Raw genomic sequence first — 144179 nt, 5'->3', positions numbered from 1 at the left:
GTATGCAGTGAGCTCCCCCTAGTGGTGGCTAGAATTTTGTATTTCATTCTATGGGGACAGCTTACACCATCAGGAGAAAGCGTTGGCACACTGTTTCCTATTTTTTTTTTCTTCAAATTTTCTTTCTTCACGAATTAACGTAATGCAATTTTTGGCATTTTGCGTAATGTGAACAAGCCCCAATGGATTTTATTAATTGCAAAACACGGCACCCAGCTAATACCAGGGTTCACATTCTCGTGAATCATCCGTGCTGCCTGCAAGGAACATAAGAAGTGTTTCCATGGTAACTGCTTTCACCAAACGGGATTGTAAAGGTTGCGTAACTATTGTTTTGCTGTTGTTCTTTTCTATGTGGGCCGATGCAAGAAAGACAGATCAGATTCCGTATGGATTCATACTATGCAATTGAACGTTTCTCGAAATAACGTTGATTGTTCGACTCCAAGAATCAGCCGACCTCCTACGGCTCCTTTTGTGTTGAGATGTCGGAATTGTTTTCCTTATGTGGAAGATGACAATGGTTTCACTGCGGCATCGCAGATTGGGAACGGACGCACTTCATTAGTGATTTCGGCTTCTTATAATTAGCAAAATAAATAACAGGGAACATGCCCCTCCCCCCCCAACAAAAAAAAAATCTCCCACAGACATACCTCCCAAGATGTGCAAGAGAGACGAGTGCAAGCCTCACTCCAAACAGCACAACACTAAATTCGGAAAAATGCCTCCACAAAAAATGAGGTCCCCACAGAGCCCCCTCCACACAAACTATGGGACCCCAAACTATTATGCCCCACACAGTATGTTGCCCCTCAGTGCATTCCAGTAGTGTAGTGCCCCCACAATATATTGTCTCACAACATCCCCACACAGTATGATGCTTTTACAATGTACCATACACAGGGTTAGGCCCCACAGTTCCCCACGCACACATTATTATGTCTATAGATGCACTGATGCCCCCAAACAGTATGATTCCTCCAGAGTGCCCCCACACGTTTCTCTTCCCCAGTATGGGGCCCCTAGTGACCTCCACTATGCTTCTCATACAGTGCCCCACACACAGTATGATGTTCCCACAGAGCCTTGAGACATACTGCTGCCTCCACACAATATGGTGTCTCCATAGTGCCCCCACAGACAATCCCATTACACAGTACGATGCCCCCAGTGCTCCTTCTCACACTGATGCCCCCACGGAGCTCCCAACATACACAGTACGATGTCCTCATAGAGTCCTGAGACACACTGATGCCCCACACAGTATGATGTTCCCACAGAGCCTTCAGACATACTGCTGCCTCCACACAATATGATGTCTCCATAGTGCCCCCACAGACAATCCCATTACACAGTACGATGCCCCCAGTGCTCCTTCTCACACTGATGCCTCCACGGAGCTCCCAACATACACAGTACGATGTCCTCATAGAGTCCTGAGACACACTGATGCCCCACACAGTATGATGTTCCCACAGAGCCTTCAGACATACTGCTGCCTCCACACAATATGATGTCTCCATAGTGCCCCCACAGACAATCCCATTACACAGTACGATGCCCCCAGTGCTCGTTCTCACACTATGATGCCTCCACGGAGCTCCCAACATACACAGTACGATGTCCTCATAGAGTCCTGAGACACACTGATGCCCCACACAGTATGATGCCCTCACACAAGATCAAGGGGAAACTTTGGATTATGTATCATTATCAGAAGTGACTCCTTATCTGTGCCCTTAAAATTATTATACAGCGGCATGACGTCCATATGATATTAGGTCACTTGACTGCGGTGGAGAATCACAGGTCTCCTCGGGAATCTATAGGGACGTAATATCAAACTGGATTTCTACCATAGAAGTAAGAAAAAAAATACAAATTGGGCTCAGACGAAAAATTAAGAAGAAGATGGGGTGGCAGAGTCCCTTCCCCAGAGTTTTCAAGCCCCAATCTTGGGATTGTTTTGGGTCCCAGTATTCAGACACCCTGTGATCAGAAAGTTATTCACCGTCCATAACTTTTTTTTCTTTTGGGGGGGGGGAGGGGAAATAACCCTGTAAAAACTTCTTTTTAAATATTAGACCATTTGGGTCCAATTATTTTAACACCAAACTGTATTTAGCCCCTTAAAGAGGACTTTTCAACAAATGTTCATGTTGAGCTAGACACATACTATAATAATGGAGTCAAACTTTTTTTTTCATTATTATTATTATTATTGTCTCCTTTCTAATATTAGCAGTCAAAGTATTTGGCACCTAATGAGTTAAGTCCAAACTTTAACAAGTTTAGTCACTCGTTAAAGTGCTAACAGCGCCCCCCCTTGTCCATAGTATTGCTGCTCATGATTATTGAAGTGAATTAAGAGCTGCAATACCAGCGATAGCCAATGGACAAAGGTGGCGCTGTTTCTATATAAAAAAAAGTTTTTGAACATGATATAATTGTATTTCCCCTGTTACTTCACCATCACTGTGACAATTTTAGCAGTAAAATCAGCTGTCTCATGAAAGGCAACTATCAGGGAAGACGGCAGCTCGTATAACATTCCTTCTGATCACATAAATGGAAGGAGATGGCAGCGGCTGACCCAACAGCTCATTAGTTTTGGGTTTCCAATTACCCTTCACTACATGGGTCATATTTGGAATTCTTAAGGAATTTGAGGTTGGCCATGGTCTAATACTTCTGCTTCTTTTCCTTTTTAACTGTGGGAATATTTTGCCTTTATGGATGGACATAGAAAGAAAATTTTACGCTTCAGCATGCAATGAAGAGACTACAATAATTACGGTAAGTGTTTCTAAGATTGGGAGCAAAAAAATCTGCTTATTTTCCCAAAACAGCGCCGTTCTTGTCCACAGGCTGTGTCTGGTATTGCAGCTTTGTTACTTGAAGGGGATTGACTCAGCTAGGCAAGTTATCAGCTATCCACAAGATACGTGATAACTTGCTGATCAGTAAAGATAAAACAGCTGGGACCCCTATCGATCTCAAAAACTGAAATGACCTGTTAAAAAATAGCAGTAGCAGCACATGTGCACCACTACTTAATTCATTGTCCATGGGACTGCTGAAGATATGTCCCATAGACAATAGAAAATGTGAAAAATGAGCAATCAGCTCACCTGTCCAGGTGCACGGCAAAATACTTAGTAATAGCAGCCGTCCAAACGATAGCCGGCACTCACATCTTCTTAAAAGAATTGCTTTATTGATCCAGTAGTATAAATGGCCCCAAAATGGTTGAAAACAGTACATAAATTAAAAAGGCAAAAAATAAATATCCGCTGCGCTCCCAGGAAACATGTTTAAGACATGCATGGTCCTTTGTCAAGCACAAAGCCTGGTCAGCTAACGGGATTATATCAGGCCAGAAACCAGCCCCGGTAGCATGAGAGTTAAAATGAGAAATGGATGTGTGGATTCGTGGACTGAAATAAAAGTGCAGCCCAAGTTTACATTATATAGTTAACCACCTTAAGGGCACACTAGACAATAAACTATATACAGGATGGTTATACATATAAAATAGCCAGGCTCCTGCTATGGGTCAAATCTGGTTTCTACTAGCGGTTCTATTTATCTCCATACCCCTGGGTGCTGGTAAAGGTTTGAGATCCATGGAAGAAGTAATGGTTTGAGTTCCATGCAGGATGTAATGGGTTAGGTTCCATAAAGGAGGTAATGGTTTGGGCGTCCACCCAGGAAGTAATTGTTTGGGATCCACCTTTGAGGTAACAGATTGAGATGCACCCAGGAGGTAATGGTTTGGGATTCCCCAAGGAGGTAATGGTTTGGGATCCACCCAAGAGGTGATGGGTTGAGATCCACCCTAAATTTAGAAGTTAATTGTTTGTGTTCCACCCAAAAAGGTAATGGTTTGGGATCCACCAGGAAGTAATGATTTGGGTTCCACCTATGACGAAATGGTTTGTCTTCCACCCAAGAGGTAATGGTTTGGGATTCACCCAGGAGGTAATGGTTTGGCATCCACCCATGAGATAAAGGTTTGGGATCCAACCATGAGGGCATAACTCAGCTAGCACGCTTCCTACATGTAAAGGAATCTGTGAGAACATATCTAAGGTGTGTCCTAACAGAGACTAAAACTGGACCACTCTGTTGGCTTTTACCCATCCCCTTGCTGCCATAATAAATCGATTAGCCCTAGTGATCACAATTACAGAAAAGACTTACAGGAAGATGGCAAAAGAGGACATTTATTAAAGACACATCAAAAAGGCTACTCCGGGGAAATAAAAATTTGCTGCCCTCATAAACTATAAAAATGCGATGCCCAGTGCACTTCTATTATCCTTGTAATTCTGTGTGACAGCAGCTGATCCTCACTGCTCCCCACCTCTGTCTGGACAATATGCCATACAGCAGCGTTTAGCTCCACGCACTTCGAGGTGAGGGGGCATGGTCTGCTCCTTGCTAGTATCCCTGCAGATAAGTAGACATGATCATGGGGCTAAGGGATACTAGAAGCTGGGGGTGGTGAGCAGGCCACACACCGCAGTGAAGGGGACATTATCAGGGGGCTGGCTGCTACTACCAAAAGCCAAGAGAAGGCCACGCCATCACTATGCCCCCTCTTATCGGAGTGACAGTTTCTCATAGTGGAGAGCTTCACACTGCTGTATGATGTATTGTCCCAGACAGGTGGGGGGAGCAGTGAGGAGCAGCTCCCAGAACACGTAAAAACAAGTGTTCTAAAGATAATGGAAGTGCACTGGGCATCTTATCTTTATAGTTTGAGTGCAGGGACAGTACAACATTTTATTTTATCTCCCCAGAGTCATATTCTTTCTTTTCTCCTCGAGTACGTCAGTGACTGAATGAGGAACACTCACAATGAAATGTAATGACAGGTTTTCTTCTTTTCATCCACTCTCTTTTGTTCCTCTGTCTGTAGAAGATCCTGGTCCTCACACGCCCAACCTAAGAGGGTTCAGGTCAAAGCTGAAAACTTCCCCATGTTAGATTGCTTCCAACCTCAAAAATAGGAAACGGAAATCATTTCCAATGTAACTAAAAATGTCTTGTTGTGTCTGAACACAACTAGTATGTTCATCCCTACTGATCAGATATATCCACTCAGCATACAAAGTAAGAATCCATAAGGCTACTTTCACAGTAGCGTCGGAATCTCCCCGTCGCAATGCGTCGGGCAGAGATTCCGACGCTAGCGTTTGACGCACTGCACAACGGGTGCAGCGGATGCATTTCTCCGGCGCATCTGCTGCCCCATTGTGAGGTGCGGGGAGGTGGGGGCGGAGTTCCGGCCGCGCATGCGCGGTCGGAAAAAGCGGTCCGTCAGGAGCAAAAAACATGTAACGTTTTTTGCTCCCAGCGGTCCGCCACAACACGGCGCAACCGTCGCACGACAGTTGCGACGTGTGGCAAAGCGTCGCAATGCGTCGCTAATGTTAATCTATGGGGCAAAAACGCATCCTGCAAACAACTTTGCAGGATGCGTTTTTTGCCATAAACGACGCATTGCGACATCTGGAAAAAAACGCCAGTGTGAAAGTAGCCTAACCAACTCACCCACTTCCACCAGTCAGTAATCCAATAGTAGTGAAAAAAGAGCTGATGGATTTTCTTTCATAAAAAAAAGTAGAAATCATTTATTGAATCTTCATTAAAATGTCATATATACATCCAAAGGAGAAAAGTACCACCATGTTGATACATTTTGACCACAAGGCACGCTTAGTCATAACATGCGTAATACAAGCAAGGATGACCATGAGACATTATACAGTGGTATGTAAAAGTTTGGGCACCCCATGGTCAAAATTACTTTTATTGTGAACATTAAGCAAGTTGAAGATTAGATGATCTCTACAAGGCCTAAAATTAAAGCTGACACATATCCTTTGTATTTTAGACAAAAAATATACATTTTTTCATCTTTTACATTTTAAAAATTACAAAAAGGATAATGGGCTGATGCAAACGTTTGGCACCCTGGATGCTTAATACCTAGTAGCACACCCGTTTGCAAGTATCACAGCTTGTAAACGCTTTTTGTAGCCAGGTAATAGTCTTTCAGTTCTTGCTTGAGGGATTTTCATCCATTCTTCCTTGGACAATTCTTCCAGTTCTGTGGGATTCCTGGGCCGTCTTGCATCCTCTGCTATTTTGAGGTTTTGCCACAGATTTTCAATGATGTTCAGATCAGGGGACTGTGAGGGCCATTGTGAAACCTTCATCTTGCACCTTTTGAGGTCGTCTATTGTGGATTTTGAAGTGTGTTTAGGAAGGATCATTATTCATTTGTAGAAGCCATCCTCTTCCTCTTTTCAACTTCAGCTTTTTACAGATGGTGTTAAATGTTTACATCAAGAATTTGTTGAAATTTCATTGAATCCAATCTTCCCTTTACCCATGAAATATTCCCTGTGCCTTTGGCTGCAACACAACCCCACAGCATGATTGATCCACCCCCATGCTTAGTGGTTGGCGAGATGTTATTTTCCTGAAATTCTGTGCCCTTTTTTCTCCACACATACCTTTGATCATTGTGGCCAAAGAGATCTATTTTAACCTCATCGGTCCACAGAACTTGTTTCCAAAATGCGTTAGGCTTGGTTAGATGTTATATTGTATACTTCTGACTCTGAATTTTATGGTGAGGACCAGGGCCGGCTCCAGGTTTTAGAGGGCCCCGGGCGAAAGAGTCTCAGTGGGCCCCCTGTTATGATCTGGTGGCCTAGGAGCAGCATGAGACGGACTCTGGAGAAGGTGGTACCTGTACTGACCGCAGACCCTGAACTTAGCACCACAACTAGAAGTAGCCGTGGGATGTACCTAACACTCCCTAGACACCTCGACACAGCCTAAGAACTAACTTCCCCTAAAGACAGAAACAGGAAACCTATCTTGCCTCAGAGAAAATCCCCAAAGGATAGATAGCCCCCCACAAATATTGACTGTGAGAGGAGAGGGAAATAACATACGCAGACATGAAATCAGAATTTAGCATAGGAGGCCATACTAGCTAAAAAGAAAGAATAGAACAGAGTACTATGCGGTCAGTATAAAAACGCTAGAAAATATCCACCACAGAAAATACAAATCCCACATCTGACTAAAGACATGGGGGGTATATCTGCATCTCCAGAGACACAGCTTGGCTGCAAAAAATCCTTCACAGAAAAAGCTGGACAAAACAAAACATGAAAATGCACAGAACTATATGGTCCACAGCAGGTGGACAGCAAAAACAAGGCCAGAACTTATCTTTGAAGAAAAGAACAGCAGACCAGGAGAAACCAGGTATGGATGTGAATCCTCCAAAAACAATGGACAACTGGCACTGACTAAAGGATAAAGCAGGACTTAATTAGCCCAGCCCAGATTGCAAAAAATGGATACACCTGATAAATGCTGCGATCCAACTACCGCAGCACTACCACTCATAACCACCGGAGGGAGCCCAAGAGCAGAATTCACAACAGCCCCCCCTTTAACACATAGCACGATTTATGATGCACAGATACAGCAGAGAAATATAGCATAGCCACATAGCATATAACACAGCCACGTAGTGTATAACATAGCCCACGCAGTATATAACACAGCCCACGTAGCGTATAGCACAGCCATGTAGTGTATAACACAGCCACGTAGTATATTGCACAGCCCACATAGCATATAACACAGCCATGTAGTATATAACACAGCCACGTAGTATATTGCACAGCCCACGTAGTATATTGCCCAGCCACGTAGTATATTGCCCAGCCACATAGTATATTGCCCAGCCACGTAGTATATTGCCCAGTGACGGAGTATACAGCACAGAGTCACGTAGTATACAGACTTAAAATAAAAAATAAACATATACTCACCCTCCGTTGAAGTTCTGGCCCTGTACCGCACGCGGCAGCTTCCGGTGCCAGGGCTGGTATGAGCGCAGGACCTGTGATGACGTTACGGTCACATGACCGTGACGTCATGGCAGGTCCATCTCGCATACCATCCTTGGCACCGGAAGCTGCCGCTTGCATGGAGCGGTCACCGGAGCGTCGCCAGGAGCGGGAAAGGCGACGGATGTTAAGTATAGCAGGTTTTTTGTTTTTTTATTATTTTTAACATGACATATTTTTACTATTGATGCTGCATAGGGGAAGATAGTGCAGACAGAGACCTGGGCACAAATAAGGAAGTTGGGGGTGGCGGTGGCATGGAGGGTGGGGTTAGAACAGTTAATAATTTAAGAAAGAATAGAGGTGCAGAGAGGAACATCAAGTGCATGTATACTAATGCCAGAAGCCTCGCCAGCAAAATGGACGAATTAGAACTAATGTTGTTGGAGCATAATTATGACATGGTGGGGATTTCTGAGACATGGCTGGATGAGAGCCATGACTGGGCTGTTAACTTGCAGGGTTATAGCCTGTTCAAAAATGACCGTACAGATAAGCGAGGGGGAGGGGTGTGTCTGTATGTAAAATCGTTCTTAAAACCCATCCGGCGTGATAATATAGGTGAATCTAATGAAAATGTAGAATCCCTGTGGGTGGAGATAAGGGGAGGGGGAAAAATAATAAATTACTGATAGGGGTTTGTTAAAAATCTCCAAAAATAATGGAAGCAATGGAGAATATCCTCGTAAAGCAAATAGATGAAGCTGCGACTCAAGGGGAAGTCATTATTATGGGGGACTTCAACTACCCTGAAATAGATTGGGGAACAGAAACCTGCAGTTCCAGCAAAGATAATCGGTTTTTGACAACTATGAGAGACAATTACCTTTCACAACTGGTTCAGGACCCAACAAGAAGGGGGGCACTGCTAGACCTAATAACCAACAGGCCAGACCGCATAGCAAATGTAAGGGTTGGGGGTCACTTGGGGAATAGTGATCACAAAATAATAAGTTTTCATGTATCCTTTAATAGGATTTGTAGTAGAGGGCTTACAAGGACACTAAACTTCAGGAGGGCAAATTTCCAACGGATGAGAGAGGATCTTGGTGCAATTAACTGAGACGATATCCTGAGACACAAAAATACACAAAGAAAATGGGAGACGTTTATTAGCATCCTGGATAGGACCTGTGCACAGTATATACCGTATAAACATACTAGAAATAGGAGGAAGCCAATATGGCTAAATAGAGCTGTAAGGGGCGCAATAAGTGACAAAAAGAAAGAATATAGAGAATTAAAGGAAGTAGGTAGTGAGGAGGCATTAAATAAATACAAAAAATTAAATAAATTCTGTAAAAAGCAAATCAAGGCAGCAAAGATTGAGACAGAAAGACTCATTGCCAGAGAGAGTAAAAATAATCCTAAAATATTCTTTAACTATGTAAATAGTAAGAAACTAAAAAATGATAGTGTTGGCCCCCTTAAAAATAGTCTGGGTGAAATGGTGGATGAGGATGAGGAAAAAGCCAATATGCTAAATGACTTTTTTTCATCAGTATTTACACAAGAAAATCCCATGGCAGACAAAATGTCTAGTGATAAAAATTCCCAATTAAATGTCACCGGCTTAACCCAGCAGGAAGTGCAGCGGCGTCTAAAAATCACTAAAATTGACAAATCTCTGAGCCCGGATGGGATACACCCTCGAGTACTGCAGGAATTAAGTACAGTCATTGATAGACCATTATTTTTAATCTTTAAAGACTCCATAATAACAGGGTCTGTACCACAGGACTGGCGTATAGCAAATGTGGTGCCAATATTCAAAAAGGGAACAAAAACTGAACTCGGAAATTATCGGCCAGTAAGCTTAACCTCTACTGTGGGTAAAATCCTGGAGGGCATTCTAAAGGATGCTATACTGGAGTATCTGAAGAGGAATAACCTCATGACCCAGTATCAGCACGGGTTTACTAGGGACCGTTCATGTCAGACTAATCTGATCAGCTTCTATGAAGAGGTAAGTTCCGGATTGGACCAAGGGAACCCAGTGGATGTAGTGTATATGGACTTTTCAAAAGCTTTTGATACGGTGCCACACAAAAGGTTGATACATAAAATGAGAATAATGGGGATAGGGGAAAATATGTGTAAGTGGGTTAAGAGCTGGCTCAGGGATAGGAAACAAAGGGTGGCTATTAATGGAGCACACTCGGACTGGGTGGCGGTTAGCAGTGGGGTACCACGGGGGGCAGCATTGGGCCCTCTTCTTTTTAACATATTTATTAATGACCTTGTAGACGGCATTCAGAGTAGAATTTCAATATTTGCAGATGACACTAAACTCTGCAGGGTAATCAATACAGAGGAGGACAATTTTATATTACAGGATGATTTATGTAAACTAGAAGCTTGGGCTGATAAATGGCAAATGAGCTTTAATGGGGATAAATGTAAGGTCATGCACTTGGGTAGAAGTAATAAGATAAGAAAAAGATAGAGACCGCGCATAAGGGGGAAACACTAGGAGAAAAGGAGGGAATGTATAAAACCACAGTACACAGAGTCACACAGTAGACCCAAGTATTGGCCTGTGTCGCTGTGAGCCCCCCTAGACAGAAACACAACAACCTAGAAGAAGCCCCGTGAGGTACTAATGCCACGGTGGAAACACATAGACAGCAACGCTGGACTCGGATGAAACCAGCAAGGCCCACAACCATATACCAAAAAAAATACCTGTAACTCCTGCAAGTAGTAGGTGTACCGAGCAGAGTGGCTGTATGATGGATCAGGGTGAGGCGCCGTAAAGACCAATGCGGAGCCGAGCGTGGCGCTGCAGGGCTTGATGTCCGACGTGAGATGGTACCTTGTCCTTAGCGCCGCTCCGTAGCTCTTCAGCTGTGACGTCACACGCTCAGTCCTCCGTCGGCCATCTTTCTTGTGCTCGTATCCAGGGACGCCACCGGCCGGGGCTCTCCCTGGCTCTACGTAGCCTCCCTGCTACCCCTGCGTGCAGCACCGCTCCGGGAGCCTGCAGATCCCCACCGTCGGACATCAAGCCCTGCAGCGCCACGCTAGGTTGTTGTGTTTCTGTCTAGGGGGGCTCACAGCGACCCAGGCCAATACTTGGGTCTACTGTGTGACTCTGTGTACTGTGGTTTTATACATTCCCTCCTTTTCTCCTAGTGTTTCCCCCTTATGCGCGGTCTCTATCTTTTTTTTATCCATTGCTTATATCAGGGGTGGCGTTTACCCGGTTCTGAGTCCAGCCGCTAAGGGTTCTACTCTGGTCCAGTAAGCGCTGGTGTGTTTACTATCTTATAGAAGTAATAAGATGTATAATTATGTGCTTAATTCTAAAACTCTGGGCAAAACCGTCAATGAAAAAGACCTGGGTGTATGGGTGGATGACAAACTCATATTCAGTGGCCAGTGTCAGGCAGCTGCTACAAAGGCAAATAAAATAATGGGATGCATTAAAAGAGGCATAGATGCTCATGAGGAGAACATAATTTTACCTCTATACAAGTCACTTGTTCGACCACACTTAGAATACTGTGCACAGTTCTGGTCTCCGGTGTATAAGAAAGACATAGCTGAACTAGAGCGGGTGCAGAGAAGAGCGACCAAGGTTATTAGAGGACTGGGGGGTCTGCAATATCAAGATAGGTTATTACACTTGGGGCTATTTAGTTTGGAAAAACGAAGACTAAGGGGTGATCTTATGTTAATGTATAAATATATGAGGGGACAGTACAAAGACCTTTCTGATGATCTTTTTAATCATAGACCTGAAACAGGGACAAGGGGGCATCCTCTGCGTTTGGAGGAAAAAAGGTTTAAGCATAATAATAGACGCGGATTCTTTACTGTAAGAGCAGTGAGACTATGGAACTCTCTGCCGTATGATGTTGTAATGAGAGATTCATTACTTAAATTTAAAAGGGGACTGGATACCTTTCTGGAAAAGTATAATGTTACAGGGTATATACACTAGATTCCTTGATAGGGCGTTGATCCAGGGAACTAGTCTGATTGCCGTATGTGGAGTCGGGAAGGAATTTTTTTCCCCAATGTGGAGCTTACTCTTTGCCACATGGTTTTTTTTTGCCTTCCTCTGGATCAACATGTTAGGGCATGTTAGGTTAGGCTATGGGGTGAACTAGATGGACTTATAGTCTTCCTTCAACCTTAATAACTATGTTACTATGTTACTATGTTACATTTCAAACTGAGGAAAAGGCAACTTGAAAATGCTTTGTTATCTTCTTATAGCCTTCTCCTGCTTTTTGGGCCTCCACCATTTTTCATTTTCAGAGTGCTAGACAGCTGCTTAGAAGAACTCATGGCTGCTGTTTTGTGACACAAGGTTAGAGGAGGCTGAGTTTTTATAAAGCCGGGAAATTTACTTCACCTGGCCTTTCCCAACAATGATAGTGAACAAGTCATAACCCTAACAGTCTAACTAAGGTCTGAAACTTTGGTCAAAGTTATCTGAGCACGCAAATCTCCAAGGGTGCCAAAACTTTTGTATCCCCCATTTTCCTTTTAGTAATTTCTAAAATGTAAAGGATGATACACTATATATATATTTTTTTTACCTGAAATACAAAGGCTTCTTTAACTTTAGGCCTTTTAGAGATAATTTCATCTCCAACTTGCTTAACTTTTCACAATGCCAGTAATTTCGACCAGGGGTGACCAAACTTTTACTTGTCACTGTACATAGAGAGTATATACAGCAAATAGCCATAAGAATTACAGACACCGCAGAGTTTTGTTTTTTCCCCAGAATTAATGAGATGTCTAATTTCCATATTCCTAGTAATAAAGCTGTAAATATTGTCCTGGGATGCGGTGCTCCTACGGGTGGAATAAGCACAATCTTCCTCTAATTAACTTTTTAGACGCAGTCACATTTTTAATCTCGGACCAGGGATATAATTAGGTTTCTGGATGCTGACAAGAAAACGCATCATAGTGTGAGCGCCATTTGTGAATGTTTTCATTTTCATTGCAATACAATTTACCTTGGTGATCGGCCAGTGAGGAGGGACGTGGAATTATTAAGTTAGCTTCCTTTGTTGTGAGGTTAAAAGTGACTTATGGTAATGTCATAAAGTCATGTTGTCTCTGATTTGGGGCAATATAGCTGGAGGTACTAATTGATAACATAAGACTGACTGTCATTTCCAAACAGAAAACTGGTGTGTATACTATATTATTTGTTAGTTATGTATAGAGATGGCTACTCTTAGTTTGCGCCTGTACACACAAGTTTTCTGTTTGAAAGTGACAGTCTTTTGTTATTTGTATATTGGCTTTCTGACCGAGCACTCTGCCCATCAGCCCGTGGTGGTTTTAATTTCAGCAGAATCCTATCTACTCATAAAATGCAGGCTTCAGCCTAGGAGAGGATTCACATTTGGATAGGTTCCCAGCAACAGTAGATCGCCTTGTTGATGGCTGCTGGGCCTGCATGAATTTGACAAATTATATGCTAAGCATCTCCTATTTTTCTTATTCTCTAGAGCAGTAATGCAATAAAAATTTCATGTTTACATGCTACAGCGCTACAGATTGGGTCTATGGTTGAGCAATATAATACCGAAAAGGGGATGTGCACATGTTGACTAAAATTTCTGCACCATTTATCCATCACTTGGAAAAATGCAGCTGCAAAAAAGCACGAAGTCAATGGTGAAAAACGCAGGGCAAAAACACACAGAGAATTGAATGCTGCAGATTACTTTCTGTACCAAATCTGCAAGCCAAAAATACTTAAGATGTGGATGACACATCAGGTTTCTCATTCGCTTTCCTGGCATCAGGTTTGGTGACAAATCCGCGTGAAAAAATGCAACAAAAATGCACCAAATCCTTTGAACAAGTTTTAAAACTCTGTTCATTTGCACTGTATAGGGGCGTCAACCCTTATTCATGTTGTCACTATCGTCTGAATATTTGTTTGGAATATTTTTTTATGTATTTGTGAAAATAAAGTTATAAAGTTTTAAGTATTAAAACTCTCAAGTGTTTTATCCTGTTTTCAATATACTATTCCATGGAGTTGCTTTAAGGATCAGTTAAGACATCACATTGTTTGATCCCATTAATATGAATTGATTGTAACTGGTGGATTTTGGTTTAGTTATATAGCAACGATCTGTACCCAAGAAGATGGATGAGCAATAAAATAATGCTAACATTTTAACAAGTTTTTTTGAGGGTAGTCTACCAACAAAATGTACACAAGAACACTTAATACTGTATGGCCGAGGAATGTAACCCAGCAAAAAAATGTAACATTTTTTTTAGTGTTACATATCACAAAAATGTACCCCAGAACCTGGAATAGTGTATGGGTAAGATATGTGAACAAACAAACAAAATTTTCAAACTTTTTTTGTACTGTCATACACCACTAAAATGTGACTGAAAGCACGTAATACTCTATAGATGAGTAATCTAATCGTAAAATATTTTTCTACGCTTTTTGTGGGTTTTATAGAACACAGTAATGCAACAATAACCATGTATTGTATGGATGAGTCATTGAATCCATAAAAAATTTTTGAATGAAAATATTTTAAAAGTCTAGTTGATGTACTTATATAGTCATAAACGCATTGCAGTAAGTGCAAACCCAGACAGAAATTATGAGGAGGGTCATCCATGCACCCCTGAAAGACAACCACTGGTGGACCCCATTAAAATATTGAATATTACAAACACTTTATGTGCTGCTGTCATCTGGTGGTGTGGAAAAGTGTGGGCTAATCCAGGCTTTGTTCATTTTTATGAGAGTGAGCCTTTCTGCATTCCCCGTTGACAGGTGAAAGCACCTGTCTGTTACAACCTCACCAGCTGCAGTAAAAAACCCGCTCAGACAAGACGTTAGTGGCAGGGCAGCACAACACCGCCAAGACATTAAGGGTCAGCTGATGGCTGGTGTCCAGCTTTGACAACCAATAGTTGAAACTCGCAAAGAAATTAGATTGCAATCTGGTTTGGTTGGACAGGAAATGCCTTACCATCTTTAAAAACGTTTCCCTACTTGTCAAAAATATAATCTGGCCATGAGGCGTTGGGCTGGTGTCACAAAATTGGCCCATGTTTTTGACAATGTATGCCTACCTCTGCTCTGTGTTTCCTTGGCCTCTCCTCCTTGGCTGGACAAGGAAGCTTGCCCCCTGCCACTAGCATTGTCTGATGGGAATTTTTTTAACATATTTTCCACAATGGCCTTTTGGTATAGCACAATTTTAGAAGACCTCTCCACCTCAGGAAGAAGAGATGTAAAGTTCTCCTTGTAGCATGAGTCTAGTAGGATGAACAACCATTATACTTTTCTGGCCAAGATGAATGTACTGCGAAGGTCACGAGAAATGCAGCCGTATATAAAGTCGGCCATATGTGCCAAGATCCATAAGCCGACACTTCCCTGTCTCCATCATGCTGACGACTCTCTATCTCCTCCTCCTCCTCACTCTCTTCCTCCTCATTCTCATCCTCAACCCATCCACATAGAAGAGGCAGGATGAAGGTTGTGTGGCTATTAGCCTCTGTTGCGCTAGCCACCAGCTCCTGTTCCTCCTCTTCCTCCTCAGCGTCCACCTCCTCATTGATACCCAATCCGCGCTGAGCAGATGAGAAGAGGCTGAGCTGGCTACAATCTCTCTGATTTATATCTTCCTCCATCCCCACCTTCTATGCATGCAAAACTTCCTTTTTAACCCCTTAAGCCCCGAGGGTGGTTTGCACGTTAATGACCGGGCCAATTTTTACAATTCTGACCACTGTCCCTTTATGAGGTTATAACTCTGGAACGCTTCAACGGATCTTGGTGATTCTGACATTGTTTTCTCTTGACATATTGTACTTCATGATAGTGGTAAAATTTGTTCGATATAACATGCGTTTATTTGAGAAAAAAATGGAAATTTGGCGAAAATTTTGAAAATTTCGCAATTTTCCAACTTTGAATTTTTATGTAATTAATTCACAGAGATATGTCACACAAAATACTTAATAAGTAACATTTCCCACATGTCTACTTTACATCAGCACAATTTTGGAACCAAAATTTTTTTTTGTTAGGGGGTTATAAGGGTTAAAAGTTGACCAGCAATTTCTCGTTTTTACAACACCATTTTTTTTTTAGGGACCACATCTCATTTGAAGTCATTTTGAGGGGTCTATATGATAGAAAAAAACCCAAGTGTGACACCATTCTAAAAACTGCACCCTCAAGGTGCTCAAAACCACATTCAAGAAGTTTATTAATCCTTCAGGTGTTTTACAGGAATTTTTGGAATGTTTAAATAAAAATGAACATTTAACTTTTTTTCACACAAAATTTATTTCAGCTCCAATTTGTTTTATTTTACCAAAGGTAACAGGAGAAAATGGACCCCAAAAGTTGTTGTACAATTTGTCCTGAGTATGTTGATACCCCATATGTGGGTGTAAACCATTGTTTGGGTGCATGGCAGAGCTCGGAAGGGAAGGAGCGCCATTTGACTTTTCAATGCAAAATTGACTGGAATTGAGATGGGATGCCATGTTGCGTTTGGAGAGCCCCTGATGTGCCTAAACATTGAAACCACCCACAAGTGACACCATTTTGGAAAGTAGACCCCCTAAGGAACTTATCTAGATGTGTTTTGAGAGCTTTGAGCCCCCAAGTGTTTCACTACAGTTTATAATGCAGAGCCGTGAAAATAAAAATTCCTTTTTTTTTTTCACAAAAATGATATTTAGTCCCCAGTTTTGTATTTTCACAAGAGTAACAGGATAAATTGGACCCCAAAAGTTGTTGTCCAATTTGTCCTGAGTATGCTGATACCCCATATGTGGGGGGGAAGCACTGTTTGGGCGCATGGCAGAGCTCGGAAGGGAAGGAGCGCCTTTTGGAATGCAGACTTAGATGGATTGGTCTGCAGGCATCACCTTGCATTTGCAGAGCCCCTGATGTACCCAAACAGTACAAACCCCCACAGGTGACCCCATATTGGAAACTAGACCTCCCAAGGAACTTATCTAGATGTGTTGTGAGAACTTTGAACCCCCAAGTGTTTCACTGCAGTTTACAACGCAGAGCCACAAAAGTTGTTGTCCATTTTGTCCTGAGTACGCTGATACCCCATATGTTGGGGTAAACCCCTGTTTGGGCGCACCGGAGAGCTCGGAAGGGAAGGAGCACTGTTTTACTTTTTCAACGCAGAATTGGCTGGAATTGAGATCGGACGCCATGTCGCGTTTGAAGAGCCCCTGATGTGCCTGAACAGTGGAAACTCCCCAATTCTACCTGAAACCTTAATCCAACAACACCCCTAACCCTAATCCCAACGGTAACCCTAACCACACCCCTAACCCTGACACACCCCTAATTCTAATACCAACCTTAATCCCAACCGTAAATATAATCCAAACCCTAACCCTAACTTTAGCCCCAACCCTAACCCTAACTTTAGCCCCAACCCTAACCCTAACTTTCGCCCCAACCCTAACCCTAACTTTAGCTCCAACCCTAACCCCAACCCTAACCCTAGCCCCAACCCTAACACTAGCTCCAACCCTAACCCCAACCATAGCCCCAACCATAACCCTAGCCCTGACCCCAGCCCCAATCCTAGCCCCAACCCTAGCCCCAACCCTAGCCCTAACCCTAGCCCTAACCCTAACCCTAGCCCTGATGGGAAAATGGAAATAAATACATTTTTTTAATTTTATTATTTTTCCCTAACTAAGGGGGTGATGAAGGGGGGTTTGATTTACTTTTATAGCGTTTTTTATATCGGATTTTTATGATTGGCAGCTGTCACACACTAAAAGGCGCTTTTTTTATAGCAAAAAAGTTTTTGCGTCTCCACATTTTGAGACCTATAATTTTTCCATATTTTGGTCCACAGAGTCATCTGAGGTCTTGTTTTTTGCGGGACGAGTTGACGTTTTTATTGGTAACATTTTTGGACACGTGACAGTTTATGATCACTTTTTATTTCGATTTTTGTGAGGCAGAATGACTAAAAACCAGCTATTCATGAATTTCTTTTGGGGGAGGCGTTTATACCGTTCCACGTTTGGTAAAATTGATAAAGCAGTTTTATTCTTCGGGTCAGTACGATTACAGCGATACCTCATTTTTTATAATTTTTTTATGTTTTGGCGCTTTTATACGATAAAAGCTATTTTATAGAAAAAATAATTATTTTGGCATCGCTTTATTCTCAGGACTATAACTTTTTTATTTTTTTGCTTATTATGCTTCGTGGTGGCTCATTTTTTGTGGGACAAGATGATGTTTTCAGCGGTACCATGATTATTTACATCCGTCTTTTTGATCGCGTGTTATTCCACTTTTTGTTTGGCGGTATGATAATAAAGCATTATTTTTTGGCTCGTTTTTTTTTTTCTTACGGTGTTCACTGAAGGGGTTAACTAATGGGACAGTTTTATAGGTTGGGTCGTTACGGACGCGGCGATACTAAATATGTGTACTTTTATTTTTTTTTTTTGTTTTTTTTTAGATAAAGAAATGTATTTATGGGAATAATATATATATTTTTTATTTATTTATTTAGTAATTTTTTTTTTTTTTTTTACTCATGTGGAAATTTTTTTTTTTACTTTGTCCCGGGGGGGACATCACAGATCGCCGATCTTACAGTTTGCACAGCACTCTGTAAGATCGGCGATCTCATTCATCGCTGCAGTCTTACAGAGCTGCAGCTGCAGCCTGCTCCTGACCCGGAAGTACTCCCTGCAGGACCCGGATGCAGCCCCGCAGCCATTTTGGATCCGGGGCCTCCAGGGAGAAGACGCTCGGTATCACCTTGTACCGATCGTCTCAGGGAAGCACGCAGGGAGCCCCCTCCCTGCCCGATGCTTCCCTGTACCGCCGGCACACCGCGATCATGTTTGATTGCGGTGTGCCGGGGGTTAATGTGCCGGGAGCGGTCTGTGACCACTTCTGGCACATAGTGCTGGATGTCAGCTGCGATAGTCAGCTGACAACCGGCCGCGATCGGCCGCGCTCCCCCCCGTGAACGCGGCCGATCGCTATGACGTACTATCCCGTCGGTGGGAATTAAAGCCCACCCCACCTCGACAGGATAGTACGTCATATGGGATTAAAGGGTTAATTGTGAGCAGCAACTATTTAAGGCTAACCAGAATGCTGACAGGCATGTTGGAGCTGGTACTCAAACACTAACCTCTTCTGCTCACAAAGGCTTGCCAGCATGTGCAGTGTGGAGTTTCAGTGTGTGGTGATGTCGTAAACCAGTCGGTGAACTGGCACTTGCATGCACTCCTGCAGAACAGCTAGAGCGGCGGCAGCTGTGGTTGACTTGCAGAAATGGTCACTGACATGGCATACCTTGACCAGAACCTCTGGAAAATCTGGGCATGTTATCAGAAACCCCTGAACTACCAACTTGAGCACATGTGCCAAGCATGGTACATGTGAGCTTGCTAAGCTTCACTGCTGCCACCAGGTTACGCCCATTATGACAATTGACCATGCCTGGTTGGAGGTTTAACGTAAAAATCACAGATCTGTCTGGTCTGTTATTTTTTTAAGTAACTCTGCTGCGGTGTGTGGTTTGTCTCGTAGACAATCTATCTTCAGCAGAGCCTGTTGCTGCTTTGCTGAAGCAGTGCTGCAGAGCTTCCAGCTTCTGGCTGATATGGATGACATGCTCTGAAATACCACATTGGAGATGGAGGATGAGGAGCAGAAGGGGGTGCAGGAACTAATGTCGTTGGTGGAAGAAACACTGATAGATATAGGGCCAGCAATCCTCGGTGTCGGGAGCACATGCTCCGTGCCAGGGTGTGACTAGGCCAAAACCTCAAGAATGTTCACCCAGTGTGCCTTCAGGGCAGGGAAATGTAGTATCCCTGTCCACAAGCGCTTGTCCATGTGTCATATGCAAATTGCCTCTTCTGAGAAAAAGAGGACTTAAACTCTATAGCGCCACCTGTTGGAAGTAGCAATCCTACAAGTCACAATCAACCCTTTAACAAGTCGTGCAATATGACTTAGGATAAAAGCCAAATCAGTATCTCAATTCATGTCCATGTGTCAGTCATTAAGTGGACAATGCCAGTAAGTGCGTTGGTAAGGGCACAAGTGATAATTGTGGACATATGCTGGTACAAGGAGGACACCACACTAGGAGAAAAAGTGTCGGTTAGGGACCAAGTACCGAGGGACGGCTGCCATCATTAGTCAGCAGAAATCCTCTGCGTCTACCAGTCTAAATGGCAGGCAGCCTGGAAATATGCCTGTTTAGGATTTAGGCTTGTGGGTGGGTGGCTGAGAACTTTCTTTTTCATTTGAAGTCCTGGGGTAGGGACAGCTGAACGCTGTGCTGGTACAAGTATTTGGAAGTGCCTGATGATTGTAAGTCAGAATGTGCAAGGATAGGTGCAGAGCAGGAGGAGTCTGTGCCAGTGTTTTGGACAGAGGATTGGGAAGCACCTAGCACAGGGGAGTCACAGTGGTGTCACCCGATAGAACCAATCATGGACCCAAATCCAAAAAACTAATAAAAGCTGCCAAAAAGGAAAAAGAGAAGCACATTATTAAGGAGGGTAAAACTAATCCAAAACTGTTCTTCAACTATATCAACAGTAAAATAATCAAAAGTGAAAGTGTAGGCCCTTTAAAAAATTGTGAGGAAAGGCTGGTTGTAGATGGCGAGGAAAAAGCTAATATATTAAACACCTTCTCCACGGTATTCACGGTGGAAAATAAAATGCTTGGTGAAATGCCGAGAGACAAAGAAACCCTATATTAAGGGTCACCAATCTAACCCAAGAAGAGGTGCGAAACCGTCTAAGTAAGATTAAAATAGATAAATCTCCGGGTCCGGATGGCATGAGTCACCCGCCAGGACCGTGGGGTACTCGGTACCGGGTCCAGTACTTAAGGGGATGTGTCACAGCAGCGACCCGGTCTGTGGCCCTGGGCGCCCCCATGTAAAAAGGGGGAAATTTGAATAGAGTTTATGTTCGTGACGCCACCTGTGGTATTCGGTCAGTGGAGGACCGACGCTCCTTTAAGGGGTCCTCTGGGGTGATGTTATGCAGCTAGATGGTATAACATCCCACAGGTGGAGTGTATCCCCAGGGCTCTCGGTATGTAGAAGAAAAAGATGGTGAATGGTGCGGTAAAGAACGAGGACACAGATTTGCAGTCTCTTTACCTGGTTTACTGAAGACTTCAGGCAGCCACAGTCCAGGGTACCAGATCACAGGGCAGACAGGGTCCGACCGGCTTGGAGGCAAGTTAGGATTCCCCTTATCCAGGTGGAGATCAAAGCCTTCCTCTAGCACGGTGGTGTTGTAGTCCCTTACTGCCTATGGCTTCAAATAAGGTCCTCACAGTTCGTCTCTGTCCCCCATATTGGATAGGACAATACCTGCATGACAGGTAACTCGAACCTGTTTATAGCACGCCCCGGGCTCTATGTGTTGCTGTCTCAGGTGTGTGTGGTGGACAGTGGACAGGTAACTTGCAGTTCAGCTGTCCTGCCGGTCTCTAATGTAAGTCCCTTAATATAAGTGGAGTCCCTTACAATCCTTGGTGTTCCGGCTACCGGTGTCTGCGCCTCAGAAGGAGGCAGCCTACTCGTGGCTGGTCTCCCACTGGTGTTCATCTCCTGTGCTCTTCTCCTTTACACGCTCACTGCAATATATTCGACTTTCGTATAATCTCTGTCCAGGAGCTGCCGCACTGCGGCTACACAGCTCCGTACACCTTCTGCCTCAGACTGCTCCAGTCTGCTTCCTGGCACTAACTGTCTAACGTTCCCTCCAAACTAGCATATATATGGGGAGTCACCTAGTAAATAGGATCAAAAGCTCCCCCTGGTGGGCTGGAGTGTGAATGTGTTACATGCTTGTGTTTACCTGGTGACAGTTATCCTTCCTTGCCTCCAAACATAACATCACTCTCCCTGTGAGGAAAGCAATGCTACTGTGATGACCAGGAACCTGGGGCGCCACACATACTCCCACGAGTACTAAGAGAACTAAGTAATGTAATAGTCAAGACATTATTTCTTATATTTAGGGATTCTATAGCGACAGGGTCTGTTCCTCAGGACTGGCACATAGCAAATGTGTTCCAAAATATTCAAAAGGGCTCTAAAAGTGAACCTGGAAATTAAAGGCCAGTAAGTCTAACCTCTATTGTTGGTAAAATATTTGAAGTGTTTCTGAGGGATGTTATTCTGGATAATCTCAATGAGAATGACTGTTTATCAGCATGGGATTATGAGGAATCGCTCCTGTCAAACCAATTTAATCAGTTTTTATAAAGAGGTAAGCTATAGACTGGACCAAGGTGAGTCATTGGACGTGGTATATCTTGATTTTTCCAAAGAATTTGATACCGTGCCACACAAGAAGTTGGTACACAAAATGAGAATGATGGTGCTGGGGGAAATTGTGTGTAAATGGGTAAGTAACTGGTTTAGTGATAGAAATCAGAGGGTGGTTATAAATGGTATATTTTCTATCTGGGTCGCCGTGACCAGTGTGGTACCACAGGGGTCAGTATTGGGACCTGTTCTCTTCAAAATATTTATTAACAATCTGGTAGAAGGTTTACACAGTAAAATATCAATATTTGCAGATGGTATAAAACTATGTAAAGCAGTCAATATAAGAGAAGATAGTATTCTGCTACAGATAGATCTGGATAAGTTGAAAACTTGGGCCGAAAGTTGGCAGATGCGGTTCAAAAATTATAAATATAAGGTTACTAGATTGTGGCCCGATTCTAACGCATCGGGTATTCTAGAATATGCATGTCCCCGTAGTATATGGACAATGATGATTCGAGAATTCGCGGCAGACTGTGCCCGTCACTAATTGGTCGAGGCAACCTTTATGACATCATCATCGCCGTGGCAACCATTATGACATCTACGTCGATACTGTGCCCATCGCTGAATCAGAAACGTGGGATTTCTACGTCCTTTATGACATCATCATCGCTGTGCCTGTCGCTGATTGGTCGGGGCCTGGCGGCCTCGACCAATCAGAGACGCGGGATTTCTACATCGATACTGTGCCCGTCGCTGATTGGTCGAGCTTGGCGGCCTTGACCAATCAGAAACGCGGGATTTCCAGGACAGACAGACAGAAAGACAGATAGACAGACAGATGGACGGAAAAACCCTTAGACAATTATATATATAGATACCCATGGGAAGAAGGAATTAATATCACCATTACACATTGAACGGGATACCACTGGGTAAATCTGACATGGAGAAGGACTTGGGGATCCTAGTTAATGATAAACTTACCTGGGGCAGATGAGAGCATTATACTGCCTCTGTACAAATCTCTGGTTAGATCGCACATGGAGTACTGTGTACAGTTTTGTGCACCAGTGCTCAGGAAGGATATAATGGAACTAGAGCGAGTATAAAGGAGGGCAACAAAATTAATAAAGGGGATGGGGGAAAAACAATACCCAGAGAGATTAGCCAAATTAGGATTATTTAGTCTAGAAAAAAGACGGCTGAGGAGCAATCTAATAACCATGTATAAGTATATAAGGGGATAATACAAATATCTCTCTGAGAATCTGTTTATACCAAGGAAGGTGACGGTCACAGGGGGGCATTCTCTGCATCTGGAGGAGAGAAGGTTTTTCCACCAACACAGAAGAGGATTCTTTACTGTTAGGGCAGTGAGAATCTGGAATTCCTTGCTTGAGGAGGTGATGAAAGCGAACTCAGTCGAGGGGTTCAAGAGAGGCCTGGATGTCTTCCTGCAGTGCTGGAGGGTAACAATATTGTATCTTACAGTTATTAGGTTCTTTAGAAGGATGTACATCTGGGGATTTATTCTGATGGAATCTAGGCTGAACTGGGCGGACAACTGTCTTTTTTCGGCATTGCTAACTATGTTATTATGTTACTATGAGTCGGGTGCGTAGATGACATGTGCCTGATCATGCTGGTGGTGGTGAGTAGTGTTGAGCGATACCTTCCGATATCGGAAAGTATCGGTATCGGTTTGGATCGGCCGATATTCAAAAAATATCGGATATCGCCGATACCGATACCCGATCCCAATGCAAGTCAATGGGACCAAAATATCGGAATTAAAATAAACCCTTTCTTTCCTTGTAGGTTCATTCTACCTGAAGGAAAACAACTAAGAATAATGTAGGATGTATGGGGGAGGTGGCGGAGACATTAAAGGCAATGAGGATTAGTCCAATCAAATAGAATAGCATGTTTTTTTTTTTTTTTTAAAGAAGTTCGGATTGAAAAAGATATTGAGTATGTAAATTTTTTTTATTTTGTCAGATATTGATGTTTCACTATTCCACGCCCTTCCCCTTCTTTTTTTTCTTTTTTTTTTTTTTTCTTTTCCCACACTTTCATCTTCATCATCATCAGCATCCTTGACATCAACTTCTTCACCTTATTCATCTTCTTCTTCATCTACCTATTTTTTTTTTTATTACATTCTTCATATTCATTTTCTTCAACTATTATTATTCTTCCTATTCTACATATTCTTTTTATTCCACTGTTATTATTCTTCCTATTCTACTTCTTCATCATATTCTCATTTGTGACAGGCATTCCCGTAGTTGTTATCTATAAAAGTTGGAAGATTACACCTTCCGTTCTGCCAGTCACAAAAGTTACATTTGTCCGCGTTCAGTTTGGCCTGCAGCATCAGGCTTTATCCAGGGGCACCACGAGGAGGAACGGACTCACCCCCATACACTGCTTAGTCTTCTTCTGCATATAATTTAGATAATATCTTTTGCTCTGATATTAAGTCTTATGCTTAATGTTCTTCTGCTCTTTGTTCTGCAGCCTCTTGTTCTTCTGCTTCTCGGTCTTCCATGTTGTCGTCTCCAGGGTCTTCGTCTCCAGTGTCGTCATCTCCGCCGTCGTCGTCTCAGCCGTCGTCGTCTCCGCCGTCGTCGTCGTCGTCGTCATCGGGGTGGTCTTCCGGGTCGTCGTCATCGGGGTGGTCTTCCGGGTTGTCGACGTTAGGGTCTTCAACTTGGAAATGTAGCAGAAGGTACAAGAAGGCTGAGAAAATGCCAAGAACCAGCTGATGGAACTGGAACTCGGATGGCTACCCGAAGGTTCAAGAGCCTATGGAACTACCGAGGACCAGCTGACGTTACTGGAACCCGGTTACTAAGCAGGAGGTACCCGTGCTAAAAAGCACTACCAAGGACCGCCTGACGTTGGCGGAACTCGGATACCCAGAAGGAGGCACCTAAGCCAAAGGCTCTGCCCGGAACCAGATGACGTTACTGGAACCAGGATGGGGAGCAGAAGGTACAAGAGCAAAAGACACTGCCGAGAACCAGCTGACGGTACTGGAACCCGGATGGGTAGCCGAATGTCCAAGAGCCAATGGAACTACCAAGGACCAGCTGACGTTACTGGAACCCGGTTACTAAGCAGGAGGTACCCGTGCCTGAAAGCACTACCAAGGACCACCTGACATTGGTGGAACTTGGATACCCAGAAGGAGGCACCTAAGCCAAAGGCTCTGCCCGGAACCAGCTGACGGTACTGGAACCAGGATGGGGAGCAGAAGGTACAAGAGCAAAAGACACTGCCGAGAACCAGCTGACGGTGCTGGAACCAGGTGGTGGACCCGAAGGCCCACAGGAGAGGAGAGAACAGCTAGGCCGCGAGGCAGCCGCAGTTACCGAACCCCAACAGTCCTACAGGGGGAGCTGGGCCTACTGGCACTACAGAACCAGCCTTGACTACCAGTTCACGCAGCCCACATAGGAAGCTCCTAAACTGGAGGCACCCTGGAGTTGGCTAACTCGACCGCCCCACGACGGGGCAAGCATAGGCGTCTCAGTGAAGTTGACACAACCCGGAAACAGCTGACGGTGCTGAAACCAGGCTTGGCACGAGGGAGTACCTGTGACAAGAACACTGCCGAGAACCAGCTGGCGGTGCTGGAACCCGGATGCGTTGCCCCAGTGTGCAAGAGCCAATGGCACGACCGAGGACCAGCTGACGGTGCTGGAACCCGGTTACTAAGCTGTAGGTGCCCGCGCTTAAAAGCACTACCAAGGACCGCCTGGCGTTGGCGGAACTCGGATACCCAGGAGGAGGCACCTAAGCCAAAGGCTCGGCCCGGAACCAGCTGACGGTGCTGGAACCAGGTGGTGGACCCCAAGGCCCACAGGAGAGGAGAGAACAGCTAGGCCGCGAGGCAGCCGCAGTTACCGAACCCCAACAGTCCTACAGGGGGAGCTGGGCCTACTGGCACTACAGAACCAGCCTTGACTACCAGTTCACGCAGCCCACATAGGAAGCTCCTAAACTGGAGGCACCCTGGAGTTGGCTAACTCGACCGCCCCACGACGGGGCAAGCATAGGCGTCTCAGTGAAGTTGACACAACCCGGAAACAGCTGACGGTGCTGAAACCAGGCTTGGCACGAGGGAGTACCTGTGACAAGAACACTGCCGAGAACCAGCTGGCGGTGCTGGAACCCGGATGCGTTGCCCCAGTGTGCAAGAGCCAATGGCACGACCGAGGACCAGCTGACGGTGCTGGAACCCGGTTACTAAGCTGTAGGTGCCCGCGCTTAAAAGCACTACCAAGGACCGCCTGGCGTTGGCGGAACTCGGATACCCAGGAGGAGGCACCTTAGCCAAAGGCTCGGCCCGGAACCAGCTGACGGTGCTGGAACCAGGTGGTGGACCCCAAGGCCCACAGGAGAGGAGAGAACAGCTAGGCCGCGAGGCAGCCGCAGTTACCGAACCCCAACAGTCCTACAGGGGGAGCTGGGCCTACTGGCACTACAGAACCAGCCTTGACTACCAGTTCACGCAGCCCACATAGGAAGCTCCTAAACTGGAGGCACCCTGGAGTTGGCTAACTCGACCGCCCCACGACGGGGCAAGCATAGGCGTCTCAGTGAAGTTGACACAACCCGGAAACAGCTGACGGTGCTGAAACCAGGCTTGGCACGAGGGAGTACCTGTGACAAGAACACTGCCGAGAACCAGCTGGCGGTGCTGGAACCCGGATGCGTTGCCCCAGTGTGCAAGAGCCAATGGCACGACCGAGGACCAGCTGACGGTGCTGGAACCCGGTTACTAAGCTGTAGGTGCCCGCGCTTAAAAGCACTACCAAGGACCGCCTGGCGTTGGCGGAACTCGGATACCCAGGAGGAGGCACCTAAGCCAAAGGCTCGGCCCGGAACCAGCTGACGGTGCTGGAACCAGGTGGTGGACCCGAAGGCCCACAGGAGAGGAGAGAACAGCTAGGCCGCGAGGCAGCCGCAGTTACCGAACCCCAACAGTCCTACAGGGGGAGCTGGGCCTACTGGCACTACAGAACCAGCCTTGACTACCAGTTCACGCAGCCCACATAGGAAGCTCCTAAACTGGAGGCACCCTGGAGTTGGCTAACTCGACCGCCCCACGACGGGGCAAGCATAGGCGTCTCAGTGAAGTTGACACAACCCGGAAACAGCTGACGGTGCTGAAACCAGGCTTGGCACGAGGGAGTACCTGTGACAAGAACACTGCCGAGAACCAGCTGGCGGTGCTGGAACCCGGATGCGTTGCCCCAGTGTGCAAGAGCCAATGGCACGACCGAGGACCAGCTGACGGTGCTGGAACCCGGTTACTAAGCTGTAGGTGCCCGCGCTTAAAAGCACTACCAAGGACCGCCTGGCGTTGGCGGAACTCGGATACCCAGGAGGAGGCACCTTAGCCAAAGGCTCGGCCCGGAACCAGCTGACGGTGCTGGAACCAGGTGGTGGACCCCAAGGCCCACAGGAGAGGAGAGAACAGCTAGGCCGCGAGGCAGCCGCAGTTACCGAACCCCAACAGTCCTACAGGGGGAGCTGGGCCTACTGGCACTACAGAACCAGCCTTGACTACCAGTTCACGCAGCCCACATAGGAAGCTCCTAAACTGGAGGCACCCTGGAGTTGGCTAACTCGACCGCCCCACGACGGGGCAAGCATAGGCGTCTCAGTGAAGTTGACACAACCCGGAAACAGCTGACGGTGCTGAAACCAGGCTTGGCACGAGGGAGTACCTGTGACAAGAACACTGCCGAGAACCAGCTGGCGGTGCTGGAACCCGGATGCGTTGCCCCAGTGTGCAAGAGCCAATGGCACGACCGAGGACCAGCTGACGGTGCTGGAACCCGGTTACTAAGCTGTAGGTGCCCGCGCTTAAAAGCACTACCAAGGACCGCCTGGCGTTGGCGGAACTCGGATACCCAGGAGGAGGCACCTAAGCCAAAGGCTCGGCCCGGAACCAGCTGACGGTGCTGGAACCAGGTGGTGGACCCGAAGGCCCACAGGAGAGGAGAGAACAGCTAGGCCGCGAGGCAGCCGCAGTTACCGAACCCCAACAGTCCTACAGGGGGAGCTGGGCCTACTGGCACTACAGAACCAGCCTTGACTACCAGTTCACGCAGCCCACATAGGAAGCTCCTAAACTGGAGGCACCCTGGAGTTGGCTAACTCGACCGCCCCACGACGGGGCAAGCATAGGCGTCTCAGTGAAGTTGACACAACCCGGAAACAGCTGACGGTGCTGAAACCAGGCTTGGCACGAGGGAGTACCTGTGACAAGAACACTGCCGAGAACCAGCTGGCGGTGCTGGAACCCGGATGCGTTGCCCCAGTGTGCAAGAGCCAATGGCACGACCGAGGACCAGCTGACGGTGCTGGAACCCGGTTACTAAGCTGTAGGTGCCCGCGCTTAAAAGCACTACCAAGGACCGCCTGGCGTTGGCGGAACTCGGATACCCAGGAGGAGGCACCTTAGCCAAAGGCTCGGCCCGGAACCAGCTGACGGTGCTGGAACCAGGTGGTGGACCCCAAGGCCCACAGGAGAGGAGAGAACAGCTAGGCCGCGAGGCAGCCGCAGTTACCGAACCCCAACAGTCCTACAGGGGGAGCTGGGCCTACTGGCACTACAGAACCAGCCTTGACTACCAGTTCACGCAGCCCACATAGGAAGCTCCTAAACTGGAGGCACCCTGGAGTTGGCTAACTCGACCGCCCCACGACGGGGCAAGCATAGGCGTCTCAGTGAAGTTGACACAACCCGGAAACAGCTGACGGTGCTGAAACCAGGCTTGGCACGAGGGAGTACCTGTGACAAGAACACTGCCGAGAACCAGCTGGCGGTGCTGGAACCCGGATGCGTTGCCCCAGTGTGCAAGAGCCAATGGCACGACCGAGGACCAGCTGACGGTGCTGGAACCCGGTTACTAAGCTGTAGGTGCCCGCGCTTAAAAGCACTACCAAGGACCGCCTGGCGTTGGCGGAACTCGGATACCCAGGAGGAGGCACCTAAGCCAAAGGCTCGGCCCGGAACCAGCTGACGGTGCTGGAACCAGGTGGTGGACCCGAAGGCCCACGGGAGAGGAGAGAACAGCTAGGCCGCGAGGCAGCCGCAGTTACCGAACCCCAACAGTCCTACAGGGGGAGCTGGGCCTACTGGCACTACAGAACCAGCCTTGACTACCAGTTCACGCAGCCCACATAGGAAGCTCCTAAACTGGAGGCACCCTGGAGTTGGCTAACTCGACCGCCCCACGACGGGGCAAGCATAGGCGTCTCAGTGAAGTTGACACAACCCGGAAACAGCTGACGGTGCTGAAACCAGGCTTGGCACGAGGGAGTACCTGTGACAAGAACACTGCCGAGAACCAGCTGGCGGTGCTGGAACCCGGATGCGTTGCCCCAGTGTGCAAGAGCCAATGGCACGACCGAGGACCAGCTGACGGTGCTGGAACCCGGTTACTAAGCTGTAGGTGCCCGCGCTTAAAAGCACTACCAAGGACCGCCTGGCGTTGGCGGAACTCGGATACCCAGGAGGAGGCACCTTAGCCAAAGGCTCGGCCCGGAACCAGCTGACGGTGCTGGAACCAGGTGGTGGACCCCAAGGCCCACAGGAGAGGAGAGAACAGCTAGGCCGCGAGGCAGCCGCAGTTACCGAACCCCAACAGTCCTACAGGGGGAGCTGGGCCTACTGGCACTACAGAACCAGCCTTGACTACCAGTTCACGCAGCCCACATAGGAAGCTCCTAAACTGGAGGCACCCTGGAGTTGGCTAACTCGACCGCCCCACGACGGGGCAAGCATAGGCGTCTCAGTGAAGTTGACACAACCCGGAAACAGCTGACGGTGCTGAAACCAGGCTTGGCACGAGGGAGTACCTGTGACAAGAACACTGCCGAGAACCAGCTGGCGGTGCTGGAACCCGGATGCGTTGCCCCAGTGTGCAAGAGCCAATGGCACGACCGAGGACCAGCTGACGGTGCTGGAACCCGGTTACTAAGCTGTAGGTGCCCGCGCTTAAAAGCACTACCAAGGACCGCCTGGCGTTGGCGGAACTCGGATACCCAGGAGGAGGCACCTTAGCCAAAGGCTCGGCCCGGAACCAGCTGACGGTGCTGGAACCAGGTGGTGGACCCCAAGGCCCACAGGAGAGGAGAGAACAGCTAGGCCGCGAGGCAGCCGCAGTTACCGAACCCCAACAGTCCTACAGGGGGAGCTGGGCCTACTGGCACTACAGAACCAGCCTTGACTACCAGTTCACGCAGCCCACATAGGAAGCTCCTAAACTGGAGGCACCCTGGAGTTGGCTAACTCGACCGCCCCACGACGGGGCAAGCATAGGCGTCTCAGTGAAGTTGACACAACCCGGAAACAGCTGACGGTGCTGAAACCAGGCTTGGCACGAGGGAGTACCTGTGACAAGAACACTGCCGAGAACCAGCTGGCGGTGCTGGAACCCGGATGCGTTGCCCCAGTGTGCAAGAGCCAATGGCACGACCGAGGACCAGCTGACGGTGCTGGAACCCGGTTACTAAGCTGTAGGTGCCCGCGCTTAAAAGCACTACCAAGGACCGCCTGGCGTTGGCGGAACTCGGATACCCAGGAGGAGGCACCTAAGCCAAAGGCTCGGCCCGGAACCAGCTGACGGTGCTGGAACCAGGTGGTGGACCCGAAGGCCCACAGGAGAGGAGAGAACAGCTAGGCCGCGAGGCAGCCGCAGTTACCGAACCCCAACAGTCCTACAGGGGGAGCTGGGCCTACTGGCACTACAGAACCAGCCTTGACTACCAGTTCACGCAGCCCACATAGGAAGCTCCTAAACTGGAGGCACCCTGGAGTTGGCTAACTCGACCGCCCCACGACGGGGCAAGCATAGGCGTCTCAGTGAAGTTGACACAACCCGGAAACAGCTGACGGTGCTGAAACCAGGCTTGGCACGAGGGAGTACCTGTGACAAGAACACTGCCGAGAACCAGCTGGCGGTGCTGGAACCCGGATGCGTTGCCCCAGTGTGCAAGAGCCAATGGCACGACCGAGGACCAGCTGACGGTGCTGGAACCCGGTTACTAAGCTGTAGGTGCCCGCGCTTAAAAGCACTACCAAGGACCGCCTGGCGTTGGCGGAACTCGGATACCCAGGAGGAGGCACCTTAGCCAAAGGCTCGGCCCGGAACCAGCTGACGGTGCTGGAACCAGGTGGTGGACCCCAAGGCCCACAGGAGAGGAGAGAACAGCTAGGCCGCGAGGCAGCCGCAGTTACCGAACCCCAACAGTCCTACAGGGGGAGCTGGGCCTACTGGCACTACAGAACCAGCCTTGACTACCAGTTCACGCAGCCCACATAGGAAGCTCCTAAACTGGAGGCACCCTGGAGTTGGCTAACTCGACCGCCCCACGACGGGGCAAGCATAGGCGTCTCAGTGAAGTTGACACAACCCGGAAACAGCTGACGGTGCTGAAACCAGGCTTGGCACGAGGGAGTACCTGTGACAAGAACACTGCCGAGAACCAGCTGGCGGTGCTGGAACCCGGATGCGTTGCCCCAGTGTGCAAGAGCCAATGGCACGACCGAGGACCAGCTGACGGTGCTGGAACCCGGTTACTAAGCTGTAGGTGCCCGCGCTTAAAAGCACTACCAAGGACCGCCTGGCGTTGGCGGAACTCGGATACCCAGGAGGAGGCACCTTAGCCAAAGGCTCGGCCCGGAACCAGCTGACGGTGCTGGAACCAGGTGGTGGACCCCAAGGCCCACAGGAGAGGAGAGAACAGCTAGGCCGCGAGGCAGCCGCAGTTACCGAACCCCAACAGTCCTACAGGGGGAGCTGGGCCTACTGGCACTACAGAACCAGCCTTGACTACCAGTTCACGCAGCCCACATAGGAAGCTCCTAAACTGGAGGCACCCTGGAGTTGGCTAACTCGACCGCCCCACGACGGGGCAAGCATAGGCGTCTCAGTGAAGTTGACACAACCCGGAAACAGCTGACGGTGCTGAAACCAGGCTTGGCACGAGGGAGTACCTGTGACAAGAACACTGCCGAGAACCAGCTGGCGGTGCTGGAACCCGGATGCGTTGCCCCAGTGTGCAAGAGCCAATGGCACGACCGAGGACCAGCTGACGGTGCTGGAACCCGGTTACTAAGCTGTAGGTGCCCGCGCTTAAAAGCACTACCAAGGACCGCCTGGCGTTGGCGGAACTCGGATACCCAGGAGGAGGCACCTTAGCCAAAGGCTCGGCCCGGAACCAGCTGACGGTGCTGGAACCAGGTGGTGGACCCCAAGGCCCACAGGAGAGGAGAGAACAGCTAGGCCGCGAGGCAGCTGCAGTTACCAAACCCCAACAGTCCTACAGGGGGAGCTGGGCCTACTGGCACTACAGAACCAGCCTTGACTACCAGTTCACGCAGCCCACATAGGAAGCTCCTAAACTGGAGGCACCCTGGAGTTGGCTAACTCGACCGCCCCACGACGGGGCAAGCATAGGCATCTCAGTGAAGTTGACACAACCCGGAAACAGCTGACGGTGCTGAAACCAGGCTTGGCACGAGGGAGTACCTGTGACAAGAACACTGCCGAGAACCAGCTGGCGGTGCTGGAACCCGGATGCGTTGCCCCAGTGTGCAAGAGCCAATGGCACGACCGAGGACCAGCTGACGGTGCTGGAACCCGGTTACTAAGCTGTAGGTGCCCGCGCTTAAAAGCACTACCAAGGACCGCCTGGCGTTGGCGGAACTCGGATACCCAGGAGGAGGCACCTTAGCCAAAGGCTCGGCCCGGAACCAGCTGACGGTGCTGGAACCAGGTGGTGGACCCCAAGGCCCACAGGAGAGGAGAGAACAGCTAGGCCGCGAGGCAGCCGCAGTTACCGAACCCCAACAGTCCTACAGGGGGAGCTGGGCCTACTGGCACTACAGAACCAGCCTTGACTACCAGTTCACGCAGCCCACATAGGAAGCTCCTAAACTGGAGGCACCCTGGAGTTGGCTAACTCGACCGCCCCACGACGGGGCAAGCATAGGCGTCTCAGTGAAGTTGACACAACCCGGAAACAGCTGACGGTGCTGAAACCAGGCTTGGCACGAGGGAGTACCTGTGACAAGAACACTGCCGAGAACCAGCTGGCGGTGCTGGAACCCGGATGCGTTGCCCCAGTGTGCAAGAGCCAATGGCACGACCGAGGACCAGCTGACGGTGCTGGAACCCGGTTACTAAGCTGTAGGTGCCCGCGCTTAAAAGCACTACCAAGGACCGCCTGGCGTTGGCGGAACTCGGATACCCAGGAGGAGGCACCTAAGCCAAAGGCTCGGCCCGGAACCAGCTGACGGTGCTGGAACCAGGTGGTGGACCCGAAGGCCCACAGGAGAGGAGAGAACAGCTAGGCCGCGAGGCAGCCGCAGTTACCGAACCCCAACAGTCCTACAGGGGGAGCTGGGCCTACTGGCACTACAGAACCAGCCTTGACTACCAGTTCACGCAGCCCACATAGGAAGCTCCTAAACTGGAGGCACCCTGGAGTTGGCTAACTCGACCGCCCCACGACGGGGCAAGCATAGGCGTCTCAGTGAAGTTGACACAACCCGGAAACAGCTGACGGTGCTGAAACCAGGCTTGGCACGAGGGAGTACCTGTGACAAGAACACTGCCGAGAACCAGCTGGCGGTGCTGGAACCCGGATGCGTTGCCTTGCCTATTAAAGATTGTCTTCCTAGAGCCCCAACTAGCGGTGTTGGAGCAAAGGGTAAGCAGGGGGAGATGAGTGTAGGCCGAAGCCTGCACTGGAGGCAGCTTTGTGTCTGCGTTGCGTTTGCAGGACACTTTGCCGGCTACACACTGGGGGAACAGCTGGCGTTGCTGAACCCCACTAACACAATGGCGTGTGTTTTTATCTGTGCAGCTAGCACTTGCGGGCAAAAACTTGCGATGTTAGAGCCCGTGTTGAAGCAGGAGGAGGAGGAGAGGAGCAGAGTGTAGGCCGAAGCCTAGTTGAACCAATTTCAAAGGAAACCTTTAACCCCCCCCTCAGGTGTTACAAAGTACAAGAGACACACCTTGTGCAGTATTAATGCTGCACAAGTGAAAGGTTGCTCTATTAATTTGTCTACTTGCACACGCTGAATGAAAGACATACACAATTTACCCCATTCTACAGTCAAACTGTAGTGGATGCGTGACTTGGTTTTTTGATGAGACGCAGCACAGGTGTCCAAAATAACGCCTTGGTGCTTGGCGCAGCTTCCTGAGCGTTGTTATTTGCTGTACAGGAGTCTGCGCTCTTGTGTTATCCCTTGGCAATGCCCTGTTAGCGCTGCCCATCTTATGACCTCATTTCATGTTGGCCGGTGCGGTTAACGATGGCCATAAATCCCAGACCCACAGTGTCTTTTCATAAAGCCACACTGCGGTGCTGGGATTCGTGGCCTTGAGCAGTAAATATTTTGGCCGCTCACACACGTCCTTACACCTGCTTCAGACTGGGCGGCCTCTGCTGATCCCTTCTCGCATGCCGCGGCCATGAGGCTGCACAGTCTGAAGAAGGCGGAAGGAGATGAGTTAAGACAGGCGAAGATATGCACTGCTCGTGCCCATCAATCACACCCTCGCAGTCAAAATAATTAAGACAACGAGGAGCATTTTATTCAGGCAGGGCGGACGAACAGGCGCAAGTAGCCAACCAATGATGTCAGAAGACGGGAAGCGCTACCAAGGGGGGTGCTGCGTATCATTAGAAAGGAAAGTCACACCTCAGGGACAGTGGAATGGTCTCAAAGAGACACATTTTGTACGTGTTGAGTTCCACGTGGGCAAGGAGAAAACGTCAGCCACCTTGTACAAATGCAGCAGTACTGCTGTACAAGGTGGCTGTTATACATAGAAACACCTGGGGGTGGTGGCCAGGCTCCCTTCAATTTCAGTTCATGTGCCTGCGTGGCGTTTGCAGGTCACGTTGCAAGCTGCACAGCAGGGGAACAGCTGGCGGTGCTGAACCCCACTAACACATTGGCTGGTGTTTTTCTCTGTGCAGCTAGCATGTCCGGGCAGAAACTGGCGTTGTTTGAGCCCAGGGTCAGCAGGAGGAGGAGAGGAGCAAAGTGTAGGCCGAAGCCTGCACTGGTGGCAGCTTTTGTTCTGTTGTGCCAGCGTGGCTTGTGCTGGACACGTTGCCGACTACACAGCAGGGGAACAGCTGGCGGTGCTGAACCCCACTAACACATTGGCTGGTGTTTTTCTCTGTGCAGCTAGCATTTCCGGGCAAAAACTAGCGGTGTTTGAGCCCAGGGTCAGCAGGAGGAGTAGAGGAGCAGAGTGTTGGCCAAAGCCTAGTTGAACCAATTTCAAAGGTTACCTTTAACCCCCCCCTCAGGTGTTGCAAGGTACAAGAGCCACACCTTGAACAGCATTATTGATGCACAAGTCAAAGGTTGCTCTATTTAATTTTGCTCCTTGCACACGCTGAATTAAACACGTACACTATTTAGCCCATTATACTGTCAAACAGTAGTGGAGGCGTGACTACTAGTCTTTTTAAGGAGACGCAGCACAGGTGTACAAATTTACACCTAGGTGCTGTGCGCAGATTCCTTACCGTTGTTATTTGCAGTACAGGAAACTGCGCTCTTGTGTTATCCCTTGGCAATACCCTGTTAGTGCAGGCAGTCTCATGACCTCATTTCATGTTGGCCGGTGCGGTTAACGATGGCCATAAATCCCAGACCCACAGTGGCTTTTCCTAAAGTCACACTGCGGTGCTGGGATTCGTGGCCTTGTGCAGTAAATATGTTCGCCGCTCACACATGTCCTTACACCTGCTTCAGACTGGGCGGCCTCAGCTGATCCCTTATCGCATGCCGCGGCCATGAGGCCGCACAGTCAGAAGAAGGCGGAAGGAGGGGAGTGAAAACAGGGGAACATATGCACTGCTCGTGCCCATCAATCACACCCTCGCAGTCAAAATATATGAGACAACGGGGGGCGTTGTGTCGGGCAGGGGGGACGCACAGGCACAGCCAGCCAACCAATGATGTCAGGAGACGGGCAGCGCTAACAATGGGGGTGCTGCGTGTCATTAAAAAGGAAAGTCACACCTCAGGGACATTGTAATGGTCTGTAATGAGACACATTTTGTACTTGTTGAGTTCCACGTGTGCAAGGAGAAAAAGTCAGCCACCTTGTACAAATGCAGCAGTACTGCTGTACAAGGTGGCTGTTATACATAGAAACACCTGGGGGGGTGGGGGGCAGGCTCCCTTCAATTTCAGTTCATGTGCCTGCGTGGCGTTTGCAGGTCACGTTGCAAGCTACACAGCAGGGGAACAGCTGGCGTTGCTGAACCCCACTGACACATTGACTGGTGTTTTTCTCTGTGCAGATTGCATGTCCGGGCAAAAACTAGCGGTGTTAGAGCCCAGGGTCAGCAGGAGGAGGAGGAGAGGAGCAAAGTGTAGGCCGAAGCCTGCACTGGTGGCAGCTTTTGGTCGGTTGTGCCAGCGTGGCTTGTGCTGGACACGATGCCGGCTACACAGCGGGGGAACAGCTGGCGGTGCTGAACCACACTAACACATTGGCTGGTGTTTTTCTCTGTGCAGCTAGCATGTCCGGGCAGAAACTGGCGTTGTTTGAGCCCAGGGTCAGCAGGAGGAGGAGAGGAGCAAAGTGTAGGCCGAAGCCTGCACTGGTGGCAGCTTTTGTTCTGTTGTGCCAGCGTGGCTTGTGCTGGACACGTTGCCGACTACACAGCAGGGGAACAGCTGGCGGTGCTGAACCCCACTAACACATTGGCTGGTGTTTTTCTCTGTGCAGCTAGCATTTCCGGGCAAAAAATAGCGGTGTTTGAGCCCAGGGTCAGCAGGAGGAGTAGAGGAGCAGAGTGTAGGCCGAAGCCTAGTTGAACCAATTTCAAAGGTTACCTTTAACCCCCCCCTCAGGTGTTGCAAGGTACAAGAGCCACACCTTGAACAGCATTAATGATGCACAAGTCAAAGGTTGCTCTATTTAATTTTGCTCCTTGCACACGCTGAATTAAACACGTACACTATTTAGCCCATTATACTGTCAAACAGTTGTGGAGGCGTGACTTGTCTTTTTAACGAGACGCAGCACAGGTGTCAAAATTTGCACCTAGGTACTGGGCGCAGATTCCTGAGCGTTGTTATTTGCTGTACAGGAGTCTGCGCTCTTGTGTTATCCCTTGGCAATACCCTGTTAGTGCAGGCCGTCTCATGACCTCATTTCATGTTGGCCGGTGCGGTTAACGATGGCCATAAATCCCAGACCCACAGTGGCTTTTCCTAAAGTCACACTGCGGTGCTGGGATTCGTGGCCTTGTGCAGTAAATATGTTCGCCGCTCACACATGTCCTTACACCTGCTTCAGACTGGGCGGCCTCAGCTGATCCCTTATCGCATGCCGCGGCCATGAGGCCGCACAGTCAGAAGAAGGCGGAAGGAGGGGAGTGAAAACAGGGGAACATATGCACTGCTCGTGCCCATCAATCACACCCTCGCAGTCAAAATATATGAGACAACGGGGGGCGTTGTGTCGGGCAGGGGGGACGCACAGGCACAGCCAGCCAACCAATGATGTCAGGAGACGGGCAGCGCTAACAATGGGGGTGCTGCGTGTCATTACAAAGGAAAGTCACACCTCAGGGACATTGTAATGGTCTCTAATGAGACACATTTTGTACGTGTTGAGTTCCACGTGGGCAAGGAGAAAAAGTCAGCCACCTCGTACAAATGCAGCAGTACTGCTGTACAAGGTGGCTGATATACATAGAAACACCTGTGGGTGGGAGGCAGGCTCCCTTCAATTTCAGTTCATGTGCCTGCGTGGCGTTTGCAGGTCACGTTGCAAGCTACACAGCAGGGGAACAGCTGGCGTTGCTGAACCCCACTAACACATTGGCTGGTGTTTTTCTCTGTGCAGCTAGCATGTCCGGGCAGAAACTGGCGTTGTTTGAGCCCAGGGTCAGCAGGAGGAGGAGAGGAGCAAAGTGTAGGCCGAAGCCTGCACTGGTGGCAGCTTTTGGTCGGTTGTGCCAGCGTGGCTTGTGCTGGACACGTTGCCGACTACACAGCAGGGGAACAGCTGGCGGTGCTGAACCCCACTAACACATTGGCTGGTGTTTTTCTCTGTGCAGCTAGCATTTCCGGGCAAAAACTAGCGGTGTTTGAGCCCAGGGTCAGCAGGAGGAGTAGAGGAGCAGAGTGTAGGCCGAAGCCTAGTTGAACCAATTTCAAAGGTTACCTTTAACCCCCCCCTCAGGTGTTGCAAGGTACAAGAGCCACACCTTGTGCAGCATTAATGCTGCACAAGTAAAAGGTTGCTCTATTTGTTTTGCTCCTTGCACACGCTGACTAAAACACGTACACTATTTAGCCCATTATACTGTCAAACAGTTGTGGAGGCGTGACTTGTCTTTTTAACGAGACGCAGCACAGGTGTCAAAATTTGCACCTAGGTACTGGGCGCAGATTCCTGAGCGTTGTTATTTGCTGTACAGGAGTCTGCGCTATTGTGATCCCTTGGCCATGCGCTGTGAGCGCTTCCTGTCTTCTGACCTCATTTCATGTCGGCCGTTGCGGTTAGCGATGGACATGAATCCCAGACCCACAGTGTGTTTTTAAAAAATCACACTGCGGTGCTGGGATTCGTGCCCTGGTGCACTAAATATGTTTGCCGCTCACACATGTCCTTACACCTGCTTCAGACTGGGCGGCCTCATCTGATCCCTTATCGCCTGCCGCGGCCATGAGGACACCCAGTCTGAAGAAGGCGGAAGGAGATGAGTGAACACAGGCAAACATATGCACTGCACATGCCCATCAATCACACCCTCGCTGTCCAAAAAAATAAGACACCGAGGGCCGTTGTTTCGAGCAGGGGAGATGCACAGGCGCAGCCAGCTAACCAATGATGTCAAAAGACGGGCAGCGCTAACAAGGGTGGTGCTGCGTGTCATTACAAAGGAAAGTCACACCTCAGGGACATTGTAATGGTCTCTAATGAGACACATTTTGTACGTGTTGAGTTCCACGTGGGCAAGGAGAAAAAGTCAGCCACCTCGTACAAATGCAGCAGTACTGCTGTACAAGGTGGCTGATATACATAGAAACACCTGTGGGTGGGGGGCAGGCTCCCTTCAATTTCAGTTCATGTGCCTGCGTGGCGTTTGCAGGTCACGTTGCAAGCTACACAGCAGGGGAACAGCTGGCGTTGCTGAACCCCACTGACACATTGACTGGTGTTTTTCTCTGTGCAGATTGCATGTCCGGGCAAAAACTAGCGGTGTTAGAGCCCAGGGTCAGCAGGAGGAGGAGGAGAGGAGCAAAGTGTAGGCCGAAGCCTGCACTGGTGGCAGCTTTTGGTCGGTTGTGCCAGCGTGGCTTGTGCTGGACACGATGCCGGCTACACAGCGGGGGAACAGCAGGCGTTGCTGAACCCCACTAACACATTGGCTGGTGTTTTTCTCTGTGCAGCTAGCATGTCCGGGCAGAAACTGGCGTTGTTTGAGCCCAGGGTCAGCAGGAGGAGGAGAGGAGCAAAGTGTAGGCCGAAGCCTGCACTGGTGGCAGCTTTTGGTCGGTTGTGCCAGCGTGGCTTGTGCTGGACACGTTGCCGACTACACAGCAGGGGAACAGCTGGCGGTGCTGAACCCCACTAACACATTGGCTGGTGTTTTTCTCTGTGCAGCTAGCATTTCCGGGCAAAAACTAGCGGTGTTTGAGCCCAGGGTCAGCAGGAGGAGTAGAGGAGCAGAGTGTAGGCCGAAGCCTAGTTGAACCAATTTCAAAGGTTACCTTTAACCCCCCCTCAGGTGTTGCAAGGTACAAGAGCCACACCTTGTGCAGCATTAATGCTGCACAAGTAAAAGGTTGCTCTATTTGTTTTGCTCCTTGCACACGCTGACTAAAACACGTACACTATTTAGCCCATTATACTGTCAAACAGTTGTGGAGGCGTGACTTGTCTTTTTAACGAGACGCAGCACAGGTGTCAAAATTTGCACCTAGGTACTGGGCGCAGATTCCTGAGCGTTGTTATTTGCTGTACAGGAGTCTGCGCTATTGTGATCCCTTGGCCATGCGCTGTGAGCGCTTCCTGTCTTCTGACCTCATTTCATGTCGGCCGTTGCGGTTAGCGATGGACATGAATCCCAGACCCACAGTGTGTTTTTAAAAAATCACACTGCGGTGCTGGGATTCGTGCCCTGGTGCACTAAATATGTTTGCCGCTCACACATGTCCTTACACCTGCTTCAGACTGGGCGGCCTCATCTGATCCCTTATCGCCTGCCGCGGCCATGAGGACACCCAGTCTGAAGAAGGCGGAAGGAGATGAGTGAACACAGGCAAACATATGCACTGCACATGCCCATCAATCACACCCTCGCTGTCCAAAAAAATAAGACACCGAGGGCCGTTGTTTCGAGCAGGGGAGATGCACAGGCGCAGCCAGCTAACCAATGATGTCAAAAGACGGGCAGCGCTAACAAGGGTGGTGCTGCGTGTCATTACAAAGGAAAGTCACACCTCAGGGACATTGTAATGGTCTCTAATGAGACACATTTTGTACGTGTTGAGTTCCACGTGGGCAAGGAGAAAAAGTCAGCCACCTCGTACAAATGCAGCAGTACTGCTGTACAAGGTGGCTGATATACATAGAAACACCTGTGGGTGGGGGGCAGGCTCCCTTCAATTTCAGTTCATGTGCCTGCGTGGCGTTTGCAGGTCACGTTGCAAGCTACACAGCAGGGGAACAGCTGGCGTTGCTGAACCCCACTGACACATTGACTGGTGTTTTTCTCTGTGCAGATTGCATGTCCGGGCAAAAACTAGCGGTGTTAGAGCCCAGGGTCAGCAGGAGGAGGAGGAGAGGAGCAAAGTGTAGGCCGAAGCCTGCACTGGTGGCAGCTTTTGGTCGGTTGTGCCAGCGTGGCTTGTGCTGGACACGATGCCGGCTACACAGCGGGGGAACAGCAGGCGGTGCTGAACCCCACTAACACATTGGCTGGTGTTTTTCTCTGTGCAGCTAGCATGTCCGGGCAGAAACTGGCGTTGTTTGAGCCCAGGGTCAGCAGGAGGAGGAGAGGAGCAAAGTGTAGGCCGAAGCCTGCACTGGTGGCAGCTTTTGGTCGGTTGTGCCAGCGTGGCTTGTGCTGGACACGTTGCCGACTACACAGCAGGGGAACAGCTGGCGGTGCTGAACCCCACTAACACATTGGCTGGTGTTTTTCTCTGTGCAGCTAGCATTTCCGGGCAAAAACTAGCGGTGTTTGAGCCCAGGGTCAGCAGGAGGAGTAGAGGAGCAGAGTGTAGGCCGAAGCCTAGTTGAACCAATTTCAAAGGTTACCTTTAACCCCCCCCTCAGGTGTTGCAAGGTACAAGAGCCACACCTTGTGCAGCATTAATGCTGCACAAGTAAAAGGTTGCTCTATTTGTTTTGCTCCTTGCACACGCTGACTAAAACACGTACACTATTTAGCCCATTATACTGTCAAACAGTTGTGGAGGCGTGACTTGTCTTTTTAACGAGACGCAGCACAGGTGTCAAAATTTGCACCTAGGTACTGGGCGCAGATTCCTGAGCGTTGTTATTTGCTGTACAGGAGTCTGCGCTATTGTGATCCCTTGGCCATGCGCTGTGAGCGCTTCCTGTCTTCTGACCTCATTTCATGTCGGCCGTTGCGGTTAGCGATGGACATGAATCCCAGACCCACAGTGTGTTTTCAAAAAATCACACTGCGTGGCTGGGATTCGTGGCCTTGTGCAGTAAATAGGTTTGCCGCTTACACATGTCCTTACACCTGCTCCAGACTGGGCGGCCTCAGCTGATCCCTTATCGCCTACCACGGCCAGGAGGCCGCACAGTCTGAAGAAGGCGGAAGGAGATGAGTTAAGACAGGCGAACATATGCACTGCTCGTGCCCATAAACCACACCCTCGCTGACAAAATAAATATGACAACGAGGGGCGTTGTTTCTAGCAGGGCGGATGCACAGGCGCAGCCAGCTAACCATGATGACAAAAGACGGGAAACGCTACCAAGGGGGGTGCTGCGTATCATTACAAAGGAAAGTCACACCTCAGGGACAGTGGAATGGTCTCAATGAGACACATTTTGTACGTGTTGAGTTCCACGTGGGCAAGGAGAAAAAGTCAGCCACCTTGTACAAATGCAGCAGTACTGCTGTACTAGGTGGCTGTTATACATAGAAACACCTGGGGGGGTGGGGCCAGGTTCCCTTTTAATTTCAGTTCCTGTGCCTGCATGGCGTTTGCAGGTCACGTTGCCGGCTACACAGCAGGGGAACAGCTGGCGTTGCTGAACCCCACTAACACATTGGCTGGTGTTTTTCTCTGTGCAGCTAGCACTTCCGGGCAAAAACTAGCGGTGTTTGAGCCCAGGGTCAGCAGGAGGAGGAGAGGAGCAGAGTGTAGGCCGAAGCCTGCACTGGTGGCAGCTTTTGTTCTGTTGTGCCAGCGTGGCTTGTGCTGGACACGTTGCCGACTACACAGCAGGGGAACAGCTGGCGGTGCTGAACCCCACTGACACATCACCTAGTGTTTTTTTCTGTGTAGACAACACTTCCAGGTGGCAACTGACAGTGTTGAAACCCAGGGAATCAAAGAGGAGCAGAGTGTAGGCCGAAGCCTGCAGTGGAGCAAGTTGAAAGGGAACCTTTAACCCCCCCCCCCCAGGCATTTGTTGCTGAAAGAGCCATCTTGTACAGCAGTAATACTGCACATGGAAAATGGTGGCTCCGAAAATTATGCTCCTTGCAAACGCTGAAGTACACACTCATATAATGTGTCCCCTCACACCGTCAAACCATCCCGGAAGTGGGACTTTCCTTTGTAATGTGACACAGCACAGCCGTCATTCCAACCCCCTTGGTGCCGGGCACCACCTCCTCAACGTTGTTTGGTTCTGTCACGGAGCCCGCACTGTAATGTTATCCCTTGGCCATGCACAGTTAGCGGTGCCCGTCTTCTGACATCATGTAGGTGTCAGGCTGGCAGTGCCTGTGCGTCCAAGCTGCCCGAGATCCAACCTTGCAGTGTCATCTAATGTAGTCCCACTGCGGGCCAGGGATCCATGGGCATGCGCAGTGCATATCATCGCCTCTCACTCACCTCCTTCCTGCTTCTTCAGACTGTGCGGCGTCACGGCCGTGGCATGCTATTAGGGATCAGCTGACGCCGCCTAGTCTGAAGAAGCGTGAAGAAGGGGAGTGAGAGGCTAGTATATGCACTGCGCATGGCCATGGATACCAGGCCCACTGTGGGATCACATTAGACGACACTGCGAGGTGTGATTTCGGGCAGCGTGGACGCACAGGCGCAGCCAGGACGACAACAAATGATGTCAGAGGACGGGCAGCGCAAACTGTGCATGGCCAAGGGATAACATAACAGCGCAGGGTCCATGACGGAATCAAACAACGCTAAGGAGGCAGCGCACGGTGCCAAGGGGGTAGCAATGACGGCTGTGCTGCGTCACATTACAAAGGAAAGTCCCACCTCCGGGACGGTTGGACGGTGTGAGGGGACACATTACATGAGTGTGTAGTTCAGCGTTTGCAAGGAGCATAATTTCAAGAGCGACCTTTCCCTTGTGCAGTATTAGTGCTGCACATGGTGGCTCTTTCAGTAACAAACGCCTAGGGGGGGGGGGGGGACAGGTCCCCTTACATTTTAGTTGTGCCAGCGTGGCGGTCGCATGACACGTTGCCGGATACACAGCTGGGGATCAGCTGACGTTACTGAACCCCAATAACAGAGGAGCGACTGTTGACTGTGCACACAGCACTTCCAGGCACCAACTGGCGGTGTTAGAGCCCAGGGACAGCAGGAGGAGCAGATTGGAGGTATTGCCGCACACACAGCTGGGGATCAGCTGACGTTACTGAACCCAAATAACAGAGGAGCGACTGTTGACTGTGCACACAGCACTTCCAGGCACCAACTGGCGGTGTTAGAGCCCAGGGACAGCAGGAGGAGCAGATTGGAGGTATTGCCGCACACACAGCTGGGGATCAGCTGACGTTACTGAACCCCAATAACAGAGGAGCGACTGTTGACTGTGCACACAGCACTTCCAGGCACCAACTGGCGGTGTTAGAGCCCAGGGACAGCAGGAGGAGCAGAGGAACAGAGTGTAGGCCGAAGCCTGATTGGAGCAAGTTGAAAGGAAACCTTTAACCCCCCCCCCCCAAGACGTTTGTAGCTGAAAGAGCCATGTTGTGCAGCACTAAGGATGCAAAAGGAAAAGGTTGCTCTTTTAATTATGCTCCTTGCAAACACCGAAGTAAACACTAAAAATGTGTCCCTTTATACCGTTAAACCGTTCCGGAGGTGCGAATTTCCTTCGTAATGGGACACAGCACAGCTGTCATTCCAATCCCCTTGATGCCGTGCGCTGCCTCCTCAGCGTTGTTTTAAGCTGCCACGGAGCCTGCGCTGTTCTGTTAGCCCTTGGCCATGCCCAATTAGCGCTGCCTGTCTTCTGACATAATTTGGTGTCAGGCTGTCAGTGCCTGTGCGTCCACGCTGCTCCAGATCCCACCTCGCAGTCTCATCTAACGTAATCCCACTGCGGGCCTTGGAACCATGGGCATGCACAGTGCATAACCTCGACTCTCACTCCCCTCCTTCCCTCTTCTTCAGACTGTGCGGTGTCACGGCCGTGGCATGCTAGGGATCAGCTGACGGCGCACAGTCTAAAGAAGGCGGAGGGAAATGAGCGAGAGCCCGAGGGGAAGATATGCACTGCGCATGCCCATGGATCCCAGGCCCGCAGTGTGACTCAATCAGAAGACACTGCGAGGCGGGATCTCGGGCACCGCGGCCGCACAGGCGCAGCCAGCCTGACACCAAATTATGTCAGAAGACAGGCAGCGCAAATAGGGCATGCCCAAGGGATAACAGAACAGCGCAGGCTCCGTGACAGCTTAAAACAACGCTGAGGAGGCAGCGCATGGCACCAAGGGGGTAGGAATGACGGCTGTGCTGCGTCACATTACGAAGGAAAGTCCCAGCTCCGGGACGGTATAACGGTATCAGTGAACACATTTTATAAGTGTTAAGTTCTGCGTGTGCAAAGAGCTAAAAAAAAAGAGCTACCTTTTCCTTGTGCAGCATTACTGCTGCACAAGATGGCTCTTTCAGTAACAAACGACGGGGGGGGGGGGGACAGGTTCCCTTACATTTAGGTTGTTGTGCCAGCGTGGCGGTCGCAGGACACATTGCCGGCTACACAGCTGGGGATCAGCTGACGTTACTGAAACCCAATAACACTGGGTCGTATGTTTTTACTGTGCAGCCTGCACTTCTGAGCCGCAACTGGCGGTGTTGGAGCCCAGGAATAGCAGTTCAGGTGGTAGAAAGATGAACACAGCAGGAGACCTGGATGACACCCAATTACTTAATCAGGCAGAGGAGTGGCAAATTCCTGCGAGATCCAGGCCTGGTTCATTTTCAGGAAAGTAAGCCGGTCAACGTTATCGGAGGATAGTCGCATGCGACGGTCTGTTAGTACACCACCTGCGGCACTAAAGACACGTTCCGATAAGACACTAGCCGCAGGGCAAGCCAGCACCTCCAATGCATACTGGCTTAGCTCTGGCCATGTATCCAGCTTAGAGACCCAAAACTTGAACGGGGAAGAGCCGTCTGGGAGTACAGTAAGAGGGCAAGCCATGTAGTCTGTCACCATCTGACGGAACCGTTGCCTCCTGCTGACTGGAGCCGCCGGTGATGGTGTAGACATTTGGGGCGGGCACACAAAAGTGTGCCAGAGTTGTGCCATACTGGGCTTGCCTTGGGCAGAGGCACTGCTTCTGCTCCCTCTTTGGGCAGAGCCTCCCCCACTGCCTCGACGCACTGAGCTGCTTTGTAAAGCACTAGCAGCACTCCTCTCAGTTGGACAGGAGAAGATGATGGAATTCACCAGTGTGTCGTGGTACTCCCGCAATTTACGCTCCCGGGTCAACGCAGGGATGAGGTTTTGGACGTTGTCCCGGTAGCGAGGATCGAGGAGGGTGAACACCCAATAATCAGGCATGTTGAGAATGTGGTCGATGCGGCGGTCGTTTCTCAGGCACTGCAGCATGAAATCCACCATGTGCTGCAGAGTGCCAACCGGCCCAGAAACGCTGTCCCCTGCTTGAGACATGATCTCTGCCCGCTCGTCATCACCCCACCCTCGCTGTACACACTGACCACTGGACAATTGTGTCGCTCCCTCCTCTGGACGGAGCTCTTCCTCCTCCATTGACTCCTCCTCATCCTCCTCACAAATTGGCCCCTGCGTACCCCTTTGTGAGGAACCACGTGGCGCTGACTCTCCAGAAGCTGATGGAAAAGGTGACTCCTCATCCTCCACCTCTTCCACCACATCATCCCTTAACCCTTGCAAAGTTTGCTGAAGCAGGCAGATAAGGGGGACAGTCATGCTGACTAGTGCATCATCTGCACTTGCCATCCGCGTGGAATAATCAAAAGGACGCAAAACCTGGCAGACGTCCTTCATAGTGGCCCACTCTGTGGTTGTGAAGTCTGATCGGCGCTGACTGCGACTTCTTTGCGCCTGATGCAGCTGGTACTCCATAACTGCTTGCTGCTGCTCACACAACCGCTCCAACATATGTAACGTGGAATTCCACCGGGTAGGTAGGTCACATATGATGCGGTGTTCCGGAAGGCGGAATCGGCGCTGCAGAGCAGCAATGCGGGATCTGGCCAAGCTGGAACGCCGCAAGTGAGCACACTCTAGGCGGACCTTGTGCAGCAGGGCATCAAGATCCGGATAGTCCCTCAGAAAACTCTGCACAACCAAATTGAGCACATGTGCCAGACATGGGATGTGAGTGAGGTTGCCAAGGGCCAAAGCTGCCACCAGATTTCAGCCATTGTCACACACTACCATGCCTGGCTGGAGATTCGCTGGCAGTAACCACACATCGCTCTCCTGCTTTATGGCATTCCAGAGCTCCTGCGCTGTGTGGCTTCGATGCCCCAATGAAACTAGTTTCAAGACGGCCTGCTGACGTTTGGCCACGGCTGTGCTCATGTCGGTCATAGGTAAACGTTCACGGGTCCATGTGGGGGTGGACTGTGACGGATCCTGCAGAGAGGAATCAGAGGAACTGGTGTAAGAGGAGGAGTCGATGCGTACAGACTGGATTCCTGCAATCCTTGGAGTGGGCAGGACACGTCCTGCGCCACTCGCACGATCTGTACCTGGCTCAACAACATTAACCCAATGGGCAGTGAGGGAAACATATCGCCCCTGTCCATGCTGACTGGTCCACGCATCGGTGGTGAGGTGGACCTTGCTACTGACGGCGTTCAGTAGCGCATGTTTTATGTTTGCCTCAACATGCCTGTGCAGGGCAGGGACAGCCTGCCTGCTGAAGTAAAAGCGGCTGGGCACCTTGTACTGTGGGACTGCCAATGCCATCAAGTCACGGAAGCTGTCAGTCTCAACCAGCCTGAACGAGAGCATTTCCAGGGACAACAGTTTGGCAATGCCTGCATTCAGAGCCTGTGCTCGGGGGTGGTTGGCCGAGAATGCCCGCCTTTTCTCCCATGCCTGTACTACCGATGGCTGTAGAGTAGACTGGGAGTGTGAGGATGACTGGGAAGGTGGTGCTGTGGGTGGAATTACACAAGGTCTCTGGGAGGAAGCCAAACCAGCTGTGCGTGAGCTGGAGGAAGAGGCAACACGAGCTGAAGAGGTGGTAGCTTCCGCTGTTGGTTGGCCTACATCTTCAGTGTGTTTCTGTAACTCCACCGCGTGCCTGGTCCGCACATGTTTCCACATATTTGTGGTATTGAGGTTGCTGACATTTTTCCCTCTTTTTACTTTATGATGACACAGCTTGCATTTGACAAAACAAATGTCATCTGCAACTGTGTCAAAAAAGGACCAGGCACTGCAAGTCTTGGGAGCGCCCTTTTTGGCTTTGGAAAGAGACAGGCTCCTAACGGGTGCCAAAGTGGAGGCTACAGGCTCCGCAGTCTTCCCCCTCCCTCTCCCTCTTTGGCCCGTAAGAGGAAGCTCTTCCTCTGAGCTGCTCCCACCACCTTCCTGTTCCTCACGCCACGATGGGTCAAGGACCTCATCATCTCCACTACCCTCTGCCACCAACTGCTCCTCCTGGGTAGTCTCAGCAGCACAGTACGCACGAGAAAGCGGCACCTGAGTTTCATCATCAGATGCGTACTGCGCTGTGGTCACCGGAGGCACTGGCCCACCTGCCTCTTCAGAGTCAGAGAGAAAAAGGTGTTGGGCATCACTGCACACTGCCTCTTCTTCCATTTCTCCAATGCTGCTTGGCTGGCCCCCTGTTTCCAAGCCAAGAGATTCAGAGAACAGAAGTAGAGACGGCTCCTGTCCTGGGCTCTCTGACTGCCTGGCCAATTTGGCAGGTGGTGAAGAGACAGATGGCTGCTCTCCAGTGCTCTGTGCCTGAGAGGATGTGGCACTAACTGAAGTCGATGCCGAGGCGTTAGCTGCCATCCACCCGACAACGGCTTCAATTTGGTCTTCACGCAGCAGCGGTGCACGGCGCTCTCCGACAAAGCTGCGCATGAAGGACTGTTCCCTGCTGAAACTGAGTGACGACGAGTCACCGGCGCCCGCAGCAGGCACAGAATCACCACGTCCTCTCCCTGCTCCTCTCCCTGCTCCGCGCCCACGCCCACGTGCCTTACTCCCTGCCCTCTTCATCTTGGTTGACAGATAAAGATAAGCAGAAAAGTACTAAGGCCTTAGTGTGCTTATTCCTGTAATGCTCCTCCTAACAGGTGTAAGAAACACTAATGTTGTAAATTGTGGACTAAACTTTATTATTTTTCAAATGTGGCCTACACAAGTGTTAAGTTGTGTTTGGTGAACTTAACTTTTTTTTTGGTGCAGATCGGGCTACAGAGCTAGTTTAAATCACACGGAGAGCGTGCAGACAGCCGTAAACGGCGCTGCAAGGCCAAAAAACCCTCCTCTCGGTTATCCTATATAGTGTTTTTCCACTATTTAGCTGGATACGAGTGGAAAGACACTAATAGGAATTTTTTTTTTCAAATTTTAAACTGGCTGCACTATTTGAAAAAAAGGAAATTGTTTTTCAAGGTATGAGGCAGTAACGCACCCTGAGCTGAATCCAACCGGCTATGGCTGCACACAGACTACAGGGCGAGCTGCGCTCACACAGAGACCGTGCAGACAGCCGTAAACGGCGCTGCAAGGCCAAAAAACCCTCCTCTAGGTTATCCTATATAGTGTTTTTCCACTATTTAGCTGGATACGAGTGGAAAGACACTAATAGGAATTTTTTTTTTCAAATTTTAAACAGGCTGCACTATTTGAAAAAAAGGAAAATTTTTCTCAAGGTATGAGCCAGTAACGAACCCTGAGCTGAATCCAACCGGCTATGGCTGCACACAGACTACAGGGCGAGCTGGGCTCACACGGAGACCGTGCAGACAGCCGTAAACGGCGCTGCAAGGCCAAAAAACCCTCCTCTAGGTTATCCTATATAGTGTTTTTCCACTATTTAGCTGGATACGAGTGGAAAGACACTAATAGGAATTTTTTTTTTCAAATTTTAAACAGGCTGCACTATTTGAAAAAAAGGAAAATTTTTCTCAAGGTATGAGCCAGTAACGAACCCTGAGCTGAATCCAACCGGCTATGGCTGCACACAGACTACAGGGCGAGCTGGGCTCACACGGAGACCGTGCAGACAGCCGTAAACGGCGCTGCAAGGCCAAAAAACCCTCCTCTAGGTTATCCTATATAGTGTTTTTCCACTATTTAGCTGGATACGAGTGGAAAGACACTAATAGGAATTTTTTTTTTCAAATTTTAAACAGGCTGCACTATTTGAAAAAAAGGAAAATTTTTCTCAAGGTATGAGCCAGTAACGAACCCTGAGCTGAATCCAACCGGCTATGGCTGCACACAGACTACAGGGCGAGCTGGGCTCACACGGAGACCGTGCAGACAGCCGTAAACGGCGCTGCAAGGCCCAAAAACCCCCCTCTAGGTTATCCTATGTAGTGTTTTTCCACAATAGAGCTGGAGACTGGTGGAAAAACACTAATAGGAAATTTGAGAAAAAATGTGCAGCAGGCTGCACTAAGAGCAAAAAAGAACAACTGTGTGAGGCAGTGTGAACCCCCCCTGAGCTGAATACAACCGGGTATATGGCTGCACACAGACTACAGAGTGAGCTGCACACACACACACACACAGAGACCTTGCAGAACGCTGTTAAAACAGCGCTGCAAGGCAAGAGCAAGGTGAACAGTGAAGAACACACAGCGTTTTGCTAAATTAGCCTTTGGAAAGGAAAATAAAGCAATTAGCTAGCTCGACTGGCCCTCAGTTAGAACACAGCGTCCTGTCCCTAACTGAAATCACAGCAGAGTGAGCGCAAAATGGCGGCAGCGCTTTTTTATAGTGCAGAGTGACATCATTTCAGCAGCCAATCCCAGCCTTGCCAGTACTTACATGCCCACCATGCTAAACAGGATGTGCCCACACTTTCATTCATTCCTCATTGGCTGCTGCGTTCAATTTGAGTTCTGGGAACTTCCGATTCCGGTATCCGATACGCGGGAAGTATCGGAATTCAGTATCGGAATTCCGATACCGCAAATATCGGCCGATACCCGATACTTGCGGTATCGGAATGCTCAACACTAGTGGTGAGGTTCTTAGTTGTCATGCCCCTTCTGATCTTGGCATGGCATAGGTTCCAAAAGGCCATTTTGTTAGTTTAATTTTGTAACTGTAATTACTAGGTCTCTTCAAACCAAGTTTATTTTTAATAAAAGAAAAAAAATTGGTCACTCAGCAATCACAGCAGTTTTTTGAAGTTGACTTTACCGTAATGTAACAGAAAAAACACAAAAGTGTATGGATGAAATTTAAATTCAACCCAGAAACATGTTTTATTGCTTTTTTCAGTTTTAGAGATCTCAGAAAATGTTCACAGACCACGTAAAACTGTATGGATGACAAATGGAAGCCTACAAAAGTTTTGAAAGCTAAATTTTAAATGTTAAAGATCACAGAAATGTGCACAGACCATAAAACACTATATGGATGACAAATGGAAGCCTACAAAATTTTTAAAAGCTTTTTCTCAGTTTTAAAGATCGCATACAGTGTGTATGGAAAGTATTCAGACCCCTTTAAATTGTTCACTCTTTGTTTCATTGCAGCCATTTGGTAAATTCAAAAAAGTTCATTCTTTTCACATTAATGTACACTCTGCACCCCATCTTGACTGAAAAAAACAGAAATGTAGACATTTTTGCAAATTTATTGAAGAAAAACTGAAATATCACATGGTCATAAATAATCAGACCCTTTGCTCAGACACTCATATTTCAGTCACATGCTGTCCTTTTCCTTGTGATCCTCCTTGAGATGGTTCTGCTCCTTCATTGGAATCCAGCTGTGTTTAATTTAACTGATAGGACTTGATTTGGAAATGCGCACACCTGTCTATATAAGACCTCACAGCTCACAGTGCGTGTCAGACCAAATGAGGATCATGAGGTCAAAGGAACTGGCCAAGGAGCTCAGAGACAGAATTGTGGCAAGGCACAGATCTGGCCAAGGTTACAACAGAATTTCTACAGTACTCAAGGCTCCTAAGAGCACAGTGGCCTCCATAATCCTTAAATGGAAGAAGTTTGGGACCACCAGAAGTCTTTCTAGACCTGGCCATCCAGCCAAACTGAGCAATCGTGGGAGAAGAGCCTTGGTGAGAGAAGTAAAGAAGAACCCCAAGATCACTGTGGCTGAGCTCCAGAGATGCAGTAGGGAGATGGGAGAAAATTCCACAAAGTCAACTATCACTTCAGCTCTCCACCAGTTGGGCCTTTATGGCAGAGTGGCCCGATGGAAGCCTCTCCTCAGTACAAGACCTACTGCACTTTTGCCACTCACAGACGCGATATTGGATCACTTGTCTAATATTTTTGACTGTTTTGCTAGATTTGGTTCTTTTTATCTACTTTTAGGATTTTTGTGAAAATCTGATGTAGTTTTAAATCAAATTTATTCAGAAATTTTGAAAATTCTGAGCATATTGAAGGTGAGTTGTAAAATTATTCAAGGTATTTGAAATTAGATTTTTTTTTTAACCAGACAATTCTTTGATTTCTTTTGTTTCCCGCTTTATGTACTGAAGTGCTCTTCTACTATATATTCGGAGACAGAATTAATTACTATGTTTTGCAGAATATCTTCTGGAAAGTTTTTTGACACAATGATCCTTCTTTTCATACTAAAAAATTACTATGATTAACGATAATTACATAGAAGATTTCTCTTTTGCAAAACATTTCTGTGAATGTTCTCTTCAGGTTTCCAGGAAACTAGTTTATAGATCCACAGGTGGAAAGACCAATATCAATAAATTCTTACCAAGAAATGAATCTGGTTAAAGAGCCATCCATTGATGTCAATCGTCATTTCAGATCTTCCACGGCAGGCTCTAATTGGTCCAGTAAAGTGCTAAAAGATCCTCTAGTGCAGGGGTGGAGAACCTCCGGCCCCAGGGCCATTTATAGCTCTCGATGACCTTTTATCAGGCTCCTGAGCAGATTCTCAGGGACTGCATTCTTGGGTAGAGAGCTGTATTTTGATTACAACCAGCTCATTAATTTCTTCTTGCTCTGTTAACACATACATGCAGTGTTCACTACTGAACATTGAAGGGCATGCAATGAAAGATTACATCCTGACACCCAGTGCCAGAATCAGGATGTACTTTGTGGGCGGAGTTTGTGTGGCCCCCAAGGATGGTATAAATATCTAAATGGCCCTTGGCAGATAAAAGATTCCCCACCCCTGCTCTAGTGGGACCAAACTCTCACAAAATAATTAGCTTTGAAGGACCAGGGGAAAACAAACCCATGAGGACGTGACCTTGGAGACAATTGTGGCACCCCAGGAGTTCGTGGATCGCCCCCACGTAAGGGCAATGGGGTACTCGGTAACGGGTCCTTCAGTTCCCTCAGCGAGGATGTCACGGTGGCCCGACCCGGACCGTGGCCCTATGAGGGGCGCCCAATAAAAGGCAGAGTTTGTAGATAATGGTAGTGTTCGTGATGCCACCTGTGGTATTCGGTCAGGGTGACTGATGCTGCTTAGGGGTCCGCTGGGGTGATGGAATGGCAGCTAGATGGTATACCTTCCCACAGGTGAAGTATATCCCCAGGGCTTCCCAGAGTGTAGATGATGATGGTAGATGGTGCAAGGCGCGGTGAATAACGAGGACACAATGGGTGAAGTCTCTTTACCTTTACTGAAGGCTTCAGAATCCACAGTCCAGAGTGCCGGATGACAGGGTAGGCAGGGTTTGGACGGTCTAATGGCAATTCCAGAGTCCCCTCATCCAGGTGGAAATCAGTAGCCTTCCCCTTGCGTACAGTAACGTAGTAGGTCCCTACTTGCATTAGCTACCATAAGGTCCTCACTGTTGTTACTTCTCTCTCTCTGTCCCCCAGATGGATAGGACATACCCGTATGACGGTGGTGGCCTGAGGCTATTTTATAGGGACCCTAGTGTCGCCCCTCCTCCGCATTGCCACCTTGCCTGCTTAGGTGTTTTGGGTCGGACAGCCAACTTGGAATTGACCGCCCTGCCGGTCTCTGAAGTAAAGCATAGAGTCTATTACTCCCTCGCTGTTCTGGCCACCGGGTTTGCGCTTCAGGAGGATGCAGCCTGCCTCTAGTTAGTCTCCCCCCGACGTTTCACTCCTGTTGCTACGACTTCTGTGCTCACTCATGACAACACAATTCCCTTCGTGTCCTTTCTTAGGAGGCTGCCGCATGGGTTGCAAGTATAAGAAAAATCAGCCGCACTCAAATGGTTGAAAGTTCAGCAAACTGTGTAGTTTCTTTATTAACACAAACAATAAACATCACCAAGTGCTTTTTTAGGAGGTAAATGGGTGGCGGACTATTCAATTTGGGTAACGTTTCGACCCCAGCGGGTCTTTATCAAAACCTCAGGATGTCCTACATCACCCACCAGGCGGACGTACTTCCACACAACTCCACCAGAGCTGCCCTATGGGAACTCGGCTCTTTCTCCTCTCCTCTACCTCTGTGGCATAAGTGAGGTTTTGATAAAGACCCGCTGGGGTCGAAACGTTACCCGAATTGAATAGTCCGCCACCCATTTACCTCCTAAAAAAGCACTTGGTGATGTTTATTGTTTGTGTTAATAAAGAAACTACACAGTTTGCTGAACTTTCAACCATTTGAGTGCGGCTGATTTTTCTTATACTTGGACTATTTTGTTCATGCCTGCACCAACCTAGTGACAGTGTGCACATCTTTTTCCTGGATTTGCATGGGTTGCAGGCGCAGCTCCGTGTCCTTCTTTCCTTCCTCCTCAGACTACAGTCTGGATCTGACCAGGGATTACCCCAGGCAGCTCGACCGGGAGACCTGTCTCGTCGGTCCCCAGCCTGGAACTCTCCTCCCGCTCCTCTCGAACTGACTAACTTCCTAAGCAACCCACCAGTTTTACCCTATGTCAGGAGTGGCCTAGTAGATAGAACCCTTAGCTCCCCCCGGTGGACTGGAGTGTGAAGTGTGTGTGTGGCTGTGAAACCTGGCAGGGTGAACTCCTTTGGTGCCATCAGACGTAACATCACTCCCCCTGGTGGAAGAACGACATTACTGCAACGACCAGGACTCTGGGGCGCTGCATTTGGGTACAACAGTAGTGCTGCCTTCCTCTCTGGGAGGGTAGTGCTATGCCTGGAAACAAGAGGGATCTCTTTGGTAGGTAAATCACACACACAACACCTACTGAATCCTGGCCAGAAGGGGGAGCTCAAAACCCTGTTTTAGGGCAGCTTCCCTGGATAAAGATCCTTATTTGGAGGAGGAGTCAGCCAGTCTGTGAGAGACAGCGGGCAGAGACAGTTGGTTCCAGGAGACCAGAGAGAACAGATGTCTAAGAGAGACAAGTTCAGTCTGGATCAGAGAGCAGACAGGAAAGGAGCAGAGGAGAGATTTCAGGGCTCAAGGAGGCTACAAGTAGGGCTCCGAGGAGCCAAAGCGCAGAGACTGGGTACCAGGAGCCCGAGGCTACAGTGGAACTGTAGGGCACCTAGCAGAACCGGAGGGCACAGAGCTACATGTATACTGCCCAAATTAAGCCTGTGGTACAGCAGCACCCTGGAGCCTGGAGTCACAATGTGGAGACCCCGGAAGGAACGGCTCAAGCTGCTTACCATACAGGTACCTGTCCCAGGACAGGGGAAGGAACCATGACCTTGTTAGGACATTACAGCCAGCAAGGGACTATAGCAAGCGCATAGTGGAAGGCTCCCAACCTGACGTGCCAAGGGGATTCCACTTGTTTCTGGGCTGCCTGGACTCCTAATGTACCTGTTGCCGGTACCCTGGACTGTGGCCTGCCAACTACAGTAAACTAGGTAAAGACTCTACAACTTGTGTCCTTTACTCATTGACCAGCAAACACCATCATCACCATACATTCTAGGACGCTGTTATGTAGGCAATCCAGTGACACAGTGTGCCAGCAATCAGAGCACATACAGTGATCTGACAATAACCCAAAAACAATAGAACGAGCTCTGAGACGTGGAATCTCTGTAGACCGCAATACCTGAACCTAACCTAAACACAACTAAAGGCAGCTGTGGATTGCGCTTGACACTACCTATGCAACTCGGCACAGCCTGAGGAGCTGACTAGCCTGAAGATAGAAAAACAAGCCTGACTTGCCTCAGAGAAATACCCCAAAGGAAAAGGCAGCCCCCCACATATAATGACTGTTAGCAAGATGAAAAGACAAACGTAGGGATGAAATAGATTCAGCAAAGTGAGGCCCGATATTCTAGATAGAGCGAGGATAGCAAAGAGAACTTTGCAGTCTACAAAAAACCCTAAAGCAAAAAACCACGCAAAGGGGGCAAAAAGACCCACCGTGCCGAACTAACGGCACGGCGGTACACCCTTTGCGTCTCAGAGCTTCCAGCAAAACGAAATGACAAGCTGGACAGAAAAAGTAGCAACAAAAGCAAAAAGCACTTATCTAAGCAGAGCAGCAGGCCACAGGAAAGATCCAGAAGCTCAGATCCAACACTGGAACATTGACAAGGAGCAAGGAAGACAGAATCAGGTGGAGTTAAATAACAAAGCAGCCAACGAGCTCACCAGAACACCTGAGGGAGGAAGCTCAGAAGCTGCAGTACCACTTGTGACCACAGGAGTGAATTCAGCCACAGAATTCACAACAGTACCCCCCCCCTTGAGGAGGGGTCACCGAACCCTCACCAGAGCCCCCAGGCCGACCAGGATGAGCCACATGAAAGGCACGAACAAGATCTGGAGCATGGACATCAGAGGCAAAAACCCAGGAATTATCTTCCTGAGCATAACCCTTCCATTTAACCAGATACTGGAGTTTCCGTCTAGAAACACGAGAATCCAAAATTTTCTCCACAATATACTCCAATTCCCCCTCCACCAAAACCGGGGCAGGAGGCTCAACAGATGGAACCATAGGTGCCACGTATCTCCGCAACAACGACCTATGGAATACATTATGTATGGAAAAGGAGTCTGGGAGGGTCAGACGAAAAGACACAGGATTGAGAATCTCAGAAATCCTATACGGACCAATAAAACGAGGTTTAAATTTAGGAGAGGAAACCTTCATAGGAATATGACGAGAAGATAACCAAACCAGATCCCCAACACGAAGTCGGGGACCCACACGGCGTCTGCGATTAGCGAAAAGTTGAGCCTTCTCCTGGGACAAGGTCAAATTGTCCACTACCTGAGTCCAGATCTGCTGCAACCTGTCCACCACAGAATCCACACCAGGACAGTCCGAAGACTCAACCTGTCCTGAAGAGAAACGAGGATGGAACCCAGAATTGCAGAAAAATGGAGAGACCAAGGTAGCCGAGCTGGCCCGATTATTAAGGGCGAACTCAGCCAACGGCAAAAAGGACACCCAATCATCCTGGTCTGCAGAAACAAAACATCTCAGATATGTTTCCAAGGTCTGATTGGTTCGTTCGGTCTGGCCATTAGTCTGAGGATGGAAAGCCGAGGAAAAAGATAGGTCAATGCCCATCCAACCACAAAAGGCTCGCCAAAACCTTGAAACAAACTGGGAACCTCTGTCAGAAACAATATTCTCAGGAATGCCATGCAAACGAACCACATGCTGGAAGAACAAAGGCACCAAATCAGAGGAGGAAGGCAATTTAACCAAGGGCACCAGATGGACCATTTTAGAAAAGCGATCACAGACCACCCAAATGACTGACATCTTTTGAGAAACGGGAAGGTCAGAAATGAAATCCATCGAAATAGGTGTCCAAGGCCTCTTTGGGACCAGCAAGGGCAAAAGCAACCCACTGGCACGTGAACAGCAGGGCTTAGCCCTAGCACAAATCCCACAGGACTGCACAAAAGTAAGTACATCCCGTGACAGAGATGGCCACCAGAAGGATCTAGCCACTAACTCTCTGGTACCAAAGATTCCAGGATGACCAGCCAACACCGAACAATGAAGTTCAGAGATAAGTTTACTAGTCCACCTATCAGGGACGAACAGTTTCTCCGCCGGACAACGATCAGGTTTATTCGCCTGAAATTTTTGCAACACTCGCCGCAAATCAGGGGAGATGGCAGACACAATGACTCCTTCCTTGAGGATACTCGCCGGCTCAGATGAACCCGGAGAGTCGGGCACAAAACTCCTAGACAGAGCATCCGCCTTCACATTTTTAGAGCCCGGAAGGTACGAAATCACAAAATCGAAGCGGGCAAAAAATAACGACCAACGGGCCTGTCTAGGATTCAAGCGCTTGGCAGACTCGAGATAAGTAAGGTTCTTATGATCAGTCAATACCACCATGCGATGCTTAGCTCCTTCAAGCCAATGACGCCATTCCTCGAATGCCCACTTCATGGCCAGCAACTCTCGGTTGCCCACATCATAATTACGCTCAGCAGCCGAAAACTTCCTGGAAAAGAAAGCACATGGTTTCAACACTGAGCAACCAGAACCTCTCTGTGACAAAACCGCCCCTGCTCCAATCTCAGAAGCATCAACGTCGACCTGGAACGGAAGAGAAACATCTGGTTGACACAACACAGGGGCAGAACAAAAACGATGCTTCAACTCCTGAAAAGCTTCCACAGCAGCAGAAGACCAATTAACCAAATCAGCACCCTTCTTGGTCAAATCGGTCAATGGTTTGGCAATGCTAGAAAAATTACAGATGAAGCGACGATAAAAATTAGCAAAGCCCAGGAATTTTTGCAGACTTTTCAGAGATGTCGGCTGAGTCCAATCCTGGATGGCTTGGACCTTAACCGGATCCATCTCGATAGTAGAAGGGGAAAAGATGAACCCCAAAAATGAAACTTTCTGCACACCGAAGAGACACTTTGATCCCTTCACAAACAAAGAATTAGCACGCAGAACCTGGAAAACCATTCTGACCTGCTTCACATGAGAGTCCCAATCATTTGAGAAGATCAAAATGTCATCCAAGTAAACAATCAGGAATTTATCCAGATACTCACGGAAGATGTCATGCATAAAAGACTGGAACAAAGATGGAGCATTGGCAAGTCCGAACGGCATCACTAGATACTCAAAATGACCCTCGGGCGTATTAAATGCAGTTTTCCATTCATCTCCTTGCCTGATTCTCACCAGATTATACGCACCACGAAGATCTATCTTAGTGAACCAACTAGCCCCCTTAATCCGAGCAAACAAGTCAGATAACAATGGCAAGGGATACTGAAATTTAACAGTGATCTTATTAAGAAGGCGGTAATCAATACACGGTCTCAGCGAACCATCCTTCTTGGCTACAAAGAAGAACCCTGCTCCCAGTGGTGATGACCATGGGCGAATATGTCCCTTCTCCAGGGATTCCTTCACATAACTGCGCATAGCGGCGTGTTCGGGCACGGATAAATTAAATAATCAACCTTTAGGGAATTTACTACCAGGAATCAAATTGATAGCACAATCACAATCCCTATGCGGAGGTAGGGCATCGGACTTGGGCTCTTCAAATACATCCTGATAATCAGACAAGAACTCTGGGACCTCAGAAGGAGTGGATGACGAAATAGACAAAAATGGAACATCACCATGTACCCCCTGACAACCCCAGCTGGATACCGACATAGAGTTCCAATCCAATACTGGATTATGGGTTTGCAGCCATGGCAACCCCAACACGACCACATCATGCAGATTATGTAGCACCAGAAAGCGAATAACTTCCTGATGTGCAGGAGCCATGCACATGGTCAGCTGGGTCCAGTACTGAGGTTTATTCTTGGCCAAAGGTGTAGCATCAATTCCTCTCAACGGAATAGGACACCGCAAAGGCTCCAAGAAAAACCCACAACGTTTAGCATAATCCAAATCCATCAGATTCAGGGCAGCGCCTGAATCCACAAACGCCATGACAGAATACGATGACAAAGAGCATATCAAGGTAATGGACAGAAGGAATTTGGATTGTACAGTACCAATGACGGCAGACCTATCGAACCGCTTAGTGCGCTTAGGACAATCAGAAATAGCATGAGTGGAATCACCACAGTAGAAACACAGACCATTCAGACGTCTGTGTTCTTGCCGTTCAACTCTGGTCATAGTCCTATCGCACTGCATAGGCTCAGGTTTAATCTTAGACAATACCGCCAAATGGTGCACAGATTTACGCTCGCGCAAGCGTCGACCGATCTGAATGGCCAAAGACATAGACTCATTCAAACCAGCAGGCATAGGAAAACCCACCATGACATCCTTAAGAGCCTCAGAGAGACCCTTTCTGAACAAAGCTGCCAGCGCAGATTCATTCCACAGAGTGAGTACTGACCACTTCCTAAATTTCTGACAATATACTTCTATATCATCCTGACCCTGGCACAAAGCCAGCAAATTTTTCTCAGCCTGATCCACTGAATTAGGCTCATCGTAAAGTAATCCGAGCTCCAGGAAAAACGCATTGACATTACTCAATGCAGGGTCTCCTGGCGCAAGAGAAAATGCCCAGTCCTGAGGGTCGCCGCGCAAAAAAGAAATAATAATCAAAACCTGTTGAATAGGATTACCAGAAGAATGAGGTTTCAAGGCCAGAAATAGCTTACAATTATTTTTGAAATTAAGAAACTTAGTTCTATCACCAAAAAACAAATCAGGAATAGGAATTCTTGGTTCTAACATAGATTTCTGATCAATAGTATCTTGAATCCTTTGTACATGTGTAACGAGATTATCCATTGAAGAGCACAGACCCTGAATATCCATGTCCACACCTGTGTCCTGAAACACCCAAATGTCTAGGGGAAAAAAAAAAGACTGAACACAGAGCTGAGAAAAAAAAATGATGTCAGAACTTCTTTTTTCCCTCTATTGAGAATCATTAGGTTGTCTCCTTGTACTGTTATGTAGGCAAACCAGTGACACAGTGTGCCAGCAATCAGAGCACATACAGTGATCTGACAATAACCCAAAAACAATAGAACGAGCTCTGAGACGTGGAATCTCTGTAGACCGCAATACCTGAACCTAACCTAAACACAACTAAAGGCAGCTGTGGATTGCGCCTGACACTACCTATGCAACTCGGCACAGCCTGAGGAGCTGACTAGCCTGAAGATAGAAAAACAAGCCTGACTTGCCTTAGAGAAATACCCCAAAGGAAAAGGCAGCCCCCCACATATAATGACTGTTAGCAAGATGAAAAGACAAACGTAGGGATGAAATAGATTCAGCAAAGTGAGGCCCGATATTCTAGATAGAGCGAGGATAGCAAAGAGAACTTTGCAGTCTACAAAAAACCCTAAAGCAAAAAACCACGCAAAGGGGGCAAAAAGACCCACCGTGCCGAACTAACGGCACGGCGGTACACCCTTTGCGTCTCAGAGCTTCCAGCAAAACGAAATGACAAGCTGGACAGAAAAAGTAGCAACAAAAGCACAAAGCACTTATCTAAGCAGAGCAGCAGGCCACAGGAAAGATCCAGAAGCTCAGATCCAACACTGGAACATTGACAAGGAGCAAGGAAGACAGAATCAGGTGGAGTTAAATAACAAGGCAGCCAACGAGCTCACCAGAACACCTGAGGGAGGAAGCTCAGAAGCTGCAGTACCACTTGTGACCACAGGAGTGAATTCAGCCACAGAATTCACAACAGGACGCCTGGGGGCCCGGCTTCACCTGTGGGAAGCATCACCATAATTGCTGCAACAACATCCCCCAGAGGACACCTTTAAAGCAGTGTCGGTCTCCCTATTGACAGAACACCACAGGTGGCGTCACGACAGACTTATTCACAATTCTCCTTTAAAGACTGTTCCCTTTTCCAGTGAGTCCCAGGGCCACGGACCGGGTCGCAACCATGTGACATCCCCTTTAATAGCCGACCGGACCGGTACCGAGTACCCTGCTCTGTTGGGCGACTCACAATCACTCACTGCTCAGATCATCTTCTTATAGGATCATTTAGAAAGAAATAAGCTACTAGATCTTATTGATTCTCAAATAAGGCACAATTGGGAGTCCAATGGGGAAAGTCAGTGTCCCATTCTCTGGATCGATGAAGGTTCCAGCGGTTGGACTCTCAAAAATCTGCCAATTATCACCTCTCAGTTGGATAACATTTAACATGGGGAATAATCTTTTAAAAAAACAGTAGACTTTGTTTTTCCAATGGCGGTTGGATGGTAAAGTGCCAAATAAAACTGGATTACAATATGATAAAAAAAATCCCATGCAGAAAGCTACCTTAAATATAGTTGTCTACAGTCCCGGGAGTGTTCTAATTTTTGTAAAGCAATCTTGGCAAAATCCAGGATGTCTTGTTCACACATGGTTTTATGGCATTACTCCGCAGATTTAAGAGTTTTCCAGGGCCAGGACTGGGGCGTGACTTATACATCCCTACATTGCCAACATCAATATTTGGAAGTACTGCAAGCTTAACATGGGCATTCAGATTGGGGAGTAGTTGACATGGGGAGGTAAGGTAATTTAGGAAACTTTAAGCATAGGCCAAGGACATACCCTCAGGCACATAGTTATATTGTGTGCAGGGGTAGCAGGACTTTCTACCAAGACACTAGCCTAATTGTTAAGGGCTCAGCTTGTGAAGAGGATTCTCTGACTTGCAGTTTAGGGGGAACACGGACCAAAGCTGATGTGTTGTGAATTCTGCTTTTGGGCTACCTCCGGTGGTTGTAGGTGGTAATGCAGTTGTCCCAGGGCTGCAGTCATGGCCAGGTGTTTCTGCTGATTGCAATTCTGACTGGGGTATTTAGGTTTGCAGGACTCATTAGTCCTTGCCAGTTGTCAATGTTTCTTGGGAAGTGTTGGATCTCTGTTTGGCTTCTCCTGCTTAGCTGCCAATTGAGCAAAGATAAGTGTCTGTTTCTTTTTCTATGGCACACAAGCTGTGTGCTTGTTTTTTTATTGTATTCCTGCTCTGAGTGTAGGAGTCTCTGGAGTTGCAGATATACGTTCCACGTCTTTAGTTAGATGGAGGAATTTTTTGTATAATCTGCTGTGGATCTTTTTGGAAGGGTTTTAATACTGACCGCACAGAACTCTGTCCTATCCTTTCCTATTTTAGCTAGAGTGGCCTCTTGTGCTAAATCCTGTATTTCTGCCTGTGTTTGTCTTTCCTCTCCTACTCACAGCCAATATTTGTGGGGGGCTGCCTATCCTTTGGGGTTCTGCTCTGAGGCAAGGTAGAATTCCTATTTCCATCTATAGGGGTATTTAGTCCTCCGGCTGTGACGAGGTGTCTAGGGTTTGTTAGGTACACCCCACGGCTACTTCTAGTTGCGGTGTTAAGATCAGGATTTGCGGTCAGTATAGTTACCACCTACTCCAGTAAAAGTTTTCATGCTGCTCCAAGGTTACCGGATCATAACAGTACAACTGGCCAATAATGAGTTAAATGCATCTCAGAAGAAGGGAAGAAAGGTGTTAAGCCATTTTTTTTCTTCAGTCTGCTTTATAATCTCTTCCCTCTTTATCTCTGGGTGGCTGAGGAGCCTTGTGCTAGCATGAATGTTCAGGAAATAGCTTCTCGTGTAGACCAGCTTGCTGCTAGCGTACAGGGTATTTCTGATTATATTGTTCAGACTCCTGTTTTAGAACCAAAGATTCCTACTCCTGATTTGTTTTTTGGTGACAAGTCCACATTTTTGAGTTTTAAAAACAACTGTAAACTGTTTTTTGCTTTGAGACCTCGATCCTCCGGTGATTCCATTCAGCAGGTTAAAATCGTCATCTCCCTGCTGCGTGGCGACCCGCAGGATTGGGCGTTTTCCCTGGAATCTGGGAATCCAGCTTTGCTTAATGTAGATTCCTTTTTTCAGGCTTTGGGATTATTATATGATGAACCTAATTCTGTGGATCAAGCTGAGAAGACCTTGTTGGCCCTGTCTCAGGTGTTATGAAGGCAATCCAGTAACACAGTGTGCAGTAATCAGAGCACATACAGTGATCTGACAATAACCCAATAACAATAGAACGAGCTCTGAGACGTGGAATCTCTGTAGACCGCAATACCTGAACCTATCCTAAACACAACTAAAGGCAGCTGTGGATTGCGCCTGACACTACCTATGCAACTCGGCACAGCCTGAGGAACTGACTAGCCTGAAGATAGAAATACAAGCCTGACTTGCCTCAGAGAAATACCCCAAAGGAAAAGGCAGCCCCCCACATATAATGACTGTTAGCAAGATGAAAAGACAAAACGTAGGGATGAAATAGATTCAGCAAAGTGAGGCCCTATATACTAGATAGAGCGAGGATAGCAAAGAGAACTTTGCAGTCTACAAAAAACCCTAAAGCAAAAAACCACGCAAAGGGGGCAAAAAGACCCACCGTGCCGAACTAACGGCACGGCGGTACACCCTTTGCGTCTCAGAGCTTCCAGCAAAAACAAATAGACAAGCTGGACAGAAAAAACAGCAACAAAAGCAAAGAAGCACTTATCTAAGCAGAGCAGCAGGCCACAGGAAAGATCCAGAAGCTCAGATCCAACACTGGAACATTGACCAGGAGCAAGGAAGACAGAATCAGGTGGAGTTAAATAACAAGGCAGCCAACGAGCTCACCAGAACACCTGAGGGAGGAAGCCCAGAAGCTGCAGTACCACTTGTGACCACAGGAGTGAATTCAGCCACAGAATTCACAACACTCAGGGTCAAGAGGCGGCAGAATTGTATTGTCATTAATTCAGAAAATGGTCTGTGTTGACTAAATGGAATAATGATGCTTTGGTGGCAATTTTCAGAAAGGGTCTTTCTGAATCCGTTAAAGATGTTATGGCGGGGTTTCCCACACCTTCCGGTCTGAGTGATTCTATGTCTCTGGCCATTCAGATTGACCGGCGCTTGCGGGAACGCAGAACGGTGCTCGCTGTGGCGTTGTCCTCAGAGCAGATTCCTGAGCCAATGCAGTGTGATAGGATTCTGTCTAGAACGGACCGACAAGGATTCAGACGTCAGAATAGGTTGTGTTATTATTGTGGTGACGCTTCTCATGTCATTTCAGTCTGCCCTAAGCGGACAAAGAGGATCGCTAGTTCATTTACCATCAGTATTGTACAGGGTGGAGCGCGGTAATTTGCTTTTTTGCACTGCATGCTGTGGTGGCACTGTCGGTCGAAGAGAGGGGAGAGTGGGTGTGGCTTACAGTCGCTGATGGGAGATTTGTATTCCTCTGCCTTTCAGTTGCCATCATGCAGTGGACACGTGAGGAGAGGTCATTTTGTGTTGAAGCGTATTTTTCAAATGCCCACTCGATCATTGCAGTGCAGCGTGCTTTTCGTTTACAATTCGCTGTTCCTCCACGCGGACGTGTTCCTGGACGGCAATCAATTGTAAATTGGGTGAATGCATTCAGAACAGCAGGGAATGTGTCATGTGTACGAAGGGGACCTGAGAGAAGGATTACAACACCACAAAACATCGAGAGAGTTAGAGCAGCAGTACTGCAATCTCCGAAACGCTCTGCTCGGAAGCAATCATTTGCTCTTAGCATTTCAAGACGTTCTCTCCACCGGATTTTTTTTTTTCAGGATAATGGTCGTGCCATAACTGTGAACTCCGAACGGTACTTGTCTATGATACAGGATTATTTTCAGCCGACTCTTGAGGCAATGGAACTAGAGGATACATGGTTCCAACAGGATCGTGCCACTGCACACACAGCGAGGGTTACCATGAATTGTTTGAGGCAAATGTTTCCTGGACGGCTTATCTCTTTGAGGGGAGATGTGAACTGGCCAGCACGCTCACCAGATTTAGCCCCATGCGATTTTTTCCTTTGGGGTTACCTGAAGTCTAAGGTGTATATCAACCGTCTCAACACCTTGGAAGACCTAAGGAACAATATTGAAGCTGAAATTGGCAGAATACCAGTGGACATGCTTGTTAGAGTTCATGAAAACTTCAGAAAACGTATGCAGCAGTGTGTGGATAGCGAAGGTCGACATTTGCCAGATACACTATTTAAAACCATGTAATTTAAAAATTCCATTACTGTTCAGTATAATTAAAATATAAAATAAATTTTTCTAATGATCATAATTTTTTTAATTCATTCCCAAATCAGCAAATACCGCGCTCCACCCTGTACAACCTAAATTTCTGTTATCTGTGTCCTTGATCTGCTCATTGTCATCATTTTCTGTCATAGCGTTTGTGAATTAAGGCGCCGCCTTGAACTTAATGGACTTTGAGTTTGCCAGGCGTTGTGGTTTTCCCTTGCAGCCTTTGCAGAACCCTATTCCTTTAAGGGGCATTGATGCTACACCCTTGGCTAAAAATAAGCCCCAGTTTTGGACACTGGTGACCATGCGCATGGCGCCAGCCCATCAGGAAGATTGTCGATTTCTGGTGTTGCATAATTTGCATGATGCTATCGTGCTGGGTTTTCCGTGGTTGCAGGTACATAATCCTGTGTTGGATTGGAAGTCCATGTCTGTGACTAGTTGGGGTTCTCAGGGGGTTCATAATGATTTTCCTTTGATGTCAATCTCCTCTTCTTCCTCTTCTGAAATTCCAGGGTTTTTGTCTGATTTTCAGGATGTATTCGATGAGCCCAAGTCCAGTTTCCTTCCACCGCACAGGGACTGCGATTGTGCTATTGACTTGATTCCAGGCTGTAAGTTTCATAAGGGTCGACTTTTCAACCTGTCTGTGCCTGAACATACCGCCATGCGGAGCTATATTAAGGAGTCTTTGGAGAAAAGGCATATTCGGCCATCTTCTTCACCGTTGGGAGCGGGGTTCTTTTTTGTTGCTAAAAAAGATGGTTCCTTGAGACCCTGTATAGATTATTGCCTCTTGAATAAAATCACGGTCAAGTTTCAATACCCTTTACCTTTGCTTACCGATTTGTTTGCTAGGATTAAGGGAGCTAGTTGGTTTACGAAGATTGACTTTCGGGGGGCATATAATCTTGTTCGTATTAAGCAGGGTGATGAATGGAAAACTGCGTTTAACACGCCCGAAGGCTATTTTGAATACCTTGTGATGCCATTCGGGCTCACTAATGCTCCATCTGCTTTTCAGTCCTTCATGCATGATATTTTCCGGACTTATATTGATAAGTTCTTGATTGTATATTTGGACGATATTTTGATTTTTTTTCTGATGATTGGGAGTCTCATGTGGAACAGGTCAGGATGGTATTTCAGATCCTTCGTGACAATGCCCTGTTTGTGAAAGGGTCTAAGTGTCTCTTTGGGGTGCAGAAGGTTTCTTTTTTGGGCTTTATTTTTTCTCCCTCGTCTATAGAGATGGATCCGGTTAAGGTTCAGGCCATTCATGATTGGATTCAGCCCACATCCGTGAAGAGCCTTCAGAAATTTTTGGGTTTTGCAAATTTTTATCGCCGTTTCATTGCTAATTTTTCCAGCGTGGTTAAACCCTTGACCGATTTGACGAAGAAAGGCGCTGATGTGGCGAATTGGTCCTTTGCGGCTGTCTCTGCCTTTCAGGAGCTTAAACATCGATTTACTTCTGCTCCAGTGTTGCGCCAAGCGGATGTTTCTCTTCCGTTTCAGGTTGAGGTTGAGGTCTTAGAACCGGTCGGTATTCTGAAAGAAGGGGTGGTCCTTTCTGCCATTTTCCCTGATTTACGACGGGTTCTTCAGGAATTTTAGGCTGACAAACCTGACCGCTGTCCTGTGGGGAAACTGTTTGTTCCTGACAGATGGACTAGTAGAGTGATTTCTGAGGTTCACTGTTCCGTGTTGGCTGGTCATCCTGGCATTTTTGGTACCAGATACTTGGTTGGTAGGTCCTTTTGGTGGCCTTCTTTGTCGCGTGATGTGCGTTCTTTTGTGCAGTCCTGTGGGACTTGTGCGCGGGCCAAGCCTTGTTGTTCCCGTGCTAGTGGGTTGCTTTTGCCATTGCCGGTCCCTGAGAGGCCCTGGACGCATATTTCTATGGATTTTATTTCCCAGAGGATGTCGGTTATCTGGGTTGTTTGTGACCGGTTCTCTAAGATGGTTCATTTGGTGCCTTTGCCTAAATTGCCTTCCTCTTCAGATTTGGTTCCGTTGTTTTTTCAGCATGTGGTCCGTTTGCATGGTATTCCGGAGAATATTGTGTCTGACAGAGGTTCCCAGTTTGTTTCTACGTTTTGGCGGGCCTTTTGTGCTAGGCTGGGCATTGATTTGTCTTTTTCTTCAGCGTTTCATCCTCAGACAAATGGTCAGACCGAGCAAACTAATCAGACTTTGGAGACTTATTTGAGATGCTTTGTGTCTGCTGATCAGGATGATTGGGTGGCTTTCTTGCCATTGGCCGAGTTTGCCCTTAATAATCGGGCTAGTTCGGCTACTTTGGTTTCACCTTTCTTTTGTAATTTTGGTTTTCATCCTCGTTTTTCTTCTGGGCAGGTTGAGCCTTCTGACTGTCCTGGTGTGGATTCTGTGGTTGACAGGTTGCAGCAGATTTGGGCTCATGTGGAGGACAATTTGGTGTTGTCTCAGGAGGAGGCTCAACGTTTTGCTAACTGTCGTCGGTGTGTTGGTTTCCGGCTTCGGGTTGGGGATCTGGTCTGGTTGTCTTCCCGTCATGTTCCTATGAAGGTTTCTTCTCCTAAGTTTAAGCCTCGGTTTATTGGTCCTTATAGGATTTCTGAGAATATTAATCCGGTGTCTTTTCGTCTGGCGCTTCCGGCCTCTTTTGCGATCCATAATGTCTTCCATAGATCTTTATTGCGGAAATATGTGGAGCCCGTTGTTCCCTCTGTTGATCCTCTGGCCCCTGTGTTGGTTGATGGAGAGTTGGAATATGTTGTTGAGAAGATTTTGCATTCCCGTTTTTTGAGGCGGAAGCTTCAGTACCTTGTGAAATGGAAGGGTTATGGCCAGGAGGATAATTCTTGGGTTTTTGCCTCTGATGTCCATGCCGCTGATTTGGTTCGTGCCTTTCATCTGGCTCATCCTGATCGGCCTGGGGGCTCTGGTGAGGGTTCGGTGACCCCTCCTCAAGGGGGGGATACTGTTGTGAATTCTGCTTTTGGGCTCCCTCCGGTGGTTGTAGGTGGGAATGCAGTTGTCCCAGGGCTGCAGTCATGGCCAAGTGTTTCTGCTGATTGCAATTCTGACTGGGGCATTTAGGTTTGCAGGACTAATTAGTCCTTTCCAGTTGTCAATGTTTCTTGGGCAGTGTTGGATCTCTGTCTGGCTTCTCCTGCTTAGCTGCCAATTCAGCAAAGATAAGTGTCTGTTTCTTTTTCTATGGCACACAAGCTGTGTGCTTGTTTTTTGATTGTATTCCTGTTCTGAGTGTAGGAGTCTCTGGAGTTGCAGATATACGTTCCACGTCTTTAGTTAGATGGAGGAATTTTTTGTATAATCTGCTGTGGATATTTTTGGAAGGGTTTTAATAATCCTATTTTAATCCTATTTTAGCTAGAGTGGCCTCTTGTGCTAAATCCTGTATTTCTGCCTGTGTTTGTCTTTCCTCTCCTACTCACAGCCAATATTTGTGGGGGGCTGCCTATCCTTTGGGGTTCTGCTCTGAGGCAAGGTAGAATTCCTATTTCCATCTATAGGGGTATTTAGTCCTCCGGCTGTGACGAGGTGTCTAGGGTTTGTTAGGTACACCCCACGGCTACTTCTAGTTGCGATGTTAAGATCAGGATTTGCGGTCAGTATAGTTACCACCTACTCCAGTGAAAGTTTTCATGCTGCTCCAAGGTCACCGGATCATAACAGTGATGGCAGGAAGGAAGCTTGCTGGATGGCAAGTAGAACAGTGAGAACCAAGACACTAGGTAGACAACATGAGCAGAGAACACAAGAGGACACAGAGTCAGGAGTAACACATACAGTAACTGAAGATGTTTTTTTAGGTTCGGGACTTACAGCAGCTTTCGAAGTGTGAACAAGTCCAGAGTACACTTATGCTTACAACAGCAGACAGCAATGTCTCTTGAGCGCACATGGGGTCAAGGGTTTAACTAAGGATAATATCTACATGTAGTTTTGCATGTTTACCCTATGATTGTTTTTGTGGGGTTTTTCTAGGTACTTTGGCTCCTTCTTCCAGAAAACATACTGGAAGGTCAACAGGGGTGAAAGCTTGATAGTGAACTTCTGGATGGCTTCCAATTTAAGTACTGCCAAGAATTTATGGGCCAGGCTATGACCTCTAATTCTCTCCGGTCATCCTTGAGAGCTAGTGGGAATACAAAGATGATATATAATATAACTACATGAAAAGATGAAGACGGTGGAATTTGTGTTTCTCCTCACAACCTTCTAGTAGAACACAGTTGACTGCTCTTAATCTCCGGCTAAAATTAGTGCATTGACCCACCTGACCTATTCTTTAATCAATGATGACATTACTCTCCAGATTAAGGAACTGCTAAAAAAAAGTGGACATGTTTGATTCTAGTGATCATCATGTGCTCCAACCTTGGTCACCTCCACTGTTTTCAAACTCAATAAAGGTCCTTTACTTTAGCGAACATACAAACTAGAGCATAATATGGTTTAAGCAAGACTTTTAAAGAGGGTTTACAAGGGTATTGTAGTTTCTTTGAGTAAGATGTTCTCAAGTTCATGTACCTTCTACAAAAATTACAGTAGACTCTTTGACATGTAGTGGTCATGACGGATTCATGGTCCTTATTCACAGGTTGATAAAGTCCCTGAACTAACAGCGATGGATGGTGTTGGAATTGGTCTGTGCTCACTTTAAAATGCTACAATACAACAGAACGAAAATTTGATAGGTCACTTTTAAGATGGCCACTCATTTGTGGGTAAACTGATGGGTATATTAACATAGCAGTGATTGATATCGAACATTTTTATGATCCTATGATCATTGGCTCTTGTAAAATGACCATAAAGGTTCTCATATACACTAGAAAAATGTGAGTTGAATCTGCAATTTCCTCTGCATCAAGCGTCCATCTAACCTGTATGAGAGTGTCCCTATTCTTCCCTAATGGTGATGTAGTAATGCAGTATACAGTATAAGCTATAAAAAGATTACAGCTTCAATACCTTTTGGGAAGAAAAAAATAAAGAAAAAAATGTAAAAAAAATATTAAAAAATTTTATCCCACTCCAAAGTTAAAAGCCATATATATTTGTTATCTTGTCTGTGAAAGTCCAATATGGCAAAATCTAAAAGTATTGTGGTAGAACGGCTCACTCGGCTGCACACAGAGGTAGACATGAGTACTTCCCCTTTAAGAACTTCCTTTGGTTTATTGTAGGCAGCATAAACCAAGGTGTAGAAATGAAAATACAGCCCTCTGGGCAACACAGGAAAACAAAACAAAATGATGGCAGAACAAACACAGTCCTTCTGTGAGCAGGGTGCCTCCCGCTCACAGCTTGCAGAACACACACTGTTCAGGTTTACCAGTCCCAGCCACACTTTACTGGAGTTCTCCCTCTCCAGATTCTGAACACTGAAAGCTCTGGCCTTCAGCCATTTAAGCCCCGACATTGAGACTCTTTTATCACATGACTGATCACATGATCCTGATATCACACAGGTCCTGTCAGGACTCTGCATGTGGAGATATGGTGGACCCCCTCCCACACGCTCTATGGAGGTCCACTAAAAGAGGCCCTTAACATAACTCATTTCAACTTCTCAACATGTAGTGTACTGGAGGAAACTACTCTTGTTTTACATCACTGACGCCATCATCAGTGACATGTATCTCCCCTCTATCAGTTCCCCAGTGACTCTGTTACAGTATGTTAAATGCCAAAAAAGAAAATAAATTAAATGCAAAAATTGACACATTTCAGTTGTTGTATTTCATCCAAAAATATAATAAAAAGTGATCAAAGCATAAAGTGTATTCCAAATTGGTATTCTTAACACTGCTGTTGTCTTCGGTCTGGGGAGTCCGATTTTGAACTTTGGTATTTTTTGGGGTGTTCAAGATGCGGTTCTGAAACTTGTGGTTGATTGACTTAAATGAGGATGGGTCGGTCGGCCACGGGTTTCAGAGCCGCATCTTGAATATTTTAAAGAATATTGAAGTTCAAGGTCGGTCGTTTTTGACCGAAGACCACAGCAGTTCAAAAATGTCAGCTTGATGCACCAAAATAAAAAAAAGTTACTGGTCTCCGCAAACCGTAACACAAACCAATTTTTTTTTTTGTAAAGTTCAAATATTTTTTAAAATGTTAAAAAAAAGACTTATACATTTATTATTCCCACCACCTAAATAATTATATTACCAGGTCATTTTTGTTTCTTCCCAATAAACGCTGTTAAAACAAAAGCCAAAAAACAATGGCGGAGTTTCATTTTTTTCAATATTTTTTTTTTTACCCCAATTGGAATTTTGTTCCTGCTTTTCAGTACATTGTATGGTAAAGTGAATAATGTCATGCAAAACTACTTCTCGTCCAACAAAGAACAAGCCCATGTGAGGCTGTGTGAACAAAAAATAAAAATCATGGCTCTTGGAAAAATGGAAAAAAAAAAAAAACCGAATGCACAAAAATGTAAAATTGTCTGATCATGAAGGGGTTGAGGTTGTTATTTAAAGTTTTAGGCATAATTGCCACATTTAATTAAATCCCTCAATTTTATATTGAACTTTTTTTGTTTTTTTTTCTATTTTATTTTTTTCTTGTGGTTTTTAGGCAATGGACCTAATGCAGCAATTGCAACTTTAAAAGCGACTCAAAAGAAATTAAAGTTGGAGAATTGCTGATAAAATCAGAAAGAACCTGTTACAATTTCTGCGGTCTCCCCACTGGGTATGAATATGTGTCAGCGCCTGCAAATGGAAACTGTCATCACCCGGTGGGCAATTCAGCTGGATCTCTCATATCATTTCTGTATAAATGAGACTTTCCCTGTTCACATCTTTTGATTACTTTGCCTTTCCTTTCGAATAAAAGAAAAGTTAAAGAAAAGAGACATTTTTCAAATATCTGTTTTTTAACTTCAAATTCTTAGACTTTTTTTTTTGTGTCCAGTGGTCATGCTAAGTTTTTACGGCAAAATTATTTATCTGTTTCATACAGAAAGATTGATCGGAAATGTCATTGCCCCGCTCCTAATGTCCAGAATATTATTACGTAATTCTACAGCAAAACCAAAGAAAAGAGCCGGAGCATAAATTGGCATACGTGCAAATTGTATGAGTTTATTCACACTGCGGCCATTTCACAGACAGAACCCCCCAAAAAAACAAATGAGGGTATACCCTGTAGTAAGTATATAAGTAAATAGTAATAGTACATATAAATAACAATGGATACTTGATTCATATTATTTTTATCAAAAAAGCATAAAAGCCATCCCACAGCGACAAGGTGTACCCAATCGGGATGGTCCTAACCTGTCTCTAGTATTAAAAACTCAGTCGACCTCAGTGTGAATAAGGGCTGATCAGAAGCCAGGATGGACTGTGCAGACATCTGCAGCAAAACCAAAGAAAAGAGCCGGAGCAGAAGCTGGTAAACATGCAATGTGTAAGACCAACTTAAGCTCCGGCTCCTTTCTTTGTTTTTGCTGTAGTTTCTTGTGCTTTATATAAACAGGGGTGTGGCTCTTTCCTTTGAGCTAGTCATTTCATTTATATGACTTCCCAAGGACAGGTGTCTGCATAGTCGGTCCCCTGTCCTGCTCTGCCCTTATTCACATTGAGGTCGGCTGACACAAGGTGAGGTTTTAATACTAGAGATGGGTTAGGACCACCCCGATTAGGTATACCTTGTCGTGGTGAAATGGCTTTTATGAGTTTTATGCTTTTTTTATTAACATAGTGATAACGAAGTACCCTTTGTTATTTATATTATTATTATTATAGCGCCATTTATTCCATGGCGCTTTACATGTGAGGAGGGGTATACATAATGGTACATTTATATGTACCATTACTAATTACTTCTTTGCTTCCTACAGGCTATATGCTCATTTTAAGTTTTTTTTCTTTTTTTTTTCTTTGCTTTGTCAGGGAAATGCACCTTTTTTTAATTCTACTTGATATGTGTTTGCTTGTTGGTTTATGTCCATCATTGTGGCTGGGATTTTGGGTTTTCAAATATTTTCTTCTGATTCATCAATTATGACTTTTTAAAAAGTTGCTACATTTTAATGGAAATGTCTCCAGTCTGCTTCTCCCCTCCTAGTAATTTTATTATGCGTCAAAAATGTAGCCCAAATTTTGCAATATTTTAGCAGAACATGCAAATTTTGGGGCTGAAAAGTTGGAAAAAAATGTGAGGCAAAAATATAGAGCATTTTTTATTTTTGTTCAATATTTGTGAATATTGTGAACCATTTTGATCAATTTGGCGCTAAAACAATTAAATGTATAGCGCAAGAAAGAAAGAAATTAAAGTGAATTAAAGGGGTAATCTCAAGTTATCTCTTGAGCAGCTCAAAGTAATGGAGTTTTCTAAGGCTATGTGCACACGTTGCAGATTATTTGCGGGTTTTTTAGCGTTTTTGCGCTATAAAAATGCTATAAAACCGCAAATAATCTGCATACATTAAGCATCCCATCATTTATAACGGAATCCGCAATTTCTGTGCACATGATGTGCGTTTTTCCGCATGAAAAACGCATTGCGGAAAAATAATGAACCTGTTCATTAATTTTGCGTTTTTTTCACGGATTTCCCACTGTCTAATGCATTGGGAAATGTCCGGGAAAAACCGCGCAAAAAATGTGTCAAGACCGCGCAAAAAACGCGGAAAAAAACGCATGCGGATTTCATGCGGAAATCTGGCAGAAATGTCCGGATTTCCACAGGAATTTTCTGCATGAATTCCTGAACGTGTGCACATAGCCTAACAGTCTCCTTACTTCTTGATTTCTGGCAAGGCGGGTGCTCCTCCTTCAGTGATAGTTCTGGTTAGTAGCAGAGCTGTAGTGCTGGTAGAACTGTAAGGCCATGTGCACACGTTCAGGATTTTTCTCGTTTTTTTAGCGTTTTTTCCCTATAAAAACGCGAAAAAAACGCTAACATATGCCTCCTATTATTTGCAGGGTATTCCGCATTTTTCGTGCAAATGTTGCATTTTTTCCGCGAAAAAGTCGCATCGCGGAAAAAAAAGCAACCTGTTCATTAAATATGCAGAATTGCGGGGATTCCGCACACCTAGGAGTGCATTGATCTGCTTACTTTCCGCATGGGGCTGTGCACACCATGCGGGAAGTAAGCAGATTATGTGCGGTTGGTACCCAGGGTGGAGGAGAGGAGACTCCTCCACGGACTGGGCACCATATAATTGGTAAAAAAAAAAAGAATTAAAATAAAAAATAGTGATATACTCACCTTCTGATGGCCCCAGGAGTGTTCCCGCCTCTCCGATGCACGCTGCCGGTTCCGTTCCTTTAGATGGTCTGTGTGAAGGACCTGCGATGACGTCGCGGTCTTGTGATTGGTCGCGTGACCGCTCACGCGACCAATCACAAGCCGCGACGTCATCGAAGGTCCTTCACACACAAACCATCTATAGGAACGGACGCCGCTGAGGACATCGGCTGTCTGCGGGTAAGTATAACCATTTTTTTTAATTATTTTTAAACATTCTATCTTTTACTATTGATGCTGCATAGGCAGCATCTATAGTAAAAAGTTGGTCACACTTGTCAGACACTATGTTTGACAAGTGTGACCAACCTGTCAGTCAGTTTTCCAAGCGATGCTACAGATTGCTTGGAAAACTTTAGCATTCTGCAAGCTAATTACGCTTGCAGAATGCTTAAAAAAATGCGAAAAAAACGCAAAAAAAAAAACGCAAAAAAAAAATGTGGATTTCTTGCAGAAAATTTCCGGTTTTCTTCAGGAAATTTCTGCAAGAAATCCGGACGTGTGCACATACCCTAAAGCTCAGCACAAGTTATCAGCAGTTTGTGGTGGAATCTACACTGTTATCAGTGTCTTTACACAGAGATAACAGGGTATTTGAACAAGCACACAGTTTTGGGTAGGGTGAGTCCAGAGCGGTGATTAGGAGATCTGCTGTGAAAAGCTGTGGGCTGATGATTTTGCAAGATTTATAACAGCAGCTTGTCAGGAGCCGAGTGAGAGGAATAGAGGATAGGCTGGAAAATAGTGACTGGTATGTTAGGAGTTAACTCCTCTCCTGGAATCTAACTACTGTGCACACTCAGCTAGGGTCTTGGCAGGCACTCGTTGCTGAGCTCCATGGAAATGGGCTGTTCACTATCAAATATAAAAGCTCTCATTGCATTAGAATGATAGCAGATTGAAAAGGCAACTTAATTGCAAACGTGATTATTTTCATACCGCCTCACTAAAGCACTTTAATAACGTGAGAAAACTATCTTTAAAAAAAAAACCACTAATGATGAGTCAAAATTTTTAAAGAGTTTCATGGAGAGAATCATTTCCAAAATGCTCCTTTAAAAATTGCTTCTAAAAAATTCTCCCAATTCCTTTCTATGGGAAATCCATTTTGCTGTTCACACGAGGAGCGCTTTGTTTTGAGCTTTTGCTCCTGAAAAGATTTTAAAAATTCTGAAGCTAAAAAGAAAGTGCATGCCACCGGTTGGAAGCAGACCGTAAAGGAATCCTCTCCAAAGTAGTCACTGCTCAATAGAGGGTCTGGAAAGAATACCACAGGAAAATAAAAACTTTCAAAACTTCTCAAAAACACTTCTTGAAAAGTGGTTTCCAGCTGAGAAACTCATGCTTTTTGACCTCCTGTGTGAACATAGCCCAACATCATCCTCTTCTTTTGTCCAATTTTGTGTCATACTGCATTTGAAACAGTGAAAATATATTAATGGGAATCTGTCAGCAGGTTTTTGCTATGTAATCCGAGAGCAGCACGATGTAGGGACACTGATGTTGGTGATGCGTCACTTATTAGGCTGGGTTTGGCTGTTTCAATACAATTATTGTTTGTTCAGCAGGAGATTATTACTACAGGACAAGATGTACTCTGTGCCATACCGCATCTGTCGTATATTGGTTTCTCGGCAGCGCAGGTTTTATATCCACATTCATCTCCAAATTTGCTCACAGCTCCACAACTGAGCAGTTCTGGTCACTGCCAACAGCAGGTACAACTGATCAGCGGGGGTGATAGGTGTCGCACCCACATCCATCAGACATTGATGACGCCCTGCTGTTGTCTTCGGTCTGGGGAGACCGATTTTGAACTTTGGTATTTTTTGGGGTGTTCAAGATGCGGTTCTGAAACTTGTGGTTGATTGACTTAAATGATAATGGGTCGGTCGGCCACGGGTTTCAGAGCCGCATCTTGAATATTTTAAAGAATATTGAAGTTCAAGGTCGGTCGTTTTTGACCGAAGACAACAGCAGGGTTTTTAAAGGGTTATTCACTACTTCCATTTTCAGGAGCTGCTCACGATTGCCGAGGGATCTGGCCAACTTCAGAGACGCGCTTGCAAGCTCTATAAAAAAAAGAGCTTGTAAGCGCTACGTTACTTGCCTAAAAAATAAACTACCTCTGCTAGAGTACAGAGGAGGCCGGTAACTTAGTAAATGGACAGTAAACTATAAAATTAAAAATTCCTATTTTTGAGAAGAGTGAAAATTTTACCGAATAGGTAAATTGCAGAGTTGATTTTTTTTTTTTTTACAATTTTTCCCATTTTGGAAGACTAGACAATCCCTTTAAGTATGAATAAGTGCTTTTTGTTACAGATGCGTGATAATACCCCGCGTAAATAACTTTAATCATACAGTGCAATACCTCATTTCACCCTGTAGATGGCGCTTGAACCATTTTCTGTTTCGTTTTTGGACTTTGTTAATCAACCCTTACTATAAAGTTTATTAAGTCCCTGAGCCTTTTTTTTTTGGGGATTCCGACGTGTAAACATAAAACTCTTACAGACTGGCGTTCGGCGTCTTGAGAAATGACAAGAGGCGACCTTGCTACGTGGCGTAACATTCCCTACGAGAAATGAGTCATCAGAAGGATTAGTTTCGGCCACCGCAACGCGCTTTGTCGGATTTTATTTAACAACGGAGCAAAAAGCAACAAAAAAAAAGATCAAATAATAATAATACAAATTAGAACTTAAAGCAAGCAGAACAGCTAGCTATTTTGGAGGAATTCATCTGCGGTTTTATGACATCCGGCTCCACGGATTGCATTAGGTCGCTTTCGCTGGCGATAATGTGCTTCACCAGACACCGCGAGGCCTCGTCAATGTTTATGTTTTCCTGCAAAAACAAAAACAAAAAAATTAATAAAAAAAAAAAAAAAAAATTAAGATATATTTCCAAATATTGACAGGTTTGAAAAAGAATAATCATTATTAAGGTATTGGAACATAAAATATTAAAAGCACGTTCTCGAGAGTAGAGCGGAGGTTGTCATTCAAAAAAATTATTTTTTGAGGCACTATATAGCAGTAATAGATATGGTATAAAATCACTTTAATTATGCAGCACTGTATGACACTATTATTATTGGGCACTATACTGCGCTGTTACTTCAGTTCGCATTTTCCTATTTGCAGTATATGGCACTAGTTATTGGACATGGTGTGTCGGTATTGCTTGTATTCTGCCGTTTATTTGCAATATGTTACAATATATTTTGCACTGACATTTTCCTCTTTTTACAATAAGGTATTGTCGCATTTGGGCGAGCAGGGCATTATTTTTACACACTGTATACAGCGGTATTATCAGGCACTGTATTATATGTTCAGTTATTATTGGGAGCATTATTATTGTAATTGTGTGGTTGTGATATTAGTGGGCAATGTTTTACACATTTATTGTTTGGTACTGTTTGGCGCTAATACTAGTGGGCACCGTATAGAAATGATATTAGTGGGCATCGTATAAAAGTGATATTAGTGGGCACCATACAGAAGTGATATTAGTGGGCACCATATAAAAGTCATATTAGTGGGCACCGTATAAAAATGATATTAGTGGGCACCATATAGTAGTGATATTAGTGGGCACCGTATAGAAGTCATATTAGTGGGCACCATATAGAAGTGATATTAATGGCCATCGTATAGAAATTATTAGTGGGCACCATATAGAAGTGATATTAATGGGCACCATATAGAAGTAACAATAGTGGGCACCATATAGAAGTGAAGTTAATGGGCACCGTATAGAAGTGATATTAGTGGGCACCGTATAGAAGTGATATTAGTGAGCACCGTATAGAAGTGATATTAGTTGGCACTGTATAGAAGTGATGTTAGTGGGCACAGTATAGAAATTACATTATTGGGCACCGTATAGATGTGATATTAGTGGTAAACGCATTTTACTGTTATTATTGGGGACTGCATGGCAGTGGTATTTTTGGGAACTGTATTACATTGTTATTGGGCAATGTATGGCACTGGTATTACTGTATAGAAGTGATATTAGTGGGCACCGTATAGAAATTATATTAGTGGGCACTGTATAGAAGTGATATTAGTGGGCACTGTATAGAAATTATATTAGTGGGCACTGTATAGCAGTGATATTAGTGGGCACCGTATAGAAGTGATGTTAGTGGGCACCGTATAGAAGTGATATTAGTGGGCACCGTATAGAAGTGATGTTAGTGGGCACCATATAGAAGTAATATTAGTGGGCACCATATAGAAGTGATATTAGTGGGCACCGTATAGAAGTGATATTAGTGGGCACCGTATAGAAATGATATTAGTGGGCACCATATAGCAGTGATATTAGTGGGCACTGTATAGAAGTGATGTTAGTGGGCACCATATAGAGGTGATATTAGTGGGCACTGTATAGCAGTGATATTAGTGGGCACCATATAGAAGTGATGTTAGTGGGCACTGTATAGAAGTGATGTTAGTGGGCACCGTATAGAAGTGATGTTAGTGGGCACCGTATAGAAGTGATATTTGTGGGCACTGTATAGCAGTGATATTAGTGGGCACTGTATAGAAGTGATATTAGTGGGCACTGTATAGCAGTGATATTAGTGGGCACTGTATAGAAGTGATATTAGTGGGCACTGTATAGCAGTGATATTAGTGGGCACTGTATAGAAGTGATATTAGTGGGCACCTTATAGAAATGATATTAGTGGGCACTGTATAGAAGTGATATTAGTGGGCACCGTATAGAAGTGATATTTGTGGGCACCGTATAGAAATGATATTAGTGGGCACTGTATAGCATTGATATTAGTGGGCACTGTATAGAAGTGATATTAGTGGCCACTGTATAGCAGTGATATTAGTGGGTACTGTATAGAAGTGATGTTAGTGGGCACCGTATAGAAATGATATTAGTGGGCACTGTATAGAAGTGATATTAGTGGGCACCGTATAGAAATTATATTAGTGGGCACCGTATAGAAGCAATATTAATGGGCACCATATAGAAGTAACAATAGTGGGCACCATATAGAAGTGAAGTTAGTGGGCACCGTATAGAAGTGATATTAGTGGGCACTGTATAGAAATTATATTAGTGGGCACTGTATAGAAGTGATATTAGTGGGCACCGTATAGAAATTATATTAGTGGGCACCGTATAGAAGTGATATTAATGGGCACCATATAGAAGTAACAATAGTGGGCACCATATAGAAGTGAAGTTAGTGGGCACCGTATAGAAGTGATATTAGTGGGCACAGTATAGAAGTGATATTAGTGGGCACCATATAGAAGTGATATTAGTGGGCACCATATAGAAGTGATATTAGTGGGCACCGTATAGAAGTGATATAAGTGGGCACCGTATAGAAGTGATATTAGTGGGCACTGGGCACCGTATAGAAGTGATATTAGTGGGCACCGTATAGAAGTGATATTAGTGGGCACTGAGCACCGTATAGAAGTGATATTAGTGGGCACCGTATAGAAGTGATATTAGTGGGCACAGTATAGAAGTGATATTAGTGGGCACCGTATAGAAGTGATATTAGTGGGTACCATATAGAAGTGATATTAGTGGGCACCGTATAGAAGTGATATAAGTGGGCACCGTATAGAAGTGATATTAGTGGGCACTGGGCACCGTATAGAAGTGATATTAGTGGGCACCGTATAGAAGTGATATTAGTGGGCACTGAGCACCGTATAGAAGTGATATTAGTGGGCACCGTATAGAAGTGATATTAGTGGGCACTGGGCACCGTATAGAAGTGATATTAGTGGGCACCGTATAGCAGTGATATTAGAGTCCACTTTGGGTACAGATATTTCGTTTCTATCCTTTACCAGAATCTTAATACCTGTTCTGAAATACAGATGACACTTAGTAGAGCGGTTTTTGTAAAAGACGCGGAGCTGAATGGATCGGTTGGAGTTTGTAATTTGCCAAAACTCATCAACGTTACCTAGGTCTGCATGCAAATTTACTACATCATCTATGGCTTTACATAGGACTGCGTCTAACCATAGTACATGATGCAAGAGAAATTCGACTGCATATAGCCCATGTCCTGGGCTCCATGAACATCACCGGAGGTGCTCTGAGGCCGGGTTCCCAGATTCCCCAGCTCTGTAATATATCATTTTAAGAGCGCTGTGAAAATCGAATTAATGCAACGAGCCAATCAGAAGCCGGCGCTTCACAGCGTGTTACGGGAGATTAGGAATGCGCAGCTGAAAATTGTTCTGGCTCCCGAAATATCACAAGGGTTTAGGTAGACCTCAGAGGTTAGCGTGGGGATGTCTATGTTCCCGGTGCGAGGTCCCTGATCTGGTGCAGGTGTTCGGCATGAGCCGATGTGGCTTCCTGTCTTCTGCAATCATCTACATCTCATGTATCTTCTGCTCTAGTCACACCTGAAGGATGTTATTCTGGATTATCTCAATGAGAATAACTGTTTAACTCCATATCAGCATGGGTTTATGAGAAATCGCTCCTGTCAAACCAATCTAATCAGTTTTTATGAAGAGGTAAGCTATAGGCTGGACCACGGTGAGTCATTGGACGTGGTATATCTCGATTTTTCCAAAGCGTTTGATACCGTGCCGCACAAGAGGTTGGTACACAAAATGAGAATGCTTGGTCTGGGGGAAAATGTGTGTAAATGGGTTAGTAACTGGCTTAGTGATAGAAAGCAGAGGGTGGTTATAAATGGCATAGTCTCTAACTGGGTCGCTGTGACCAGTGGGGTACCGCAGGGGTCAGTATTGGGACCTGTTCTCTTCAACATATTCATTAATGATCTGGTAGAAGGTTTACACAGTAAAATATCGATATTTGCAGATGATACAAAACTATGTAAAACCGTTAATACAAGAGAAGATAGTATTCTGCTACAGATGGATCTGGATAAGTTGGAAACTTGGGCTGAAAGGTGGCAGATGAGGTTTAACAATGATAAATGTAAGGTTATACACATGGGAAGAAGGAATCAATATCACCATTACACACTGAACGGGAAACCACTGGGTAAATCTGACAGGGAGAAGGACTTGGGGATCCTAGTTAATGATAAACTTACCTGGAGCAGCCAGTGCCAGGCAGCAGCTGCCAAGGCAAACAGGATCATGGGGTGCATTAAAAGAGGTCTGGATACACATGATGAGAGCATTATACTGCCTCTGTACAAATCCCTAGTTAGACCGCACATGGAGTACTGTGTCCAGTTTTGGGCACCGGTGCTCAGGAAGGATATAATGGAACTAGAGAGAGTACAAAGGAGGGCAACAAAATTAATAAAGGGGATGGGAGAACTACAATACCCAGATAGATTAGCGAAATTAGGATTATTTAGTCTAGAAAAAAGACGACTGAGGGGCGATCTAATAACCATGTATAAGTATATAAGGGGACAATACAAATATCTCGCTGAGGATCTGTTTATACCAAGGAAGGTGACGGGCACAAGGGGGCATTCTTTGCGTCTGGAGGAGAGAAGGTTTTTCCACCAACATAGAAGAGGATTCTTTACTGTTAGGGCAGTGAGAATCTGGAATTGCTTGCCTGAGGAGGTGGTGATGGCGAACTCAGTCGAGGGGTTCAAGAGAGGCCTGGATGTCTTCCTGGAGCAGAACAATATTGTATCATACAATTATTAGGTTCTGTAGAAGGACGTAGATCTGGGGATTTATTATGATGGAATATAGGCTGAACTGGATGGACAAATGTCTTTTTTCGGCCTTACTAACTATGTTACTATGTTACTATGTTACCTAAAGCTGCATTCAGAATTATACGAGATGTTTCTGGAAATCTATTCGAATCGATGGGCTGCATTTTGCTTCGTTGCATTGCGGGAGATGCGGCTCCTGTCGATATTACACTGTTATATACAGTTTACATCTCCCACAATGCATCACAACATTGTATTTCCTGTGAAGGCATTTCTTGTTAACCTACAGGCAGTAGAAGAGGAGGCGATTGGAAGGGAGGATCACATGACTGCAGTATCAGACTACTCAGGGTCTGTTTGTAGTCTGTAACCATGGAGACACATTGATCTGCCTAGGAGCTGTATAGACAAAACAGTAGGAGATTTCAACCTAGTGCCAAATGTGTATTTAATGTACCAGAGGATACCCGGGTATCTGCTATGGCCGGTGGCATATTGTGAAGCTGATTTGTGCCACTGTAAACTATTCAGCATGACCCACAAATATCATTGGTCTTTAATTTTATTGACCCCCGAGGCTATAAGGTTCGGGAGCAACACAACCCCTGCATCCATTATTGTCATGCCTCTGATTATCAGGCTCCTCGGGGGAGGGTCCAGCCCTGAACAGTAATCTCTCCGTTCCTATTGGGCAGGGAGAACAGCTCAATTATAAGTAAGTATTGGGGTCATCGAATGGGAAAAATTCTACTTTCTTCTGCCTGGGTAGCAGAATGAACACCATAATAGAGGACACATTATGATTTTTTATTTAATTTTTTTTTTTTAAATGTTGCCAAATTTCTCACAAATCCACTCCAGTCCCCTTCCCTGATGTATTTTGGAGTATGCCAAATTTTTGGCGCAAATTGTGCAACTTTTTGGAGTTGAAGTGTGACTTTAAAGCAGGTGAAAAAAAAGTCAATTTTCGACTTTCGACAAATTCATGAATCGAGTGCGCCATTTTGATGAATTTGGCACCAAAAATAGAAACAAATAACAAAAAGCTAAATAGAAAAGGGACTTTAAAAAAAAATATAAGCAATGAATTGGGGCTGTAATAATGACGGGAATTAGATCTCATGGGAATTATTCAATTTTGCTAGGACAATCTCTTCACCTGAGCTGAAAAGGGGAGAGTTTTATGAAAATCGAGCCTCGACGTGACAGTTTTCGGCACATTCTTGGGCTTTAAACTTACACCTTTGGGAGTTCTGTGCCATCTGTTGAACCAGAAATACTTCCGTCACCTCGTTACATTAGCGCCTGGAACAATAGCGAGGATTTTTATAGCAACCATTGTTTTCAGGCTTTCTTCTGATGAATCCCGCTCGCTGGTAAATAACTGTTGTAATTCACGGCTAAATTTACAGTACATTGTAATCAGCGGCTGAATGTGAAATCAATAGCCCCGAGCTTCATAAATGCTGGGCCTATTTATTGGTAGACTACTGCGAGCAGAAACATGAACACCGGCTCCACGGACGAGAGGCTGCGAATAAAGGACGCTAATACTAGTCCAATGCTGGAATGTAAGAGGGGGCATTATTGTATAGCACATATAGTCACTCTAAGTGACTGCAGACTTGTGAAACCTCAAAGCGCACAGTGCATGCTGTCAGGATTCTCCTGTGCTGGCGGAATTGTGACCATAAGTATGAATACAAATTTCAAAAAACTGACCGTCACATCCAAACATAGACTAAGTGTGAACAGGGGCTGAACCTAGAGTCGCCAACTCATACACAGTCAAATAAATAAGGCAGCACACTGCGGTGCTAAAACATGCAAACATGAAAATTGAACTGCATTACTGCACTAGAAATATGAAAAAATTAGAGCGTTTAGCGCATAAATGGGCCAATTCATGTGTACCTGGTAGCCACATTAGGGCATCTCTCGTATACCAGGTCCTAAACTTTCCTTTCCTCGCTGAGAATAAACATCTACATCTGAATGGGTACCTGTGAAACCTCTTCTTAGACTAAATTTCTCTCTCTCTGTGGAGGGGTAATGGACCTGCTGTGATTAAAACACCTGTGGCTAAGAGGCGGAGTGCTCAGTCAGAAGGCTAATGAATACAAATTTCAAAAAACTGACCAAAAAGGGGACTTGAAGCTGCGATCGTCCCATCACCTGTGCTACACATAGCAGGGCTTCAGCACTGCTATATATAGCAGAAATCCCTATCCCTTATGAACGCCGGCCACAAGCCAGCGTTCACAGGAGTATCATAATGACAGCCACGGGGGTCTTCTGCAGAGCCACAGCTGTCATGATAACCCAACGGTGCCCCACGATCACGTGACAGGGGTGCTCGAATGATCTTACATCCCGTTATCAGAGATTAGCAGCGAGATTTAACTGGTTAACAGCCGCAGGTGGATCTCTGATCCACCCATGGCTGTTAAAGGCACATGATAGCTGATTAAACCAGCCATCATCTGCACTACAAAAATAGCTACATTAAAAAATATTTTATATTTATTTTTTATTTTATATGTCTACTTAGAAGAAGGTTTTTTTTTGTCTCGTAGGTAGGCAGGTAAAGCCTCAAAAATGCAAATTTGACAGATGTTCATTTTTTTGTCAATTTGCTTAATTAATCCCTCGTTGATATTGTTTAAAGTGTTTCATCTTTTTAATTTTTTTATGAACTTTATTCATTTTTAGTCTTGTGATCTAAGCAATGTGTATCGGAGCAAAAGCATAAAATCACCCCATGGAGAATCGACGTCCGATGCTCAAGATCCATCTGACAAGGAGACGTTTGTGCTAATTCTATGTTTTTGTTGTGCATGATCTATAAGCAGAACCTTTAACACGGAACCCTCCTCCCCGATTCTGAGCGGAGCTGGTAATTGACTATTCCAGTTATTGGCGCTGAACTAATTGATGCCTAAAAATATGTTTGGAACTTTGTTAATACTAAATTAATTCAACCATGGAAACTAAAATAGTAAATTGGGCGGAAAATTTGGGACAAAGCAATTTTGTATGCAGTGAAAGGGGTCAGGGTAAGAGGGTGAAAAAGTTTCTGCTCATCAGAAATCAGTACGAGGGATAAAATAAAAACTCAAAAATTCAGGACAGATCCATATAGTCATAGTTTACTTTTATTTATTTTTTAATTATTATATCTGTAGTTGCGAGAAAAAGTAAGTGAACCCCTGGGAATGATCTATTATTTTGCATTGATTACTAAACTATGAACAAACTACTGTTTTATTGTTCTTGTCTTATATTGAGTCAAAATCCAAAAGAACATGGAGAAAAAGTAAGTGAACCTGTGTTCGTTGTTGCCATTTCTAGGGAAAATAGCAATGCTTGTCTTAAAGGGAATCTGTCAGTAGGATCGACCCTCCTAAGCCGTCTATATCGATATGTAGGTCATAAGAAGCTGAATAAAACGATACCTTAATATCTGTGATCCGATGTCTTATTCCAGAGAAATTCAAGTGTATCTTAATATGTAAATAATATGTAAATGAGCTGTTAAGATCTATGGGCCGGACAAAGATCTCCCTGAGACTCCACCTCCAGAGCTTATTTTAAATGAAAAGGGGAGTTAACAGTGTGAGACATTTAATGACTGACAGTTCTTTCTCCTGATCTACAGTTGTGCTCAAAAGTTTACATACCCCGTCAGAATTTTTGCTTTCTTGGCCTTTTTTTCAGAGAATATGAATGATAACACCAACATTTTTTCTCCACTCATGGTTAGTGGTTGGGCGAAGCCATTTATTGTCAAACTACTGTGTTTTCTCTTGTTAAATCATAATGACCTTGGATGTTTTGGGTTGTCATTATGATGGGGAAGATGATGATTATACCGGGAAGGGACCCAGCATGGGGGTCATTATTCATCACTAGACTGTGGCCCGATTCTAACGCATCGAGTATTCTAGAATATGCATGTCCCCGTAGTATATGGACAATGATGATTCCAGAATTCGCGGCAGACTGTGTCCGTCGCTGATTGATCGAGGCAACCTTTATGACATCATCTGTTGTGAATTCTGTGGCTGAATTCACTCCTGTGGTCACAAGTGTTACTGCAGCTTCTGAGCTTCCTTCCTCAGGTGTTCTGGTGAGCTCGTTAACTGCTTCGTTACTTAACTCCGCCTGATGCTGCTATCCCTGCTCCTTGTCAATGTTCCAGTGTTGGATCTGAGCTTCTCCTGATTGTTCCTGTGACCTGCTGCTCTGTATAGCTAAGTGCTTTTTTGCTATTTTGTTGCTTTTTTTCTGTCCAGCTTGTCTTTTGTTTTGCTGGTAGCTCTGAGAAGCAAAGGGTGTACCGCCGTGCCGTTAGTTCGGCACGGTGGGTCTTTTTTGCCCCCTTTGCGTGGTTTTTGCTTTAGGGTTTTTTGTAGACTGCAAAGTTCGCTTTACTATCCTCGCTCTGTCTAAGATTATCGGGCCCCACTTTGCTGAATCTATTTCATCCCTACGTTTTGTCTTTTCATCTTACTCACAGTCATTATATGTGGGGGGCTGCCTTTTCCTTTGGGGTATTTCTCTGGGGGCAAGTCAGGCCTATTTTTCTATCTTCAGGCTAGCTAGTTTCTTAGGCTGTGCCGAGTTGCATAGGTAGTTGCTAGGCGCAATCCACAGCCGCTATTAGTTGTGTTTAGGATAGGATCAGGTGTGCAGTCTACAGAGTTTCCACGTCTCAGAGCTCGTTCTTTTGTTTTTTGGTATTTGTCAGATCACTGTGTGCGCTCGGATCGCTAGGCACACTGTGTCTCTGGATTGCCTTCATTACACCTTTCATTAGCAGACATAACAGTACAAGGAGCCAAACTAATGATTCTCAATAGAGGGAAAGAAAAAGTTCTGACACCATTTTTTTTTTCTCTGCTCTGTGTTCACTTTTTTTTTTTCCCCTAGACATTTGGGTGATTCTGGACACAGGTGTGGACATGGATATTCAGAGTCTGTGCTCTTCAATGGATAATCTCGTTATAAATGTACAAAAGATTCAAGATACTATTGATCAGAAATCTATGTTAGAACCAAGAATTCCTATTCCTGATTTGTTTTTTGGAGATAGAACTAAGTTTCTAAGTTTCAAAAATAATTGTAAGCTATTTCTGGCCTTGAAACCTCATTCTTCTGGTAATCCTATTCAACAGGTTTTGATTATTATTTCTTTTTTGCGCGGCGACCCTCAAGACTGGGCATTTTCTCTTGCGCCAGGAGACCCTGCATTGAGTAGTGTCGATGCGTTTTTCCTGGCGCTCGGATTACTGTACGATGAGCCTAATTCAGTGGATCAGGCTGAGAAAAATTTGCTGGCTTTGTGCCAGGGTCAGGATGATATAGAAGTATATTGTCAGAAATTTAGGAAATGGTCAGTACTCACTCAGTGGAATGAATCTGCGCTGGCAGCTTTGTTCAGAAAGGGTCTCTCTGAGGCTCTTAAGGATGTCATGGTGGGATTTCCTATGCCTGCTGGTTTGAATGAGTCTTTGTCTTTGGCCATTCAGATCGGTCGACGCCGGCGCGAGCGTAAATCTGTGCACCATTTGGCGGTATTGCCTGAGGTTAAACCTGAGCCTATGCAGTGCAATAGGACTATGACCAGAGTTGAACGGCAAGAATACAGACGTCTGAATGGGCTGTGTTTCTACTGTGGTGATTCCACTCATGCTATTTCTGATTGTCCTAAGCGCACTAAGCGGTCCGCTAGGTCTGCCGTCATTGGTACTGTACAGTCCAAATTCCTTCTGTCCATTACCCTGATATGCTCTTTGTCGTCGTTTTCTGTCATGGCGTTTGTGGATTCAGGCGCTGCCCTGAATCTGATGGATTTGGATTATGCTAAACGTTGTGGGTTTTTCTTGGAGCCTTTGCGGTGTCCTATTCCATTGAGAGGAATTGATGCTACACCTTTGGCCAAGAATAAACCTCAGTACTGGGCCCAGCTGACCATGTGCATGGCTCCTGCACATCAGGAAGTTATTCGCTTTCTGGTGTTGCATAATCTGCATGATGTGGTCGTGTTGGGGTTGCCATGGCTACAAACCCATAATCCAGTATTGGATTGGAATTCCATGTCGGTGTCCAGCTGGGGTTGTCAGGGGGTACATGGTGATGTTCCATTTTTGTCGATTTCGTCATCCACCCCTTCTGAGGTCCCAGAGTTCTTGTCTGATTATCAGGATGTATTTGAAGAGCCCAAGTCCGATGCCCTACCTCCGCATAGGGATTGTGATTGTGCTATCAATTTGATTCCTGGTAGTAAATTCCCTAAAGGTCGATTATTTAATTTATCCGTGCCCGAACACGCCGCTATGCGCAGTTATGTGAAGGAATCCCTGGAGAAGGGACATATTCGCCCATCATCATCACCACTGGGAGCAGGGTTCTTCTTTGTAGCCAAGAAGGATGGTTCGCTGAGACCGTGTATTGATTACCGCCTTCTTAATAAGATCACTGTTAAATTTCAGTATCCCTTGCCATTGTTATCTGACTTGTTTGCTCGGATTAAGGGGGCTAGTTGGTTCACTAAGATAGATCTTCGTGGTGCGTATAATCTGGTGAGAATCAGGCAAGGAGATGAATGGAAAACTGCATTCAATACGCCCGAGGGTCATTTTGAGTATCTAGTGATGCCGTTCGGACTTGCCAATGCTCCATCTGTGTTTCAGTCTTTTATGCATGACATCTTTCGTGAGTATCTGGATAAATTCCTGATTGTTTACTTGGATGACATTTTGATCTTCTCAGATGATTGGGAGTCTCATGTGAAGCAGGTCAGAATGGTTTTTCAGGTCCTGCGTGCTAATTCTTTGTTTGTGAAGGGATCAAAGTGTCTCTTCAGTGTGCAGAAAGTTTCATTTTTGGGGTTCATCTTTACCCCTTCTACTATCGAGATGGATCCAGTTAAGGTCCAAGCCATCCAGGATTGGATTCAGCCAACATCTCTGAAAAGTCTGCAAAAGTTCCTGGGCTTTGCTAATTTTTATCGTCGCTTCATCTGTAATTTTTCTAGCATTGCCAAACCATTGACCGATTTGACCAAGAAGGGTGCTGATTTGGTTAATTGGTCTTCTGCTGCTGTGGAAGCTTTTCAGGAGTTAAAGCGTCGTTTTTCTTCTGCCCCTGTGTTGTGTCAGCCAGATGTTTCTCTTCCGTTCCAGGTCGAGGTTGATGCTTCTGAGATTGGAGCAGGGGCGGTTTTGTCACAGAGAGGTTCTGATTGCTCAGTGATGAAACCATGTGCTTTCTTTTCCAGGAAGTTTTCGCCCGCTGAGCGTAATTATGATGTGGGCAACCGAGAGTTGCTGGCCATGAAGTGGGCATTCGAGGAATGGCGACATTGGCTTGAAGGAGTCAAGCATCGCGTGGTGGTATTGACTGATCATAAGAACTTGACTTATCTCGAGTCTGCCAAGCGCTTGAATCCTAGACAGGCCCGTTAGTCGTTATTTTTTGCCCGCTTCGACTTTGTGATTTCGTACCTTCCGGGCTCTAAAAATGTGAAGGCGGATGCTCTGTCTAGGAGTTTTGTGCCCGACTCTCCGGGTTTATCTGAGCCAGCGGGTATCCTCAAGGAAGGAGTCATTGTGTCTGCCATCTCCCCTGATTTGCGGCGGGTGCTGCAAAAATTTCAGGCGAATAAACCTGATCGTTGTCCAGCGGAGAAACTGTTCGTCCCTGATAGGTGGACTAATAAACTTATCTCTGAACTTCATTGTTCGGTGTTGGCTGGTCATCCTGGAATCTTTGGTACCAGAGAGTTAGTGGCTAGATCCTTCTGGTGGCCATCTCTGTCACGGGATGTACGTACTTTTGTGCAGTCCTGTGGGATTTGTGCTAGGGCTAAGCCCTGCTGTTCTCGTGCCAGTGGGTTGCTTTTGCCCTTGCCGGTCCCAAAGAGGCCTTGGACACATATTTCGATGGATTTCATTTCTGACCTTCCCGTTTCTCAAAAGATGTCAGTCATTTGGGTGGTCTGTGATCGCTTTTCTAAAATGGTCCATCTGGTGCCCTTGGCTAAATTGCCTTCCTCCTCTGATTTGGTGCCTTTGTTCTTTCAGCATGTGGTTCGGTTGCATGGCATTCCTGAGAATATTGTTTCTGACAGAGGTTCCCAGTTTGTTTCAAGGTTTTGGCGAGCCTTTTGTGGTAGGATGGGCATTGACCTATCCTTTTCCTCGGCTTTCCATCCTCAGACTAATGGCCAGACCGAACGAACCAATCAGACCTTGGAAACATATCTGAGATGTTTTGTTTCTGCTGACCAGGATGATTGGGTGTCCTTTTTGCCGTTGGCTGAGTTCGCCCTTAATAATCGGGCCAGGTCGGCTACCTTGGTTTCTCCATTTTTTTGCAATTCTGGGTTCCATCCTCGTTTCTCTTCAGGACAGGTTGAGTCTTCGGACTGTCCTGGTGTGGATTCTGTGGTGGACACGTTGCAGCAGATCTGGACTCAGGTAGTGGACAATTTGACCTTGTCCCAGGAAAAGGCTCAACTTTTCGCTAATCGCAGACGCCGTGTGGGTCCCCGACTTCGTGTTGGGGATCTGGTTTGGTTATCTTCTCGTCATATTCCTATGAAGGTTTCCTCTCCTAAATTTAAACCTCGTTTTATTGGTCCGTATAGGATTTCTGAGGTTCTCAATCCTGTGTCTTTTCGTTTGACCCTCCCAGACTCCTTTTCCATACATAATGTATTCCATAGGTCGTTGTTGCGGAGATACGTGGCACCTATGGTTCCATCTGTTGAGCCTCCTGCCCCGGTTTTGGTGGAGGGGGAATTGGAGTATATTGTGGAGAAGATTTTGGATTCTCGTGTTTCTAGACGGAAACTCCAGTATCTGGTTAAATGGAAGGGTTATGCTCAGGAAGATAATTCCTGGGTTTTTGCCTCTGATGTTCATGCTCCCGATCTTGTTCGTGCCTTTCATGCGGCTCATCCTGGTCGGCCTGGGGGCTCTGGTGAGGGTTCGGTGACCCCTCCTCAAGGGGGGGGTACTGTTGTGAATTCTGTGGCTGAATTCACTCCTGTGGTCACAAGTGTTACTGCAGCTTCTGAGCTTCCTTCCTCAGGTGTTCTGGTGAGCTCGTTAACTGCTTCGTTACTTAACTCCGCCTGATGCTGCTATCCCTGCTCCTTGTCAATGTTCCAGTGTTGGATCTGAGCTTCTCCTGATTGTTCCTGTGACCTGCTGCTCTGTATAGCTAAGTGCTTTTTTGCTATTTTGTTGCTTTTTTTCTGTCCAGCTTGTCTTTTGTTTTGCTGGTAGCTCTGAGAAGCAAAGGGTGTACCGCCGTGCCGTTAGTTCGGCACGGTGGGTCTTTTTTGCCCCCTTTGCGTGGTTTTTGCTTTAGGGTTTTTTGTAGACTGCAAAGTTCGCTTTACTATCCTCGCTCTGTCTAAGATTATCGGGCCCCACTTTGCTGAATCTATTTCATCCCTACGTTTTGTCTTTTCATCTTACTCACAGTCATTATATGTGGGGGGCTGCCTTTTCCTTTGGGGTATTTCTCTGGGGGCAAGTCAGGCCTATTTTTCTATCTTCAGGCTAGCTAGTTTCTTAGGCTGTGCCAAGTTGCATAGGTAGTTGCTAGGCGCAATCCACAGCCGCTATTAGTTGTGTTTAGGATAGGATCAGGTGTGCAGTCTACAGAGTTTCCACGTCTCAGAGCTCGTTCTTTTGTTTTTTGGTATTTGTCAGATCACTGTGTGCGCTCGGATCGCTAGGCACACTGTGTCTCTGGATTGCCTTCATTACACCTTTCATTAGCAGACATAACAATCATCGTCGCCATGGCAACCATTATGACATCATCGTCGCTGTGCCCATGGCTGATTGGTCGAGGCCTGGCGGCCTCGACCAATCAGAGACGCGGGATGTCTACGTCCTTTATGACATCATCGTCGCTGTGCCCGTCTCTGATTGGTCGAGGCCGCCAGGATTTCTACGTCGATACTGTGCCCGTCGCTGATTGGTCGAGGCCTGGTGGCATCGACCAATCAGGGACGCAGGATTTCCAGGATAGACAGACAGAAAGACAGACAGACAGACGGAAAAACCCTTAGGCAATTATATATATAGATTATAACATAAAGGGGCCCAGGATGGAGGTCATTTTACAAGTCTGGGGTCAAGGATGGGGTTATTACACGAGAAAGAGATCCAGGATGGGGATCTTTGTAAAAGAAAGGGGTCCAGAATGGGTGTTATTGTACCAGAATTGGGTCCAGAGTGGCGGTCTTTATACCAGTATGGAATTCTGGATGGGGGATCATTATACAAGGAAGAAACCCGGATAGGGGTCATTATATAAGAACTAGATTGTGGCCCGATTCTAACGCATCGGGTATTCTAGAATATGCATGTCCCCATAGTATATGGACAATGATGATTCCAGAATTCGCGGCAGATTGTGCCCGTCGCTGATTGGTCGAGGCAACGTTTATGACATCATCGTTGCCATGGCAACCATTATGACATCATCGTCGCTGTGCCCGTTGTTGATTGGTCGAGGCAACCTTTATGACATCATCGTCGCCATGGCAACCATTATGACATCATCGTCGCTGTGCCCATCGCTGATTGGTCGAGGCAACCTTTATGACATCATCGTCGCCATGGCAACCATTATGACATCTATGTCAATACTGTGCCCGTCGCTGATTGGAATCAGAGACGCGGGATGTCAACGTCCTTTATGACATCATCGTCGCTGTGCCCGTCGCTGATTGGTCGAGGCCTGGCGGCCTCGTCCAATCAGAGACACGGGTTTCTACGTCGATACTGTGCCCGTCGCTGATTGGTCGAGGCCTGGCGGCCTCGACCAATCAGAGAGCCGGGATTTCCAGGACAGACAGACAGACAGAAAGACAGACGGAAAATCCCTTAGACAATTATATATATAGATGGGGTCCAGAATGGGGTCTACGATTGGGGTCATTATCAGTGACTCAGGATGGGAGTGATTATACCAGTATGCAATCCAGGCTTTCTACCAGGATAGGGGCCCAGGATGGGGTTCATTATACCAAAAAGAGGTTCAGAACAGGATGGGGATCATTAAACCAGGAAAGGGGTCTAGGATGGGGGTCATTTTGCAGAAAAGGTCCAGGATGGGGGTCATTATATAAGAATGGTGCCCAGGTTGGGCGACATTATACCAGGATGGGGGACTTTGTTACATAAAGGGGCCCAGGATGGAGGGAATTATACCAGGGAGGGGCTAGGATGGGGGACATTATACCAGAAAGGGGTCCAGAATGGGTGACATTACACCTGGATGTGGGACTTTGTTACATAAAGAGGCCCAGGATGGGGGGCATTATTACATGAAAGGGCCCAGGACAGATATAGGATCTAGAACATTACAAAGACCCTTACATCTGACCAACATGGAGGTGGGGGCTCAAATTCAAATTTTCCCTTGGGCCCATGGGACTCTAGTTACACCACTTTGGCTAAGGACCTTCCAAAACAAATACACTAGGGGTCATTAGGTGGTTATTTAAAGCATAACTACAGGGTGTTATTTTGGTATTGGAAAACCTCCTTAAACTTCAACTTTTGCTCTAATTGACCAAGGGTTTGTGGGGACCTCTGAATGGCCAGCCTGGCCTTTGCTTATAGCCCACGTATATGGGGCTCTTCAAGGAGACCAGCCCCCAAATTAAAACAGCTATGGAAAGTGGTCAATTCTGCAAGTTTTGTTTGATGCACGGTATGGTACAACGACTTAGACGATGGACGCAGCGCTGTTGCCTCCTGTAATTTTATGAAGCCTCTTATTGAAGGCACGTACCTTTGCTGAAGTTTCGAACCATCCGACAAAGCCGTGCTCCTTGCAGAACTGGTCCATTTTGCTGCAGTTGTTTTTAAAGCCATCTTTGCCCTGGTCACACTTGTTGGCTAGCAGAACCGCAGAAACTGGCAAGCCATTAGAGAGAGTCAATTTTGAGTCTAAATCCTCTTTCCACTTTGTTACAGCCTCAAAGGTCGCCGGCCTCGTAACATCAAAGACGATAAACGCCCCTACGGCTTCTCTGTAGTAGACCCTGGTCATGTTCCCAAATCGCTCTTGGCCTGGGGAAGAAAGCTGATGTTAAATACGAAAGCGGAATAATACCTTACTGACATCCTCTGTGCTGCTGTTAACACTTCAACTCTTGTTACAATTGCAGCCAAATACATCAGCAATTTAAACCTCTGCTCACTCCTGATAGTTTGATGCATTCTTCCTACACTGACACATTGTAGCAGACTGTAGGATCACGGGGCAGGGCTGCAGTATACAGCATGGGGGATGGAGACACGAAAGAAAAGAGAAACCCCCATGATCCTGGGATATCACAGAAGGCAGGAGGTGAATTTCGGAGAACTCAAATACTCAGTGTAGAAGAGCTCTAGAGTCACTGTTGTCATCATCTAAGGCTGTCACTGATATGATGGCACTGTGGTTATCACTGATATGATGGCACTGTGGTTATCACTGATATGATGGCACTGTGGCTGTCACTGATATGATGTGTAGTGCCACGGTAGCACACATACGCAGTGATGAGGCAGTGACCCAGCACAGTCCCAAACAAAAAGTCTCTTTATGCGTTTACTTCACAGCATTAAATGTCCAACTCACAGCTCTACATAATAAATGATATCCTCTGGTTCGCATCGGGAACCATATCCTGACCTGTTCATGTGGGCAACTGCCCCGCTGCAAACTCCACTCTGATACTGACACACCCAAACGCTATACTCAGGGATTTTTAAAGGGAATCTGTCACCCCATTTTGCAGCCAGTGCCATCATGGGCTTAGCTACAGCATTCTGTAATGCTGTAGATAAGACCCGATGTAACCTGAAAGATAAGAAAAACAAGTTAGATTATACTCACCCAGGTGCGGTCCCACTGCAGTCCGGTCCGATGGGCATCGCGGTACGGTCCAGCACCTCCCATTTTCAGGTGCCGATATCCTCTTCCTTGCTTCCTGTCGTGGCTCCTGCGCAGGCGTACTTTATCTGCTCTGTTGAGGGCAGCATAAAGTACTGCAGTGTGCAGGCGCCGGGCCTCTCTGACCTTTCCTGGCACCTGCGCACTGCAGAACTTTTCTCTACCCTCAACAGGGCAGATAAAGTACGCCTGCGCAGGAGCCACGACAGGAAGCAAAGAAGAGGACGTCATCGCATGAAGATGGGAGGCGCCGGACCTGGACTGCGACGCCCATCGGACCGTAATGCCCCCCCAGGTGAGTATAATCTAACTTGCTTTTCTTATCTTTCAGTTTACATCGGGGCTTATCTACAGCATTACATAATGCTGTACACAAGCCCCTGATGGCGGTGGCCGCAGCTTATATAAAAAATGAGGTGACAGATTCCCTTTAAACTACAATCTGTGGCCTTGGGCCACCTGTAAGACCCGTCCTGGAGGAAACAGACCTGCCCCACTTCCTTCCTGCAGTCCGTTTAAAAAATAAAAGCCCATACCTGCTTCTACTGAACAATCCCAAGCCAGATAGCTTGACCAGGTCCACGCTTACTTTTTTTTTGCCCTGTGACTCACAGGCGTTCTGTGACCACAAGGCACTCCAGCGGGTCTAATAGGACTCCGTCCGCATCCTCGGGGGAACACACAGCGACTCAAGCATGTGATACCGGTCACTGCCTCACATATTCCCACCCTCTGTTCAAACCTGTGGGGTTGAACACTTTGCATCCCACATGGACGCGTGACAGGGCATCCGTATGTCCCTATGACACTCTCGCCTGACACTAAACTGAGAAACCAAAATAGGGACCGGAACCATCGGTTGACGCAAGCCTCCCTCCCCTTTGCATTTCTCCTCCATACCTTATTACCCAACCAACCACCTGCCCATTCTCCATTGCAGACAACACGCCCCCCTTCATGACTGACAGTTGATTTGTGCTAGTTTCGAGTGGCCCTGTCACTGTTTATTTGGGGTTTACTAACCCCGCAGCTCATCCCGTAACCTAAGTACCTGCCTTTGGGTGTTTGGTACCGTTTCACCCTTCTCGTGCCTTGGTGTCTATGTCACGCTGGATCACCAAAGTCCATCCCAGCAACTCGGGCACCCATCCGTACCACATCGCATCCAAACCCGAGCCTCCCATCGCTGCTGATTAGTGAGAGCTCTATTTATATTTCCCTGACCCTCGGCCACATCTTTGGCCGGTGCCAGAGGGTTCCTCGTGAGTACGACTCTAGTCGACTCCATGACCACACATTCCCGGTTCCGCCGGTTCTCTTTTTACATGCGTGTCTTTGCGTGAGACCCTGGAACTGAACTGACCCAAACTCATCAGGGGACATTTCCAGCTCAGGGTTCGGTGGGGTCTCCTCAACCTCTCCTACCTCTCCTTCCTCTGCTTGGAAAGAATCACCAAACCAGGGATTCAAGCTTGAGGAGGCTAATTTGCATATTCCAGGTGCCTTCTGGGAATTTTTGCCTGTAGGACATTATTGCAAGAGAGCTTGGCTGAGAAGATTACACAAGAAGGAAAACACACAGCAAGTCAGCAGGATCTAGGAGCAACATGGCAGATGTGACAACCTACATGGTGAGCTGCAGCATGTGCTACATGTTCACAGATCGACCAGAAGAAGAATTAAATTTCACCTGTCAGAAGTGTAGACTAGTGGCCCTTTTAGAAGAAAAGGTGCGGGGTCTGGAAGAAAGAATAGCAACCTTGAAACTCATCAAAGAGAATGAAGACTTTCTAGACAGAACAGAAGCATCTCTACTGGTCACAGAAGGTGAAAAAAGTGTCAGAGAACCTCCAAAAGCAGATGAGTGGAAGCATGTGACCAAAAGAAGCAAGAAGACCATGGAGAAATCACCAACCACACAACTGAAGAACCGATATCAAATCTTTGTAGAGGATGAAGATGGCACACCTAAGGATGAAGCAATACCAGCAAGCAAAAAAGAAAAGGGCACACAGCAACAAGTGACAGCAAAAAGTACAGCCAAGAAGCAACGAAGAGTGGTGGTGGTGGGAGACTCACTACTGAGAGGCACAGAAGCAGCCATCTGCAGACCGGACATAACTGCAAGAGAAGTATGCTGCCTTCCAGGTGCGATGATCAAGGATGTGACCGATAGGATACCAAAGCTCTTCAACTCCAAGGACGTCCACCCATTTCTTCTGATACATGTTGGCACCAATGACACGGCAAGGAAGGACCTACCGACAATCTGCAAAGACTTTGAAGAGTTGGGGAAGAAAGTAAAGGAACTGGATGCACAGGTAGTTTTTTCTTCTATCCTTCCAGTAGACGGGCATGGCACCAGGAGATGGAACAGGATCCTTGATGCAAACAACTGGCTAAGACGATGGTGCAGACAACAAGGATTCGGATTCCTGGACCACGGTGTGAATTACTTGTACGATGGACTCCTCGCCAGAGACGGACTACACCTCAACAAACCTGGGAAACACACATTCGCCAGAAGACTCGCTACACTCATCAGGAGGGCGTTAAACTAGAAGAAGAGGGGACGGGAAGAAAAACATTAGACTTGAACAAAGAAGATCCAGGAAAACATACTCAGAAGGGAGGTAAGAACATTTCTAAAACAATCCACAGCGAGGAGATTGGAACAAAACAAAATCCTCTAAACTGCATGCTTGCAAACGCCAGAAGCCTGACAAACAAGATGGAAGAACTAGAAGCAGAAATATCTACAGGTAACTTTGACATAGTGGGAATAACCGAGACATGGTTAGATGAAAGCTATGACTGGGCAGTTAACTTACAGGGTTACAGTCTGTTTAGAAAGGATCGTAAAAATCGGAGAGGAGGAGGGGTTTGTCTCTATGTAAAGTCTTGTCTAAAGTCCACTTTAAGGAAGGATATTAGCGAAGGAAATGAGGATGTCGAGTCCATATGGGTCGAAATTCATGGAGGGAAAAATGGTAACAAAATTCTCATTGGGGTCTGTTACAAACCCCCAAATATAACAGAAACCATGGAAAGTCTACTTCTAAAGCAGATAGATGAAGCTGCAACCCATAATGAGGTCCTGGTTATGGGGGACTTTAACTACCCGGATATTAACTGGGAAACAGAAACCTGTGAAACCCATAAAGGCAACAGGTTTCTGCTAATAACCAAGAAAAATTATCTTTCACAATTGGTGCAGAATCCAACCAGAGGAGCAGCACTTTTAGACCTAATACTATCTAATAGACCTGACAGAATAACAAATCTGCAGGTGGTCGGGCATCTAGGAAATAGCGACCACAATATTGTACAGTTTCACCTGTCTTTCACTAGGGGCACTTGTCAGGGAGTCACAAAAACACTGAACTTTAGGAAGGCAAAGTTTGACCAGCTTAGAGATGCCCTTAATCTGGTAGACTGGGACAATATCCTCAGAACTAATAATACAGATAATAAATGGGAAATGTTTAAGAACATCCTAAATAGGCAGTGTAAGCGGTTTATACCTTGTGGGAATAAAAGGACTAGAAATAGGAAAAACCCAATGTGGCTAAACAAAGAAGTAAGACAGGCAATTAACAGTAAAAAGAAAGCATTTGCACTACTAAAGCAGGATGGCACCATTGAAGCTCTAAAAAACTATAGGGAGAAAAAAACTTTATCTAAAAAACTAATTAAAGCTGCCAAAAAGGAAACAGAGAAGCACATTGCTAAGGAGAGTAAAACTAATCCCAAACTGTTCTTCAACTATATCAATAGTAAAAGAATAAAAACTGAAAATGTAGGCCCCTTAAAAAATAGTGAGGAAAGAATGGTTGTAGATGACGAGGAAAAAGCTAACATATTAAACACCTTCTTCTCCACGGTATTCACGGTGGAAAATGAAATGCTAGGTGAAATCCCAAGAAACAATGAAAACCCTATATTAAGGGTCACCAATCTAACCCAAGAAGAGGTGCGAAACCGGCTAAATAAGATTAAAATAGATAAATCTCCAGGTCCGGATGGCATACACCCACGAGTACTAAGAGAACTAAGTAATGTAATAGATAAACCATTATTTCTTATTTTTAGGGACTCTATAGCGACAGGGTCTGTTCCGCAGGATTGGCGCATAGCAAATGTGGTGCCAATATTCAAAAAGGGCTCTAAAAGTGAACCTGGAAATTATAGGCCAGTAAGTCTAACCTCTATTGTTGGTAAAATATTTGAAGGGTTTCTGAGGGATGTTATTCTGGATTATCTCAATGAGAATAACTGTTTAACTCCATATCAGCATGGGTTTATGAGAAATCGCTCCTGTCAAACCAATCTAATCAGTTTTTATGAAGAGGTAAGCTATAGACTGGACCACGGTGAGTCATTGGACGTGGTATATCTCGATTTTTCCAAAGCGTTTGATACCGTGCCGCACAAGAGGTTGGTACACAAAATGAGAATGCTTGGTCTGGGGGAAAATGTGTGTAAATGGGTTAGTAACTGGCTTAGTGATAGAAAGCAGAGGGTGGTAATAAATGGTATAGTCTCTAACTGGGTCGCTGTGACCAGTGGGGTACCGCAGGGGTCAGTATTGGGACCTGTTCTCTTCAACATATTCATTAATGATCTGGTAGAAGGTTTACACAGTAAAATATCGATATTTGCAGATGATACAAAACTATGTAAAGCAGTTAATACAAGAGAAGATAGTATTCTGCTACAGATGGATCTGGATAAGTTGGAAACTTGGGCTGAAAGGTGGCAGATGAGGTTTAACAATGATAAATGTAAGGTTATACACATGGGAAGAAGGAATCAATATCACCATTACACACTGAATGGGAAACCACTGGGTAAATCTGACAGGGAGAAGGACTTGGGGATCCTAGTTAATGATAAACTTACCTGGAGCAGCCAGTGCCAGGCAGCAGCTGCCAAGGCAAACAGGATCATGGGGTGCATTAAAAGAGGTCTGGATACACATGATGAGAGCATTATACTGCCTCTGTACAAATCCCTAGTTAGACCGCACATGGAGTACTGTGTCCAGTTTTGGGCACCGGTGCTCAGGAAGGATATAATGGAACTAGAGAGATTACAAAGGAGGGCAACAAAATTAATAAAGGGGATGGGAGAACTACAATACCCAGATAGATTAGCGAAATTAGGATTATTTAGTCTAGAAAAAAGACGACTGAGGGGCGATCTAATAACCATGTATAAGTATATAAGGGGACAATACAAATATCTCGCTGAGGATCTGTTTATACCAAGGAAGGTGACGGGCACAAGGGGGCATTCTTTGCGTCTGGAGGAGAGAAGGTTTTTCCACCAACATAGAAGAGGATTCTTTACTGTTAGGGCAGTGACAATCTGGAATTGCTTGCCTGAGGAGGTGGTGATGGCGAACTCAGTCGAGGGGTTCAAGAGAGGCCTGGATGTCTTCCTGGAGCAGAACAATATTGTATCATACAATTATTAGGTTCTGTAGAAGGACGTAGATCTGGGGATTTATTATGATGGAATATAGGCTGAACTGGATGGACAAATGTCTTTTTTCGGCCTTACTAACTATGTTACTATGTTACTATGTTACCACAACCTCTAGGGAGAACCTATCGGTGTTACACTCTCTCCCTAGGTTGGTGACCCCTATGGCAGGTATCCCTAGCTCCGGATCTTCGGGTTCTGCGCCCGGAACACCATTCACCTTGGGAGGGTTGACCCTGGTCTCCCACAGGGACCAGAACAGGGGCAAGTCTCTACCCATCATAGTCCTACATGGGAGGGACTTCACCACTCCCACCACATGTTTAATCTCCATACACGGTTTGGAAAAATTTACCTCTGCGGTCGGGTACTCCCGAATTTCCCCATGGACACCTATGACCTCCACTTTCCATCCTCTGGGGTTGTCCCCGGCAACAAGGGACTCACGGACCAAAGTCAGTACACTCCCCAAGTCCAGGAGAACCTCCGTTTGCTACCCGTTCACGTGTACCTGGCACCGCTGGGGTTCGCTGTCGGCAGAGAAAGTAGTGGCAGTGCAGACAGGCTGGGCATCCTTAGACATCCGTCGAGCATACCTGCAGTCCGTGCGTTCACATATCAGTGGACAGTTGACAGCCACACGTCCGGGCCCTCGGCACTGCCAACACTTAATTGCTGCAACACGATTACACCTTGGAACTGCTCTAGGGGAAATGGGACCCCTGTCACCCTCACTTTCGGTTACCCATCATCACCGGCTTGGTCCTTGTTAGCCCTAACAGTCATTTGTGGACCTTTCTCATGCTCCTGGGCTGGCGAGTCCCGACATGTCAGCCGACGTGGAGCAGAGTCCCGTACAACGTCCTGAGTGGCTGAATACCTCTCAATCCATTTTACCAGCTGGTCCAGAGTGTCCAGGTCCCCTTGACCCACATGACAATGCATGGCGGCCAGCAGAGCTCTCACCAGCTGGTCAACCACCACTCTTTCTACCATCTGGGCCGGGGTTAAAGTCTCAGGCTGGAGCCATTCCTCCACCAACTGCAATTAGTCATTCGCCTGAGACCTGGCAAGATGAGACACTGCAAAGGACCACTAGTACACCCTCTGATCGTCCCATACCTTAGGGGACTCTTCTTAACACTGCTGATGCTCCGATTGTTGCTGCTGGTGCGCCTCTTGCTGCTGCTGGAACTGCAGCTGCCACGCCTCTTGCTGCTTACGCTGGAACTGCAGTACATCTTGCTCCTGCTACTGCCGAAGGAGGACCACCTGTTCCAAAAGCTCCTCCATATTTCCAGCAGGCTTGAGCTCTAGCAACGGCGGCTTGTTCATGGATATACAGCACGCTTTGGGGTATGCCTCAGTTCACACTGCCCTGCATTCTCCAGCCACCTGTAGTGCCGCGGTAGCACACTTACACAATGATGAGGCAGTGACCCAGCACTGTTCCAAACAAAAAGTCTCTTTAATGCGTTTACTTCACAGCATTAAATGTCCAAGTCATAGCTCTACATAGTAAACGATATCCTCTGGATGGCAGCCGGGAACCACATCCTCCAGATTACAGTCTCTATATATGCCGGTCCTCCTCTGACCTGTTGCCGTGGGCGACTGCACCGCTGTGTATGCTGTGGGTGCCAGGAGTTCGCTCTGCTGGGCTCTGTGTTACTCTCACACAGATCTGAGCTTTTGCAGAGCCGTCTGCTTTGCTTGCTGCAAACTCCACTCTGATACTGACACACCAAAACCCTTTACTGCAGGGATTTTTAAAATAGAATCTGTGGACTTAGGCCACCTGTAAAACCCGGCCTGGAGGAAACGGACAGGCCCCACTTCCTTCCTGCAGTCCGTTTCAAAAATAAAAGCCCATACCGGCTTTTCCTGAATTAACCCAGGCCAGATAGCTTGACCAGGTCCACGCTAACTTTTATTTTGCCCTGTGACTCACAGGCATCATGCTGTGACCACAAGGCACTCCAGCAGGTCTAATAGGGCTCCGTCCCCATCCTGGGGGGAACACACAGTGACACCTACATGTGACACTGCCTCACTGATGGCACTATGGCTGTCACTGATATGATGGCACTATGGCTGTCACTGATATGATGGCACTATGGCTGTCACTGATATGATGGCACTATGGTTGTCACTAATATGATGGCACCGTGGCTGTCACTGATATGATCGCACAATGGCAGTCACTGATATGATGGCAATGTGGCTGTCACTGATATGATGGCACTATGGTTGTCACTGATATGATGGCACTATGGTTGTCACTGATATGATGGCACTATGGCTGTCACTGATATGATGGCACTGTGGCTGTCACTGATATGATGGCACTATGGTTGTCACTGATATGATGGCACTATAGTTGTCACTGATATGATGGCACTATGGCTGTCACTGATATGATGGCACCGTGGCTGTCACTGATATGATCGCACAATGGCAGTCACTGATTTGATGGCACTATGGTTGTCACTGATATGATGGCACTATGGTTGTCACTGATATGATGGCACCGTGGCTGTCACTGATATGATCGCACAATGGCAGTCACTGATATGATGGCAATGTGGCTGTCACTGATATGATGGCACTATGGTTGTCACTGATATGATGGCACTATGGTTGTCACTGATATGATGGCACTGTGGCTGTCACTGATATGATGGCACTATGGTTGTCACTAATATGATGGCACCGTGGCTGTCACTGATATGATGGCACTGTGGCTGTCACTGATATGATGATCTTGACTCAAAGCCTAAACATTTTACGGTGCCTTATTTTTTTTTTTTACTCCATTCTTAAAGATGTTGCCCACATTTAAAAAAAAAATTAGTGATGGGTGAGCGTGCTGGGCCATTACCGACCAGTGCCCAGTATCGCATGGTGCTCAAGTGCTCGGGTCCCTGAGCCGCGCAGCACTGAAGTCTGGAACTCTCTCTCCCCCTCTCCCTTTCTAACCCTCTTCTTTCTGCGTAAACCCAATCTTAGGTTCCGATCTCAGATTAAGTAGCAAAGAAACCTGCTGCCTGATTCCCTTTAACTCACCCAGCCAATCATAACAATAATTCAAACAATAATGAAATGACTCTGCGCATTTCGCCCAAGTCTATAGAGAAAAGCTCACAAGTGAGATTCCAAAAGCTGGAAATGTTAGTTTTTGTTTGTTTTTTTCTTAATTATGAAAACACGAACATTCTTTTCATTGACATTGACATAAAAACACCAAAACGTAATAAGTCGAAATAAAATAAATAATAAAAATAATAATAAATAAAAAAATCTCTTAATCCTTATCCCATTTTTGGAGGGAGAAACTCTATAAAAAATAAAAAAAAAGTTGCTCCTCGACAAGTTCTAGGTCAAATTTATCCCTAAACTGCATTTTACGGGACACGGTTAAATTATAACCTTTATGAATCAAATGTCGCAATTACGTGAATGTTCCTTCGAGCTCGAAAGAAGCGGCGGCCTGTAGGGATAATGTGATCACTTCAATCACGGGGAACTCCCACTGAGAAATTACCTTCACATGATTTGTGATGATATTATTGACTGCTGGCATTTTAAAGTGACATGCCGATTTGATGCCGAAAACGCATTTCTGATTTAATGCCGAGCGATGAGATAGGAAAATACGTAATAAAATAAGATTGGATGCACTGCTGTGGAAAATGACTGCGCTGGGTGGAAATGCCCGACCAACTGCGGGCTATATCAGCGCCACTGATTACTTTAGATTTAGCTGTCTCACTACTGAATCAGGGTAGTTTGCTCTTAAAGGGCTCAGAACCACAGCGCCCCTCAAAGTGAAGAGGCAGTGATTGGTAATGCAGCTCCGTTTCTGTAGGACGATTTTCATCACAAAAGTCCTGGACAATCTGCGGCACCGGGCATGTGTCTATAATGCAGTATTTGTATCTAGGTGACCGGACGTGTCGTTATTATTTATAAGACTTTGCATTCTGCATGAACCAAACCATCTATGGGGAAAATCTGAGAAGTTACGTTCAAAGAATCACAGGAAGGATCAGCGCTGCTTGTGAAGTGCAAATGAAAGCCGAGTGGTGTCAGCCCGTCTGTGAGGACATGGATCCAGGCGGGTACTGTCTTTACAAGTTACAAGAGGAGAATTGTGAAAGGTGGTCCCGAGTCACATTATCCGAGGGTCTGATAGTAGCCGTATAATATCATAGAATTACTGGCTACAAATACAGCAAAATGTTCTTCTCAAATTAACATTGCACCAGCAGAATAGTGAGTGCAGCTCTGGAGTATAATACAGGGTGTAACTCAGGATCAGTAATGTAATGTATGTACACAGTGACTGCACCAGCAGAATAGTGAGTGCAGCTCTGGGGTATAATACAGGATGTAACTCAGGATCAGTAATGTAATGTATGTACACAGTGACTGCACCAGCAGAATAGTGAGTGCAGCTCTGGGGTATAATACAGGATGTATTAGACTCGAACAAAGACGACCCAGGAAAACATATTCAGAAGGGAGGTAAGAACATTTCTAAAACAATCCACAGTGAGGAGATTGGAACAAAACAAAATCCTCTAAACTGCATGCTCGCAAACGCCAGAAGCCTGACAAACAAGATGGAAGAACTAGAAGCAGAAATATCTACAGGTAACTTTGACATAGTGGGAATAACCGAGACATGGTTAGATGAAAGCTATGACTGGGCAGTTAACTTACAGGGTTACAGTCTGTTTAGAAAGGATCGTAAAAATCGTAGAGGAGGAGGGGTTTGTCTCTATGTAAAGTCTTGTCTAAAGTCCACTTTAAGGGAGGATATTAGCGAAGGGAATGAGGATGTCGAGTCCATATGGGTTGAAATTCATGGAGGGAAAAATGGTAACAAAATTCTCATTGGGGTCTGTTACAAACCCCCAAATATAACAGAAAGCATGGAAAGTCTACTTCTAAAGCAGATAGATGAAGCTGCAACCCATAATGAGGTCCTGGTTATGGGGGACTTTAACTACCCGGATATTAACTGGGAAACAGAAACCTGTGAAACCCATAAAGGCAACAGGTTTCTGCTAATAACCAAGAAAAATTATCTATCACAATTGGTGCAGAATCCAACCAGAGGAGCAGCACTTTTAGACTTAATACTATCTAATAGACCTGACAGAATAACAAATCTGCAGGTGGTCGGGCATCTAGGAAATAGCGACCACAATATTGTGCAGTTTCACCTGTCTTTCACTAGGGGGACTTGTCAGGGAGTAACAAAAACATTGAACTTTAGGAAGGCAAAGTTTGAACAGCTTAGAGATGCCCTTAATCTGGTAGACTGGGACAATATCCTCAGAAATGAGAATACAGATAATAAATGGGAAATGTTTAAGAACATCCTAAATAGGCAGTGTAAGCGGTTTATACCTTGTGGGAATAAAAGGACTAGAAATAGGAAAAACCCAATGTGGCTAAACAAAGAAGTAAGACAGGCAATTAACAGTAAAAAGAAAGCATTTGCACTACTAAAGCAGGATGGCACCATTGAAGCTCTAAAAAACTATAGGGAGAAAAATACTTTATCTAAAAAACTAATTAAAGCTGCCAAAAAGGAAACAGAGAAGCACATTGCTAAGGAGAGTAAAACTAATCCCAAACTGTTCTTCAACTATATCAATAGTAAAAGAATAAAAACTGAAAATGTAGGCCCCTTAAAAAATAGTGAGGAAAGAATGGTTGTAGATGACGAGGAAAAAGCTAACATATTAAACACCTTCTTCTCCACGGTATTCACAATGGAAAATGAAATGCTAGGTGAAATCCCAAGAAACAATGAAAACCCTATATTAAGGGTCACCAATCTAACCCAAGAAGAGGTGCGAAACCGGCTAAATAAGATTAAAATAGATAAATCTCCGGGTCCGGATGGCATACACCCACGAGTACTAAGAGAACTAAGTAATGTAATAGATAAACCATTATTTCTTATTTTTAGTGACTCTATAGCGACAGGGTCTGTTCCGCAGGACTGGCGCATAGCAAATGTGGTGCCAATATTCAAAAAGGGCTCTAAAAGTGAACCTGGAAATTATAGGCCAGTAAGTCTAACCTCTATTGTTGGTAAAATATTTGAAGGGTTTCTGAGGGATGTTATTCTGGATTATCTCAATGAGAATAACTGTTTAACTCCATATCAGCATGGGTTTATGAGAAATCGCTCCTGTCAAACCAATCTAATCAGTTTTTATGAAGAGGTAAGCTATAGACTGGACCACGGTGAGTCATTGGACGTGGTATATCTCGATTTTTCCAAAGCGTTTGATACCGTGCTGCACAAGAGGTTGGTACACAAAATGAGAATGCTTGGTCTGGGGGAAAATGTGTGTAAATGGGTTAGTAACTGGCTTAGTGATAGAAAGCAGAGGGTGGTGATAAATGGTATAGTCTCTAACTGGGTCGCTGTGACCAGTGGGGTACCGCAGGGGTCAGTATTGGGACCTGTTCTCTTCAACATATTCATTAATGATCTGGTAGAAGGTTTACACAGTAAAATATCGATATTTGCAGATGATACAAAACTATGTAAAGCAGTTAATACAAGAGAAGATAGTATTCTGCTACAGATGGATCTGGATAAGTTGGAAACTTGGGCTGAAAGGTGGCAGATGAGGTTTAACAATGATAAATGTAAGGTTATACACATGGGAAGAGGGAATCAATATCACCATTACACACTGAACGGGAAACCACTGGGTAAATCTGACAGGGAGAAGGACTTGGGGATCCTAGTTAATGATAAACTTACCTGGAGCAGCCAGTGCCAGGCAGCAGCTGCCAAGGCAAACAGGATCATGGGGTGCATTAAAAGAGGTCTGGATACACATGATGAGAGCATTATACTGCCTCTGTACAAATCCCTAGTTAGACCGCACATGGAGTACTGTGTCCAGTTTTGGGCACCGGTGCTCAGGAAGGATATAATGGAACTAGAGAGAGTACAAAGGAGGGCAACAAAATTAATAAAGGGGATGGGAGAACTACAATACCCAGATAGATTAGCGAAATTAGGATTATTTAGTCTAGAAAAAAGACGACTGAGGGGCGATCTAATAACCATGTATAAGTATATAAGGGGACAATACAAATATCTCGCTGAGGATCTGTTTATACCAAGGAAGGTGACGGGCACAAGGGGGCATTCTTTGCGTCTGGAGGAGAGAAGGTTTTTCCACCAACACAGAAGAGGATTCTTTACTGTTAGGGCAGTGAGAATCTGGAATTGCTTGCCTGAGGAGGTGGTGATGGCGAACTCAGTCGAGGGGTTCAAGAGAGGCCTGGATGTCTTCCTGGAGCAGAACAATATTGTATCATACAATTATTAGATTCTGTAGAAGGACGTAGATCTGGGTATTTATTATGATGGAATATAGGCTGAACTGGATGGACAAATGTCTTTTTTCGGCCTTACTAACTATGTTACTATGTTACTATGTTATGTAACTCGGGATCAGTAATGTAATGTATGTACACAGTGACTGCACCAGCAGAATAGTGAGTGCAGCTCTGGAGTATAATACAGGATGTAACTCAGGATCAGTAATGTAATGTATGTACACAGTGACTGCACCAGCAGAATAGTGAGTGCAGCTCTGGGGTATAATACAAGATGTAACTCAGGATCAGTAATGTAATGTATGTTCACAGTGACTGCATCGGCAGAATAGTGAGTGCAGCTCTGGGCTATAATACAGAATGTAACTCAGGATCAGTAATGTAATGTATGTACACTGTGACTGCACCAACAGAATAGTGAGTGCAGCTCTGGGGTATAATACAAGATGTAACTCAGGATCAGTAATGTAATGTATGTTCACAGTGACTGCACCAGCAGAATAGCGAGTGCAGCTCTGGGGTATAATACAGGATGTAACTCATGATCAGTAATGTAATGTATGTACACAGTGACTGCACCAGCAGAATAGTGAGTGCAGCTCTGGAGTATAATACAGAATGTAACTCAGGATCAGTAATGTAATGTATGTACACAGTGACTGCACCAGCAGAATAGGGAGTGTATCTCTGGGGTATAATACAGGATGTAACTCAGGATCAGTAATGTAATATATGTACACAGTGACTGCACCAGCAGAATAGTGAGTGCAGCTCTGGAGTATAATACAGGATGTAACTCAGGATCAGTAATGTAATGTATGTACACAGTGACTGCACCAGCAGAATAGTGAGTGCAGCTGTGGTGTATAATACAGGATGTAACTCGGGATCAGTAATGTAATGTATGTACACAGTAACTGCACCAGCAGAATAGTGAGTGCAGCTCTGGAGTATAATACAGGATGTAACTCAGGATCAGTAATGTAATGTATGTACACAGTGACTGCACCAGCAGAACAGTGAGTGCAGCTCTGAGGTATAATACAGGAGGTAACTCAGGATCAGTAATGTAATGTATGTAGACTGCGACTGCACCAGCAGAATAGTGAGTGCAGCTCTGGGGTATAACTCAGGATGTAACTCAGGATCAGTAATGTAATGTATGTACACTGTGACTGCACCAGCAGAATAGTGAGTGCAGCTCTGGAATATAATACAGGATGTAACTCAGGATCAGTAATGTAATGTATGTACACAGTGACTGCACCAGCAGAATAGTGACTGCAGCTCTGGGGTATAATACAAGATGTAACTCAGGATCAGTAATGTAATGTATGTACACAGTGACTGCACCAGCAGAATAGCGAGTGCAGCTCTGGGGTATAATACAGGATGTAACTCATGATCAGTAATGTAATGTATGTACACAGTGACTGCACCAGCAGAATAGTGAGTGCAGCTCTGGAGTATAATACAGAATGTAACTCAGGATCAGTAATGTAATGTATGTACACTGTGACTGCACCAGCAGAATAGTGAGTGCAGCTCTGGGGTATAATACAAGATGTAACTCAGGATCAGTAATGTAATGTATGTTCACAGTGACTGCATCGGCAGAATAGTGAGTGCAGCTCTGGGCTATAATACAGGATTTAACTCAGGATCAGTAATGTAATGTATATACACAGTGACTGCACCAGCAGAATAGTGAGTGCAGCTCTGGAGAATAATACAGGATGTAACCAGGACAGGATAAGACATATAATGTATGCATTTATAAAGTGATCTAAGTTTCTATGTAGACTTTATACCTCATAGGTGGATCTACTCTTAAACTGTGGATCTGTGCTGTTTTCCTACTACTGTAATTTTTGTCGCTTGACTGAACAATTAGACAATTCAGTCTCATGTTTTGGGGTAGTATTTTACCCATTTAATACAAAGGAGGTTGAAGTGCAGATTTTTGTTGCCCTCTCCATTGTGTTGTAAAGTGACAATCCCGGTCCTTGATATGGAATAAAGTGAATTGGCGAATAGGCAACAGAGTGAACTCGTGAACAATTAATCTCTCGTTTTAATACTATGCACTTCTGTTTCCAAAAATTTGACTACAAGAAAACATTTGTAGAAATCACGAGACTGGACAGTTTCCAAAAAATAATGGGGGTCATAGGAGCAGCTTAAAATTTTTCATTAGTTCGGGCAACATGAATATTATGTAATAGAAAGTAGATGCCACTAGATGACCGGATTATTATAATATGATTCAAGACTATTAAACTCAGCAATTTTATTTTAAGTCGTAAAAAGGAGTGAGGGACTTTACCAAAAGCCGGGACCTCCATCAATACCGGTAAGAGCTGGGGTGTCCACTGATAACAGCAGGAGTCTCCACCATCACTGGTAACAGGTGGGACCTTCACTACTATAGGAAAGAGCAGAGACTTCCATAAAATAGGTAGCAGAAAGGACCATCACCACTACGGGTAACAGCCAAGGTCTACACCACCACGGGTAACAGCCAGGGTCTCCACAACCACCACAGGTAATAGAAAAACAGCAGGAGTCTCCACCACCACAGGTAACAGCCGGGGTCTCCAACACCACAGATAGCAGCTGGGATGTCTCCACCTACATCGGTAACAGAAAAACAGCCTGGGTCTCCACCACCATAGGGAATAGCCAGTGTCTCCATCTCCACAGGTAACAGAAAAACAAATGGGGTCTCCATCAGCAAAGGTAACAGCTGATGGCTCCACCATCACAGGTAACAGCCTAACAGCCAGCGTCTCCACCGCCACAAGTAACAGTTGTGTCTCCACCATGACAGGTAAAAGCGAGGGTCTCCACCACCACAGGTAACTGCTGCGGTCTCCACCACCACAGGTAACAGCTGGGGTCTCCACCACCACAGGTAACAGCTGGGGTCTCCACCACCACAGGTAACAGCTGGGGTCTCCACCACCACAGGTAACAGCTGGGGTCTCCACCACCAAAGATAACAGCCGGTGTCTCCACCACCACAGGTAACAGCTGGGGTCTCCACCACCACAGGTAACAGCTGGGGTCTCCACCACCACAGGTAACAGCTGGGGTCTCCACCACCACAGGTAACAGCTGGGGTCTCCACCACCACAGGTAACAGCTGGGGTCTCCACCACCACAGGTAACAGCTGGGGTCTCCACCACCACAGGTAACAGCTGGGGTCTCCACCACCACAGGTAACAGCTGGGGTCTCTACCACCATAGACATATGGGGCTTATAATGAGGGCAATGTAGGTCACCTCTCAGGGCCCACGGCTCCGGGGGAGCCCATGGTCAAAACGCCCCTACTATAATATTTTGTGGACCGTCATCTTTGTGCACCTCTTTGGGCAGGTAACTATCCTGGATCCACTGTCGGCGATATTGTATATAGAGAGCTATGTGGGCGCTCATACTGTATATAGGGGTTATGTGTGGTCTCATGCTGTGTATTGGGGCTAATAATTTCATATATTCAATGTTGAATTAAGTGCAGCTTTAATATGTTGGTTATATATAAAGAGTGCCTCTCTTAGCTTGTACCTGTTTGCATTTGTTTTTCTGTTTGGAACTGATGGGCAGTCTTTTGATATGTATATTGGGGGCTATGTGAGGGCTCATACTGTATATAGGGGGCTATGTCAGGTCTCATGTTGTATAATGGGGGTTATGTGAGGTCTCATACTGTATATAGGAGGGTGTGTGAACTCATCCTGTATATAGGGCACTGTGTGTGTGTGTAGGCTCATACTATATGTAGTGGCTATGTGGGGGCTCATGTTATATATAAGAGGTCATGTGGGAGCTCATACTGTACAGTGGTTTGAGAAAGTATTTACCCCCCATGGCTTTTTACCTGTTTTGTTACATTACAACCTGTGTTTAAATATGTTCGTAATCCGATTTGTGTGTGATGTATCAGCAGTAAATAGTCTAAGTTGGTGAAGTGAGAAAAATATAGGCAAAAATTAAGTTTATGGGATAAAATAACTAAAAATTTACATATGCATGTGTATTCACCCCTTTTGCTACGAAGCCCCACAAAAAATTCTGATGCAAGCAATTGCCTTCATAAGTCACATGCTTAGTGTAAGGAATTCCATCTGTGTGAAATCTAAGTGTCACTTGGTCTGTCAGTATATTCACTTTACCTTTTCTGAAAGGCCACGGAGGCTGCAACACCATTATCAAGAGGCACCACTGACCAAACAACACCATGAAGACCAAGGAGATCTCCAAACAACACCATCAACAAGAGGCACCACTAACCAAACAACACCATGAAGACCAAGGAGATCTCCAAACACGTCAGGGACACAGTTGTTGAAAAGTCAGGGTAGGTTATAAAAAATCCCAATCTCTGATGATACCTGGAGCACCATCAAATCCATTATTGTCAAATGGAAAGAACATGGTACCACAACAAACATGCCAAGAGAGCAACACCCACCAAAACTCTTAGCCTGGGCCAGGAGGGCATTAATCAGAGAGCAAAGAGACCAAAGGTAACCCTGAAGGAGCAACAGGGTTCCCAAGCAGAGACTAGAGTATTTGGCCATATGATCACAATATGCCGTAGACTCCATGGAGGTGGCCTTTATTGAAGAGTGGGAAGAAAAAATTCTTTGCTTACATACAAAAATTGTAAGGCTTGTTTTGAGTTTGCCAAAAGACATGTGGGAGACTCCCTAAATGTATGGAGGAAGGTGCTGTGGTCAGATGAGACCAAAATTTTACTTTTTGGCCTCCAAGGTAAACGCTATTTCTGTCGCCAAACCAACACAGATCATCACTACAAGAGCACCATCCCCACAATGAAACATGGTGGTGGCAGGATCATGTTTTTCAGCAGCAGGGACAAGGAAAATGGTCTGAGTAGGGGGAAGATTGTTGTGAAATGCAGAGATATTCCTGTTTCAGTCTGTCAGCGATTTGAGACTGAGACCTCTGTAGGTTCACCTTATAACAAGACAATGAACCAAAGCATACTGATAAAGTAACACTAAAGTGGTTTAAAGTGGTTTAAGGGGAAATGTGTAAATGTTTTGGAGTGGCCTAGTCAAAGCCCAGACCTTAATCCAATTAAGAATATGTGGTCATACTGGAAGATTGCTGTTCAGAAGAGGAAACAATTTAACTTGAAATGGCAGGAGCTGTTTTGCCTTGAAGGATTGGCAAAAATCCCACTGTCAAGATGTGGAAAGCACATAGAGACTTATCCAAAGGGACTTGCAGTTGTAATTGACACTAAAGGAGGCTCTACAAAGTACTGACTTTAGGGGGTGACTAGCTGCGTACACCGAAGCTTTCAGTTATTTTGTCCTATTTGTTGTATGCTTCACAAAAAAAGAAACCCAAATGTTCATAGTTGTGTGCATGCTCTTTACATGAACTGATGCAAACTCTCAAAAAAACCATGAAATTCCAGGTTTTGAGGTAGCCAAACACGAAAAATGCCAAGGGAGGTTAATACTTTTGAAAACCACATATAAGAGGCTATGATGAAGCTCATACTGTATACAAGAGTCTATATGAGGGCTCATACTGTATACAAGAGGCTATGTGAGGGCTCATACTGTATACTAGAGGCTATGTGAGGGCTCATACTGTATACTAGAGGCTATGTGAGAGCTCATACTGTATACTAGAGGCTATGTGAGGGCTCATACTGTATACAAGAGTCTATATGAGGGCTCATACTGTATACAAGAGGCTATGTGAGGGCTCATACTGTATACTAGAGGCTATGTGAGGGCTCATACTGTATACTAGAGGCTATGTGAGGGCTCATACTGTATACTAGAGGCTATGTGAGGGCTCATACTGTATACAAGAGGCTATGTGAGGGCTCATACTGTATACTAGAGGCTATGTGAGGGCTCATACTGTATACTAGAGGCTATGTGAGGGCTCATACTGTATACAAGAGGCTATATGAGGGCTCATACTGTATACAAGAGGCTATGTGAGGGCTCATACTGTATACAAGAGGCTATATGAGGGCTCATACTGTATACTAGAGGCTATGTGAGGGCTCATACTGTATACAAGAGGCTATATGAGGGCTCATACTGTATACAAGAGGCTATATGAGGGCTCATACTGTATACAAGAGGCTATGTGAGGGCTCATACTGTAAACAAGAGGCTATATGAGGGCTCATACTGTATACTAGAGGCTATGTGAGGGCTCATACTGTATACAAGAGGCTATATGAGGGCTCATACTGTATACAAGAGGCTATATGAGGGCTCATACTGTATACAAGAGGCTATATGAGGGCTCATACTGTATACAAGAGGCTATGTGAGGGCTCATACTGTATACTAGAGGCTATGTGAGGGCTCATACTGTATACTAGAGGCTATGTGAGAGCTCATACTGTATACTAGAGGCTATGTGAGGGCTCATACTGTAAACAAGAGGCTATATGAGGGCTCATACTGTATACTAGAGGCTATGTGAGGGCTCATACTGTATACAAGAGGCTATATGAGGGCTCATACTGTATACAAGAGGCTATATGAGGGCTCATACTGTATACAAGAGGCTATATGAGGGCTCATACTGTATACAAGAGGCTATGTGAGGGCTCATACTGTATACTAGAGGCTATGTGAGGGCTCATACTGTATACTAGAGGCTATGTGAGAGCTCATACTGTATACTAGAGGCTATGTGAGGGCTCATACTGTATACAAGAGTCTATATGAGGGCTCATACTGTATACAAGAGGCTATGTGAGGGCTCATACTGTATACTAGAGGCTATGTGAGGGCTCATACTGTATACTAGAGGCTATGTGAGGGCTCATACTGTATACTAGAGGCTATGTGAGGGCTCATACTGTATACAAGAGGCTATGTGAGGGCTCATACTGTATACTAGAGGCTATGTGAGGGCTCATACTGTATACTAGAGGCTATGTGAGGGCTCATACTGTATACAAGAGGCTATATGAGGGCTCATACTGTATACAAGAGGCTATGTGAGGGCTCATACTGTATACAAGAGGCTATATGAGGGCTCATACTGTATACTAGAGGCTATGTGAGGGCTCATACTGTATACAAGAGGCTATATGAGGGCTCATACTGTATACAAGAGGCTATATGAGGGCTCATACTGTATACAAGAGGCTATGTGAGGGCTCATACTGTAAACAAGAGGCTATATGAGGGCTCATACTGTATACTAGAGGCTATGTGAGGGCTCATACTGTATACAAGAGGCTATATGAGGGCTCATACTGTATACAAGAGGCTATATGAGGGCTCATACTGTATACAAGAGGCTATGTGAGGGCTCATACTGTACAGTCATGGCCAAAAGTTTTGAGAATGAGACAAATATTAATTTTTCCAAAGTCTACTGCTTCATTTTTTCTAATGGCAATTTGCATATACTCCTGAATGTCAGAGTGATCAGGTTAACAGCAATTACTGTACTTGCAAAGTCAATATTTGCCCAGAAAATGAACTTTAACCCCCAAAACACATTTCAACATCATTGCAGTCCTGTCTTAAAAGGAGCAGCTAACATCGTTTAAGTGATTGATCCATTAACACACGTTTGGGTGTTGATGAGGACAGGGCTGGCGATCAATCAGTCATGATTAAGTAAGAATGACATCACTGGACACTTTAAAAAGAGGCTGGTGCTTGGTATCATTGTTTCTCTTCAGTTAACCATGGTTATCTCTAAAGAAACACATGCAGCCATCATTGCACTGCACAAAAATGGCCCAACAGGGAAGAGTATCGCAGCTACAAAGATTGCACCTCAGTCAACAATCTATCGCGTCATCAAGAACTTCAAGGAGAGAGCTTCCATTGTTGTCAAAAGGGCTCCAGGGCACCCAAGAAAGACCAGCAAGCGCCAGGACCGTATCTTAAAACTGTTTCAGCTGCGGGATCGGACTACCAGCAGTGCTGAGCTTGCTCAGGAATGGCAGCAGGCTGGTGTGAGTGCTTCTGCACGCACTGTGAGGCCGAGACTCTTTGAGCAAGGCCTGGTTTCAAGGAGGGCAACAAAGAAGCCACTTCTCTCCAGAAAAAACATCAGGGACCGACTGATATTCTGCAAAAGGTACAGGGAGTGGACTGCTGAGGACTGGGGCAAAGTCATTTTCTCTGATGAATCCCCTTTTCGATTGTTTGGGACATCTGGAAAACAGCTTATTCGGAGAAGAAGAGGTGAGCGCTACCACCAGTCTTGTCTCATGCCAACTGTAAAGCATCCTGAAACCATTCATGTGTGGGGTTGCTTCTCAGCCAAGGGAATCGGCTCACTCACGGTCTTGCCTAAAAACACAGCCATGAATAAAGAATGGTACCAGAATGTCCTCCAAGAGCAACTTCTCCCAACCGTCCAAGAGCAGTTTGGCGCCCAACAATGCCTTTTCCAGCATGATGGAGCACCTTGCCATAAAGCAAAGGTGATAACTAAATGGCTCATGGAACAAAACATAGAAATTTTGGGTCCATGGCCTGGAAACTCCCCAGATCTTAATCCTATTGAGAACTTGTGGTCAATCATCAAGAGATGGGTGGACAAACAAAAACCAACAAATTCTGGCAAAATGCAAGCATTGATTATGCAAGAATGGACTGCTATCAGTCAGGATTTGGTCCAGAAGTTGATTGAGAGCATGCCAGGGAGAATTGCAGAGGTCTTGAAGAAGAAGGGTCAACACTGCAAATATTGACTAGCTGCATTAACTCATTCTAACTGTCAATATAACCTATTGGTACTCATAATATGATTGCAATTATATTTCTGTATGCGATATAAACATCAGACAAACACTAATAAAAACCAGAGGGCAGCAGATAATGTGAAAATATAATTTTGGTGTCATTCTCAAAACTTCTGGCCATGACTGTATACTAGAGGCTATGTGAGGGCTCATACTGTATACAAGAGGCTATGTGAGGGCTCATACTGTATACAAGAGGCTATGTGAGGGCTCATACTGTATACAAGAGGCTATGTGAGGGCTCATACTGTATACAAGAGGCTATGTGAGGGCTCATACTGTATACAAGAGGCTATATGAGGGCTCATACTGTATACAAGAGGCTATGTGAGGGCTCATACTGTATACTAGAGGCTATGTGAGGGCTCATACTGTATACAAGAGGCTATGTGAGGGCTCATACTGTATACAAGAGGCTATGTGAGGGCTCATGCTATATATAGGATGCTATGTGGGGTCTTATACTGTATATAGTAAGCTATGTGGTGGCTCACACCATATAAAGGAGGCTCAGTAGGGGCTCATCATGTACAGCATTTAGGGTTCTGTGTGTAGGCTTATACAGTATATAGGGGGTGTCAGCATACTTAATTCTGCTCAAAAATAAGTGAAAGATTTAAAATAAAATAATAATTTGAATGAATATGTTAATATTAAAATTGAACAAATTAATTTCACGATATTGGTTCAGTTACAGTCTCTCATGTAGCCTCTAGGGAAAATTAATATCCAACTCCTGGTCTATTATGTATAGCAGTTTTTTATGTATAGCAATGTACATAAGGGAAAAACTTAGCGTGCCGCTATCTCTGCAGTTTTCCTTCTACAGATGTGCACCAGAGAGCCTGTGTTTCAATCACATGACCTATCAAAGGCAATCATGTGACATGTCATGTGATACATCTGGTATGAGTGGGGCCACGCCTTCTAAATGACCTGGGGCCCTGTCATCTTCTAATCTACCCTTAACCACGAGAAACAGCTGGGATCTCCACCTCCACAGACTACAACCGTGGTCTCCACCACCACAGAGTAGAGCCGGCATCTAAACCATGACAGGTAATAGCTGAGGTTTCCACCACCACAGTTAACAGCCAAACAGCCGGCGTCTCCACCACCAAAGGTAACAGTTGGGGCTCTACACCATCACAGGTAACAGCGGGGTCTCCTCCATCACAAGAAATAGCAGGGATCTCCACCACAACAAGAAACAAGCGGCAGGCATCTCCACCACCACAGGTAACAGTTGTGGTCTCCACTATGACACAAAAAAGCTGGGGTCTCCACCACCATAAGAAATAGCTGGTGTCTCGAGCATAACAGTTAGAGTCTATACCACCACAGGAAACTGTTTCGGTCTCCACCACCACAGGAAACAGCCGGGGTCTCCACCATCACAGATAACAGATGGGATCTACACCACCACAGGTAACAGCCAAAAAGCCGGCGTCTCTACCATCACAGGTAACAGCCCGGGTCTCCACCACCACAATTTTCAGCTAGGGTCTCGACCATCACCGATAACAACTGGGGTCTCCACTACCACAGGAAACAACCTAACAACCAGGGTCCCCACCACCACCATAAGTAATAGCTGGGGTCTCCACCACCACAGTCAACTGCCGGGGTCTCTACCATCACAGATAACAACTGGTGTCTCCACCATCACAGAAAACAGTTGGGGTCTCCACCACCACAGTTAGCAGACCGGGTCTGCACCATCATAGGTAACAACTGCTCCACTGATAAGAGTCAAGGCCTTCACCAACACTAATAGCAGCCACTGTCTTCACCAAAGATAACAACCAGGGCCTTTAACACCACTGGTAACCATCAGTCATCAGGGCTTCCACCACCACAGTTAGCAGCTAAGGTTTCCATCACCGTCTGCCAGTATTGTATTGTGATGTCACAGCTGTAGTCAGTGTGCAGAGACTGGAGCGGCGGCGGAGTGTCACCATTGGACTAAGGGTGCGTGAACAGGGCTGTGTTAACATAATAATCAAATAGTGTTCACTCTCCTTCGTTTCAACGCTGGCTCTCCACGGCTGCTTCAGTCTCTGTGTATTGGCTGCAGCGGTGACGTCAGTCAGCGATGGTCAAAAAAGGCCAAAAGTCTGTAACCTCTCTAATAAAGAGAACCACGAGCAAGTATCTGTTGTGAATTCCGCTCTTGGGCTCCCTCCGGTGGTTGTAAGTGGCACTTTTGTGAGTTCTGCTCTTGGGCTCCCTCTTGTGGTTTCAAGTGGTATGGCTGCTCCTTGGATTTAGCTGTCAGCAGCTGCTTCTACTGATTGTCTTTTCTGCTCGGCTATTTATGCCTGGCTCTTTCCTTCAGCCAGTGCCACTTGTAAATGGTTCCTGGTTGGATTCACATCTCTTTGGATTTCCCTGTTATCCTGACCAGTTCAGCAAACCTAAGTTCTTGCTTGCTCTTTTCTGTCCACAGATTGTGGACTTATCCGTTCTGTGCTTTCTATGTTTGTCCAGCTTATCAGTATGAATTAACTCTGTGTTACTGGAAGCTCTGGGTAGCAGATTTACCCTCCACACCTTTAGTCAGGTGTGGAGATTTTTGTAATCTCTGCGTGGATTTTTGTAGTGTTTTATACTGACCGCACAGTATTCCATCCTGTCCTATCTATCTAGCTAGACTAGCCTCCTGTGCTCATCCTGGTTTCATTCTGTGTATGTCCTTTCCCTCTCCACTCACAGTCATTATTTGTGGGGGGCTAATCTATCCTTTGGGGATTTTCTCTGAGGCAAGATAGTTTTCCTGCTTCTATCTTTAGGGGTAGTTAGCACTTAGGCTGTGACGAGATGCCTAGGGAGAGTTAGGAGCATCCCACGGCTACTTCTAGTGTTGTGTTGAGCTTAGGGACTGCGGTCAGTACAGATACCACTTCCTTCAGAGCTCGTTCCATGTTGCTCCTAAACCACCAGATCATAACAGGTATCCCATATGGTGCCACAGTATGGGATAGGGACTGTGTGTGCCAGTGTATAGCGGCACCTTACATAGGCACTATGTGGTAGTTTATTGAACGCAGATGTTTGTAAGTTATATGGGTATTGGCTGTGATAATTCTCGTATAATTGTTGTTTGTTTATACATTGGCAGTATTTTATCGGCATTAGAATGGAAGTCATATTTGAGTACTGTATGGCGGTATTATTTAGTCTCTGAAATTATTTGAGTAATATTTAAGCACTGTATAATAGCATCAGTTGGTCACTGATGAAGGAATACATTCGCAGTACCCAGGTCCAGTTGCCAGGTCAGTATTACCCGACCGCAGGACGCGAGCCCTGTGAAGCGCCTCCTACCTGCCAACGTCACTGGCTCCTCTTTTGATTAGGCGCTCTGGCACGACACAAGGCAATGACGACATCGAGACGGCTTTTCAAGAGAACGGCTGAGGATGCCAAGAGGAGGCGGTGTGCAGGCGGTTTGAGTACTAACTGACCGTTAGACAAAGGTTCTCAAAATCAATTAACTCATCTCTCATCACTCTATAGCAGTAATTTGGGGCATTGTATGGCACTAAATTGAGCACAGCTGTATTATTTAAAGGGAATCTGTCACCCCAAAAATCGTATATGAGCTAAGGCCACCGGCATCATTCTGTAATGCTGTAGATAAGCCCCCGATGTAACCTGAAAGGTAAGAAAAAGAGGTTAGATTATACTCACCCAGGGGCGGTCCAGGTTTTGGTCTGGTCCGATGGGTGTCGAGGTCCGGGGCCTCCCATCTTCATGCGATGATGTCCTCTTCTTTGCTTCCAGTCACGGCTCCTGCAAAGGCGTACTGATTTGCCCTGTTGAGGGCAGAGCAAAGTACTGCAGTGCGCAGGTGCTGGGCCTCTCTGACCTTTCCTGGGGCCTGCGCACTGCAGTACTTTGCACTGCCCTCAACAGGGCAAATCAGTATGCCTGCGCCGGAGCCGCAGTGTGAAGACAAGAAGAGGACGTCATCGTAAGAAGATGGGAGGCACCGGACCAGACTGCGATGCCTATCGGACCAGAACAGAACCAGGTCCGCCCAGGTAAGTATAATATAACCTGTTTTTCTTACCTTTCAGGTTACATCGGGGGCTTATCTACAGCATTACAGAATGCATTACAGAATGCTATAGATAAGCCCCTGATGCCGGTGGCCACAGCTCATATACAATTTTTGGGGTGACAGATTCCCTTTAAATACTGTATGGCAGTATTATTCTGTCACAGTAAGGCAGCATTTTTTGAGCACTGTCAAACAATCATGTCTAAGCACTGCATGGTAGTATTATGTGAGTACAATATGGCAGTATTATTTGGTCACAACAGTGTTATTTGAATACTGCATGGTAGTAATATGTGAGCATTGTATGGCAGTATTATTCTGTTATTGTAATGCAGTATTTTTGAGCACTGTAAAACAATAATGTCTATGCACTGTATGGTAGTTGGAGCGCCCCCAGACACAGGGCGACGCGTTCTCGGTACCGGGCCTCTCTGCTTCGGTTCTGAGGCTGTCACGGTGGCTAGACTCGGTCCGCGACCCTGCTAAGGGGCGTCCAATAAAGGTGGTACAGTCTGTCAGGGGTTCGTGACGCCACCTGTGGTGTTCGGTCAGGGTGACCGATGCTGCTGTGGGGTCCGCTGGGGTGATGTGATGGCAGCTGGATGGTATACCTTCCCACAGGTGAAGTATGTCCCCAGGGCTTCCCAGTAAGGTAGATGGTGATGGTGTGAGATGCAGGCAATAACGAGGACACAAGGTTGCAGTCTCTTTACCTCTTTACTGATGACTTCAGGATCCTCAATCCAGAGCACGTTTAACAGGGCTCTCAGAGACCGGCCGGTCCGATGGGCACTTCCAGAGTCTCCTTCGCAGATGGAAATCGTTGCCTACCACTAGCGCCTGTGTGTTGTAGTCCTACCCTGCTGAGCATTCGGAATAGTCCTCACAACTGCTGTCCTCGTTCGTCGTTCTCTACAGCTCTCTCTCTTTCTTTAGTTCCAGATGTTGCTAGTTTCTCGTCCCCCAGTATGTTTTGGCTAGGACGCACCCGTATGATGGGAAGGCCTGGAGGTCTTCCGGGACCCTAGAGACGCCCCTCTCCACGCGTTGCCCCCTATGTCTTCTTAGGAAATTTAAGGTAGACAGCCAACCTATAATTAACTGTCCTGCGGAGTTCGAAGTAAGGCCTAGAGTCAGTTACTCCCGCGGTGTTCCGGTCACCGGCTACGCGCCTCAGTAGAATGTTGCCTCGGTCTCACGGCACGACTCCAACTGGCTCTCCTTTGTGCTTGATCTCGTTTACACTGTTCCACAATATTCTTTCCCTTCGTGTCTCTTTCTTAGGATACCGCCGCAAGGTAGTACAGGCGCGGTTCCGTTACGTTCTGTTCTGTTCGCTATGCACCTGCCAGGTTCCCACGCCTGACAGGGACCACCCCTGTGTCTTCTCCCTGCAACACCCCCTGCCACGGGATGTGGCCTGAATCCAACCCAGTCAGCTTCCAACTAACTTCCTCCCCGACCCCTAGTTTTACCAGTGTGAGGAGTGGCCCAATAAATAAAGCCTTTTTCTCCCCCTAGTGGCCAGAGTGTGAAGTGTAATGTGTTCTGGTGATACCTGGTCAGGAGAATTCCTTCAGTGCCATCAGACGTACCATCACTCCCCTTAGTGGCAGAGCGTCATACTGCAACAACCAGATCTCTGGGGCGCTGCACTAGTATTATGTGAGTACAATATGGCAGTATTATTTGGTTACAACAGTATTATTTGAGTACCGCATGGTAGTATTATGTGAGCACTGTATGGTAGTATTACGTGAGCACTGAATCGCAGTATGGCTTAAATACCTTATGGCCATATTATTTGGCTATAGTACGACAGTAATATTTGACTACTGTATGGCAGTAATATTTGAGTACTCTATGGCAATGTATTTTAGTATTTTTTTAAAATATTGCATGGCAGTACTCATGAGTCAGACTGCTTAGTGCAGTCGAAACACGTCGACTGGGTCATGTCGACCATGTAAATTTTTCTTTTGTATGCACTATATTTTCTTTTGAAAAATAAAAAGGAAAGGAAAATTCAGTCCTGTTGAGCCAGACTCCAATTTTTTCTATTTTCCTTGATGTGAGGCCAGGGCGAGGCCGGTGTCTGAGCCCCAGGTGGATGAGCATAGAGCCACTGGGTGAGCTAGAATCAAGTTTCCATATATTTTAGTATTTAAATACTGTATAGCCGTATTATTTAAATACTGTATGGAGGTAGTATTTGAGCACTGTATGGAAATATTATTAGGTCAATATAAGCCAGTATTATTTGGGTCCTACGTCTTTAATAATTGCAATACATGATCTAGATCACTTTATGTATGAATATATATATATATATATATGTAACTAAAAAGTAATAACAAACTGAAAATTGTGGCTTAGGAAACAGGCAAATCACATCAACGGAATGGCGCTTTCTTATACTAGCTGGTACTACAATCAGTTTAGAGCCCTGTAATCTCTCTCCCAATAGTAACTCATTGTAGCAAAACAAATGTGTAACGTACTTTTAGCTCTTTGCTTAAACTAATATAATCCATCAAAAAAATGTCTCAAAGTCTGGAAAGAAAAAAAAAACCTGCCTTAATCTGTCTGACTGGCACCCACCTCCATTCACAAGTTTTCCTGACCTCTAGTAGTGGAAATCTGCCGTTTTTGTAATTGTAGATTTAGTTTTATAGGGAAGGTTATTCGGCCACTGTACAACACTACACTATTGTATTTATAGGGGATTTATCACACTTGGGATTATGCTGGATACTATTTCTTAAAGAGCGAGTACAAATAAAACATACAGATTTAATTATGTTTAGGAGCTGCGGAAAGCTGGGTGACTTCTTTAGTCGTTCGCTCTGCAATTTTATATGGAGGTATACGGTAGAATACAGTTTGGTAAAAACCCCGCAGAAGTTGATTCCCTACTAATATCTTCCCTTCTTAGCTTGGGAACTGCTGAAGGGGCGGGGTTTAAGCAGACGGGGAGAGGCTCCTGCTGCAGAAAGTTGTCGTCTTTTTGCCAGACGATGGACAGTGAGGGTGAAGAGGAAGGCAACATGGACACAGCTGATCTTCTGAGACACAGAGAGGAATATATATATATATATATATATATAGTATATATATATACATATATTGTAGGTGTTGTACTCACTTGCGTGAGTCAGAAGGAAGACAGGAGGCTTGTTCCATTAAAAGTTCATATGGGTTTATTGCTTCATCAACCCAGAAGTCAAATAGAAAACAAAAAGCCTTCCGATCAGGCATAAAAAATACAAATCGCCATAGCAAGGCTCTGCTTGGCCAGGCCTGTGGGCAAACAGGCTGGGGTAGCATCTAATATTCAGGCTTGGTTAGGAGCCAAAAACACACAGGAGACATTCTCCCTCCCAATATACAGACCATGTGCCAAACAGCCTCCATTATATAGGCTGTTAACCACACCCAGAGGTGAGGTATATGGGTAGCAAGACCAGTCCACCTCTCACAGCTAAACGTAACTCGTTCCCAAGTGCAACAAACAAACCTCTTAGTGCTCTCATGCACTAGAGAAAATACTCTGGGTTACATCGCAGAGACAAGCAATCTCTGCAACACATATCTCCCATCGACTACTCGACCATTAGCCACACTACATGCCTCCCCCATCTGCCTTGGGGCTTGGCACTTTCTACTGCCAGACAAGGGATTCTCGAGAGGTCATCAGCATTACCATGTAGCTTCCCTGCTCTATGCTCTACATGAAAGTTGAAATCTTGTAGGGCTAAGAACCAGAGGGTGACCCAAGCATTTTTACCCTTTGTTTCCCTCATCCATCTGAGTGGGGCACGGTCAGATACCAATCTAAACTTACATCCTACCAGATAGTACCGTAATGTGTCCACCGACCGCTTTATGGCTTCCTACTCAGGTAGAGAACAGCGTGCTCCTCCCTGTGTATCTCTTGGGAAAGGACTGCTCCTTTCTTTTCTTTTTCCGTACATTCCTAAACCAAGAATCTGCAAAAACCCTAGTCCATGCCCTCATCATCTCCCGCCTGGACTACTGTAACCTACCGCTCTGTGGCCTCCCCTCTAGCAGTCTCGCACCCCTCCAATCGATTCTAAACTGTCCCCCTGCTATTCCCCGGCCTCTCCCCTCTGTCAATCCCTTCACTGGCTCCCTATAAGGCTACTTTCACACTAGCGTTTTCTGCAATCCGTCACAATGCGTCGTTTTGCAGAAAAAACGCATCCTGCAAAAGTGCTTGCAGGATGCGTTTCTTCCCCATAGACTTGCATTGACGACGCATTTGCGACGGATTTCCACACGTCGCATCCGTCGAGCGACGGATGCGTTGTGCTTTTGCGGACCGTCGGGAGAAAAAAACGCTACATGTAACGTTTTTTTCTCCTGACGGACCGCTTTTTCCGTGGCTGGAACTCCGCCCCCACCTCCCCGCACTTTACAATGGGGCAGCGGATGCGCCGGAAAAATGCATCCGCTGCCTCCATTGTGCAATGCAGCAAACGCTAGCGTCGGAATCTCTCCCCGACACATTGCAACGGGGAGATTCCGACGCTAGTGTGAAAGGAGCCTTACCCAGATACTCCAGTACAAAAGCCTAACCATGACATACAAAGCCATCCAGAACCTGTCTCCTCCATACATCTGTGACCTCGTCTCCCGGTACTTTCCTGCACACAACCTCCGATCCTCACAAGATCTCCTTCTCTACTCCCCTCTTATCTCCTCTTCCCACAATCGCATACAAGATTTCTCTCGCGTATCACCCCTACTCTGGAACCATCTACCCCAACACATCAGACTCTCGCCTACCATCGAAACCTTCAAAAAGAACCTGAAGACCTACCTCTTCCAGCAAGCCTACAACCAACATATGAGGCATCCGTTTGGAGTATAAACTCTTTCTTAAACTTGACGGTTACCAGAACCTATTGCTTACACAGAGCCCCTTTCATTTTTTGAAAGGCCATCTCTGCTTCTTCAGACCATTTGACCATTACCGATTTTGTCCCCTTAAGGAGGTTAGTCAGGGGAATGGCCGTCATAGCGAAGATCGGGATGAACCTCCTGTAGTATCCCACAATCCCCAGGAAGGCTTTAACTTGTTTTTTTGGCAGCGGTCTCTGCCATGTTTAGATTGCCTCCACTTTACTGATTTGGGGTTTAATCTCGCTTCTACCCACTACATATCCCATGTATTTGGCTTCTTTCCCCAAGGCACATTTCTTCGAGTTTATTGAAAAGCACACCTACCTTGGAGCATCATACACCTTCTGGACCTTTTCCAGATGACTCTCTCAGTCCGGGCAGAAGATAGCAATATTGTCCAGGTATGCCACTACATATTGCTTAAGGGGCACAAGGATTCTGTCCATAGCTCTTTGGAAGGTTGCTGGGGCCCCGTGCAGACCAAACGATATTCGAACATACTGGAAGCATCTGTCCAGCATAGAAAACACTGTCTTCTCCTTGGCAGCCATTTTCCCGGAGTCCACTGCACTTGAAACCATGGAACTGTGGGGGGCTCTGGTCTTTCACAAAATGTCGGCAGGGCCCCTCGCAGCACCAGAGACCCTGGGGCCCCTCTTCACCACAGGCACCACCCCTGGTAAGCAATAAGGCGCATGGATTATAAGAAGCACCACCATTATATTAAAAAAAACTTTTTTTTCCTATTTTTCTTCTCAAAATTTGGGGTGCGTCTTATAATCCATAATATTTTTTAATTCTAATATGAGAAACAATTCTTGCACAAAAAGGCACATTTGTCACTTAGGAGCCTGCAGTAGTTTGTATACAATCCTTGTAGGTTCTGCACTTGAAACCATGTGGCCTGTATAGGACAACACTAAAAATGAGTTGCTGGTTTCTAGGAGAAGAAATATTTTCAGTACAAAAAAAAAAAGTCACAAAACATAACCCATATAAACCCTATAACAATGAGTGGGGTGCTCCTGCTCCTTCCATGTGCATTACTGATATAAATGGATACTTTTGCACAGAAATTCCATTTGTTCTTCTAAACAGAATGAACAGAACATACTGAATTGTGAACGTAGCCTTAGGATAACAACAGTGCTTTCTTATACTACTACTAGATGGTTTCCCGATTCTAACGCATCGGGTATTCTAGAATATGTATGTAGTTTATTTATAAAGATTTCAGAATAATGCAATTTATACACAGGATTCGGCCGGCCGAGCGCGACCAATTAGCGAAGCGCCAATTCGCGGCCGGACTGCACCTGTCGCTGATTGGTTGCGGCCAGCCATGACCAATCAGTGAAGCCAGGGCCAGCTGCAGGTTTTTGAGGGCCCCGGGCGAAAGAGTCTCACAGCCCACGTAGCATAGGCACGTAGTAAATAGCATAGCCACGTAGTATATAGCACAGCCCCGTAGTATATAGCACAGCCATGTAGTATATAGCACAGCCACGTAGTATATTGCAGAGCCACATAGTATATAGCACAGCCTACGTAGTATATAACACAGGCCACGTAGTATACAACAGCCATGTAGTATTTAGCACAGCCACACAGTATATTGCACGGCCACGTAGTATATAGCACAACCCACGTAGTATATAGCACAGCACACGTAGTATATAACACAGGCCACATAGTATATAACACGGCCACGTAGTATATTGCACAGCCACGTAGTATACAGCACAGCCCACATAGTGTAGAGCACAGCGAAGTAGTATATCACACAGCCCACGCAGTATATAACACAGCCCATGCAGCATGTAACACAGCCCACGCAGTATATAGCACAGCCCACGTAGCATATAGCAATGTGGGCACCATATCCCTGTTAAAAAAAAAGAATTAAAATAAAAAATAGTTATATACTCACCTTCTGGCGGCCCCTGGATCCAGCCCAGGCCTTTAGCGATGCTCCTCGCGACACTCCGTTCCCAGTAATGCCTTCTGGCAATAACCCGTGAGGATGTAGCGGTCTCGCGAGACCGCTACGTCATCATCTCGCGAGACCGCTACGTCATCTGGGGTCGATGCTGCAATGCATTCTTGGGACTGGAGCGTCGCGAGCAGCGGGAAAGGCTGCCGTGGACGCCGGCAGGTGAGAATATAATGATTTTTTTTTTTTGTATTATTATTTTTAACATTATATGTTTTTACTATTGATGCTGCATAGGCAGCATCAATAGTAAAAAGTTGGTCACACAGGGTTAATAGCGGCGGTAACGGACTGCTAAAACGCTATGTGGGCGCTGGCTGGAGGGGAGTATGGAGGGGCCAATTCTTGGCTGGACTGTGCCTGTCGCTGATTGGTCGCGCCCAGCCGTCCATGACCAATCGGCGACGCGGGATTTCCGTGACAGACAAACAGACGGAAGTGGTCCTTAGACAATTATATAGATAGATACGTGTGGTTGGGGTATAAGGATCTCAATAATGCCACCTGTGTAATGTGTGTGTATTTGAGCATGTCTTACACAAGATCAATCTTCTTAACGATTGTTCATCAATCAAGTCGGCATGGGTTGAAATCGAGGTGAAGGACGCTAAAAAAAAAATTTAAAAAATGACTATGTGTGCAATGTGTGTGAGGGGCACAGAAGAGTGTGCGTGGTGTCAGTGGAATCAAATTAGATTTTACAAAAATTGAGAGAGTCAAGCATAAATGTAGAGAAGATTAGAGGATTTTTCTTCATTCCTGTACACAAATAGCATGTAAGTGTCTTGTAAACCTCTACGTTTCCCCCAGTTAATTTGCCTGCCTTTAGCTGGAGTACCGATGATGGCAGTGATGGGTCAACTCAGCACCTGTGTCATTAAAGTCTGGGGAATTAGACAAATTTGTGGAAAAAAAAAAAGAAAGTTTAGTTAGTCTTTTAAAAGCTTTTGTTTTGTGTTCTAAACCCCCTCTATCGTTGTGATGTTTCTGGGATGGCGGAATGTTCCCTCCACGGTGCTCTCAGTGAAATGCTCTGGAAATGCTGAGAATTTCAGCTCATTTTCTGGTTTCTTCGGCAGGAAGCGGCATCATATGATCTGACAGCACATGACCTGCAGCATCTTACACAAGCTCGCATTGTGTAAGATGTTATCTCTCTCGTTACGTTCCGATCTGCGCCCTGTGTCACTGCGCGGCCGCACGAAGCCGGAGAGGCAAAATCAGCTGGAACATTGACGGGATATTTACAATATTTGTGAGTAAATAAATGTAACAAACCCCTTATTGTGCAGCCACATATCCCCCCTACCCTCCTAATCCCGTCATTTCTTATAGCTAAAGATGCAGCAAACCTGAATTATTTGGTACAAATGATGTTATTTGTGACTATATAGAGGACTCTCCCTCTCAAGGGTGAAACATCTGGGAGTAGGGGGTGGCATACCAACTTCTAAATTTGGACCCCTTATAGAAATATATGGAAGATATGGCCATGGGGTTGAAGTTTATGGAGAAAGCCAAGCAGCATCTTCGACAGAAAGTGCCATTAATTGGCATCCTTGGTTGTCTCAAAGATGGGCAGTGTATCTTCTATTTCTTATATACCACCAACATATACCACAGCACCTTGCAGACATTGTCATCACTGCCCCCATTAGGCTCACAACCCACATTCTTATCAGTATATCTGGGGATGAAATTGGAATTCCCAGAGAAAAACCAATCCAAATCCTTGCAGATGTTGTCCTTGGTGTGATTTGAACCCAGGACCCCAGAGCTGCAAAACAACAGTGACAACAACCACTGAGCCACCAGGGGTGAAATTAAAAATTGGTGGGTGGAGCAAGGCAGAAAAACCATAAACAGGCCAGTGGATGGTAGAGACCTTCATAGGATTCAGATATAGCTGCCCCCAGACCTGGCAACTGTCTCGATGTCCAATTGGATATTTAGGGGATGGGCAATAAAATGAAAAGAACCCCGATCAAGGCGTCACATCAAAAAAGGGTTGTCAAAATTGCACACACAGCACTCACAGAAGCTATTTTTTTCTCATTTTAGACTCTTTTAAAGCATACTTGTTATAAGGTTAATGTGGGCAGTTTTTGCTCTTATTTTATTTCTGCTTCTCCCCCGAGTATTCAATTTTTAGTTTTTTTTATTTAAATCCGCCATACGGTCCTAGAGATATAGGCCTTTAAGTTTAGTGCAGATTTGTATGGTCTTTACATAGGAGGCGTGGCTCACAGACTACCTATGAAGAGCATGCCTAAAGACACGCCCCAGAGGATCATGCGAGCCACGCCCCTCTGGTAAAGGCCTTAAAAATTCGCACTAAATAAAAACAATTGTATCTCTGGAAGCATATGGCAGATTAAAAACAAACAAACAACAGAATACTCAGAAGAACGGCGGGAATAAAATAGGAGCAAAATATGACCACTTTTGGCCTGGTGACAGTTTTTTTAACAACTATACAGCAGTTATGAATGCGACATAGACAAAAAAAATCAGATAAAAATGGTACTGATCCAAGACACCATGGAATTTGGTCAGAGGAGTAAAACACGTAGGGATAATTGTAATTGCACAATTTTTATCATGTCGCACGCTTATGAATGACGGAAAACCTTCAGCATGGTAATTTCTTACAATTCCTTATGTCCCCTGGTAATTCCTTAAAAAACTTGTTTTTGCACTGATACATTCCAAGTCCCATAAGAAATATTATTTTTCATTTGACGTATTTGTTTCCTATGGAATGAATCTTACTTAAGTGCCATTTTGGGTTTCATTTTATTTATTCTTTAACACTTTTTATTCAGTGCTTTTTTTTCTTAGCGGAAGGGGAGTTTGGATGGAGAAAAAAAACAACAAAAAACTGCAATTTTTTAAAAAGTGCCTGATAACTAATGGCCCCTATTCAGCAAAGAAATTATTTTTTGCCATAAATTGGTTTGAAAAGTCGTAAAATTATGGCACAAACATTTTGCGACTTTTGTTATTTCCGCACCAGGTTTTCCCAGCTGTGCCAAAATACCGTGACAGGGGCGCGATGTCGCAGCTCGTCTAATTCATGACGAACTGTGTCGTTCGCTAAAGGTAAGATTTCTGCCGTGTCCCACGGAGGCTTCTCTTCATGAATCTCCAGTCTTGATGAATTGAGGCCAAGGCATTTATTTTATTAACATGTTACTTAGTAAAGGGCTTTTTGTAAGATGATTTTTTTGTGTGTGTTTTTTACTATTCCTTTGATTTTATTTTCCAAAAACGTTTTAATCTATTTTTTTCTTAGTCCCACTAGTGGTTTTGAATGTCTAATCTTCTGATTCCTCAGGTAATACTGTAGTTATGTGTGCCCCGACTACATGGCATCACGGATGTGTTGCGTGATGGCAATTCTCAAACAAGTCGCGTGACTGAAAACCATCATCCGTGCTAATTATCTTTATCTTTCTGTCACGTGTCTATTTTAGAACATCCAAATCACAGATAAGTTAAAACCAAGTTGCTTGTGACTTGTACTGAAGTCTGTGGTAAGTCAGTCACGTGTAAATTACTTCTAGCATCGGAAAATCCAACACGTTTGGAAACAGTAGCAGGTAGCAATGTAAAACCATAGGAAATCATCACATGTAGCCCTGACGAGCACTACGACCTCTGGCAAGGCCTTCCAAAATGGCCGACCTGTGGGCCGTTGTTAGGCGTCTGTACACCATAGCAACCAATGGCGCCTCACAGTTCTGATTGTGTCCTGGGCATCTAAGGGGTTCAGTGGTCTTAATTGAAGCTATTAGAGCAGAACGTCAGCGTTATAGTACAACCTGTCCCACAAATGACGGCACAATCATGGCTCCTCAGCCCACTCCACCATTGCATCATTACAGTACGACAACTTGACAGAACTGCACAGTTTTCAAGATACAGTACAGACCAAAAGTTTGGACACACCTTCTCATTTAAAGATTTTTCTGTATTTTCATGACTATGAAAATTGTACATTCACACTGAAGGCATCAAAACTATGAATTAACACATGTGGAATTATATACTTAACAAAAAAGTGTGAAACAACTGAAATTATGTCTTATATTCTAGGTTCTTCAAAGTAGCCACCTTTTGCTTTGATGACTGCTTTGCACACTCTTGGCATTCTCTTGATGAGCTTCAAGAGGTAGTCACCGAGAATGGTTTTCCCTTAACAGGTGTGCCCTGTCAGGTTTAGTAAGTGGGATTTCGTGCTTTATAAATGGGGTTGGGACCATCAGTTGTGTTGTGCAGAAGTCTGGTGGATACACAGCTGATAGTCCTACTGAATAGACTGTTAGAATTTGTATTATGGCAAGAAAAAAGCAGCTATGTAAAGAAAAACAAGTGGCCATCATTACTTTAATAAATGAAGGTCAGTCAGTCCGAAAAATTGGGAAAACTTTGAAAGTGTCCCCAAGTGCAGTGGCAAAAACCATCAAGCGCTACAAAGAAACTGGCTCACACGAGGAACGCCCCAGGAAAGGAAGACCAAGAGTCACCTCTGCTTCTGAGCATAAGTTTATCCGAGTCACCAGCCTCAGAAATCACAGGTTAACAGCAGCTCAGATTAGAGACCAGGTCAATGCCACACAAAGTTCTAGCAGCAGACACATCTCTACAATAACTGTTAAGAGGAGACTTTGTGCAGCAGGCCTTCATGGTAAAATAGCTGCTAGGAAACCACTGCTAAGGACAGGCAACAAGCAGAAGAGACTTGTTTGGGCTAAAGAACACAAGGAATGGACATTAGACCAGTGGAAATCTGTGCTTTGGTCTGATGAGTCAAAATTTTAGATCTTTGGTTCCAACCACCGTGTCTTTGTGCGACGCAGAAAAGGTGAACAGATGGACTCTGCATGCCTGGTTCCCATTGAATTGAAAATGAAGGCATACTAAACCAGCATGGCTACCACAGCATCTTGCAGCGGCATGCTATTCCATCCGGTTTGCGTTTAGTTGGACCATCATTTATTTTTCAACAGGACAATGACCCCAAACACACCTCCAGGCTGTGTAAGGGCTATTTGAATAAGAAGGAGAGTGATGGGGTGCTACGCCAGATGTCCTGGCCTCCACAGTCACCAGACCTGAAGCCAATTGAGATGGTTTGGGGTGAGCTGGACCGCAGAGTGAAGGCAAAAGGGCCAACAAGGGCAAAGCATCTCTGGGAACTCCTTCAAGATTGTTGGAAGACCATTCCCAGTGACTACCTCTTGAAGCTCATCAAGAGAATGCCAAGAGCGTGCATAGCAACCATCAAAGCAAAAGGTGGCTACTTTGAAGAACCTAGAATATAAGACATAATTTCAGTTGTTTCACACTTTTTTGTTAAGTATATAATTCTACATGTGTTAATTCATAGTTTTGATGCCTTCAGTGTGAATGTACAATTTTCATAGTCATGAAAATACAGAAAAATCTTTAAATGAGAAGGTGTGTCTAAACTTTTGGTCTGTACTGCATATTATTACTTAGCTTCCGCTTGTACTTGATCTCCATGGACTCCTGGCTCAATGGAGGCAAGTTTTATTACAGTCCCGCCCCAAAATGGGTGTTCTGGGGGTAGGTCAGAATGGTGTTGGGGACTTAAACATTTCGCAAAATGATGGCAACAACACGGCACAGGGTGGGTTACTTTTACTTTGTCCCCGTGTAGTATTTATTCTACCTTCTTTTTTGTGTCGGTATCAAAATGAGGATCCGTGCTGGTGCCGGATTGCACGTTCACAGCTACCATTGCCCCCTCCACCCTACTTTTTTTTTGTTCATAGCAAAAACGGATAACCTCGGTAGGATCCGCATCATGGCAGCACAGGAAGTACAGAAGGGTGAGACCACTGACTGCACAGAGTTTGTTTGTAGTCTGTAACCATGGAGACACCTATATCTGCATAGAAGCTGTATACACAAAATGCTAAAATTCGCAATCCAACTTCCATTCATAACCATGAACACTCAGGGGTCAAGTCCCTTAAAAGTTAGGAAACACCAGTGCGACCCTGGCTATTTTACCGTATAGGGCCTTGCAAACTCTTCCTTTCGAGCCTTTTAGGGGTGATCTAAGGGTTGAGGTTTAAATGTCCCATTTGGAGCATTATATTGATGCTAAGTATACCATAAAAGGTGAAGCAACAGATTAGAAATGGCGTATAGCACTCTAGGTACAGGTTATTTTACAGATTTTTGCATTGGGGCCCCTGACCTTCAAGCTATACCTCTGATGGGCCCCATAGTAGTTGCATGGACTACCTCTAAAAATAGTTGCTGTTCTCTTTTCCCTAGGCTGCAGATGTAGCAGAGCTGAGTTGATTATGTAGTTAATATAAATATAAATCTCGCACATCCTAAACTCAGAAAAACTGATGATGAACCATAGGCAAATTCCACTCTGCTACATCTGATCAAAGACATTTTAACTTTCCGAACAAGTAATTACTGCAGATTAAAGTAAATTCGGGAACTGCACTGCATTTTATCCTCGCTGTGTGACATTTGGCATACCCATGTTAATACATTTACTAGCGGGAGTTCTGCACCAGCTTCATTCGTATGTAGCAGAGCTGAGTTTCACACTAGGCACGAGTCACTGTGATATTAATTGCCTTAATAAAGAATCCAGTAAAGGGGTCAAATAACGGATTCATCATGGAGCCTGAAGGATTCCATAATGATTCATTAATACGGCATAATCCATTTTTCTGGATAATGATGCGGAGCTAATTACAATTCCAGCTCTGCTACATTGACAAAATGTTACTGTAAATTATTAAAGGGACATTGCATTAATACCTCTTTTAACGGGTAAAATTTAGGACAGAACTTTCTCGCAAACCTCATAGGAAAATTTGATTTACTGCAACGGCAGTATAAAAGTCAAATAATATGAAAAATAATCAAATATTTTAAAATACATTTCTATTAATATTAAGTTATAACAAACAGTATAGGATTTGCTGAGTCACAATATATTCATAAAACGCACTCACGTAGCATTTTTTTTTTTTTAAATTTCGGTTAAAATAGGTTTCTGCATAGATTTTTAAAAATTGCTGCAAAAGGCGACGTCGTTTTCCCGCAATTTCGGAAATTTTCATTAAAAAAAAAAAAGCAACTTGACCACGTCGTGAGAACATGGCATGAGGCTTGGCACCCATGTACTGTCTCAGGTTGTGCCAGCGCGGGACAGAACTGATCTCTTAGATCCAATCACCCTGATGTGCATTCATCTGGTGTCCGTAGCCCAAAAAAATAAAGGATGCACACAAAAAAATGTTTTAATTCGGCTACAAAGCTGATGAGCCATATACGCAGAATGAAAACTGTATGATCACTTCAGCCATCAGTTTCTCCGATGTTTTGCTACCGTGGAAAAGAGAAAAGCCAACGAATCGCCGGATGTATAGAAACCAGTCCAAAAAAAAACCAAAAGCTGAAAATTAAAAAAGGTTTTTCGGCTCATGAAAAATTGTGGGTCATAAAATAAAAAATAATGATCAAGTTCCCTTTTTGAGGCTCTCAGCCGTCCCCCAACACCTCTATTCTTGTTACCTGGAATGTCAAAAGACTGGGATCTCTGGGATTCCAAAACTGATATTTCTCAAAAATTGTATCTAGGCCCGTTTTCCTGATTGATTTACAATACTACAATGGTCATCAACCTGTCACTGTTCAGTTTTTAGGAAACGAAAGCTTGCACCACACTGGAGGTTGTAGTTTCGCAAACCCGGAGAGCGACAAGTTGGATTTCCCGACACAGCCATACGGATGCTCACGTGGGATCAAAACCCCGCTAAAGTGTCGAATCTCAACCAGGTGACAATTCCAGAATAAAAAAAGAACTGTTATTGCTCCACTAACCTGCGATGTCCCATAGCTGTAGACGGACCACGGTATCTGAGTCCCAGCTCAGCACCTTTAAAGCGAAATCTACCCCGATGGTAGCACGGTAATGTGGCGAGAAGTTCTGGTGGACATAGCGTTTGATAATACTCGTCTTGCCAACACCCAGGTCACCAATCACCAGGATTTTGTAGAGATGTTCCGTGTTATGGCTGTGCATCTTGATTCCCAAACTCCCAAAAGACTAATCCCATGCTCTGCAGCAAATTCTTGCCAGGGTCATGAGGATGGAAAGGGGGAGGGATGAAGGAACAGCCCTGATGGAATACAAGGGACACTGAAAGGGGAAAAAAAGCATCTGTCGAAAAGTCAGGAAAAGAGTCTAGGAGGTCTCAAATTATCACAAATGTGCAGACAAATGGAGCGAGATCAGAGAAAACGGAAGCTTCTGTGGCATTATTGCATCAAGATAAGTTGTAGATCGAGATCTCTCTGGTTCACATGATGTTGGGTCATATAACACATTTTTTTTATTTCTTTTACCAAAAAGTTGTGTTCATATTTACAATACAGATTTAACTAGACCAGGACTGGGCTATTTAGCCCGAGGCACATTTTATTTTATTTTTTTGGTACATGCGGTTTAGAGAACTGTAACGGTAGGTACACAGGTCAGTAAATGCTGCTGGTTCGACGCTATTTACTTGTGCTGCGTCCAGATGTTACAGCATAGTGGATGGGATTTCTTCAAATCTTATGCCCACTATGCAGGCACAAACGCCGGCAGATTATCTGCAGAGACGGACATGCGGCGCTTCTCTCCAGACCGCAGCATGTATTTATCTTGCGGAGACACGAGCCTTCGCAAGATAAATCTCACCCGTCCAATGTATTGGATGCGGTGAATCCACACGATTCAATGATCACATGCGGATTCACCTGCATTCAAAAGTTGGCAGCGCTTTGGATGCAGCGGACGTGTGCTGCATCCAAAGGGCTGCCAATTACTGACCGTGGGCACATGTTTCCTCATTCAAATAGTTTTTGCATCTTTTATTTATGTTTTCATGTTATCTTTTGGCCTATGTCAGGCAATGTCAGTGAGAAAATAGAGTACTTGTCTGTTTTACACTTTTTTATTATGACCTCAAGGGGAGTACTGGAATACATTTTATTATTTGTTTCTATTTCTGTAACATCCAAATGACCCTGGCCAAAAGTTCACATACCCTGGTGATTTGTGCCTGATGACATGAACAGAAGTTGACACAAATGTATTGGAATGGCTCCTAAAAGTAACATCCTCATCTGTGACCTGTTTGCTTGTAATCAGTGTGGGCATAAAAGCTGCATGAGTTTCTGGGATCCAGACAGACTCTTGCATCTTTCATCCAGCCACTGACGTTTCTGGATTGTGAGTCATGGAGAAAGCAAAAGAATTGTCAACGGATCTAGAGGAAAAGGTAGTTGAACTGTATAAAATCTGAAATATTGGCCTACTGAAATGTATAATCAGTAAAAGCACTCAATACTTGGTCGGGGCTCCTTTTACATCAATTACTGCATGAATGCAGCATGGCATGGAGGCAATCAGCCTATGACACTGCTGAGGTGTTATGGAAGCCCAGGTTCCTTTGATAGCAGCCTTCAGCTCATCTGTATTGTTGGGTTTGGTGTCTCTCATCTTCCTCTTGACAATACCCCATAAATTCTCTATGGGGTTAAGGTCAGGCGAGTTTGCTGGCCAATCAAGCACGTGATACTGTTGTTTATAAACCGGTTATTGGTACTTTTAGCAGTGTGGACTGGGGCTAAGTCCTGCTGGAGAAGGAAATTTCCATCCGGCAGAAGGAAGCATGAAGTGCTCTAAAATTTCCGGTAGACGGCTCTGCTGACTTTGGTCTTGATAAAACACAGTGGACCTACACCAGCAGATGACATGGCTCCCCAAACCATCACTGATTGCAGAAATTACATACTAGACCTCAGGCAACTTGGATTGTGTGCCTCTCCACCCTTCCTCCAGACTCCTGGACCACTGAGCAACAGTCCAGTTCTTTTTCTCCTTGGCCCAGGTAAGACGCTTCTGGCGTTGTCTATTGGTCATAAGTAGCTTGACACAAGGAATGCGACACTTGTAGCCCATGTCCTGGATACGTCTGTGTGTGGTGGCTCTTGAAACAATGACTCCAGCAGCAGTCCACTGCTTGTGAATCTCCCAAAAAATTTTGAATGCCCTTTTCTTAACAGTCCTGTCAAGGCTGCGGTTATCCTGGTAAATGTGCACTTTTTTATCACACTTTTTCCTTCCACTCAACTTTCCATCAGTATGCTTAGATACAGCACTCTGTGAACAGCCAGCTTCTTTAGCAATGACCTTTTGTGGCTTACCCTCCTTTTGGAGTGTGCCAATGACTGTCTTCTGGACATCTGACAGGTCATCAGTCTTCCCCATGATTGTGGGTCCTACTGAAACAGACTAAGGTGTTATGGCTGGCAATCAGGCAACACAGCGTGCAGTAATCAGCGCACATACAGAGATCTGGCAATAACCAAAAACAATAGGACAAGCTCTGAGACGTGGAATCTCTGTAGACTGCAGTACCTAATCTATCCTCACACAACTATAAGCAGCAGTGGATTGCGCCTAACAACTACCTATGCAACTCGGCACTGCCTGAGGAGCTGACTAGCCTGAAGATAGAAATACAAGCCTGACTTACCTCAGAGAAATACCCCAAAGGAATAGGCAGCCCCCCACATATAATGACTGTTAGCAAGATGAAAAGACAAACGTAGGAATGAAATAGATTCAGCAAAGTGAGGCCCGATATTCTAGACAGAGCGAGGATAGCAAAGAGAACTATGCAGTCTACAAAAAACCCTAAAACGAAAACCACGCAAAGGGGCAAAAAGACCCACCGTGCCGAACTAACAGCACGGCGGTGCACCCCTTTGCTTCTCAGAGCTTCCAGCAAAAGTTAATAGCAAGCTGGACAGAAAAAACAGAAAACAAACTAGAAGCACTTATCTAGCAGAGCAGCAGGCCCAAGGAAAGATGCAGTAGCTCAGATCCAACACTGGAACATTGACAAGGAGCAAGGAAGACAGACTCAGGTGGAGCTAAATAGCAAGGCAGCCAACGAGCTCACCAAAACACCTGAGGGAGGAAGCCCAGAGACTGCAATACCACTTGTGACCACAGAAGTGAACTCATCCACAGAATTCACAACAGTACCCCCCCCTTGAGGAGGGGTCACCGAACCCTCACCAGAACCCCCAGGCCGACCAGGATGAGCCACATGAAAGGCACGAACAAGATCTGGGGCATGGACATCAGAGGCAAAAACCCAGGAATTATCTTCCTGAGCATAACCCTTCCATTTGACCAGATACTGGAGTTTCCGTCTAGAGACACGAGAATTCAAAATCTTCTCCACAATATACTCCAATTCCCCCTCCACCAAAACAGGGGCAGGAGGCTCCACAGATGGAACCATAGGTGCCACGTATCTCCTCAACAACGACCTATGGAATACATTATGTATGGAAAAGGAGTCTGGGAGGGTCAGACGAAAAGACACCGGATTGAGAATCTCAGAAATCCTATACGGACCAATAAAATGAGGTTTAAATTTAGGAGAGGAAACCTTCATAGGAATATGACGAGAAGATAACCAAACCAGATCCCCAACACGAAGTCGGGGTCCCACACGGCGTCTGCGATTAGCGAAAAGCTGAGCCTTCTCCTGGGACAAGGTCAAATTGTCCACCACCTGAGTCCAGATCTGCTGCAACCTGTCCACCACAGAATCCACACCAGGACAGTCCGAAGACTCAACCTGTCCTGAAGAGAAACGAGGATGGAACCCAGAATTGCAGAAAAATGGAGAGACCAAGGTAGCCGAGCTGGCCCGATTATTAAGGGCGAACTCAGCCAACGGCAAAAATGACACCCAATCATCCTGGTCAGCGGAAACAAAACATCTCAGATATGTTTCCAAGGTCTGATTGGTTCGTTCGGTCTGGCCATTAGTCTGAGGATGGAAGGCCGAGGAGAAAGATAGGTCAATGCCCATCCTACCACAAAAGGCTCGCCAGAACCTCGAGACAAACTGGGAACCTCTGTCAGAAACAATATTCTCAGGAATGCCATGTAAACGAACCACATGCTGGAAGAACAAAGGCACCAAATCAGAGGAGGAAGGCAATTTAACCAAGGGCACCAGATGGACCATTTTAGAAAAGCGATCACAGACCACCCAAATGACCGACATTTTTTGAGAAACGGGAAGGTCAGAAATGAAATCCATCGAAATATGTGTCCAAGGCCTCTTCGGGACCGGCAAGGGCAAAAGCAACCCACTGGCACGTGAACAGCAGGGCTTAGCCCTAGCACAAATTCCACAGGACTGCACAAAAGCACGCACATCCCGTGACAGAGATGGCCACCAGAAGGATCTAGCAACCAACTCCCTGGTACCAAAGATTCCTGGATGACCGGCCAGCACCGAACAATGAAGTTCAGAGATAACTTTACTAGTCCACCTATCAGGGACGAACAGTTTCTCGGCCGGACAACGATCAGGTTTATTAGCCTGAAATTTCTGCAACACTCTCCGCAAATCAGGGGAGATGGCAGACACAATGACTCCTTCCTTGAGGATACTCGCCGGCTCAGATAACCCCGGAGAGTCGGGCACAAAACTCCTAGACAGAGCATCCGCCTTCACATTTTTAGAGCCCGGAAGGTATGAAACCACAAAATCAAAACGAGCAAAAAATAACGACCAACGGGCCTGTCTAGGATTCAAGCGCTTGGCAGACTCAAGATAAGTAAGGTTCTTATGATCAGTCAAAACCACCACGCGATGCTTAGCACCCTCAAGCCAATGACGCCACTCCTCGAATGCCCACTTCATGGCCAGCAACTCTCGGTTGCCCACATCATAATTACGCTCAGCAGCAGAAAATTTCCTGGAAAAGAAAGCACATGGTTTGAACACTGAGCAACCAGAACCTCTCTGTGACAAAACCGCCCCTGCACCAATCTCAGAAGCATCAACCTCGACCTGGAACGGAAGAGAAACATCAGGTTGACACAACACAGGGGCACAGCAGAAACGACGCTTCAACTCCTGAAAAGCTTCCACGGCAGCAGAAGACCAATTAACCAAATCAGCACCCTTCTTGGTCAAATCGGTCAATGGTCTGGCAATGCTAGAAAAATTACAGATGAAGCGACGATAAAAATTAGCAAAGCCCAGGAATTTCTGCAGACTTTTTAGAGATGTCGGCTGAGTCCAATCCTGGATGGCCTGAACCTTAACCGGATCCATCTCGATAGTAGAAGGGGAAAAGATGAACCCCAAAAATGAAACTTTCTGCACACCGAAGAGACACTTTGATCCCTTCACGAACAAGGAATTAGCACGCAGTACCTGGAAAACCATTCTGACTTGCTTCACATGAGACTCCCAATCATCAGAGAAGATCAAAATGTCATCCAAGTAAACAATCAAGAATTTATCCAGATACTCACGGAAAATGTCATGCATAAAAGACTGAAAAACAGATGGAGCATTGGCAAGTCCAAACGGCATCACCAGATACTCAAAATGACCCTCGGGCGTATTAAATGCCGTTTTCCATTCATCTCCTTGCCTGATTCTCACCAGATTATACGCACCACGAAGATCTATCTTGGTGAACCAACTAGCCCCCTTAATCCGAGCAAACAAGTCAGAAATCAATGGCAAGGGATACTGAAACTTAACAGTGATCTTATTAAGAAGGCGGTAATCAATACACGGTCTTAGCGAACCATCCTTCTTGGCTATAAAAAAGAACCCTGCTCCCAATGGTGACGACGATGGGCGAATATGTCCCTTCTCCAGGGACTCCTTCACATAACTGCGCATAGCGGTGTGTTCAGGTACGGACAAATTAAATAAACGACCCTTAGGGAATTTACTACCAGGAATCAAATCGATAGCACAATCACAATTCCTTTGCGGAGGTAGGGCATCAGACTTGGACTCTTCAAATACATCCTGAAAGTCCGACAAGAACTCTGGGATGTCAGAAGGAATGGATGACGAAATAGACAAAAATGGAACATCACCATGTACTCCCTGACAACCCCAGCTGGTTACCGACATAGAGTTCCAATCCAATACTGGATTATGGGTTTGTAGCCATGGCAACCCCAACACGACCACATCATGCAAATTATGCAGTACCAGAAAGCGAATAACTTCCTGATGTGCAGGAGCCATGCACATGGTCAGCTGGGCCCAGTACTGAGGCTTATTCTTGGCCAAAGGTGTAGCATCAATTCCTCTCAACGGAATAGGACACCGCAAAGGCTCCAAGAAAAATCCACAACGTTTAGCATAATCCAAATCCATCAGATTCAGGGCAGCGCCTGAATCCACAAACGCCATGACAGAATACGATGACAAAGAGCACATTAAGGTAATGGACAAAAGGAATTTGGACTGTACAGTACCAATAACGGCAGAGCTATCGAACCGCCTAGTGCGTTTAGGACAATTAGAAATAGCATGAGTAGAATCACCACAATAGAAACACAGTCTGTTCAGACGTCTGTGTTCTTGCCGTTCTACTTTAGTCATAGTCCTGTCGCACTGCATAGGCTCAGGTTTACTCTCAGACAATACCGCCAGATGGTGCACAGATTTACGCTCGCGCAAGCGACGACCGATCTGAATGGCCAAGGACATGGACTCATTCAAACCAGCAGGCATAGGAAATCCCACCATTACATCCTTAAGAGCTTCAGAGAGACCCTTTCTGAACAAAGCCGCTAGTGCAGATTCATTCCACAGAGTGAGTACTGACCACTTTCTAAATTTCTGACAATATACTTCTATATCATCCTGACCCTGGCATAAAGCCAGCAGATTTTTCTCAGCCTGATCCACTGAATTAGGCTCATCGTAAAGCAATCCGAGCGCCAGGAAAAACGCATCGACACTACTCAATGCAGGGTCTCCTGGCGCAAGAGAAAACGCCCAGTCCTGTGGGTCGCCGCGCAAAAAAGAAATAATAATCAAAACCTGTTGAATAGGATTACCAGAAGAATGAGGTTTCAAGGCCAAAAATAGCTTACAATTATTTCTGAAGCTCAGGAACTTAGTTCTGTCACCAAAAAACAAATCAGGAATCGGAATTCTTGGTTCTAGCATCGATTTCTGATCAATAGTATCTTGAATCTTTTGTACATTTACAACGAGATTATCCATTGAGGAGCACAGAGCCCGAATATCCATGTCCACAGCTGTGTCCTGAAGCACTCTAATGTCTAGGGGAAAAAAAAGACTGAAGACAGAGCTAAGAAAAAAAAATGATGTCAGGATTTCTTTTTTCCCTCTATTGGGAATCATTGGTGTGGCTCCTTGTACTGTTATGGCTGGCAATCAGGCAACACAGCGTGCAGTAATCAGCGCACATACAGAGATCTGGCAATAACCAAAAACAATAGGACAAGCTCTGAGACGTGGAATCTCTGTAGACTGCAGTACCTAATCTATCCTCACACAACTATAAGCAGCAGTGGATTGCGCCTAACAACTACCTATGCAACTCGGCACTGCCTGAGGAGCTGACTAGCCTGAAGATAGAAATACAAGCCTGACTTACCTCAGAGAAATACCCCAAAGGAATAGGCAGCCCCCCACATATAATGACTGTTAGCAAGATGAAAAGACAAACGTAGGAATGAAATAGATTCAGCAAAGTGAGGCCCGATATTCTAGACAGAGCGAGGATAGCAAAGAGAACTATGCAGTCTACAAAAAACCCTAAAACGAAAACCACGCAAAGGGGCAAAAAGACCCACCGTGC

At 45.9% G+C, this 144179-nt stretch overlaps 1 protein-coding gene across 1 annotated transcript; it reads right to left on the bottom strand.

Annotated features, from left to right (window-relative positions):
* Positions 1-77779: 77779 nt before the first annotated feature.
* On the bottom strand, positions 77780-136678 carry RAB38 (RAB38, member RAS oncogene family). The gene is made up of 3 exons (XM_069759271.1): positions 136329-136678; positions 94654-94934; positions 77780-78005 (listed from the first exon to the last, which is right to left on the bottom strand). Exons 1-3 carry the CDS (start codon positions 136528-136530, stop codon positions 77853-77855), a joined length of 636 nt encoding a protein of 211 aa, XP_069615372.1. The 5' UTR covers positions 136531-136678; the 3' UTR covers positions 77780-77852.
* Positions 136679-144179: the final 7501 nt, after the last annotated feature.

This window comes from Ranitomeya imitator, chromosome 3, assembly GCF_032444005.1.
Source record: "Ranitomeya imitator isolate aRanImi1 chromosome 3, aRanImi1.pri, whole genome shotgun sequence".
Taxonomy (NCBI): Eukaryota; Metazoa; Chordata; class Amphibia; order Anura; family Dendrobatidae; genus Ranitomeya; species Ranitomeya imitator.
This window is presented reverse-complemented; position numbering and strand designations above follow the sequence as displayed.

Bases quoted from the DNA above. Each gene is read 5' to 3' on its own strand.
- RAB38 (XM_069759271.1), bottom strand. From the start codon at position 136,530: ATGCACAGCCATAACACGGAACATCTCTACAAAATCCTGGTGATTGGT. The intron at 94,935-136,328 runs GTTAGTGGAGCA...TTTCTTCCCCAG, and splicing joins ACAGCTATGGGACATCGCAG to GCCAAGAGCGATTTGGGAAC. The intron at 78,006-94,653 runs GTACGTGCCTTC...TTGTTTTTGCAG, and splicing joins GGTTCGAAACTTCAGCAAAG to GAAAACATAAACATTGACGA.